The sequence below is a fragment of the Poecilia reticulata genome, chromosome 6, assembly GCF_904066995.2.
Source record: "Poecilia reticulata chromosome 6, P_reticulata-male-v2, whole genome shotgun sequence".
In the NCBI taxonomy this organism is placed as follows: Eukaryota; Metazoa; Chordata; class Actinopteri; order Cyprinodontiformes; family Poeciliidae; genus Poecilia; species Poecilia reticulata.
Window position 1 is genome coordinate 1,644,385 of NC_088835.1, and position 135,653 is coordinate 1,780,037.

Sequence of the window (135,653 nt, forward strand, 5' to 3'; positions counted from 1 at the left end):
GGGTATCCAGGCAGTTGGAGGGTTCTCTGTCTTTGTACCTCCCACAGCCTCTTTAGCATTTAGAAAGCATGTTACCTCAGCACCAGGTCATTAAAAATACAAGGGCTTTTTTTTTTTAGTTAACAAGCAGCTGTCTGAGCAGAATGCTAACTTCAGTGCCAGCGAGGTGGATAAATGATGTATAGGTGTGATGCTATAATTTAAGAGTCATGCGAAGCATTATGTCTCAGATTTTGATTGGATTATGTTAGCTTGCAGCAGGTTTATGAAATCCTTCTAAGAGAAAACTTCCAGTTTGAGCACAAAAACTAATTGTATTAATATTGTAGAAGTCGCTAAACTGCTTTCACAAATTGCTGCTCCAATCCTACAAAACATTGAGGCAGCTTTATTAGTGCCTGCTGCAAAGTCAGTTTCAGTGTAAGTAATCCAATTGGTGTGTATTATGAAAGTCACTTCTACATTTATGCCTGAAAGACTTAGATACATAGCAAATATTGGCACAGGGCACTGCTGGTGACTTTGACAGTCACCTTCATGTGGGCAGATGTGAAAGCTCCTCGAAACTAATCAGGGGAGGTCTGAAAACATGGGTCTTAGTTTGCTATCCGGCAAACCTGAAAAGAGAATTTGATCTAATGGCAGGAAGCTATTTATTGTATATTTTTACTTTTTCTGTATTGCCGCATTCCTTTCATGTGTACAAAGCAACGTGATGGTTAGCTTGCTGCCTCGCTTGCTAATCTGATTGAGCTGCCTCTTTCCTAAGCAGGAAGCTGGTGTCCCTGCAAAGCTTGGAAATGTCTGATCAAGATAACACCTTACACTGTACTGAGATCTGACACACCTTAATCTGTAGGATTGTTTTCCACTTGATCACCAATAGGCATTTAAACTTGAAGCAATCACCGTAAACATTTGCTCTCTTTTACTTTGTCGATGCAAACAGAGGAAGTTAACACAAAAATGGCGGTTAGCATTATGCTGCATGCGCAACATAACTTGTTTAACACATGTTCTGATACAGATCCATGCTGCATGAGAACTTGGTTCATCGGAGACGGGATACTGTTTTCTACATGAGGTGAACGGTAAGGGTCAAGAGCGCATGTAGGTTTCAACAACATGCTAAAATCGCAGCACCATTTAGTGACTTGGCACAACAACAACTACAGCGGATTCAAAGCGTTTTGGCAGTCTGGACTAAATTTGAAACTTTTCCCCAGTTAGCATCCAAACAGTCCCTCAGTTTCCAGACGGCGGTCTTGTGTAAATGTAGCCTAACCTGAAGATGCTTCACAGGAAAACAGTAACATTTTTACAATACTCCAGTTACTTTAGGTGAGTGGGTTTTCTAACATTTTGTAACAAGCACCACCACAGTAAATAATAACTTTTTCAAATACCACCATCCTGATAGCAAACAGATATGCAATAGGACTTGAAATGCTTCCAGTAACTTTTCATGAAAACAACAAAATATTCTTGTCCACTGGCTGCTTGATTGATACAAGAACTCGGTGTAATTATGTGAGCTTATTTGGATTTCTGACTGTTTGTAACTCATGGAACCTTTAACACACATTATTACACGACTTTATTAAATGAACATGTTGAAAAATGTATAAAATGCAAAGAAATTGCTTTTAGTCGTAAGCCTGGTCACTGGATGTAACAGCCCGCAAAACCCAGATCTAAAGTTCAACTTCAGATGTAAACAGTGATGAACAGACATTTCTGATCTGCTGTTGGTCACTTAATCAGAGTTAGTTCCTATTTTATCTCACAGATTCTTTCTGTGGATGACAAAAGGCAGCTGAGTTATAACCAGTGGTAAACTTGACTTTAGACCTAAGCTTTACGCTAAAAGCTACTTTGAAGAAACGTTCTCCATTATGTTTGGCAGTCAGCACAAAACATCATTTATTCTCAGAAGACATTAAGAATTCATGTTTCATTTGCTGTTTGCCACAAGCTGTGAACTCAGGATGGATGACTGTGTAATCGCTCCAAATCTGATTTCATGACTTCATGTTTATGTAAGATTTAAGAATGAGCAAAAAAAAAAAAGAAAAAAAAAGAAAAAAGAGTGGAATAATAGATGAGCTTGTCTTGGCTTCATGTTCATGCTGAGCCTTACTTTTCTGATAAATATCAACATGCTGATGTCCTCATCAATATTTCAGATGTTTCATTTTATGTGTGCAGGCTCTTCTCTCATTTAAGATGTTTGTATTTGTCATGAGGCTGTCAAGCAGAATGTTGGCGCATTTGTCAGTAAAATGCAGCTCCAAAAAGAACATGTTATGTAAGGCTTGGCTCATATTTTTCATTCTTGACAGTTTAGTGGATACATGGCATTATGTTCTCTGCTGCAGGGTGTCGAACTCCTTAAAAGGATTAGTAGAAATATCTCAGTTATATTACTAATATTTTTTCTTCATTTCAGTTTCTACTTCTAAACTGAATTATGGTAATGCAGAAAGTTTGATCGTATTTTAATGCTGACGTTGATACTGCAGGAGTGTAATGAAGAAATTTAGCAAATTTAGTGAAAGTTGGTGAATTTTACCTGGGAAAACTAAGGGTGCATTCACACCAGCCCTGTTTGGTCTACTTTAAATAAACTCTTCGTTTGCCTTGAAAGTCCAGTTCTTTTGGGGAGGTGTGAATTCATGATCGAACCAAAGTAAGTGAACTCTGGTCTACCTACAAATCTAGGCCAGAAACCACTCCAAAAGCAGGTAGAGGATTATAGTGTGGGGCATTCTGGTTAAATACAAGACAAACTAGAGATGTGCTTATGTTTACTCAGTTAAAAATGTTAACTATAAAAAAACAGTCACCTCCAAATCATAGTGCAGCAAATAGAGCGGTTGCTCCCGCCATCTTTTATCCACCGCCTTTTCTTTTTGTTACATCTTTTATCTCTTAAAATGACTCCACAAACTATCACTATTGCTTCTACATCGTCATCCGTGTTTGGTTATTCTAAATTCCTGTATGCTATGTTGGGAGTTTTGTGGACTTTCTTCTGGAATCGCAATGTTTGTGACTGGAATCGGTTTGTGTGGTGTGTTGCTCCTGCGTTGTGGCTGGAGACACGAACCGATCGAACCTTTTATCAGCTCTGTGGTCACAGAGGTTTGGAGAATCGGCCGATAATTCTTAAATCTTGCCGTCTAAACCAGAAATTAAGACTCACAAGCTCTACTCATCTCATCTCTACCACTGCCCAAACGCTCACTGACTATGGTCGCTGTGGTAACGTTTACATATCCCTTCAAAATAAGATACAGATACGCCACAAAAACGAACATTTTACTTTCGTGAAAATTTTAACTCACGATAATGACTAACGGGAGCCCTGAGCTTGTTTCTCTGCAACGAGACGGTCCCATCTGGGAGTGACGAGAGACAATAACACCCGAAGTGTTGCTTATATCCACAGCCTGCTTAGTCTCCAAGTGGCAAAGCGGTTTGAAGCTTCATTGCCTCATTAGCAGCAGGTCGCCACATGTTACGCAGAGTGGCTTGTAATGTGGGACTCACCTACCGGTCTGGGATAAATCCATTCTCCTGTCTCTTCTCTGGGCCTTTCCCCCTTTGCAAAGAAACTTTCCAAAGACATCTGATCTGTTTCTTACTCATTTTGCTGCTTCTGGGCTCAGTGTTGGCGCGCAAGTAATCCAGTTAAAGGATTTTCAAAATAAAAGATCCTCCAGACTCAAATAATGCATAAAACGGAAATATTTAATTATTTCTTGCGCGGCCCGGTGCCAATTGGTCCACGGACCGGGGGTTGGAGACCACTGCTATAATGGACGTAGCTGACCACGTCTGCCTGTTGTTGGTCTGCTGGTTTTTTTTCTGTAATTGGTGACGGTAGTGTCTCGCCCCCTCTCCCGATTTCAGCCGATCTTGTTGATCGTAGCTTTGTGTTGAGTTTGCCTGACTCTTCGTTTGCCGCTTTAATTGGTGACTGCAGTGTTCTCAGCCCCCTTTTCCAATTTTAGCAAGCCTCCTGTTTTCAGTTTTGGGTTAGGCTATGTGTTGCCCTTCTGTTTGTTTAATTGGTGGCGACAGCGTTAACGCCCTCTCCCGATCTTGATCTGTTTTTCATCATGTGCTGGATGTAGCTGACCACTCTGCCTGTCGTTGGTTCGCTGGATTTTCTGTAATTGGTGATGGTAGCGTCTCGCCCCCTCTCCCAATTTCAGCCGATTGCAGCTTCGTGTTGAGCTCGACTGAGTCTTTGTTTGCTGCTGTGATTGGTGACGGTAGCATTCTCCGCCCCCTCTCCCAATCTTGATTTGTTTTGCATCCTGTACTGGATGTAGCTAACCTCGTCTGCCTGTAGTTGGTCCGCGGGTTTTTTTCTGTAATTGGTGATGGTTGCGTCTCGCCCCCTCTCCCAATTTCAGCCGATCTTGTGATCATAGTTTTGTGTTGGGCTCACCTGACTTTCCGCTTGTTGCTCTAATTGGTGATGGCAGCGTTTTCGCCTCCCCTCCCAGTTTTATTTTTTTGACCCTTATTTTGGGCATGGCTGAAGGTGTCAGCCCCTTTGCTGCTCTTTATTGTGATTGGTGATGGTAGCGCTTTCCGCCCCCTCTCCCAATCATAGTCTGCTCTGTCTGCCTGTGGTGGGACTCACTTCAGTTTTGGGCATGAATGGCTCCCACTGTTGTTCGGATTTCAGGGCTGTGCTTCAGGCGGATGATGGTTGTGTCCTGTGCCCTGCCTGCCTCAGGCATGATCACCTGGTTGAAGCCCTGTCAGAGAACTGATGAACTGCAGCTACATGCCCCATGTGGTGAATGTGGCTTTACTGGCCCAGTTATGCCCCATGTGTGTAAATGACCTTCTGCCTTCTGGTCAGATGGTCACTCCCCCTTTTCTGTCCCTCCATCAGAGGAGTACCTCAGGGAGTTGCATGCTTGTTGGTGGGACCCTAGAGCCTTTTCACATCTCTCCACCGATGGTCAGGTGTTAACAGCTATGCAGGAGATGGTCAAGACAGGCTTGGATCACATGCCTGTGGTCAAACCTGCTGTTGCCTCGCTCATTGTGTCTCCGGATAAGCCCTGCATGATGTTCGATGCCCGCAGGCTCAATGTTGTATTACAGATGGCTTCCTCTAACTCGTAATGCTGGAGCACATGCCGGCCGCCTTGGCAATTCCTTGCCGCACCTCATGGTTGCCCTTCTGCGTGGCGGACTAGACTACAGCTTTCAGGCCTCAGCAGGGGTAGGTCCCCTCCTTCTCATAATCGGAGATGCCCATCAGCTGGCCCCAGCATTCAGCTGCTGCCTTGGGGTTCTGGTCAGCCTGTTGGGTCTTACCCTTGAGATGTACAGCAGAGACCCAGCAGGGAGCCAGTCCGCCAACCCACCAGGCACACCCGGGCCACAGACCTTGCCCGCCGCCCCCCCAGCACCCCAGGAGCTGTGGGCAGAGGAAGTGAGGCTGCCAGACCACCCATCAGATATTTTTCTCATCAGCAGAAAAATATCTGCTGATGATTTACTGGGTTGCTCTCGCTGTGGATTCATGGGTGGTTGCCACTCTGACCCATGGTTACTGGCTACAGTTCCGGTGGCGGCCTCGCATCTCATATTGGGTCAGGTTGACCATCATCACCGACCCGGGGAAAGCTCGAGCCCTGGAATAGGGTCCTCCTGGCCAAGGGTGCAATTGAGGCAGTGGATCCTCTGCGGCAACCCAGAGGCTAATATTCATTGCATATCCTCGTGCCAACAAGGACAGGCGGATTTCGTCCCATTTTGGATATCTGGGGACTCAACAGTATTAAAGGTCCTGCCTTTTCACATCCTCACGACAGCAGAGGTTCTTCAGGCTGTGACTAAAGGAGAATAGCTTGCATCAACCGACCTTACAGATGCACACTTTCATGTACCCATCGTGGTGGAACATCACCGCTTTTTCAGGTTTGCCTATTGGGGTCGCCACTTTCAGTTCTGTGCGCTCCCATTTGGCCTCTCCCTTTCCCCGAGGGTGTTCACTCGGTGCGTGAAGGCAGCCCTCTCTCTTCTGCAGGGCCATGGCATGTGGGTTCTGCCATACCTCAACGATTGGCTTCTCTGCGCCCCGTCTCGAGAACATGAATCTTGCGATACGAGTCGCCTGCTCGTTTATGTGCCCCGGGAGGAACTCAAGATGAACTTGAAGAGCTGTTTGATTCCATTGCAGACAACCACTTTTCTTGGGTTGCTTCTGGATGACAGCCAACCCATTTGTCCAGTGGGTGGATGACTTTCTCCAGCTGAGTCAATTCAGGCTGGACAGGCAGGTCCCTTGCATTGCCTTCCTGCAGCTGCTGAGCAAACTAACATGGTTACTCAGGTTGTACCCTTGGTCTACTGTCACTGTGCCCTTTGCAGCTCCTGGAGAGTGGTCCCTCCATAGCGACGTAGTCCGCCTTATCTGGGACCTTTTCGATGAGGCAGAGGTCGACCCGTTTGCCACAGAGGAGTCGTCCCTTTGTCCTCCATGGTTTTCCCTTACAGGGGCCACAGGTGCACTGGTCCAGGATGCCTTGGCCCATCCTTGGCCCAGGGTCCTCCTACATGCCTTTCCACCCCTTTCCCTGATTTGGCCGACTCTTCAGAGTTCTCGAGGAGGGCCAAAGGATTGGCCGGCACGGCCATGCTTCCCACTTCTATGGAATCTGGGTCATGAGGTCTCATTGTGTTTTCCGACCAGGAGGAATTTACTGTCTCAGTTGGGGGGTTGGATATGGCATTCTGATCCTCAACGCCTCCAGCTGTGGGTGTGGCCACTGGGAGGCTTGAATAGCAGCTGACTGGGTATTCAGGTTCCGTCAGGCACCTCAACTCGTCAGCAATATGGAATCAGATGGCGTCTCTTTTCCCTTTGGTTTTCTGCCCGAATTGATGATCCAGTTGCCAGTGTGGTACACACTATTTTGGAGTCTCTTCTTGATAAGGGCCGCTCTCCTTCGACACTTAAGGTATATGTAGTGGCTATATCATTTAGTCATGCTGACCTTGATGGCTGTACAGTGGGGACCCATAATCTGGTTTCTCTTTTTTTGTGTGTGTGGTGTTCGTAGACTGCACCTGCCACTGGTTCTGCGAGCCCGTCTGGGACCTGTCCTTGGTCCTTAGTGCTCTATGCCACCCTCCATTTGAGCCTTTGATTTAGGTGGACCTCAAGTGGTTGTCGTGCAAGACTGCCTTTTTGTTGGCTATTGTCTCAGATAAGAGGGCTATGTGCCTTCTATCAGCTCATCATGTCTCTGATGGAGTTCGGATGGTTCTGGTGATGCCTTGTGGCCAAACCCGGCGTTTGTCCCTAAAGTGTTTTCTCATTCTCCTTGTAACCAACCATTGAGATTGGCGCGTTTTCAGCCTATGTCTCTGGTGATAGTTCTGAGTTGCTGTGCCCAGTGAAGCCATTGCAGTCACTGCTGCTATAAGATGCTCAGACCAGCTGTTCTTGTGTTATGGGGACCCTAGATTATGTTGTCCTCTGTCCAAACAGCGTCTCTCCTATTGTGGATGTCATCTGTCACACCTACGCTGCAGGGCGCCGGCCTGGCCAGTCTGCGTGAAGGCACACTCTCCCAGGAGTGTTTCCACTTCCTGGGCAGCCTTGAGAGGAGTTCCACTGGAAGCTATGTGCTGCTGCATCATGGGCTTCTCCGAGCAAGTTCACTAGATTTTACAATGTGAATGTGGCCTCCTCTCATCCTCTAGACCAGGTTTTTTCCTCTGGGCCTCCTCAGTGAGGTTTGTGCTCAGGATTCCTTATGACACCGCTGGTATTAGTCATTCAGTGCTTTCAGCACCACCCTCTGGCGGTCGGTAGGGATGAAATGGAACAAAAGTTACATATGTAACTACGGCTCTATGAATCCCAGATGACCGCCAGAGATTGTCTGTCACTCAGAATCCTTGCGTTTCGCGAGAAGATTCTGTAGGAACAGAGCCTTGGATGATGTCGTGCTACATAGCCTCTGATTGATCATCCGATGTGTCACAGGTGTGACTCTGTTGATATTATTGCTCGAACGGTGCATGCATGAAGGGAACATTCAGTGCTTTCAGCACCGCCCTCTGGCAGTCAGTAGGAATGAAATGGAACCGTAGTTACATATGTAACTTTCTTTATCCTGACTTTAATTCCCAATCTTGGATCATTTACTGCATGTCTTCCCCCTGCTCTCTCAACCATATTTCCTGTCTACCTACTGTTCACTAAAACCCACTAGTGCCAAAAACACGCCTCTTCTTTTCCAGAGAAAAAGAATAGACATGAGTACAACCCGAGCTCACGGGGGTTTGTTACTGGTGCCTGTGTCCAGCAGTCATTGGCTGAGAGGTCTGGTATGCTCAGGACTTTTTGTCAGGGCTTTAGAGACGCACAGCAATGTCCACACAAACTGACATGGAATATTTGGAACAACCAATTAACCCAAATGTCACGTTTTTGAACTGAAGGAGGGAGCCTGAGTACCTGGAGAAAACGGGGAGAACATGTAAACTCCATGGGCTCCGTGGATTCGAACCCAGGACCTTGCAACAAAGGCATCAGTGGTACCAACTGTTCCATCGTTCAACCAGCACACTCTGTCAAGTATAAATTAGCTTGGACTAGACGAAATAAATGCCAAGTTTATTAAAGAGAATAATGGAGAATAATGTAGTGTAAGACTGAAACGGTTCAACTTGCTGATTTATTTTGTGCAAGAAAGCATTGAAATTTTTTCTCCTTTTTCCTTCCTGCTTTCACAGCTTGTCCGCTTTCTCGCAGGAAAGTGTGAGATGATGCTGAAGTGTGATTCTATTTTTAGTCTCAGTTTTCAAGGTTCTCAGTGTTTTTTTGTGTGTTTTTTTTCAGTCAAACATGGATCGCAAACAGGCACTGTTGCCTTGCAACAAGAAGGTGTTTGGTTCAAATCCTGGTCTAGGATCTTTCAGCAGGACTTCTCGTGCTGGAGTTGAATTTGATTCATTTCTGATTGAATATGCAACTTTTTATGATATATTTCTGCATACAGTTCACATTTGTTGTGAATTGGTGCTAAATTAATAAACTTATTTGAGCTTATTTGCATAGTGAGAAATCAAGTGTTTTTTTTATTGCTCCTAAGGCTCATGTTCTTTCACTGAATTTGTACAAACATCCATGTTACCTCATTAGCATTTGTGCAGTCAAAACCAGTTGATTTGGCAGGGATTAGACATTTTTTTATGTTTTTGATTGACTTGCATAGGAAGTTATGACAGCGAGTGATCCATTCTTATCTCATGAATCATGAGTTGGGTGTTTCTTTGTGTGGCTGTCTCCAGAAGTTCCTGCACGTCATATGTCAGAGTCTTAGAGTATTTAGTTTTTTTTTTTATCCTTTGAGTTGCATGGAATTTGTATTTTTGCTACTAAACACACTAAAATGCAACAAATTCACATTATCTTTCAAATGCCATAGAAAAAACAAAAATAGAATCATAATAATCTTTTAAATAGCGATCTAACTTTCTGCCTCATGACAAAATGCAAAAAGAGGGGATATATAAATGGAAAAATAAATGTGGGTGGAATATAAGAGAAAGGAGACGGGCGTAATAAAAGCGATGTGTGACAAGAGGAAGGGGCAGAGCTCTGCTGATGGTGGGGTGCTCTGATTCATCCTCTCCCAAAGGCAATTTATTTTGGTTAGCCGGAACTACAAAATCCAGTCCAAGTTTGGATCGCTCTGCTGTGTGACGCAAAAGGGATATGTGTGTTTGGGAGGGAGGCAGACAGGGAAGCCTCTATCGCAAGTAGGCCAATGCTTTAAAATAGCGGAAAGCAACAGAAACATCTCAAGGAAAGAGTTCTAGAAGTTACTCACAGCATATATTCTCTGCTTTTTTCCCCCTCTCTTTACGATTAAAATCATCTTTTAAAATTATTTTTGTTTGTTTTTCCTCTGGCTCTTTGCTTGATGATTTGAAACTTTTATGTGTGACAAAACGAAAGCAAAAATAAAAGAAATTTGTGAGGCAGCAAATTGTTTTTCATGGTATTATACATATTGTACATCCACTGATTTTTGACCCTTTTATTTGTTGTATTTTTCAATTCACTGTTTGAAGCAAAACTATGAATCATTACACTTTGAAATTCTTAAAGGCTTATTGAACCATTTTGAAACTCTGTTAACCCTCATTTTCCTCTTTTTAATATCTTGCTTCCGCTGCCAGAAGTGAGCAAATTTCCAAATCATTGTCTCTACTATTCATCTAGAAAACGGCCCAGAAGAATGGAAGCTGGGAAAAAATAACAATTTTCCAAATTTGTGTTCTCAGAATCTTGTAAAATGACTCGTATCAGTATCATCAAATTTTCAGCATTTATGGCAACAGAGTGGCCAGAGTTAAAATCTGTCAAAAACTGTTGGCATTTTAAAGTGAAGTGAAAACGACACCCAGTTATGATGGCGCAAAAAAATTAAGTCAAGCCATTAGCCAGTTGGCTTAAGCCAAAGGCAGAGGACAAAGAGTTTTGGGTAATTTGAAGGGGTGTGCATAAGACTGACATGACACTGTCATAAACATGAAAGTCCTTAAAGTCCATTAAAAGTGCCAACTTTGCATTAAAGTGTCAATATTTACAACATAATGCAAAATTGTCACTTTTAATGGACTTTCAAGATGACTTTTAGAGCAACTTTGCATTGAAAGTGTCATTATTCACTGAATGACACTTCATAACAACTGTCATAGGCATTCATAAAGACTCCTTCATCTTCATAACAGGTGTTATGTCATGTCTATCTTATGCACACCCCCTCAAATGAAGTGTTACAGAGTTTCGTTCTGCCAACCCACAGTTTGCCAACTTACATTTTCAAGCTACACCAAACTAGCATAAGCTGAATACTTCCCATGTCTGAGTGCAAGATCCCAAACTGCTTTAGTGTGTCTGCAGGAAAGGGATTTTGAGGAAGGCACCGTGGGTGGCTTACAAAACATTATCTTTGTAGGCGCTTGCTGACAATTCACAACAATTCTCAGACTTCGTTATGCAAGGGGTTAGTCACTGTGACGTGATTCATCTCTTACGTCACCTTCTTTCATTTTCCCCCTAAAATTCCTAAATCTAAACTCTTTCCAGTAGAGGTACAAGCTTTGAGTCAGTCAGAACGACCCTCTTTAGATATTGAGAGAAATTCAGAATTTGGTATGGTCAGAAATATACCCAAGTCAAAAGCATGTCTTAAGACAGAACAGCAAAGAAGCAGGTCCAAGTACAGATGAGTTTAGGTAGCACAAGTCTTAAACAGCAACTGTAGCTTATGGAGGCCACAAACCGGTTCCAGGTCAAACTTCCTTGCAATTTGACTCTTTAGAAATCTACAAAGAGTAACTGAGCCTGTTTAAACCATCGCATTAATGTTTGCTTGACCTGTTTTAGTGGCTTGCAATCAAGACATTCACCTCTCAGGCCTCCTTCAATGTTCAAAAGTACTGCAAAGAAGGTAAAGGATGTAGAATGGAGTACTGCTGTTTCCTTTTACCTAACATGACCTGACATGCTGACTGAGGCTAAAAGCTCTGTCAGTCTTCACTTAGCATACATCATGATTAGCTAGCATCAGAGGCTAAAGCTAGCTACTATCAAAAAAGGGCATACTCTTCTTATAACAACTCCCATCTTTGAAAGCATTATAGAAATGTATTCAAATGCTTTTTTTTAATAAATACCATTCATTAAATGCATGAATATCCAGACAGAAATGATTATTTACACAGGAAATGAAGGTTTGTGCCCCACCACGGCTTTTTATTTGTGAAAAGAACAGAAAATGTAATGCATCTTTGGTTAGAGTAAATGTCAGATAATCTCCCCCAAAAGCAAATGTGAAACACATGAGAAAATAAATGTCAAAGTTTGGAAAAACTCCATTAGCCCTTAGCTTCAAATTTTGAGGGCAACTCATTGGGATTCATAAAGAAAGACCCCGGATAGATATAGTATCATTTTCTCACAATATATTAAAGGGGCAGTTCTATCTGAAATATTTTTGTTTTAACTTTACATTATGGTATAATGTCATCCACTCACTAGAAACATACCCAGACTGTTGATTTGATTCTTTCATGCCTGTTTGAGAAATCCTTTAATTTCCTGTGGCAACCATTCAACTGTGCAAATCAAGGGGACCTAGCCCCGCCTTAGAGGACGAAGCTCCTCCTCGGATCTGTGGCTTCTAAGTCATGGCAGTACAGAGCACCGTCCCCTACAGATACCCCTCTCAGCTCCTTCAGAAGAAAGTGGAAGAAAATGGATGGATGCATCCATTTTCTTCCACTTTTCCGGGGTCGGGCCGGGGGGTAACAGCTTAAGAAGGGAGGCCCAGACTTCCCTCTCCCCAGCCACATGTTCTTTCTCCTTCAAACTATTGGCTAACACTTGGTAGAACCGCGCATCAGCTGAGCTACTTCACAGTGCAATGCTGGTAAAAATGTAAAAGCGCTAAAAGAGGAGCAACACGATGACTTCCTGAATGAAGGTGGCGTTTCAGAAAGAGCTGGAGTTTCTTAAAGAGACAGAGGCCCAATTTCTAGACAATAAAGTGACATTTCCTTTAAGTCATACTTGATTTATGCAGCATTTTTATAACAATAAAAAGGTCTTTTTATAGCATAGCACTACTATGTGGCTGGGAAAACACATAATGCTGCCTCTTAAATACCACGGTTTCAGAATATTGTAATTTCAATAATTTTCTTTTCTTTTTTTTCCCTTAACAGTCCAACCCTGCTCCACCAGACCCTGCAGCCTCCTGCCCCTCCCCCCACACACACATCCACCCAATCCTCCTCCTGCTGCAGACCCCACATGCCTCCACCCCTCCCTCCCTCTCTTACATAAGAGGGTGATAACACTGTTCACTGGGCTGCCAGGCGATCTGAATGAGGACAGAATTATGAATGAATAATCAGCCATTCTTAATCCTGTCTCTACCTCCCTGCATTCCACACTTCACTAGCACCATGAATATGAAACAGTCTGCAGCCTCTCTGTGTGGGTGTGTGCATTTCTTCCCTCCTAATAAGCTCCAGCTTCTTTCACTCCTGTTGTCATCTCTGTTGCCCTAACCCCTGGGTTCCGGATTGCAGCAGCATCCGGCGGTTGTTCGGCAGCGAAGATTAAATCCCGTAATCCTAAAATGAGCGGATGCGGCTGCGTGTGTGCGTGCGTGTGTGTGTGTGTGTGTACGCATACGTGTTTGCAGGGGACCAGATGATTTCTGTTTGCCTTGCATCACGGTAACGGTGGCGGTTGATGATGACACTGTCGGCGCTCATTCACAAAAAAAAAGCAGCCGCTGTATGAAAGAGGGGGAAGGGTGACTGTTGAGCCAGGGAGGGAGGGGCGGGATGCTGTCATCAGGGGAAACATGTGCATGTTCATTCACAAATAAAAAATGAGGCCACTCCTGTTGCAGCTGCAGTGCCTTGAAAAAGTCTGAATTCCTGTAAGACTTGTCAAAACTATCACATTAAAACCACAAACCTCAATCTGTCATATGTATTTTATGACAGACTTTAGTGACATCAAATTACACACAAGCAGACTCCATTTCTTTAAAAGGTGATTTACTTAGGGGTAGCATAATAACAGCAGGGCCAGCTCATATATTCACTTCAGTCTTGCAATACTTTTTGTTGTTCTGTCGCAGAAAATCCAGTTAAGAAATCCAAATATTAAGTTTTCAGATTTGAAAATGTGAACTTCTTTTTTTCAAAGTTAAATCCAGGTGTCTTGTAAAGCACTTTTCAGCAAAACCCTTTTGAACTGCCTTGCTGCTGAAATGTGCTGTACAAATAAACTTGATTGATTAGCCTATGTCTGCCAGAACAGACCACCTAAAAGTCTTCATGCAGCCACCAGACACTGGCCCTCAGATTTGAAAATGTGAAAGGGTTTGAGGGACATGAATGTGTTATAAATTCTATAAATGTCTATTTATTCTTAGAGGCAAGCAGGTCAGCAGCCGCAAGAATCTGCAAATATAATTTTAAGTTTTAGTTTTCCATTCAGAGCTTCTTTTTCTTGTAATCAGAACATTTTATCAGTTCTGTAATATTCCGATGATTATTACATCAGAATATTAGAGATGAGGGGACAAATGTACTGTATTTTATTTTGTTTAATATTTATATATTCATTGTACTATTTAAATGTTGACAGCAGATGCACTGCTTTACCATTTACATTTGTTCTGTTCATCAGGGCATTCTGAGCGAATTAACCATTGCTAAATGGACACATTTGGGTCAGTCAAAGTAATCAATGCCAGAGGTCATCCGTGCTGACAAGTGGCTCTGTTATCCACTGACACACACTGATTGCAAAGAGGTCAGAGCTGGGGTCGGAAAGTGTGTGCGTGTGTCGGCGTAGGAGGTAAATTGATTGCTCTCCTGGATCCATGCGTTTGTTTGCGTCAGTATCGAGTTTGTGTGTTTGTGTTTTGAACATCCTGTTACGGAGGAAATGGAAACCTTGCAGAATGGCAAGTGATCACAGGAATCACAATGACCTCATTTACTCTACATGCTGGCAACATCTGTCGTGAACATGAACGCGACTGGTTTCCAGACATGTGCTTTCCGTCTGCAAAGGCTCTGATGGTGGACGGCTACCCAGGCAGGGCTTTCTGCAGAAGCTTTGAAATGTAAGCTGCTCTTTAGAGATCAGAAAAAAAACAGTCGTTTACAAGGGAATAACAAAAGATTAGAAAATGATCAAAAGTTATGGTTTATTTCAGTAATGAAAATCAAAAAGTGAAGCTTATTAAGTGAAACTTAAATTCAAAAATGTATAACTTATGAATTACTCAGTGCAATCTACTGATTTTCCTTAGAAACATTTTAATCTGCTTTGAGTAATTAATTTAGCAGATGAGATCAATTGTATGTGTGATTGAATTTATTTTTAAAGTGCCTTCAGACTTTTATGAATTGGCGCTATATAAATAAACTGAATTGAATTGAGTTGGCACAAATGAAAGAGTGCTTAAAAGTTCAAGTAAAATGAATGAACAATTAAAACTGAAGGACATATCTATTAACATTTTCTGTAAAATGTAACAAAGAAAATCCAGATTTGTGATGAGGAATAAATTGGGACACTAGCTGTATCCTCTCAGACAAAAACAAATGCGTCTAGCATGTGTGAATCCCACCAGAATTGGGCTGCTCAACATTAGAAAATCTTTCGATGTTGATAATATTAGTAAATATTGTGATGATTATACATTTGTATATTTTGATCAAAGTGGGGGCGGGGGATGTCCGGTGTTTGGATTCAGGTGGGTACAGATGCACTCCATTTTGGGCTCTATAACAATTAGCAACATGTCGTTTTCAGTGATGTTGTTGTTGTATGTAAATGTTGTTTGTCACTGTGGTTTCTCGGATCTTTGTTGTTTTTGTCTTTCTGCAGGTATGGAATCAGACTGCTAGGGTGTTGTTTTGCATTCACGTCATCCTTCATTCTCTCCTCAACTATTATCTCATTCTTTGCCTTTAAACATTTTGCGCCACCTCTTTCCCTTTCATTTTTTTTCTTTTTCACATGCTTTTCTGTCTCCATGTCCATTTGACAAAACTATTTCTAATCTATTTTTTATATGTAAATCAAGTGAAGTGACCACCTCCTTGGCCTTAGAACATTTCAGTACATGTAACTATAGTTACTCCCCATCTCTGCTCAGCAGTCAGCCAGCTTGCTTTGAAAAAAAATGCTATATGAGTTTTCTCTTCCTTAAACATCCAAAGTTGACCAGTGATAGTCAGGGGAAATGTTCACGCCCAAACAGAGTACTGCAACATGAGCTGTGCTCACGTCAAGTTTCTCATGTAACCAAATTCTCAAAACGCGATTTCCACACAAACACATTCATTCACAACACCGCCCCGTATCAATAAACCACCACCAGACAGCCTGAACCACTGACACAAGCAGGACAGATGCACAGAATTAGTTTGTTTGCTCCAAATTGATTGACTCTACCAGCTAAATGTTACAGCTCGTATCAAGGCTCATCAGACCAGATGATGTTTTTCTAATCTATTCTTGTCTTACATTGTTGAGTGTGTGAGAATTGCAACTCTCTGTTTCCTGTTGTTAACTGACAGAAATGGCAGCCGGTGTGATCTGCTGCTGCTGTACACCATCTGGTTTAAGGTTTGGCATGCTGGTCATTCAGAAATTATATTCCACATTCCTTAGTTGTAATGAGCGGCTATTTAAGCTACTGTTGCTTCTGTATCGTCTGAATCCAGTCTGCCTATTCTCTGCTGACCTCTAACAGCAGCAAGGCACTTTTGTCCCCTCAGCTGCTGAATGTTTTCCTATAAGCCAGTGAGATAACTGTCTGCAAAAACAACCAAAAACCCCACATTTATCAAGTTTCTAAAATTCTCAAGCCAGCATATCTGAGCAGTATTCAAAGTCTTTTAAATCTCACTTGTTCTCCATTCTGATGCTCAGTCTTAGTTTCAGTTCATCATCTTCACCATGGCCATCAGTGTCTCCCACCAGCTTCCTCAACTTTGTAAAGACACACAGCTGTAGATGGTGGATGGATTTTGAAAAGCAAAACTTGTCATGCCTGCGACTTGACTCCACATTCACAAACTGTCTAAAATGTTTTCTACTGAAGAGTTCAGTTAAGCTGCACATAAATGAGTGTCAATATAAACAACCTAAACCGTGAGCATTATATATTTATCTCAATTCAATCCAACTCTAAATTGATTAACCTTACTTGGCCTATCAGCAGAACAAAAAGAGTTTGGTTGTGCTGCCATCTGGTGGGCATGTGTGGAATTGCACCATTTGCAAATAAATAAGACTTTTAATGTAAAAACAAATATTTTTTTATAAAATCAGTATAATACACATACTTATGAGTTTCAATCAATGAAAAGGGGATTATTGAAATATATTCTAAATTTAAGTGAGATGAAAATATTTACTGTATGTGGATGTGAAAGCTTGGAGAAACTTTTATCTTTTTAGGGTTGATGCCCATATAACTAAAATATGCTTAAGAGCATCCTTAGGTGTGTATTCTTTTGAGTGTTTTGTGAAATGATTAAAGTCTGGTTTAGTTGTTTCTGTGTTTCTGCATTAGCTGATTATTTTATTAGCCATCACTATTTCCTTTTAATTACCTTACCAATATTCCTCTTGGCATTTCTGGCATTAAAGTGTCTCATCTGTCTCATCTCATCCAGTTTTCTTACTGTTTCTATTAAATACTGTCCCAAACTGCTGAAACTAAGACTGTTCCTCCTCTGTCTCTGTTTCTTAATTATCTTTCTCATTTACTATTCATTATGATAAAAAAAGGAAAGAAAAAAACTAATTATTGTATACTTAACTCTTCAAAAGTCAATCACAGTATGTAGGTGGTGAAAAGTTACCTAATAGAGACAGCTGGTCCCTCTAGTGGTCACTAAAACAAAGTACAACTAAGATGTGTTGATTCTTTTAATTCCATTGTGACGCTACCTTATTTTCCTCAGGGATGATTGAATCCCTACATGAATTTCGGTCTTGCTTACGGCAGGAAACATTTGAAATGTGGTGCTACATTCATGAGGTGTGTTGTCTACAAATACAGACTGATCACAGTGAGGTTTGACTCAAGCCAGCGATCTTTCTTCTTCCAAACATCTGGAGTTGGTCTGAGAACAACAGAAAACAAGGATCAACAAATGATGAACATCAATGTCATCCTGCTGTTCCTGCTCTTACAACAGTAGAAATTAGCATGGCCTTTGATTTCTCTGTATTTGTAACCAGGTTAGTCCTAGTCAAACAGGACTGAGCAGTGTCACTAATACAATGAATGAACTGTGAGGAGTGAATTACAGAACTAGGACCCATCCTTAGAGTAAGACTTGTTTCTGAGTCCTAGGCTCTCAGAGCACCAATTGATTATTACCAAACCAGTGGACCAGTCAGTCATCATCACCGTCTGAGATCAGACCAGCATTACGAGTCACTGTGAGTTGAAGAGGGGAGAGAAACGGGCTAAGAACATACCCCTGGGGGACACCGGTCCTAATGGTGGTATGCTTCCCAATAAATCTTGAACTCTTTTCTCTGCACAGACGTATGAAAGAAAAAGGTTAACAAAATAAAGGATGAAAAATATGTTTTATTAGCAAAATTATCTTTTTGGTGTGTGTTAGTATTCAAGTGCTGCAGTGCAATTTGAATGTATGCAGAAAGGCCCTTGGTAAAAGAGGTTATAAACCAGTGTTTAATATGATCCCAAAGGGTGACTGGGTTACTTGAGCCAGCACTAACTTGTCATGAACTTTGGTAGAAAAAGAGCACTTCCTTTCTCCAGTTGCGTATCATTTAGAAGCACGCTTTTCACGCAAATGATCCACTGTAACTTTCTTCTTGTGACTTGACGCCAACACCAGGTTACTTACATTCACAATAGTGTAGGCTGTTGGAAGCTGTCACAGTAGCACATGCTGGTCACTTGTTTTGCACGCATGTCATGGGTTACTGACGGAACTGCTTTTGTCTCAGGCATCACAAGAATTCATGCTTCAAGCCTGTAGATTAAGCTAAGTTTCATTTTATTACACATATCTCATTAGCTACTGTCTATGAGAACAGTCCAACATTGGAAATTTGCAAAGACTTATTGGACTGTCTTAAAATATAATGGCAAAAAGTAAATTTTGACTTAATACGAACACAATGACACTAAGGACGGATGCGCTTCCAGAACGGAGACAATTCTGCTCTACTTTATTGCACTCCTCCATGCCGATGGTACAAAGAATCTTTTCAGCCCATGCAATACTGTTTAACATCTCTTCACACACCTTTTCTATGGGTTATAAATGGACACTTTGTTGAAAATGTAAAGCTCCACTTTGAAGTCAACTCCCAGAGCTGTGCTCCCGTGACACAAATACAGCAAGAGGCTCTAGTGTCAAATCCTCAATAAAGACCTCGGGTAAGGGTGTTCTTTGTGTTGAAGATATATGTAACTAAAGACACAAATGAAGTATACAGCGAGGAACACATTCATTCTTCACAAAGGTGCCTCAGATGTTTGTTTTCATGTCAAGCTGAATTTACAGACTCAAGCTGCTCCTGGGTTCACTGTGACTTCAACAGTGGATGTTGCCAAACGGCCCGATAAAGTCTCACCAGGCAGCTTCTGGCTTCTGGTGGGTAAATCATGTTGTTCCATGAGGCACTGCATGGAGCAACATGGTATGCATTACTAGCTGGATTTCCATTGACCATATAATTATACGCAGTTTGACATTTTGAAAATAAATTTACCTCATGGAAACATGCCAATTAAAAAAAAAAAACTCTTCATTTTTCAATAAAATGTTTTGGCATGAGGATGATATGCTTTTTTGGCATTATATATATATATATATATATATATATATATATATATATATATATATATATATATATATATATATATATATATATTCTTCATATTTTCATATTTTCTTTAACACACAGTAGCTGTAGAAACTGCAGTATGTGTTGTAATTGTTCAACAGCACAGATGTGGTCATATCTCTAAGCTCTAACATAGCAGACCTCACTTCATCTAAGCCACCTGCCTCTGACCTCCCTGAGGATCCAACACGCTGCGTTTCTGAGGTCTGAGACCGCGGTCCAGATATTGTCTTTACACCCGTCTTCCTCCAGAATGTGTCTGGCCCCCCGGTACTGCAAAACAGGACATTACCTGTCCGGATCACTACAAGAAAAGTTACAAAAAACAGAAATACAAAAAGCAGTCGTCTTAATTCAAACCTCAGACTGATCCCCTGCCTAAAGGAACCTCAAACTGAAGAACTTTCAGTCTCCAAGTCACTTAAACTGGCTTTTTTAAATACCAGATCTCTCTGTGCTAAAACTCTATTAATTAATGATTTCATCACTGAGCATAATATTGATGTTTTATTCATGACAGAAACATGGCTGAATGACAATAATGAAGCAATCGCACTAATTGAATCAGTGCCTCCTACGCACAATTTTTTAAGTGAAAATAGAAAACACAAAAAAGGAGGAGGCGTGGCTTCAATATTTAATTATACCATAAACTGTAGTAAAATCTCATTGGGTAATTTTATGTCTTTTGAGTGTCTTGGAATCGAGGTAAAAGGCCACAAACGAACTTTGACACTAACTCTATACAAAACCCCAACATATGTGGAAGGTTTCTTTACAGACTTGAATGAGCTTCTATCTCTCATATGTATTGATTATGATCGTTTAATAATTGTCAGTGATTTCAACATTCATGTTGACAAACCCCAAAACCGAGAGGCAACAAAACTCTGCAATATATTAGAGAGTTTTGGTTTAACACAACGTGTCAAACAAGCAACACACACTCAGGGACACACACTGGACCTGGTTATCAGTAAGGGTGTGAATATTTCCAATGTCTCTGTAACGGATGTCTCCCTGTCGGATCACTTTGCTGTTATCTTTGACAGTTCTTTATCCGTTAACCCACTTGTACAAAAGCTACTTTCACAAAATGTACTTTCACAGAAAACACAGCAGAAACATTTAATCAAATCTACTCTTCTTCCTCGTCCTTAAGCTATAATGACATAGATAAGTTGGTAGATGATTTTCAGTGCAAACTTTCAGATATCATTGATTACATTGCCCCCATTAAAGTGAAGGTTGTGACTGGTAGGAAGAAATCTCCATGGAGAAATGCACAAACAGTTCAATCTGCAAAACAACTCTGCCGTAGAGCTGAACGGAGATGGTGTAAAACTCAACTTCACGTTTATTATGACATCTATAAAGAAAGACTACGTAACTATCACCATCCATCCATTTTCTTGCACCCTTTTTCCCTCAGTGGGGTCGGGAGGGGTGCTGGTGCCCATCTCCAGCCAATGTTTCGGGCGAGAGGCGGGGTCACCCTGGACAGGTCGCCAGTCTGTCGCAGGGCAACACAGAGACACACAGGACACACAACCATGCACACACACACTCATACCTAGGGGCAATTTGGAGAGGCCAATTAACCTGATAGTCATGTTTTTGGACTGTGGGAGGAAACCGTAGTACCTGGAGAAAACCCACCATGCACAGGGAGAACATGCAAACTCCATGCAGAAAGACCCCAGGCTGGGAATCGAACCCAGAACCTTCTTGCTGCAAGGCAACAGCTCTACCAACTGCGCCACTGTGCAGCCACGTAACTATCACACAACACTAAAACATGCAAGAGAGGCTTTCTTTGCAGGTGTCATAAACAAAAACATTGACAATGCTCGAGCTTTATTTGCTACCGTTGACAGGCTCACAAATCCTCTGTGATGACATTTCCACCTGAACTTCAATCTAATGCCGCCTGCAACAAGTTCTCCAGTTTCTTTTCAGAGAAAATTCAAAAGATCAGAGGATTAATCTGCATATCCACTCCAAAGCCAGTACCAATGCTGTGCCCAAACAAAACAAATGCAGGAACAATGACCCAATTTCAACTACTTAATTATAAAACCCTAGAAGAAATTATAAGTCAATTAAGCTCCGGTTCCTGCTGTCTGGATGTCCTACCCACACATTTCTTTAAGAAAGTCCTGCCTGTTGTTGCTAATGATCTGATCCAAATAGTAAACTCATCGCTCTCTTCAGGTGTTTTCCCCCAGGCTTTGAAAACAGCAGTTATCAAACCACTGATAAAAAAGAACAATCTAGACAAATCACTACTGCAGAATTACAGGCCGATCTCCAACCTCCCATTCATCAGCAAAATTATTGAAAAAGCAGTTTTTAAACAATTAAATAACTTCCTAACAGTAATGAATTGTTTTGATTCCTTCCAGTCTGGTTTTCGTGCTCACCACAGCACGGAGACGGCCCTTGTAAAAGTGTTCAATGATATCCATATAAATATGGGAGAACCACAGTGCTGGTTCTGTTGGACCTCAGTGCAGCTTTCGCACTGTTGACCACGACATTTTACTGAATCGACTGGAGACTTGGGACGGACTCTCCGGTCCAGTGCTCCACTGGTTTGAATCTTACATAAAGAACAGGGATTTCTTTGTTTCAATCGGAAACTTTTCACCAGAGAGGTCAAAGGTCACATGTGGGGTACCCCAAGGTTCAATCCTAGGACCCCTTCTTTTCATTATTTATATGCTCCCACTGGCTCAGGTTATAACAGGAAATAGGATTAGCTACCACAATTATGCGGATGATACACAGCTCTACATCACGGTGTCATCAGGTGACTCTGAACCCATCCAATCACTGAATAGATGCTTAGAACAGATCAATGTGTGGATGTGCCAAAACTTTCTCTAGCTGAACAGAAACAAAACTGAAGTTATTATCTTTGGACCTAAAGAGGAGTTTAGGTCATGAGTCAACACTTTGCTACATTTAGAGTAATTATTCTTCAAATTGAAATAGCGTAGTTGCATTTGAATTGTTTTGTATTTTGGTCACAACACCACTGTGTGTCCTGTGTGAGGATATTTGAGGTACAACCAATCAATTTGATAGTGATGTCACAGGAAGAACTGGACTGAAATACAAATCATGACCATGAGTTTATTCATGTGGACATTGATGATTCAGTGATTATTTATGATTCTACTACTTTTCCCTGTGCTAATGCATAGAATCAGCATAGAGTCACACTGTGGTTGGCAAATTATTAGCAAGTAGATAAATCGCTGTGCTTTAACTTCAGAATACCGATTGGAACTTTTACATAAATCAAGTTAAAAAGAGCTTAAGCTATCATTCCACATTAACCGAGCTCTAAAAAAAGACATTTACAGCTCAGGAAAAAATTGAGTGGTTTTAAGAAACCACTTAAAATGATCAGTTTCTCTGATTTACTTTTTAGAGGTATATGACTAAAATGAACATCATTCTTTTATTCTATGAACTACTGACAACATGTCTCCAAAATTACAAGCAAAAGTTTGTATTTATTTGCAGACAATGAGAAATTGTCAAAATAACGAAAAAGCTTTCAGATCTCAAATAATGCAAAGAAAACAAGTTAATATTCATTTTGAGACAACAATACTAAAATTTGAACTCAGGAAGAGTTCAGAAATCAAAATTTGTTGGAATAACCATGAGGTTTTCAACGGGTTCAGTGCAGTGGACTCTTCATTTTTCCAGAGTGGTACGTCATTTATTTATAAAAACATGTTTGTTGACTCATGACCTAAACTGATTAAAAGAGACCGTTAAAAAGGCAATAATTTAATGCCTTGAAATTTACAAACTCCTGCTCTTTCTGAAACTCCACCTTCAGGAAGTCATCACAACATGGCTACTCTATTAACCCTTTAATAATGTTTTTACCAGCATTGCACTGAGAAGTAGCTCATAATGAACTCAGCAAATGCGTAGTTCCAGGTGTTTGCTAATTGCTGCTGGCTAGTCTGAAGGGTCTGAATGGGGGAGTCATAGGGGAGAGCTGTCAGGATCAAGAAAACACTCTAGGGATGATTTTCTTCTACTTGATTTGAATAATGTATGTTTGAACTGAACTGTGCATGCACCACAAGTGTTCTGTTGACAATCTTTCAGTTGTCATGGCACCCAACTGAAAGATTGGGTGCCATGAGAAGATAAACCGCCATGTAGTTTCCACTTTTAAAGAGAAACCCTGGGATTCTTCAGCTTACGACATAAATATTCTCACTCAAGACCTGCACAGAAGTGAATAAGTCTCACAAATTCATGTGACAAATCGTCTTATACCCTTGTTAGATCCATCGTCACACATCAGCAGACACATGACTGCAAGTCAAAGTAGCCCAAGCTTTCATTTGCTCACGAGCACAGCGAGAAACATTTCAGAGAGCGGGAGAGCAAGTTACAAAATACCAGAGCCACACTCATTTCGAATGTGGCACTATGATCCTCTGGTGACGTGTGGCTGTTGTTCACGGGATCCTTCTTCCCATCTGCAGTCAGTTGAGAGCTTTAATCCCATCCGGTATCGTCACTGAAAGCCAACAGAAGAAACGACACTCTGTCTTACCTCTGTTACCAGAATGCATCCCACTAAAGAAGAGAATATTGAGCTGGGACTCGATCCTGCATTTGGGGTAAGTGAAATGTCATCTGGATTCTCTTTAAAAGTTTCACCGGTGCTTTGTGACTAGAAACTTTAAGTTCAAACTAGCAACATCATAACGTTACTAATCAGGAATTTTTCTTTTAAATTTCATTTTAGTTATTTTTTTAATACAATGGACAGAGGGGTAAAATAAGTACAGAGTGGAGTAAAGGCTAAAAGTAAGCCACAGTGGAATGCAGTGACTAAAGCATGAATGAGTTTCACCAAGCATAAGAATATTCTAGTAGAATTGATTTTAATGCTTTCAAAACATGGGTAGAGAGGGTTTTTTTCAATCTAGATGCCAGATTTAAAGTATTAAAAAGCTAAAACATGAACCCCCAAAATAGACAGTAATAAATACAGCTGGACGTGCAGAAAAGTGTGAACATTATGTTTCACAGTGACCTAAATCTGTATACACACACATTATGGAAACTTTTCCTCCTTATGAGGAATAAACAATTGTTAGGGTTATACCTCAGGGTTAGATGTAGGCCAGAATATGGGACAGTTATTATGAATAAGCTAAAAGGACCTTTGAATAAAATCATTTTCAGTCAGTTTTATGGCCTCCATGGTGACATGAACCCCACTGTGAGTGTGGGAATGGAGCAAAACAGACTGCCTGGGGTGCACAAGTGTTCACAGCTGAGTCAGAGGTTGATATTTTTCTTTTTTTTTTCTTCCCCCAACAAACTTTTTAAGTTCTTCCGATGACAGGGAACATAAATACTAGAACACAGATGTGTGAACATGGCAGGCGGTCAACATGTGTACAGCAGCACAAGGTCTTATCTACATCCTCAACTGACAAGCAGAACATTAGGCTTCCAAATGCTGAGTTAGTCGTTAGACAAGACAAAATGAGCCAATGCAAAATATCGAGTTGGTTAGAACAAAACAAAATGTTACCAATTTTTCATGGAGAATTAAAAGTCTCTAATCCTGCCTGGTACACAAGGCAGGATTTAATTTATTTATTCATTTATTTCAAACTGTTTTTTAAAAACAAAGAAAACGGCTAACAAGAGAAAACATGGATACTTAACTAAGAACAAAAATAATTAGCATACCACTGCTTTTCTGTTTGAAAAACAGTAGAAAGAAGTGAACACTTATTTAATCTCACCCGGTATTTCAATTTAATGAAATATATTGCGGTAACACTTTATTTGAAGGGGTGTGCATAAGACTGACATGACACTGTCATAAACATGACATAACACCAGGAAGTCTTTATGAATGTCTATGACAGTTGTCATTAAGTCTCATTTGGTAAATAATGACACTTTTAATGCAAATCCATTAAAAATGCCAACTTTGCATTAAATTAACATAATTTACAAACTCATGCAAAGTTGGGACTTTTAATGGACTTTCAATGCAACTTTTAGAGCAACTTTGCATTAAAAGTGTCATTATTTACCGAATGACACTTCATGACAACTGTCATAAACATTCATAAAGACTTCATGTTCATTACAGATGTTATGTCATGTTTATGACAGTGTCATGTTAGTCTTATGCACACCCATTCAAATAAAGTGTTACCTATATTGCTTACCATAAATTTGTACTTAAGAACAAATTATGGTATTTGTACAACCTATTCAATTTACTGTGCTAATTTATGTAATATCATTTACAGATAAATGATATTACATAAAACAAAATTAATACAAATTGACTCTCATTACAGGACAAGAAAACTGACTGACCAGACTGTAATGATAGTAGTAATAATGACAATTGTAAATAATAACCGGACACACAGCGTCAGAATAATTTAATATTGAAGGCCAATTTTCATCTTAGTTATAACAGGTGTGGTAGTAGTTGTACACACACCATCACAAATGGATTTCCCTCACCAACATTCAGACATCAGATAGGAAATCTCAGTAAACCTCTCTAGACCAAACGTGAGTTCAGAGTAAGCAAACGTGGCTGACTGAGAAGAAGCAATGGCAATAGTTTGTGGACGATGCTTAACAGAGAAAAGGCAATACCAAGACATCTACCAAAGTTTCCCATGTGCCCTAGCAATTATTTTGTCTTCTGTGTATTTTGGATTCACCTCAGTGTTTCCGTCATCTCACTTTCTGATTAGCTAAACGTCACATTGAGGCTGTGTTTGGTCGTTCTAGACAACCAAACACGTTGTATATCCTTGATTTACATCAGAGCGGTCCTGTCGTCCTTCCCAGCAGATCAGGTCACTGTTAACACACCACACATGACACATTATTTTAAGGGTCATTTGGATAATTGGACCATCCTTGGGATTGCAAAAAGGGGAAAATTGTGACAAAAATTGGCATTAAAATTTATTGTAAATGTGTATTGAAAAACTTTATTTTTCAGAAACACAAAAAAGGTTTTTTAGAGGTGAAGCAGTTCATTTAGCTTTGATAATTCAAAATATTTTCCATTTACATCAAAATTGTTCATTTCTAAAAGGCTGATAGAAAGCAGAACACCAACAGTTGGCCAGTAACTACATTCTCATTGTGTAAAACTGATGTCCTCTCTTTCCTTTTTCATTGGTAAAATATAATAACAATATATAAAAGTGGTGGAGTTTTCTTCAAAGCTTTAGTATCCAAGTCTTGAGAACAGTAATATTAACACTATGAAGACACTTAAGTGACTCAATTAAAAAAGTCAAGGAACGTTCTCCAAAGTCCTGATACTAACTTGATTATTTGACTCTGGTAGCTGAAGCAGAGACACATCTGAAGGTTCCAGGACTCCTGATTAACTTAGTCATCAATTATTCTATTGATTGTCCTGATTGATACATTTTTCATTTAAGATTTTTCTCAAGACTTTTCATTTAAGCCTTTTTTTATACAATATTAGAAATATGATTAAAGATGCAAATAAACAATTATGTTTATTTTTTTAAATGAAAATATAATTTGCATTGCCTAAATCGCAGCAGCAGCAGCAGCAGCAGCAGCAGCAGCAGCAGCAGCTGCAGCATTCCTTCAGTGAATCTGAACCAGGTGAAGCTAAAACTGCCACTTGAGGAGTTTTCAGTAGAATTTACAACGGCTTGCAAAAGTATTCACACCCCTTGAACTTTTCCATATTTTGTCAAACTGCAACCACAAACATCAATATGTTTTGTTGGATTTTTATATGATAGACCAACACAAAGTGGTATACTGATGTGATCTAGAAGGAAAATTACACACGATTTGAAACATTTTTAACAAATAAAAAGCTGCAAATGCAAAATTATTTGACTCCCTTTTCTCTTGAGAGCAGTCAGTTCCCTTCAGAAGTTGCCTGATCACTGAATAAATCCCACCTGTGTGTAATTCAATCTCAGTACAAACGTGGCTGAATACTTTTGCGCGCCACACTTTTGAGGTTTTTATTTGTCGAAAAGTTTTTGCATCATATATAATCTGCCGTCTGGATCACAACTGTATACAGTTTCAATGAAATATGTTTGTGGTTTTAATATGACAAACTATGGAAAAGTTCAATGGGTAGGAATACTGCTGTACAGCAAGCTGCTGTATTTAGAGACAAAAAGTATTATTGTAAATTCAAAATCTACATATTCTTAGTACAGTTTTGACTTAATTACTGACCTGATGGCATTTGTCTGTCGGTAAATTGAATTTTTTGAGTCTGTACACTTCACTTAACAATTAATTGATTACTAAATTAGTTGACGATTAGTTCAATAGTCGATTCATCGCGATTGTTGAAATACTCATCCTGTTATTTCTATTGTGACAAATCACTTTAGCAGTAGAGGAAAATGGTCTCTCAAGGTATCAAGCTAATCTCATGAGCTGAGGATGTATTTTATTTCTGTAGAAAGATTTGGTGTGCTGCAACTAAAAGAGTTCATGACAAGCAGAGCTACAAGTACAAGTAGGAAAAATTGCTGTTCAAGACACTAAAAACTGTCAATTGTAAAAATGAACAGAGCAGGTATTTTATAGTTATTTAATGCGTACTTCACCCCAACTCCTCTGCTGTGTTCAGAGCTCTGCTCTATTAGGCAGCGGAAATGTTTGTGTGTTCAGCTCGGCACACACAGATGTTACATAAGAATCTCTACCACGATTGATTCATTCACAATGAGCTAACAGTATTGATAATTGACTACTGCTATAACACTACAACTACATAAAACTGTGAAAAATGATGTTTACGTACTAAAAAGCTTGTCACACACACAGATCTGAAGGCTCCTACAGTTTTGCTATCAACTGGTGTTTCTGCTCTTGCTACTCTCCTAGTTTGGTTCTTCTTTAGGAAAATCGAATCGAAACTAAGTGAACAAGCTGAAATTTGTGGAATTTCAACATTTTTACTTTCATTTCTTAGAGTTTAAGAGCTGCTTTAATGCAGCAGTGGGGCTCTTAATGACTCGTTGAGTTAAATGTTGTTGAAGTAAAGAAAACAGAGTGTGGGGTCTCGGGAATTCCACAGGTTCTCTTCACCGGGTCCAGGTTTCTGTTTTTCCCAGCGCTGTGTTCGCTGCCTGTCTCTGTTCTCCATTTCCCTGGAGCATGTGAACCTTTTCCAGGCTTCCTCTCCATCAGCCTTCCTGCTCTGTGAGCTTCTCATGTGCTCCAGGCGCTGCTCTCATGACAAACGCGACAACGTTTCTGCTGTTAGTGAATGAACAAATGAAGCAGCATTACTTGGTGTTTTATTCATTGCTCACTAGTGACACCTGCTGTTGCACTAAAACTGTGACGATCTTGTCGCTCAAATAAATCATTCATGAAAAAATATTAGAACACAGCAGTGTATGCAGTGTATAACAATAAGAATTTTTTTTAAATCAAACCCATGTAGGATCTGTTGAACCCAATTTAACTTTGTCATAATAATAATAATAATAATAATAATAATAATAATAATAATAATAATAATAATAATAATAATAATAATAATAATAATAATAATAGTTTAATTTACCTTTTTTTTTTACATAATCATCATTAATGCTATTTTGTTACATTTGGTCAAGTTCAGGAATGTCCTTTGAAGCACAATTATAAGAATAAAATAAATAAAGTAAAAACCTACATGTCTCTCTACCTAAAATAGATAAAAAATGTAAATAAGGAGTAAATTTTAACTCTTGACAGTTAGGAAAGTACACAAAGCAAAAGTGTATATATAAATAAATAAATGAAATGTATGTAAGCACAACAATATCTTAGACTACCATGACCTTTAGGAAACAATTGAGGTGCTAATAACTGCAGTTTTTTGTTTTCATATAAAAATTCTCACCATTTTAATTCAATTCAGCCAGTGCTCTACAATCAGGCATTTCTCTCTTGCACACCCAACTCAATTCAATTTATTTCTGTAACACCAGTTCACAAGTCACATACAAGCATAAATATAATCAATGAAATATTAATCGACAATCTAATGTGTAATAACAGCAAAATGTAATGTTTCAAAAACTGGGTTCTATGTCTTTGTATTTTTGTGTTTTTCTGATTTAAAGCTCTTAGAAATGCCATGTTGCTGAAATGTGCTATACAAATAAAATTTTATTTGATTTGATAAGTCACACATACATTCCAATCGATCCTACTTATCAAACAGTAAATTACGTTCAGTTAATAAACTCAAAGTAGTTTAAAAAATGTTCTGTCTAAGGAAACCCAACAGATTGTATCGAGTCATTCAGTCTTCCTGGACAAGCAAACAATCACCACAGTACTAAAACACGAAATCTTACCAAGTATTATGGTCTACTTTCTAGTGAAAATATCTCAGTACACTTAAAATAAGACTAAACTAACTTACAAGTAACTTTTCAGCAAGAAATAGGACAGTGTTTTGTTTTAAGTCAATAATTTCTTAATATTATTGAACCGGGAGCCAATGGGACAAGTACTTTTAATTTGTGTTATTTATGTTTTATTTCAAAGGTGATATTTTCACCAGAAAATCGACCAAAATACTTGGCAACATTTTGCGTTTTTGCAGTGCCGGGAAACAACATCACACTCACACAGGAGGCTTTACTGAATATATATTTCATCCTTAATTTAATTTAATCTGAATGCGCACTTGACAAAAACTTGGTGGAATGAATGACCTACTTCTCAGAGGGCGTTTTCTCCGTCTTTGAGATTCCTGATGATTTTGATCAAACTGAAGTGAAACGAGAACAAGCACAAATAGTAGCCTATCTAAAATTTCAGCTACTTTTTCTCTCTTAACCTTCTTTGTTTATGAGTAAATTAAATGATGATTTGAAAAGCAGTGGCTTGCTTTAGCTCTAATAATTGTTGCAAATAATGCAACAAATATGTGTGCATTCCTCTGTGTGTGTTCCCGCTATGCTTCAGTGCCGTCGGATGGCCAGTAGATGGAAGCAAACGTTTGCACATGCGACCTCCAGAGCCATTTTGTTTTTAGTTGAATACCTGCTGAGAAACTGTAACAATATAGTAAAAACAGAGAGAAAAATCCAGAACAATAAAGTAGACTGTTTCTGTTTGCCTCACCGGTTTAAATCATGTGTGTGACTTAAGTAATGATGAGATATAACTGAAGGTTCTCACCAGGCTGGATCTGATGATTTATGAAACATTCAGCCACATGGTTGCTTTAATCTGACACCCCGTCTTATTTTTTACCGAATCAAAAAGCTTTTTCCACAGAGAAATTATCAGTAAAGACTTTAGTTAGTTAATTTCCGGAACAGCACAGAACGTCCTAATGCATTACAGCAAACCTTGAAACATAACAAATAAAAAAAGAAAGGCTTCCTGTCATCAACGCTCTTCTCTCTCCACCATTTTCCTGTTTCCTATCCCTATAAAACAGCTGCAACGGAGTTTCACGGCCTTTAGGAAACCTATTCCAAATTCACCAAAGGGTTTGTAAACTGGAAACCTATTTTTGTGCTTATTTCCATGTCAAAACGTGTTTGGTGGTTTGTCAGGAGTCAGAGACAAAGCAGAAGAACTTTTCAATGAACATCTTCCACACAAACAACGCAAGTTAGCTTAAAAATGACTATTTTCAAAAGATGGAAAATGTTTTGTTTTTTTATAAAAATTACTTTATAATTACTTGAAATAGATAATATAATTTTACCCCAACAATTCTAATTGAAATCTGAAACACATGCATGTTCTAAAAACATATGCTAATAAAAAACGTTCATCAAGACAAAGACAAGAACAGTAAAATCATTCCCCAGTAACAAATCACCCACAGCCACCACAGCTTCTTTTTAGATGGAGTCCCTTTGCCCCATGCAAAGTAGCTGTTTTCATTATAAATGTGTGCAAATCTTTATTTACTGCTCGTGTAAAAAAGACACAACTTTGCAATTCTGCTGTTTCCATCCATCCATCCATCCATCCATCCATTTTCTTTACACCCTTGTCCCTTGATGGGGTCAGGAGGGTTGCTGGTGCCCATCTCCAGCCAACGTTCCGGGCGAGAGGCGGGGTCACCCTGGACAGGTCGCCAGTCTGTCGCAGGGCAACACAGAGACACACAGGACAAACAACCATGCACACACACACTCACACCTAGGGGCAATTTAGAGAGACCAATTAACTGACAGTCATGTTTTTGGACTGTGGGAGGAAACCGGAGTACCCGGAGAAAACCCACGCATGCACAGGGAGAACATGCAAACTCCATGCAGAAAGACCGGGGCCGGGAATCGAACCCAGAACCTTCTTGCTGCAAGGCAACAGCTCTACCAACTGCACCACTGTGCAGCCCATTCTGCTGTTTCCATTAAATAAAAAGTAAATTAAAATAACATCAATAAGATTCTTCATACGATAAGTTACTAAAAATCATGACAGCGACTGATGTAACATGAGCTATGCTGTATATTCATACTTCAACCAAATCATGGTTGAAGTATATAATTACCAAATCATGGTTGAAGTATAGCAGGGCCAATGATGACTCATCATCTATCAGCCATCAGAGGAGACGTCTTTTTTAGCTGTTGGCGCAACAAGCCCCGCCTACTTGGGAGCCGCTACATATGCCCTGATTTAAGGGGAAATTATAATCTGTGGTTTCAACACATTTTAATGACACACAACTTTTCATGAACTGTGTGATGCTGTGAGAGCTCTGGTGGAGCCAACTGAACATTGGCTGCAAAATAACAAAAACAAACCATCATCCTCCTGCCATTTTCCGTCGTGTTCTTTGTGGTTTTCGTCAGTAGAAACATCTGGCTGTTGATCACATGACTCGTGTGATGAAAAGTGTTTCATTGCAGTTTTGTGAAAAACATCTATTTTGATACCACAAAAAAAAAACCTTGTCCCATTGCAAGAACGTTTTATCAAAAGAAATGTGTTTTATTTTTTTCTAAATTGTCGTACCATTTTCTTGCTTTCAGTTTGCACAATTTTTTGGTTAATGGAAATGCAGATGTATAGTTGTCATGATTTCAGTTCCACCTTGATTCTTTTTGCTGATCTTCTGCTGATTGCTCATAGCACTCCATTTTTAAACACCTTCTCTTCACCTGCTCAGTGTGAGACTGTCTGATGCCTTCAAGCTCTGGTTCATGAGCCAACAGTTTACTGGCCCTGCTCGTCTCACACCACTTCTTTTTGCCTTGTCCTTACCGGTATGACAGGAGAGTTTATGAGCTGCCATTGCCAAACCTTGCCTGACTCTGACCCCGTTTCAAGCCTGTTGTAATTCTGGATATTTTTCCCCTCTAGCCTGAGACCCTCCTGTGCATGACCCTGGACAGTTTATGAACCATGAATAATTGGCTTGTGGACGCAATTATCTCTGCTCAGTGAACATCTCTGAGGCCCTCAAGGCTAGTCTATCACACATCCTCCAGCCCTGCAGAAGCTGGATTCTTGGACCTTGTAAATCCCTGATTCCTGGTAAATCTCCTTTTTGTTTTCCCTGTGTCCGGGTTCCCATCCAGTCTTGTCACTCATCTTTGTTTTTTTGTATTCCGGGACCACTTCAATGCCATCCCGCTGTGTTTGGTAATAAATCTTTTGGAAATCTTCCCCATCCTGGTTTCTGGCTCTTAAATGTAAATGTTACAATGATCTTCAGCAGTTGTAATCTCTGTCTCTGCTTCAGCTAACATTTAGTTAGTTTTTGCTATTTCCCCCTTGATGTCACTTTTCGAAAGCCCTCGATTCTTTGAGAATTGTCAGACTTACCTCTTTGTTGTTGTCCATGCAGTTAGCTATCTGCCTTACAAAGACCATTAGCACTTAGATTTGGTCATTCTGCGTTCTGCCCTGGTGAGCTTTTACGTCTAGGATGACTTCTAGGACTGAGAGATCTGAGGTTTTCTAAGCTGCCTTCTGCCACCCGGAAGTTCTCCCCTGTAAAATGTTTAAAGTTCAGGATTTTGTTGAACGTAACTCAAAACTTTGATGTGGTTCCTGCATACTTTCTGCACTTTTTCAGATTTTCATGTTAAATGAAATTATGCTAAGTGTACATGTGGAACCAGTTTTGGTAAAAGGAATGCAAATATTAAATGTTTCAAATGCTTAAGACATTGTTTGCAGCAACATCTTAGAATACACCAAAGAGTTTCCATATAATCTCTTCCAGAAGTGTGTGTGTGTATATGATGTAATAAATATAAGTTTTGTGTAATCAAGTTTTCATTTTCAAAACTTAGTGTTTTGTTACAAACAGTGTGTATCCCATAAGGTTTCCTAGACATTGTGGTGGCTCTGGTTAAGTGTGTTAAAATATATATTATCATTGCACAATACATTTCCACAGTTAATTACAAAATTAACTTTCCTGGGTGTGAGAATCCGTCCATTAGCCCATCGTAGGCGTTTGTACTCATGGATATCTAAGGATTGAGCCTGGGATGTTCTAAGCAGCTCTGTACTATAAATGTGCACTATTACGTAAAATCAACTTGTACATAATAGTTTTACATCATGTAATTAGGTTATTCCCTCATCAAAAACATACCTGGAGTGTTGCAGTGATTGTTCCATGTATATTTGAGAACTCTTTTAATATCCTGTGGCAACCATTCAGCAAAATTGAGCGCTGCCTTTGAGACTCAGCCTCCAGGACCTGCGGTTTCCGAGCCCCCGCCTCACATAGCAATCCTCCCCTGCAACTTCCAAATCAGCTCCTTCAGACTAGCCGGCAGCAATTAGCAAAAACCTGCGCATCTGCTGATCTCATTATACGAGCTCCCTCTCATGGGAACAACCATGCTTGTAAAAATGTCATTAAAGGGTTAATAGAGGAGCCATGTTGTGATGACTTCCTGAAGGCAAAGTTTCAAAAAGAGCAGGAGAGACAGAGGCCCGATTTCCAGGCATTAAATTAAGAAGGAAAATGTCTTTTAAGTCATATTTCATATGTAAATAGCATTTTTATAATAAGTGAAGTATTTTAACTTCAGTTACTTGATTGAGCTATGAAATGGCCCTATCTGTCTGGAAAACATAAAATATTGCCTCTTTAAAACAAAACAAAAAATGTACATTGTGGCTTAAACTGAAAAAATATAAAAATGTATGTTCAAACTGAGAGCAGGTTTTGTCTATTTCTTACAAGCTGCATCTGATTCCAATAGATCTAAGACAGTTTACTCCAGGAATGCTAACAGAAATTGCATATGGGGTTGGTTACCATTGGCAGCTTGGTTGGGCTGAAGATGTGTTGAGATAATAATATGCAGGTGAAGCAGGAAGAGGTGAAGAAGGTTTCCCATTACTCCTGAGTGGGACTGCTTCACCGAAAGTTCAGGTAATGAAAAGTGTTTCTGAAATGATTTTCTAATACGTCTGAGTTCCTCTTAGAAGAGCAATCTGACTTTCTCTCCATTTTCATGTTTCAACAACAACAACAACAACTCACAGTTTTCCCATCACTGTTGGGTCTGTGTCTGATCAGAGGCACAAAACTCTGAAAAGTCAAAACCTCCAGTACAGAGGGGAGGACTGTCAGCCTGGAGTGGCACACCAGGCTGGGCTGGGAATGGTGGAACGTTCCCATCCACTGATGGTGGTGAAAGACTTGGAAAGATTTCAAAGTCCAAATATCCAGCTCGGACGGGAGGACTATCCTTTATCATGATATGTGTGGTCTACACCAGTTTGCAACCTCTACTTCTCTGAGTAATGTCAACATCTGACAAAATTACACTTTGTGTAGCTATGTTCATTCACTCCAAACCAGAAACACACCTAATAAGCATTTTCCTTTCTTTCTGCTTTTCAACATTCTGAAAAGTTCGCTCTTTTCAGAATGGTGGGTTCTATGCTTTCGGTACAGAGGAGGATCATTGAGCATTCTTATTCAGGTATTTCAGCCCTTGTCTTTCTAAGTGATTTCTTAAATCTACCAGTCTGGAAATAATCAGTCTATGTAAGATATTACAATTTGTTTAATAACTTGAAACAATTACATATGAGTAAAATCAGAAAAAACGAAACAAAACAAAATAACAACAACAGAAAAAACAGTGAATATGTAAGGGGATCTGAATTCATCCTCCTCATTTGTGGTTACAACGTGAGGCAGTAAAGTTTGTGAGAACGGTTTCTGTCGGTCTCCGAACTTTGGCATCAACTGTGACAACACGGTCTGGTTGAGCTAAAAAAGGTCTTTCAAAAGCCTTAAAGAACAAAGCTGTAAGCCAATTGGAACAACTTGTTTTGTTGCAAAACCTGTAAAATAAAACTGTAGAACAGCAAAAACATATCAGCTTTTTTGAACCAAAGCTGGGTACATGTAACCCTCCTTCTGTTGGGTTAGATCAAGCTCAGAACAACCTCCATGTGTTCTGCGAGTTTTTACCCCATTTATTTACTTTTTTTTTTTTTTACTTGACTTCGCTGAAAATAATTTCACGTTCCAACATGCAGATAAAAAAAGTAAGTTCCAATAAATATTTATAAGACAAATATATTTTGCCAATCAGTCATTTCCCTTTCCAGGAAGAATCTGCATATCTGCATACACTTGGTTCCAAACCAAGCAGTCAATGAAAGCTTAAATTATTCAGTTTATTCAGTGAAAGCAATCAAAAAGACATAGTAGACACATTTTATTGTCATTCAGTTGTGTATTTAAAATGTACAATCAAGTAATTTTTTGTTAATAATAAAATGAATTGTTAATAATAACAAAAACTATCAAAAATCAAACCAATTGTTGAATATTTGAATGTGATAAGTGCATCTACTTGCCCATTTCTCCTTCTCTGAGTTCTCCTCCTATGTTTTAAATGTTGAGACTAAACCAGCAACAAAGCCAGAGCAGAATTCAAGACAGTCACAGCTCTTTTCTTGGTTTGGAAAAAGGCTTAGACTGGAATTCATCACCTGTTTACCTTTTTTTCCGGCTGTGTTTATTTTCAAGGGCAGTGACGAACAGCCACAGCTAACCGACCCTGTGGAGCCACACACCGATGAGCCTCTACGACAGACGGTAGACAAAGGTGTCAACTTGGTTTACTCCCTGAATGACAGGCCCCCGTGGTACCTCTGCATTCTCCTTGGCTTTCAGGTAAATGAATACCAGCTTATCACTTTAAGATGAAACAACATATAAAATAACATGAGTCCCTATAGTGGGTTTTATTCATTTGGTAAAGGGTAAGATATCCTGTATTACGCTTTGTCAAGTTCAGAGAGAACCCCACAGCGCTTCGCGCTGCATTCAGCCATTCACCCATTCACACGCTGACGTGATGGTGGCAAGCTGCTGGATTGTGGCTCAGCTTCCTTGGCTCAGTCTGTCTGAGGTGAGGCTGCCAAGTACCGATGTCCAGCATTTTCCCTTTCAGTTGTGACATGTTGGGGGTCTTCTTGCATGTACAGCCTCATTAAAATCACTCAACTAAAATCAAGACCTGAGCTTTGAGTTGGACCAAGTTATTTCATAGTTCTAAGCCAGTCTCTGTCGGTATGTTTTGGATCAGTGTCATGTTGCAAAGATGAGTTTTTCTTCAGTTATTTGCTTTTTTTTATTCATATACAGCACATGGGTACGTCTCATATTTTTCTCCAACACCCTCAGAAACACGGTAGAAGTAATGGTGGTTTATATGATCAATATCTGGCAAGTTCTGCTGCAGCAAAATTTTATACTTCTTGATTTGTAGGAGATTTTTGTTTTCCTGCAATGTTGTATTTGGTTTATAATAATTTCACTGTCTACATTTTTGCGGCAAACCTCGATCTGAATTTTTTTTTTTTTCTAGAAAGCTGAGATTTCCTCCCTTAAACTTGTGAATTCTCTTCCATTCTAGCCTAGTCCAGGTCATGTGGTGACATTTTAGGATCTTTTGAAACTTTTAGTTTCATGCTGTAACCTTGGTTAGAAGGCCAGACATTTATAACATTGACAGTTGTTATGGATGTCATTCAACTGTCTGATTTGAAATAATGTTGATATGTCTTTAAATCCATTACTACACTCATAAGCTGCTACAGTCCTGACAGACAGCCCTTTTGATCACAGTTAGAATATCTATATCAATGTGTTATTTTATTTTAATTTTTTTTATTTCACACACACACACACACATATATATATATATATATATATATATATATATATATATATATATATATATATATATATATATATATATATATATATATATATATATATATATATAAGCTAATACAAAGATCACTTTGTATTAGCTTGGCGAATACAAAGTGATCTGTATTCGCCAAGCTACGCAGACTCGTTGCCACAGCAACTGACAACAATGCCACTTAATGTGTTTCTGATCGCTCCTCCGCACACAAAACACGATACACACACAGTTAGTGGCAAAAGACACTGTACATTATATACATAAGCGAAATTATGGAGAATCAGTCCATATATTAAATGTTTCTTAGCCATTTTATTGCTGGCGTACAGACAGGACGAACTTGCTCCCATGTGTCCAATATTACATAGAAACAGTAGATCATCTAATTTTTCTTCTGGCTCTTCTTGCAAACTAATAATTCTGCAGGTTTTTATTGTTCCGATGCAATTAGATCTGCGTTACTGTAGTGTGGTACACCCACAGCATTCTTTCTGTTGTGCTGTTTAAAATCAATCAGCAAACACATTTTTTTTTTCTTAAACTCACTGAACAGACTCCAGCATGTCTGTGCGTTTACCACATCAGATTAAGTTCCCATGTGAAACCCTAATGGGTTTAATGCAAGCACAAGACAGCTACTGTGACATTGTTGTTTTGGTTTTTCATTTTCTTAATATGCATGCGGCCCTTATTGTAAATTCTTAAAGCACATTACAGACATGTAGTATTCAGTGCATTTTTTTTTCTGTATGTATTAACTTTATCAAAAATTTTGGAAAAATTAACAAAGTCTGTCAAATCTAGAATTGGTTATGATGATTTGTTTTGAAGTACTTCAAAACATAAACAAAAAATTGGAATAAAGGTCAAAAGACGTTAAAGGTTAATTTGTTATATCAGAGCGGTATGGATAAGGTATTGGAGAAATGACGTGACATTGTGTCGTGCTTGTGCTTACACAAGGATATCAGAGGACCAGCGGGTCATGAGTTTGTTTCAGAGGTAAACAACCATGACATTTGAATCATGCCGTAAAACTAGTTGCAAGGAGGCACAACAAAATGGATAAACATTGGTCATGAATCAGCGATTAGATATTTTTAGAGCTTAATTGTTCTGCCCCAGGCTGGAAGTTGGAAAATTCTTAATTAGTTTTAAAAAGTTCTATAGTATTAATTTCTCTGTATTTTATTTTGAAAGAGAATTTTGAGATATTAGTGCATTGTGGGTAGCAGAGGCAGTTGCAGTTCACAGAGAGAAAACCTGCCTGTTAATGTATGAACTTCACCTCCTGTGTTGTCAATCTTTTCTTACGCCTCCGAGAACAATGGCTGTAAGTTCAATCTATGTTCTGTTTGGTGTTATATGTTTTGTTAGTTTATTTTGAGATTGTTTTCCAAATGTGTTTATTCTAGAAAAGCCATATCCTGATAGTTTTTATTTACATAGCAACGGTTGCTACGTGACTGTTTCTTAACTGCAGCTAAGGTTAATTCTATTCAGACACTAGAAGTTTATTCTGTGTATTTAGAGCTGATGCATATTTTATTTTTCTGTTTCTTATAGTTTCACTCAACCTTTCATTGAGCTTTTCCACACCACTGCTCAAAGTTGTAAGTGTCAAGAAAACGTAATAAAGGAGCAAGACGCTCAGCTTCCTGGCTCATGAAATTGAGTTTGGCTTGCTGTTGATCTACGTTAAACACAGAGTATCTAACATGTAGTGATAACAGTACATTAATCATTTCAGCTTTGGCCCTCCGCAAGGCCCCCAGATGAACCACAGATGAGGAAGCAATGCTCATATCCTCTTAGCTTTTCCTTATTTTGTCATGTTACAACTACACCCTTCAAACAATTTCATGTGATATGGATTTTACATAGTAGGAGAACATATTTATTCCCTTATGACTGAATTTATATCCAATTTTACAAAAAATATTGTTATTTCTGTTTCTGATGTCAGTCAGATGGTGAATTTCATAGCGATTATGAATTTGAATATTGCACCTACCTTTAGTGTAAATATGATTCTTATTAGGTCTGCTGGGCATTTAAGGTATGAAACATACTGTTCAATCTTGAAATTGAGTAAAAATATAAATTTCTGAACAACCACCATCTTTTTTTTTTTATCATTACAGTGTGTCAAATTTGGCTAAATATTGCAAAATGCACTAAAGAATCACATCTATACCCCCGGTTTGGTTTTGTTGAGAGAATAACGTTATACCATTATGTAATGCTCAAAAAAGTAGATTTTACATAATACTTTCCCCTTAATATGTAACTTGCATATGAAATCATACTACTTCATAATGATATTCAAATCCAGCAAACCTTTAGTAATAAAACTAAATATCAGTTTTATTTTTAAGTGTTGCAAGCAAAAGGTGGTGCCTTTAAAGGCCAGTTGTTATTAAAGGTTCTGCTGTTGATCACACAACTGGAGGCTCACCAAAGATCCTCATCTGATTCGTGATGAAATGTAATGGAAACCTGCTCAGCTTGAAAGTAAAAACATGCTTTTGTTCATCTGAGGACATTATTTTCTGACGTTTTTTGGCCTGCTTTAACATTTGCAGCTGAAAAAACACTTCTTCACAGTGAATTATTACCTTGCAGCACATTTTAATCTTTAAAGCCAATTGCACTTATTGTGATTATTGTTATACCGTTTTCATCTTATTAAATAGTAAGGTTGTTTACAGGCATATCAGTGTGCGTATCTTTTTCATTTGTGAAAGGTTTCTGTGTTTAATTTGGACAGAGTACGAGTGGTGGATATCTCATAGTGAAAACTATAAAGATGTCTTCAGTATCTGTCTCTTATCACAGGATGGTGCCTATCTACATGCGGTGTGGGAGAGTCATATTTCTTTTTTCACCTGAAAAGGAAAATAAGAGGAGCTGTAAATTCCCAGGTGGCTGACTCAAGCAAAGATAAAAGACTATGTCTCCATAATATCTGGATCCCCTCAGAGCCACAGCATACACCCGAAGACCAGGGCTTAGCACATGTTTTACCACACTAAATCACAGCTAGAAATAGGCTGTTATAAATCCAAAGGACATTCAGACCTCACGGTTCTCCAGTCACCTCATCATCAGTGAGGTCAACAGGTTGTTTTCTCCCTGAATCTAATCGGATGAGCTCTGCCTCCCACTTTCTCTCCGTTACTGTTAGAAGGTTCTGTATAAAGGGTGCAACGCCTTGTTAAAGTATTCCCACCTATTGAGCTTTTTAACTTTTAGTCTTGTTACGATAAGCTAGGATTTTATTTGATAATGGAAATATAACAGGAAGTAAAATTACTTGTTTTCAGTGCTGTAGTACGAATAAATATCTCACCAGCAAACTGCATTTTCTTTGCAAACTTGCATAAATTCTTTTGATATTCTTCTAGTGTTGAAAATTATTAAAATTAAAAGGGCAGTATGTATTTTCCAGATGCATAGTGCCATTTTACCCTACCTTTTATCTTTTACATTACTTTACTGAAAGTAACCATGCTCTTATAAAAATTCTATATTGACTTAAACATTTTATTTTATAATTTAATATCTTGAAATTGGGCCTCTGTCTCTTTTTAAACTCCTGCTCTTTCTGAAACTCCAGCTTCAGGAAGTCATTACAACTTTGCTCTACTAACAATGTTTTTAACCAGCGATTCACTGATAAGTAGCTCCTATAGTGAGCCACTTGTTCCAGCTCCTCCGGGGGAATCCCAAGGTGTTCCCAGGCCAGCCGAGAAACATAGTCCCTCCAGCATATCCTGGTTATTCTCTTGTGCCCCCTCCTGGTGGGACGTGCCCCGAACACCTCATCAGGGAGGCGTCCAGGAGGCATCCTGACCAGATGCCCGAGCCACCTCAACTGGCTCCTGTCGACGTGAAGGAGCAGCGGCTCTACTCCGAGTCCCTCCCAGATAACTGAGCTTCTCACCCTATCTCTAAGGGAGAGCCCAGCCACCCTACGGAGGAAACCCATTTCAGCCACTTGTATTCGTGACCTCGTTCTTTCAATCATGACCCAAAGCTCATGACCATAGATGAGGTACTAGGAACATAGATCAACTGGTAAATCGAGAGATTTGCCTTTCGACTCAGTTCTCTCTTCATCATTACAGACTGGTACAGCACCTGCTTCACTGAAGATGCTGCGCCAATCTGCCTATCATCTTCCCTCTTTCTTGAACAATATCCCGAGATACTTAAACTCCTCCACTTGTGACATAATGTCTTCCCTTCAAGACGATGGCCTCGGATTTGGAGGCACCGATCCTGATCACACTCGACTGTGAACCACTACAGCGAAATCCGTAGATCACAGCCTGATGAAGCCAGTAGGATCTCGTCATCTGCAAAAAGCAGAGGCACGATCCGAAAGCCATCAAAACAGATCCCCTGAACACCTTGGCTGCGGCTAGAAATTCTGTCTGTAATCCAACCCCGGATAAGCGGAAGAAGATGGATGGATGGAGAGAAACTGGGACGTATTCTTCCTTTTGTTGAAATAATTATAAGCACATTGGTTTGTCCAATCAGTACATTCTTGTGTTGCTAGCATGCAGCGCTCAGTAAGTTGTTCTTCTTGGTATTTCTTTAATTATATGTGCAGTACATAGTTAAAACAGTGTGAAAGAGACTTTGAGCTTTCATTATCCCAACACGGCATTTCCAGTGTGTCATGATCATGTTTTACAAATGTGAAATCGAATTTGTGCCAATCTTAGAAATTAATCCCAGATGTAAATCTATCATGATCTGCTATCAATCTGAAGTAATCCTCCAAACAGCCATCTAAAATATGCTGGCTTTGTTCGTGGGAGTTTAAAAAGTGCCTTCATTAATCTGCTCCAATTTATTACCATCTGTCTTTGGTTTGTATTTCCTTTTACACAAATTCTTTTTAAACAGTGGTAATCTTCACCAGCAGAGACGTCCTAACTCCCCTCAGCACACACAAAGGTTAAGCCTTAAGTGTGAGCTGAAAAAGTGCAAGATGTAGAGGAATTTCTGGTTTGAGTTTATACAGTCCTCCACTCACATTTTCCTTAGGTTATCTGGTTACTCTAGATTTGCCCGCATGCAAGACTGTCCGTCCTCTATGTTGTCCCCTGATGCACTGGTACAAATAAGAGAGCATCGATGATGGATAAATTGAACATAGCTTTTAACCTGTTGCCAGTTGTTGCCAGACATTTTTTTTAACTTACAGTAAAAGGAAAACTGTTACAGTGAAATTCCTTTTTGAGGATACTCCCACATCTGTGAACACAGCTGTACCTGAACTTGACCATGTCACGTAGTACTGTAGCAACCAGAAGCACTTGTTCTGTAACTGAAGTTTGAGGTCTTGTGATCAGTGCTAATCCTTCAACATCTCCTCTGTCCATTTTATCATTCATGATCCACAGCACTATGTCCTTGCCTTTGGCGGAATCATCGCCGTCCCATTGATCCTTGCCGAGCCTCTCTGCATCGCAGACAACAACGTGGCCAAAAGCCAGCTCATCTCCACCATATTCTTTGTGTCAGGATTGTGCACACTGCTGCAGACGACCGTTGGAACCAGGTAACAAAGCCCCAGTGAACCAGTAAGCCACCTGGCTTATGCAAAGCTCAGATACATAAACTGACACTTTCAAATGTATGTAAACTTCTTAGGAAGGTACTTACCTCAGTGTAAAAGGATATTTATCACTGTGCTGTGTGGGTGGGTTCCTGTTTGCTCTTTTTCCCCCTTTTTTTGATTGAAGCATGTGTAAAGTGAAGAAATATCTTACCTAACAATGCCTCCTCTGTGCTCAGGTATATTTGAACTTTTAACCCTTGCCCTGAGTGTTTCCTGCAACGATAGAGGACGCATTTACATTTTAGTGGTTTTTTTTGGGATTACCTGAAAGTAAATCTCTGTCCACCTCCATGTTTGCTTTGCGTTGATTTGGTGTGAGTCAGATTGCCACACAAATGCAAAAAGGAAGACTTTCTCTTCCAAGTCTAATCCCTGCACTCCCTTTACTGTACTCGGCTTTACGTGGCCATGTTTGAAGCTTTCTATTTAATTGCCAATAGTTTCTGTGACTAGAGTTTATTGAACTTCATAGTTACTACATATTTGCCATTCTGCCTCTGTGTGGGGACACAGTGTCAGAAAGTGCACATACACATCTGTGCACCAGTCAGCATGTGGAAATAACTAAAGCTTTTGTTCAAGTTCTCCACCTACATTTGTTGGCAAATACTTAAAAGGTCACAAGTGATCCAAGCAAACAGGTTGACAGTGAGTGATGGGTCAGTTAATCTTTATTTTCTTTGCATATGTTCAAATAGCTCTCTAACAACTGAAACATGTGTATCTCCAGTGCCTTGCAAAAGCATTTGCACATCTTGAACTTATTCACGTTTTGCCATGCTTCAGCCACAAACGTTAATGTGTTCTATTGAGATTTCATGTAATAGATCAACAAAAAGTACTTAGGAATTATAAAATGGGAAGAAAATGATGCACTGTTTTCAAAGCTTTTACAGAAAAAAAAATTAAGAGTAGCTGTGTTTCCATTGCAAATGTGTACAAAACTTTTTCAATATTCTAATAAAAAAAAAAAAAAAAAAGTAAAAATGTCGAAATTGTTGTGCTTCCATATAATATTAAAATCACACATGAATAAGTCTTCAATGGAGCGACAAGTTCCTTGGGAGGAGCTACGTATTTATGCAACGTTTTGCAAAATTGCTGTGGACAAACACAACTTGGGATGCACTGTGCATTGTCCCAGGAGGCCAGTGCCTACAAAGAAACATGTTTTTTTTTTTTTTTTAATTGGCGTATTTCCATTTAGCAAATTTAGTTTTATAATTCCAATTTGCCCAATGTCATGTGTCGGCAGCATTGGTGGGCAGCATTAACCGTCCAGACTCAGCCCTAGACTGGAAGCTATTTCTTTTATTTTTACCTCATAGTGACCAACGTTCTATTATTCCTATACAGTAAGGGCACCTGTACTTCCCGTATCCGTGCCCTCTGTCTCTTGCAGACAATTGCTTAACCATTGCTAACATGTCGTAACGTGTTTTTCCCGAGCTGCCTTTAAATGCAACATAACCGCCAAGATGGTCGCATGGCAGCGACGGAGAGCAAAGCCGCACACCGGTGTGCATTAGAAGAATTATGACAGCAAACTATAATATTTTCACACCATAGCAAACCAGCGAAAGGCAAATACCTTTGTAGATCCCTCTGCCTTCGAAACTAATCGAGTGAGTTGGGTAACGCTGTTGGATGCTGATAATGTTAGCTAAAATGGTGGCTAGCTAATGCCAATATGTCATATTAGGCTTGTTAACAAGAATATGCTATTAGTATTGTTATATATGTTCAAAAGTGATTAGTATTGGTTACATTTACTTGAGTGACGTTTTTGGAAAAAGAGGTACTCAGAGTTTTACTGCACTGTACTTTTTTTTCTTTTACTTGAGTAATATTATTGCTACTTTTACTTGAGTAGATTGATTTTTCATTTAAAGAAATTGGAAACCTTAGATTTCTGCAATATGAGCTAATGTTTGCAGATTTGAGGATAATCACTTGTTTATTTTGTATTAATAAATATGGTTATTTTATTTGAAATGTTTCATCAAGGTTTGTTTATGTATTTATATTAAAGTAAAAATTTATTTAGCCCCTCCACCCCTAAACATAAGCCAATGACCCCCCTACCTTACATAACTCTCTGGGGCTGTCTATTGTCTGATCATGTCACAGAGCACCGTTTAGTCCTTCGTTGGAAGGTGGTGTAGGTCAGGGGTTTGTAAACCTTTCTATGACATGTCCCCTGAAAGAGCTTTAACTTCTGGCTGAGGGCCTCCTTTGCACACCCACAGAAAATGCTACAAAATGTAAAGGAACATAAACTTTTAGACGTTTCACTATTCAATAATTAATACATTTGTTTAGCATACATTTTTCTTATACTTTCTGATTTTAGGTGGATATAAGTCTTTTGGTGGAAACCTTTATTATATGTGTGGCGACACTAGATAAAACTCAGATTTTGTGGAATTTTAGTTTTAATAAATTGCTCAACAACAACACCCTGGGAATTTCACCCAGAGAATATTACCTTTTGTTTAAGGCACACAGGTTCGGTGATGCAAGAATTGAAACATCTGAGACCATTTCAAATTTATTAAAAAACAAAAAAACAACATTTATTAAATTCTTTTTAAAATGTTCTTTTTAAAAACAGTTTCTTTTTAAGAATGAAACACAAAGGAAAACAAAGGAAATCAAAATAAGTGCAGTAGCTGAGGTTATCGGCAGTAGGGGACACTATGGGGACGGCATCCAAACACAGCAAATCGAAAGAAAAACCTTTAACACACCAGACGCAGTGAGACAATCCAAACTCATGAATCACAGCATGCAGAAGAGGAAGACACGGTCACCACACCAACACCGCCACCGACCTCAGCAACTGCAAAACAACAGAAGAAAAACCTTTAAACGTCATTAACCAAGATAACAATCTTAAACCTAATAAAAGGAAAACAATATCAGCCCGACTAAATAAAGAACAAAAAGGGCCATAAACAAAATAAGTAAAGAAATAAAAATGAACCAACAATAGAAAATACAAATGAAAAACATCAGGACCAGGCGTGGCCCTCTTGCCAGGCCACAGCAGGCGGTGAAATGGGCGCGGCAATGCCACACCCCAAACAAACACCGCTTCAATGAAGGCGGATAACGCCGCTGCAGTCCACCTTTAAAACGATTGTGCAGAAATCATGGGAGACGAACGCAGACAGAGCAGAGCAGAGCAGCAATGATCCACCAACACGCACACACACTCGCAGAACGAGGAAGAGAAGGAGTGCAGCGCAGTGGCGTTTTATATGAGGGGCCGTTTAGGACAAAATCTATGTTTTGTCTCTCACACACTCAAAAAATACTCAAATTGCTTATACACACTACTAAAATGTCACACACGAATACAAATTTATTTTATGTGTGAGAGGTGTCACGGAAGAGGCGGGGCATAATTTGGAGATCAGATCGCGAATTGAAGTTAGCTTCAAGTTAGATATTGGAGCGTAAGCAGCGTTTAACACAAGGTTAATCCGATTTATGAACGCTAATTTTGGCCAGCCGTTCTGGCCAAAATTAGCCAGAAATGAATGTTCTCTACCGAACGGTAGAGAACATTCATTAAGCGCTTGGAGGTTCACCTAGCGCTTATTCCGGCTATAACGCTGGTTCAAAGGCCGTTATCTCTGGCTCTATAACGTCGGTTCTAAGACCGCTTACTCCGGCTATAACGCCGGCTATAAGGCCGCTAACTTCGGCTCTAAAGCCGGAGTAGCTCCCTAAGTGAACCGACGAGCCCTTGAGGAGGGAGCGGTAGAGAATGGCTGGCCGAAATTAGCGTTCATAAATCGGATTAACCTTGTGTTAAACGCCGCTTACACTGTGGAGCTCCAATATCTAACTTGACGCTAACTTCACTGTATTATAACATACGCGATCTCATCTCCAAATTATGCCCCGCCTCTTCCGTGACACCTCACACACATACAAAAAATGTCCCTCACACATACAAAACTGAGTCTCTCACATACAAAATAATGAGTCTATATTTTATTAGTTTATATGTGTAATCTTAGTCTTGTGACTAAGACAAAAAAATTGCGTGTGTGATATTTTAGTAGTGTATGTGCGCAATTGTATTTTGTGTGTGTGTGTGCGGCATGTTAGTACACTGTATGTGTGCGAGAAAGATCAAATGTGTGTGACATTTTAGTAGTGTGTATACGCAATTTGAGTATTTTTTTGAGGGTGCGTGAGTTTTTCGTAGTGTGTGAGACAAAACATAGATTTTGTCCTAAACGGCCCCTCATAGTTTTACCACCAGGATATCAGTGCAACAGGCACCAGCCGGCGATTTGTTGCCTTTCGCTGCCAGAGCCCACAGGACGCGAGCCACACAGTGGGAGAACAAAGACGACACGTGCCGGAATAAACGCCGCAGCTCCTTAAATACACCACGCCCACCTTAAGAACCGGATCTTCTCACCTGGAGACTATTTGTGTGGAATTGTGTATCTTTCTATACCACTACATTCATTATAATTCTGTTTCCAGATAACATAATGTTTCATTACTATCTTTTATTTTGATTTTAAGAATATATGTAATATTATTTTATATTATTATTAATTATTTTATATTAATCAGAATCCTGATTTATTTTATTTCCACTGTTCTTATGGTTTCTTGCAGCAGTGTCCTGCACAGCTGGGCTGCTTTGGTTTTTTTCTTCTCAAAGACTTTTCCATTTCCTGCAAGTTATGCTAGCTTGAGGAGCAAAGATGCTAGAAGAATTTTACTGGCAGCCAGTGAACAATTGAGAGTCTGGAATATTTAAATTAATTATTTTAACTTATATTTTACATAAAACATGGCATAACAAACAAAACAAAAAATGATGGTGAGAAATTGAAGTGATTTATTTATTTACTTATTTTCATTTTTTTCATCATTTTCCTTCCAACTTTCTGAGGCCCCCACACTGCCCCCACTGTGAAAAACACTGGTGTAGAAGAGCACAACTCTGCAAGCAGTTCCTTAGTCAGATGAGTCCACAAGCCAAACATTTTCACCTAAATGCAAAGTATGTAGGTAAATTACAGCTTGGTAAAAGCTGTTAAGCAAGACTTCCCTAGCAGGACTAAGGAAGCTGGTTTTTAATAATTAAAGCAACCAGAAAAATATGTACTTCTCCTTCCTGTCAGAGTTAACTACAAATATGATGTTCTGTCCATCCATAGATAGATATTGTTTAAGTTTGTCTACACGCTAAAGTTTACAGAAAGATACAGGAGCATGCATACTTTAGCCAATTACTGTTGTACCGTCTTCCTTCTTCCATCTCTAACTTTGCTTGGCTCCCCTTCCACCCATTAAGGTCGCCCTGCTCTGCTGACTTGTAAACTCTCGACTTTACTGATTTACAGGTTACCAATCCTTCAGGGAGGAACTTTCAGTTTCATCACCCCTACTTTGGCCATTCTTGCCCTGCCGAAATGGCAGTGTCCAGACCCAAATGCACCTGCGACCCTGTCCATGCAGCTGCTGAATGGCACCAGTCCACTGCCACGGGAAAACTCCGATGAAATCTGGATGCCACGAATACGTGAGGTTAGTAAAATATTCACTGCAAGAAGGCAATCATTCCCAGTAAGATGGATTGTGCCTCCACTAGGTTTTCACAGATTGCAAATTGCATGAGCCAAAATGCCCTGAGAAAATTCACATTGAGCTCCATAATTTGTAATCTTTCTTGGTGTTGGTCAGGAGTCTACATCATTTTGGATGAACTCCGCTTTTAAACAAGTTCCTGAAAATTACAGCTTGGTAAGAGCTGTTATGCAAGACTATTCTTCAATAATTTTTTCCTCTCTGTTAATGTACTTTATACTGTCAGTCACAGAGTTCCCAAAGAAAATTTTTTACCTGTGAATTCATCTTTGCACACTTTTTGACACAGTTCTGCTTCCCTCTGCATGGGGCTGTAATTCCCAGATTTTCAGCACAATACATGTCAAGTAAAAATGTGCTTGGCAGGATTTATAACTGTATGGTATTTAATGACAGTGGAGGCAGTGACGTTTAAGATACTTAAAGCTGCAGAGTTATAATCATAAATCTATCTGTTGCAGTAAATTTATTAAGGAACCTGCCAAGTTAAGATACTTTGTTCACATTTGAAGTTCTTTTCCCTATTGACTTAGCTGAGAGCTTGACTTGCATACTTTTCAGCTCTTGATGTCTTTATTTACTCAGCTGGAAATTGCAAAAAAACAAAAAAAGAAAAAAGAATCCATGTGATGGGGTCTCAGACTACTGTAGCTGCACATATTGAAATATTTAAACAGCACATATGTAATTAGGATTTTGTGCATAAATGTGTTTTATTCAAGAGTTATTTTCAATACCATAGATCAAAATATTTGCTACGTAATATTTTGTTCCGTGCATTTCACAAAAATTGTTCAAAAATAATTAATGTTTCCCAAATTCAAACCGACTGCTAACTTCATTATGTTTTCAGTTATGTTGCCCAACATAACTGAAAGAGCAAAGCTATTGTTTTTAGGACTTTCATGTTAATACACTGGATGTAATAGGACTAACTTCAGTTTGTATTGTGTCGTAAAAACAACTGGAACACAGAAAATTGCTCTCTCACATTATGAACTTAATAAAACACACAGTAAAACAATTGTCTATTTCCACTTCTATGTGTATCTTATGAAACCTTTCAAACACATGACTTTACAGCCACATGTAGTGAGCTTCTACAGTGTTTGAAAGCACAAAATGCAAAAAAAAAAACATTTTGAAAAATGAAAAAAACATTTGGTCACGATCTGTGAGTATTTGTGTTTCAGGTTTGTATTATTTTCCATCGGAGTTATTATTAGATAGTTCGAATTCCATTCAGAAATTGTCATCGCAGTGTTTCTCCTTTATTTGTTTGTTTGTGTTTAGTCTATGAATTTAACATTTCCTAGATCCATTTATGCTCTGCAGTGCCAAAACACAAAATCTTACCTAGTATTTTTGTTTGGGTTTTGAACTTGGAATTGAAGACCATTGGGTTTGATATCATTTTCCAGTCGCCATAGAATGCATCCTAGAGTCACTATGCATGAATAAGTAAATAAATAAAACCAATTTAAACAGGTTTTTAAAAACATTATTTTTATATGTCTTCACTATCGCTGTTACTGGTGTATAAAAAAACCTATACAAATTGAACAAGCAATGCTTAGTCTGGTAGCCCAACAGATTGATAGAACACAGGGGGGAAACTGTGCATTCTGACTGTAAACTTCTGATTTTAAGAGAGAAAAACCCACCAATCTCTGACATATCCTGTCTCTCATTTTTGTGGCATTTAGGAAACAGAAATTTGGTAATTCAAAGTGACCTAAAACAAGAGTAGTTTGGTCTGATTTAACTTTAGACAGTGTGATAAAAGGTCTGCCTTTTTTATGTATTCAAGCCAGTTTCAACTCTATGAAAAATATTTATGAGTGTGTTCAAAAGGATAAAAGTGGAACACTTTCTATGCAAATGATGTTTGTAAGTGGTGGTTAACTGTGAGTAACAATCTCTTTCTCTGGAATGTGAGTTCAAAAGTTTTCCTCTTTGGTTTCTTTCTACAGATTCAGGGGGCCATCCTGGTTGCCTCTCTGGTTCAGATTGTCCTGGGCTTGTCTGGACTGATCGGCCTCGTGCTTAAATACATCGGCCCTTTGGCTATCGCTCCTACGATCACCCTCATCGGCCTGTCACTATTCATTGAGGCTGGGAAGAAATGTGGCAGTCACTGGGGAATTGCTGCTCTGTGAGTGTTTCATTGATTCACTCAATCAACACTTTTCAGAGCCTTGCCTTCTGACTGCAGAGATTTTAAGTTTCTCATGTGCCCAAATGTCAGACCAGATGTGCTCAATTAGCGGTGTTTCCATTACAAATGTGTGCGAATTCTGCTTATGTGGAAAAAACACAGCTATGTATGAACTGTGTGATGGTGTGATGCTGAGAGCTCTGGTGGAGCCAGCTGCACATGATCTGAAAGAAACAAAAACAAACCATCATCCTCCTACCTTTGTGTCATCTTATTTGTCGTTTTTGCCAGTAGTAACATCCGACTCGTTTGATGCGAAAAAAGGTGTTTCCATTGCAGTTTTGCTAAATAATCTATTTTGATTTGACTGAAAAATCACCTCATCCTGGTGCAAAACTTTATCAAAAAATTTGAGGTTTTTCAAAATTGTTGTGTTTCCGTTGAGCAAGTATCAGTTTGCACAATTTTATAGTTAATGCAAATACAGCTACTGTCATTAAAGTAATACATATTTCTTAGGATCATGTTTGTTGTTATCAAAGTAATACCACAAAATATCCTGACAAAACCTTTTATTCCACATCATCCACCCCTAACTGAAACACAACGCAGATGTGTTTTCAGGCACTTGATGAGTCTGTGCTGTTGTTTTTGCTGTCATTACCAATTTCTACCAATATTCATCCTCAGTTTGTTTTTGCTGTAACCTGCAAATAATTAAGTTGGGGTCCAAAAAAGAACAACAAACCACACAGTTTGAGGATTAGGACGTGATTTAAGATACAGTCAGTATTTGACATGGTTGGCTTTTGCTTGTTGTGCAAATATGTTCATAATTTTCCCTTTGTTAGATGATGGCACATCAAAATAAGCTCTTTCTGTGGATTAAAAAGCTAAGCTGTTCTGGGTCATGTTTCAGTTGAATGTCCACCAAGACTTTACCTGCACATGTACAAACCAGCCACCAAATGCATTTCATTTCATTTCTGATAGAGTGGAATAAATTTGATATGTGTATCTGCAGTCATCAGTTTTATGGCATGAAATGTGAATCCAGATGAATGTCTAGTTAGAGATCAAATTTCCTGTCCAGTGTCATACATGAACAATTAGATACTGCTGATGCACAGCAATATTGAATTTCTGAGACAAAGGTAATGGATTGCTTACATTGTCTGAGTGGTGCATGTTTTATAATTTTTGTCACAAAAAGAAAGAAATAATGATCCTAATAAATTAGCATCTGTTGTTTTATTGACAACAGACACAAAGGACAATACCAGGAGAATTATGCTGTTATAAAACCCCTCATTAACACAACGCCCCTGGAGAAATAGACCCGCTATGCAGCACATTGCTTTTTATTTACTTTTTTTTTCTTCAGCATAGGCAAGATCCTAAACTTTTAAATGTTTTTAATTTAAAAAGATCAAAGATATCGCATTGTTGGCTAAATGAAAACTCGTAGGGTGCCATACCACAGCATAAAAAAATATAAATACATAAAAACCACAGGGCTGACCAAAGGGCTGTATATTAAAATCAAACACAGAAAAACAGACCACAGAATAAAAGGTGCACAAATTGACAATAGTTGTAAAAGTTAAAACAAGCAAGAAAAAATGCACAGAGTAAAATTGTTTTACAGAGTAAAAAAGGTGTGTTTTGGAAGCACATTGCTTAAAGCATTTCACTGTGTAGGAACAACAGAAAAACTCTGTCAACAGTTTGCACATGAGATGCTTTTTAAATGAACAGTTCAGACAGATGAATTGGAGCAAAACTATTAAGTGACATAAAAAAGAAATATTAAAGACTAAACTTCCTTTAATATGCATTTAATTATTTTTTTAGCTTAGGGTTAGTGAGAAACATTAAAAACATAACCTTGTCTTATCTTTGAACATGGATCATTTAAATGAGGACACTCGGTTTGCATTTTCTTTGCACATCAACACACTATTGTGTAACAAAGTGCCATATGTTTCCCTAGTCTGTAAATTCACATGGATAAGGACAATACAATATGCAAAAAAACACCAATGTGTATAAATAAAACTACACTTTGTTTTTGCATTGAGACCAACAAATGCAAGCATCTTAGATGAGTGGCTTCCTAGTTGTTCCCAGTCCTGGAGGATTGGAGAGTTATCTATTCAGATTCATCAAAGCTTCTTTGATATTTTTTGTTTACAAAAGTTACAGTTTTGACCACAATGGACTCAAGAAACTGCAGTAAAACAATCAGAATGACAAACAGACCATCCTGTAAAGCATTTTCACATGTTTGGGAATCACTTAAATGTATTCTTGGAGTATTGCATAAATAATTTTAATGTGTGAGAACAAGTAACTTACTTAGGTTGTTCTTAATTATGTAAAATTATCGTTTTTGAGCTTTACATCATATTATGATGCTATTCCCTCAACATAAATGTACCCGGAGTGGTTATTTGATTCTTTCATACTTGTTCGAGAAATCCTTGAATCTCCTGTGGCAACCGTTCTGAGGTGCCTAACTGCTTGCTCTTACCAAGTGCGGCTTTCCATGCAGCTCATCCTTGGAGCTTAACTGGGACTAAAGCTAAGGTCACACGCTGTACTGTGTAGAGAAAACAAAAGAGAGTTTTTTGAGTTTTTCAGTCAAAAGTTTATTTGTATAGCACATTTCAGCAACCAGGCAGTTCAAAGTGTTTTACATCATAAAAACGTAAAAACAAAAATAAGTAAAAATAAAACATCATACAGTACTACTTCTTCATGTTTGGTTCTGGTTCCGTGGATGTAGGCCCTCCAGAAATGAATGGATACAACAACATCCAGTTGTTTATGTGTTGTGATGCTAAGTCATGCAGTGATTTATAAACAAACTCATGTATTTTAAAGTCTATTCTCTGAGCTACAGGGAACCAGTGGAATGACTTTAGAACTGGGGTGATGTACTCTAACTTCCTGGTTTTAGTGAGGCATGTCTATGAAGGGGGATTAAGAGGGTTCTGCTGCATCATGACCGGGTATATTACTTCTCTATGATGTCACCTAAATGTTCTATGTCATATATAAAGATCAGCTTACCATATGGAAGTCAAATTTGAACTCTGACATGTGATTGTGAGTATTAATATATGAGCAGTATCTACATGAACATTTTGTCCTGTCTTCTGTTCTGCAGCACAGTCTGTCTCATCCTCCTGTTCTCTCAGTACCTCAGCAAAGTTAATGTTCCAATGGTTGCATACAAGGATAAGAAGTGGAAGGTTTTCCAATATCCACTGTTCAAGCTCTTTTCTGTGAGTCGCCTCAGATTATCTTCTGTATTTGTCTTTTCTCACAATAAAGTTTTGTTTTTGTTTTTGTTTTATATGTTGGAAAAATGTCAGGTTTAAGGTAAGAGAGGATGGAATTTATTTTAACAGTTGTGCTCAAGTTGGAATTTATTGTGCAATTTTGCTAATCACCACAAGGCAAACATTGTATTAGGCTAAAATAAATACACCTCATGTATTAGCTGTAGGTGATGCTGAACAAATCAGTTTAATGTTGGCTGTAAGCTGCATTCAGTCCTGATTGCTGAGTAGTTGCAGTCAAGTTAAAATATATTCTAAATCTCTCAGGGCATTTTAAGAGAAGTGTGTAAGAATTAGAGAAATACATAAGAAATTAAAACAAAATTAGGATTTAAGAATCCTAGTTAATAAAACTGAGTGTACACATGTTTGATCAAAAATAGAATAGAAATTAAAAAACAAATTCTGAATTTACAGATAGAAGTTTATTTAAAAAGATTTAGAGACTGAAACGTCTTCAGAAAAAAAGTCTTCAGTCAGTTACATTTCAGTGTTGATAGTTTTGAAGTCAATATGTTTTTCAGTTTATCTAGTTGCCGCAGGACTTAGCCAACTTTTAGAGTTGGCAAAGACTTGCAGCAATTAGCAAGACACTGCAGGACACAAACCCCAGCTGTGAGTCTTAAACATGTCTATAGAATTATTCATTTGGACTTATGTCTGAGTTGAGTTATGTCAAGGGAATACACAACATGTTGCACTTAATGGTTGAGGAAATGAAGCCAGGTATAACATCAAATGAGACCACATGTTTTTCAGGATGTAAACAACTTCCATACAATTGTGGAGTTATGTTCTCCATTAAGTGATATGCTACATGACATTATACTCAACAGGATTCTCTTTAGAGAAAAGAAAAGGTTGCAGTTAGTCATGTATTATGAGCATCCTTTGCTTTCCTTTTGACCTCCAGCTCTATTGTGGTTGTTTTTGTTATGTTGTATCAATAAGCATGTACTTGTATATGATAAAAAACTGTTGTAGCTCCAACCTAATCCAAAATGTCAACAGAACTACTCACTAATTGCTTGGCGTTTTAAAGAGTACATGCACACTTGGTGCATGTACCAAGTGTGCATGCACCAAGTTCTTTCTCATATGTTCTTTCATATGAGAAAGAACATATGAGATGTTCTTTCTCATATGAAAGAACATCTGTTCTTTCATATGAGACTGAACTCAGAATCAAAACCAGTTGTGCACTCCTATGTGTAAAACAGTGTTTCTCAACCTTTTTTGGGCCAACGCCTCCCTAGCCCTTATCCAGGTCCCTCACCGCCCCCACCAAAGAATGTGTAGGCTACTCTGCACTGACTATTATTTTATTATTAATATTACTATCACTATTGTAGATGTTTTGATTTTTATGCTTGTTTCTGTATTTATCATCAAAAATAATTTCCCAGAGAACAAAAAAGTCATGGGAATAGAAATTATTTTCACAGGTGTCTACGAAAAATGCAATGAATGAACATTCAAGTTAAAATTGGTAGGCCTAACAGCAGCCAATCAGAGTGGAAAAAATATTCTTGTTCTTTGCCATTTTCTAGTTGCTAAATATTCCACAGAATGACCAGATAAAAGATGTTCAACATGCCAGTTTAAACTTTGATCTATTTGCAAAAAGACTGAACTCTGCAACATTAAAACATGGATAGAACTGTAACTACATTAATCATAGCTCTTCTTCTCTTCAGTGTTTGTCGGTTTCTGGTAGTGCAGCTCTGTGCTGCCTTCAGGAGAATGGGACATCAGAGTATCATCCATAAAACTTCACCCTCATTGCATTTATTGTGCAAACCAGAGCTTTCAGTGGAAAAACAAAAGTTCCAGATCCTTTTAATGCCATACAAATATGAGACAGAAACATGGATTATATCTTTATATAGACCTGTCTATTGATTATAGATTAATAGTTTTACTGGACAAAAATGACAAAGAACAAATCTGGTTCTTAATCAAATCCTAATGAGTCAAATTGAAAGTGTCATAGAGTCATCAACCTCATGACATTAACACTGACATGAAAAATAATATTGAAGAAATAAATATATCAAATCTAATTAAAAACATTAATAAGTGAAGCTACCAGTAGCAGGAGCGGAGTTGCGCCAAGAAGCTACAAACACTGAATAGAAGAGCTCCCATCGATACAGTTGCAGCCAAGCATGATTTAATGTTACACAATACAGTTTTACCAAGTTGCTCAAAGTCTAAACTGGTATTGTTGTGCATTTAAGGTGTAAAGTTTACCTTCGACCAAACGCTCCCAAAGGCATCCAGCGCCCCCCTTTTGTAAAAATGTCCGCCAGCGCCCCCTGCCGTCCTCTGAACGCCCCCTGGGGGGGCGGTACCGCCCACGTTGAGAACCGCTGGTGTAAAACATTCAAGCTCATGAAAAGCATTTTTTTCCCTAAGGAAACAAAAACTTGATTCTTTTCCCTCCTTATTGGACAACATGATTGAAAAACAGTGATTTATTAGCTTGTATTATAAATTAGTGAATCTACGGGAAATGTTGACCAATTGAATTTCTACTTTTATGTATCATCCTTTCTGCTTTTTTACTTTAGTAGCTTTATATAGTCACACAAAATAACCTAAGTTAAATAATACCAAGATGCTCTTGACACTCATATTAAATTTCAGGCTTTATTTGGAATGTGTGGTGCCTGGCTGATCTGCTTTTTACTGACCGTCTTTGACGTCCTGCCTTCAAAGTCGAATCAGTATGGCTTCTCAGCAAGAACCGACATCAACCTGATTGCCCTGAAAAACTCGCCATGGTTCCACATGCCTTATCCAGGTAAGAAATCCTACTTTATACCAAAAGTTAATCTATAAACGTGCAAATACAAAATATTATTGATGTTGGCCAAAATGCACAACTAGTTTATGATTAAGAACACAGACTATTGTAGTTCTGTAATTTCAGGCATCAGAACATTATGAAGCAATCAGGGCCTCATGTACAGACACTTAAATCAGGAAAGCAGTGTATGCAAAAACAGCTATAAATGCATCATGTTTTCTGGATGCATGATCGAAGCATGTTTTCTATATTTCAATCAACACTGAACACAGCACACGAGTGTGTTACCAACTCCTTCTTGGACATGCAACTATTAACATAAGAAAACAGATAGAACATGTCATCAGGTATGATTTTGCAGAGGGCAGAGTTGCTGGGTTGGGCTTGCAGCCCATAGATAACTTCTTGCAGTTCTTGTTTTTTTTGTGGCAATTGCTTTGAGCAATGTACGGTCAGACATTGGAATGAACATGCTGGGATGTCTACTACTGAGAGGATCGGCAACATTTGTTAGCACATTAATTCCTGGGAATAATGAATCTCATGGTTTTCTCAAGGTTGTTAGCAACTTTTCATTGTAGAATAGGGAACTTCAGGTTGATTGTAAATGGCTATCAGTCCATCCATTATTTTCCCCTTATCTCTAAGTGAGAGCCCAAACACACTGTGGAGGAAACTCATTTCAGGTACTTGTATCTGCAATCTCATTCCTTTGTTCACGACCCAAGGCTTGTGACCATATATGATGATGAGAATGTAGATCGACTGGTAAGTTTAGAGCTTCACTTTTTGACTCAGCTATTTCTTCGCCATGAAATAGCTCTTTTTAACTCTTCCATGATAAATACAGAGCAACGATTGCTCTTATAAGTATATTGATGATGATTTGTTTTTGTGTCAACATGCATGGATGCTGCACACCTTCAAACTGTCAAAGTCTTTGCTTGCATAGAAGTGGTCATGCTTGCTGATGATCTTTGAATCACGTGCATTTAATTAGCAAGCGTGAACATTAAATTATGTAACGGCAGCAAGAATTCAGAAGGTACATGTGTTAATACCAAAATCAGAGTCAGTCAATTGGTCCTCCATTTCAACAGCCTTACTTACTTACACAAAAATTTCCAAGAGTCGAGTTAAAACGACGATTCTGAGAGTGGAGTCTAGGCAAGTGAGAAAAGGAATTTTGGACAAAGTGGGATTTGAACCCACGCCTCCAGAGGAGACTGCGACCTGAACGCAGCACCTTAGACCGCTCGGCCATCCTGACTTCCATCAACAGTGTCTGAGATCCCTTCGCATGCGGTATGCCCCAAGGGCGAACAACACGACGATTCAAGGACTATGCCAAACATTTACTCATAGCGAGAAGCAAAATGTAGCAGTTTTTCTGCCAAATTATGGGTGGTGTTTGCATTGCACCCACGGCCCCATTATAAATAGTTTAGGTGTAACAACTCTGGAGAACCACTGAACATCAACAAATATTGTTGGCAGACCTGACCATAGACTCTCTTGCTCTGCCTCAAATGACACAAACTGCACCTTTTTCTGGCACTGACATGATGCACTTTCTTAAATGCAGGGAAATATGTCAGAGGTGGGATTTGAACCCACGCCTCCAGGGCAGATTGCAAACTTAACACAGCACCTTAGACCGCTCGGCCATCATGACTACCATCAACAGTGTGTGAGATCCCTTCGCATGCGGTATGCTTGAATGGCGAACAACACGACAATTCAAGAAGGATTATACCAAACATTTACTCATAGCGAGAAGCAAAATTTGGCAGTTTTTCTGCCAAATTATGTGTTGTGTTTGCATTGCACCCATGGCCCAAGTGCGATTGCGATCTAAACGCAGCGCCTTTGACTGCTCGGCCACGTCACGTGGACGTGTCAATGTTGTCTTTGCTCTGAGAATCCACTTATGGGTGAAACCACTTGGTTGATTGAGAGCTCTGCAATGTTTCATTTTCTCTCTAACTATTGGGATGATTTCACTCCTTACATGTGCAAATACCAACATCAGAGTCAGCAGTCAATTGTTCCCCCATTTCCACTACTATTTAACTCTAGACCATCCTTCCCTCCCACAGCATGGTACAAAATGCCTCTACATGGGTTATGCTCGAAGGGCGAATAACACTTGCCAGTTCGGTAAGGATTTAGTGAATTGTTTTGCTCGTAGTAACAATCAAAATTATGCACATTTTCAGCCAAATCGCGACCTTATTGGAGCGTATTTTACTTCACTATCCTCACTATCGCTTACACACAGAAGCTGTGGTCCAAGTCCTGACAACTGCTTTACTTGATTTTTTTTTTCTTTTCTGGAACCAGTAATTTATTTCACCTGACTCACAAAGAGAGACTAATCCTGGCTTTTCCATGAACAGGAGCGCATTCACATAGCAGAACATCAGAACAAGTCTCCATGTATCATTTTGTATTAAGTTATGCTAATTTTAGTTGCCAACAATAACAGTCTGTGTATTGAAACACAGAACACTGTGTGTTGACCTACAGTCATGGCCAAATGTTTTGAGAATGACACAAATATCATATTTTCACATGATCTGCTGCCCTCTGGTTTTCATGTGTGTATGTCAGATGTTTTCATCACATACAGAAATACAATTGCAATCATATTATGAGTAACAAAAGCTTTTATTGACAGTTAGAATGAGTTAATGCAGCAAGTCAATATTTGCAGTGTTGACCCCTCTTCTTCAGGACCTCTGGCATTCTCTCAATCAACTTTTGGACCAAATCCTGACTGATAGCAGTCCATTCTTGCACAATCAGTGCTTGCAATTTATCAGCATTCCTAGGTTTTTGTTTGTCCACCCGTCTCTTGATGATTGACCACAAGTTTTTAATGGGATTAAGATCTGGGGAGTTTCCAGGCCATGGACCCAAAATCTCTGTGTTTTGTTCCCTGAACCAGTTAGTTATCATATTTGCTTTATGGCAAGGTGCTGCATCATGCTGGAAAAGGCATTGTTCATCACCAAACTGCTCTTGGACGGTTGGGAGAAGTTGCTCTCGGAGGACAATCTGGTACCATTCTTTATTCATGGCTGTGTTTTTAGGCAAGCCTGTGAGAGAGACGACTCCCTTGGCTGAGAAGCAACCCCACACTTGAATGGTTTCAGGATGCTTTACAGTTGGCATGAGGCAAGACTGGTGGTAGCGCTCACCTCGTCTTCTCCGAACAAGCTGTTTTCCAGATGTCCGAAACAATCGGAAAGAGAATTCATCAGAGAAAATGACTTTACCTCAGTCCTCACCAGTCCACTCCCTGTACCTTTTGCAGAATATCAGCCTGTCCCTGATGTTTTTCCTGGAGAGAAGTGGCTTCTTTGGTTCTGATAGACTCAAATAAGGCCAGATATGTCATCCAGCCTTATATGTAATTCCTATAGAAATATCTGGCTCATTGCATATAGTAATGCCCATGAAGTGGGCACAAAAATCTGAGAAGATCCAAGCAGGATCTCCTAATGGGAAATGAGTTTGGCCCTGGTGAATAAGGACTTTACTTGTTAGAATGGGTCTTGTGGACAAGTGCTTAAAACACTCTTCCTTGCTCTCATTGGTTGTTTTTGATGAGGAGTGGCACATTTCTTTAGACAGCTATAACAGTACAGGGACGAGGTGGAGGAGCACAATCTTTTCACAGATTATCTTTCTCAAACCATACTGTCACGGCATGGTGATAGTTTTAGCAATTATATAAAAAATATATTGTTTATAAAAGTTACAGTACATACTGCAGCTTTAACCAAGGGTGGAAATTTAAGACTATTAGTCTTATTTTCCTGACATGTAAAAACTGAATTGAAAGAGAGTGTACTTTCTTTTTACTCTCATTGTTGATTGATGAGGGGGTGGTTAGATATGTAAAAATTAGCTTTACTTTCTTAATCTTTACTGCAACTTAGGTTCTCATGTGTCAGAGGATCAGCATAGCATTTCTCCTACATCTACTACAACTTCTCTACCAGTCTGCCATTCATTCAGTCTTTGGCGAGCATCAACTCTGAGTGCAAATCGAGGGCATTCTGTGTCTTAGCTAAGGGTGGGCCAACATTTCTTTGGCAATCTGACTAAGTGTTGCTTCATGGGAATTTACTACCCTATGCTAGTATTCATTGTGTAATTGTATATGCCTCTCATGTGGGGTGATGCATTTATTCACTTACAGATTTGTGTAGTATCCAGGAGCCTCAAAAATAGTTTTTTGGCAATGGCTGGCAACAAGTCAAATATATTCTTCCACATGTGTTACCCAGTTTTTAAAAGAACACACAGTGCAAGTAGGAAATTCAATAATCTTTGGTGGTTTTTGGTTTTTCATCTTGTAAATGATTTCGTATAATCATGGCTATGATTATATGTTTCTTGTTCTCCCTCCGCCTCCTTTAAACCATGTCCTTCACAATATACAGTGTCAACTCAATGAATGTAATGCACATCTCACCTAAAGTTAAATTCAGTATTGGAACAGGAACAAAGGACAAGGCACAATTTATGATTTCACAGCATCTGCAACACCTCCTGTTGAGTAAAATATACTCACTGAGCAAGTGTTCACGTTTTCATATCTTATAATCATAGTGTTAGGATATGTGATGGGGTTTTTACATGATATGCCAACATAAAGTGGTAGATAAATGTAAAGTGAAATGACAAGAAAGCATGGAGCTTCCCAAAAGGAAATCTGAAAAGTGTGTCTCTCATTTAACCTCCTAGAGTCAATACTTTGTAGAACAACCTTTCCTTGCAAGTACAGAAGCCTATATATGTAGGTATCTAAATACTTCTACCAATTTTGGGGGAAGCAGTGACTTAGTGTGAAGAGTAGTCATTTGACAAATAGCAGGAGGTCTGTTTCCCATGCAAACTGTCAATGTGCCCTTGAGCAAGCACCCAAAGGCACCCAAATTTGCCTACTGATCTGCATATGCAGAAAAACTGAGTTGTCAGTGTGCTATAGCAGTTGAATGCATGTTCACTCAATTACCTGGTTTTAAAGTCTAGCATCAGAACTTGAGATATTTTGCAAATAAGAATTGTCAAAAATGTCACTAAACAAAATGTAGAACATCTGGGGAAAAACAGTTTTGTTGCCACAGATTCCCAATTTAAGTTAGTTCTGGGCCTTGACTGATCCTTTCTAACAAATGGAGATTTTTTTCATTTAAGCTATTTAATTGTAGCTATGGCTGCACGATACATGTCAGTTAGTCATAATATTATTGAGGTGTGCATTTTGACTATAAACCCCTGCACTGCAAATGCAAAATTGTGTTTAATTGAAAATAGTTCAATGACTTAAATTAGTTTTTGACAAATTGCTGTCAACACTCACTTTTAGTAAGTTACTTGGAATTTGTGGTTGAAAATGTTCTCCGACTCACTCAACATGAGCTGAATTAATTAAGAAACAGTAAGCATTTGATAACTGTGCTTTTATCCGGGTTGAAAATACGTTGACTCAATACTGCATGCATCCAAGTCCTGACAACTGCTTTACTTGATTTTTTTTTTTCTTTTCTGGAACCAGTAATTTATTTCACCTGACCCACAAAGAGAGACTAATCCCGGCTTTTCCGTGAACAGGAGCGCATTCACACAGCAGAACATCAGAACAAGTTTCCATGTAACATTTTGTATTAAGTTATGCTAATTTTAGTTGCCAACAATAACAGTCTGTGTTGTGAAACACAGGACACTGTGTGGTGACCTATGATTAGGGATATCACTACAGTCAGCTATGTCGATGGGTTTTTTTGGCCATTAATGCAATTAATTTCATTTTTAATTCATTTGCAAAAGTCCCAAGCCAGAACCTTTGTATCGTTTATCTGGTATTCCTGTAAGTCTGACACAAATGATACCCGCAAACATCCTATATTTGTACCTTGAGGACAATAAATGAGGTAATCCTGTAGTGTAAGAGTGAAGTTCCTTATATTGAAAATGCAGTGCGTATGATGGCTTTATAATTTTTTTCAGAAAGGTTGGATGTGGGCAGACCAATAATTTTTGCAGCAGTAGTGGTTGTGTCTGAGTGTAGTCCAATTTTTAACAGTATGCATGTTATGAAAACAGCATTGAATGACGTGTTGGTACATTAACAGAAAGAGCTTTACGCACTTGCTTGACTGAGGAGCATCAAACAACTTATGAGGCCATTTTAGGAAATTTTGATTAGGATTAGCAGAGCTGGTTAAATACTGATATGCCACACTTAAAATATTTTTACTTGTAAAAGTTGTTAAAATCACCCTTCTACTTCCACAAGTGATGCAGTACCAAGTCAAACTGCATCACAGCTCTGAAAAATACAAAGAAATCACCATCTGCTTTCAAACCATGGATCCCATAAGCCAGCGTATCTCTGTCATCCATCGGAGGAATTAACATACTGCAAGTGCATATAAGACAATACCATATCAAATCATCCACTTGAAGAAATTGTCAACATCTGTTGAATGTTTTACATTTAAGTGCATACAGCAGCAGTGTCCAAAGTCAGTCCTCCAGGGTTTTGTATGTTTCAGTTGTTTCTCTGGTTCAACATACCTGAATTAAATCATTGCAATCAGTCGGCCTCTTCAGAACTTTAACATGCTGAGCAGGTAGTTGAACCATTTGAATGAGCTACGTTGGAACAGAGTCACAACTAAAACTGGCAGGAAGCCAGCCCTTGAGGACTGGAGATGTACACCAATAGCATACAGGTTCAAATTGTTATGTTGTGGTGTGTTTTCTAAAATACTTAATGCTAGGAGAGCAAATCACTTTCCTAAAGCAGAAATGATCCCTGCTGAAGTTTTGCAAAGACGTTTTCTTTTGGCAAGCACAAGGTGGGTCATAGACTTGTATGAATAAAATAAAATAAAACAAAGCAAAACATTCATGCAGAGCGTCAAGAGTTACTTCAGTTACTCATTAGAGTTGGAACAATAGTTTTGGTGTAAAAAAAAACAACCTAAAGACGATTCTTTAAAAACTTACTGTGTTAGCCTGTTGTATTGTGTAATGAATGGCATCCATGCTTCCAGTTCTTACAAGGTTTTCATCATGTTTATTGAAGGGACTGCAGTTCATGTTATCCAGCAGCAATGACCTTTGTTTTAAATTTCATAACTGAACTGTTGTAAAATTGAGGCAAACTGTTTACTTTCTACATTTCCATTTTTTTATGTGGATTCCATTTTTCTATGCTTCTTGTAAAAAACCCAAAATAACTTTTTTCCCCAGAGATGTGGAAAATTAAATACAAGAGTAGAAACTATTAAAGGTCTGATGATGACTCTGTTATTTTTCCCCATTATTTAATTAATGATCGAGTCTAGTATTAAACCATCTAACCAATTACGTTCTATACTTGATTAATTCGATTCTGGTATGACAATTTAGTATGTCTAAAAAATGGAAGAATTTGTCCATTGGACACCATGAGCGTTTTACCCTGTGTGCATTTTGCCGGGGTTGCAGTGACCCTGCATGTGCTTTTACAAGATTTTTTTTTTTTTTTTGTGTTTGTGTGCATGTGGTTTAGGGAACTGATGATATGATCAGGAATGTACAGCCATTTGGAAAATGAAGTGTGATAAATGAGTTTTCTATCCACAGGTCAATGGGGTATTCCCACTGTAAGTCTGTCCTCAGTGTTGGGAATGATGGCAGGCGTTTTGGCATCTACCATGGAATCCATTGGTGACTACTATGCTTGTGCTCGTTTGTCTGGTGCTCCTCCACCACCCATTCACGCCATCAACCGAGGCATCGCCGTTGAAGGCATGGGCTGCATCCTGGCCGCCCTGTGGGGAACTGGAAATGGAACCACGTCCTACAGCCAAAACATCGCTGCACTTGGAATTACCAAGGTACACAGCTCCGGTTGGGTGTGTGTTGTGCAAAGCTAATGGAGACATGCCCAAAAACTTGAAACGGTGATTACAATGAAAGGGATCATATTTTTCACATTTGACTTGTAAAAAGAAGAAATGAACACCCTGTTTAATTTTTCTTTCACTTCACAATTATGTAATATGTTGTGTTGTACTATAAATTTGTGGTTGTAAAGTAACAAAATAGGAAAATCCTCAACTATTATTACTTCTGCAAGGCAATGTATGTTAAAGGGGAAGTATTGTGTAAAACTGATTATTTTGAGCTTTAAATCATGTTACAATGTTATTCCCTCATCAAAAACATACCTGGGATGTTGCCTTGATTCTTTCATGCATGTTTGAGAAATCCTTTGATGTCCCGTGGAACCATTCTGCTGTACAGAACACCTGGTTGGACCTAGCACCAATTTGGAGGTGCAGCTTCTTCCTTGAGCTTCTTCAAGCTACCACAGAGCATCCCTCTGCTCCTGACTCCACCACTCAGCTGCTTCAGTCTTGCCAGCAGCCATAAGCAAACACTTGCTCATCTGTTAAGCTCAGCGTGCAAGCTACTTGTCAGTGAAACGTTGAAAAAAACATTGTTAAAGGGTTGATAGAGGAGCAATGTCATGATGCCTTCCTGAAGGCTGAGTTTCAGAAAAAGGAGTCTTTAAAGTGACAGAGACCCAGTTTTAAGGCGTTAAATTGGCAAGTAAAATATTTGATACGTATAGCATTTTTATAACTGAAGTTAACAGTGCCATTTGGTAGCATAATCAAGTGACTGTGCCTGTAAAACACATAATGCAGCCCCTTTAACAAGCTGCTGTAAACCTAATAGGCTCTGACTTAATTTTGATTGAAGACTTCTCACCTTCTAGCATCATAAAATTTAAGTTTAATTTCCTTAATATACATTAGAAACATTATCTCATTTTGCTGAGGGGATGGCCTGATGTCTAAAAGCGGACAGCACAGTTGATTTGTGAAACCTGTTCTCCAGTGAACGTATCACCTTTAGAAACATCAACATTCCTGCTTTTTGGACAATTGCTGAGTGAATCACAAAGTACATTTGGCACCGTAAAATGTAATTGCTAACTGAAACTTTAAGAAGAGTCTTCATTTCTGTCTTTGAAGTAGCGCTGGTTTATTCAAATATAAAAAAGCAAGCAGAGCTTCACCTGATACGTGTGGTCACATCCTAAACCAGCGCACTCATCACGCATACATCATGTTGTGTGACACACTGTCCTGCTTTATGAAACCAGTACACTTAAACAGTGAGTTCACTCATGTGACAGGTAAGAAATTCATTACTGTTATCTGTTCAGGCCTGCCAAACAAATATGAAGAAAGGAAATAGAAATAGAATGGAAACGAACACACAAGGTTCAGTGTGTGTCTAAGTAGGTAGCTAGAAGGCGAGTCTGTTGTGAGCTTCTACTGCAAATCTGCTGGTAATCCATCTCCTGTCAAGTATAACTCAGCTATTGTAAGTTTTCTAAAAACAGGGTGAGGCCAATGTGATCCGTGACGCGAGTGAAGCAAAAAAAGTGTTTCCAGTGCAGTTCTAGAAAATACAACACTTTTAATACCACCAAAATCCACCTCATATTAGTGCCAAAACTTATCATAAAACTAGTTTTTTTTCAAAATTGTTGTATTTACATTAAGCAAATTTATTTTTGAAATTGTCAAAATGCAAAATTATGTGATCATTGGAAAAGCAGCTACAGTTCTTAAAGAGACTGGAGCAAAACATTATGTATTTTGCTCCAAAACATCTAATGTGTGCGCCACAATATGTGGCTGCATACCCATGTACTGCAACATGGGTATGCAATACCATGTTGCATACCCATGTTGCATATGTGTAAAATTTACCTGGGTGGTATTTTACTAAGCTGAGACCTAATGACTGTCAAGAACCTTTCTGTACTCTGTCTTGGATTTTTCCAGTTGAGCTTGATTTCTCATGTTGAATTTCAACTGGGCCAATCAGCGAACAGAAGTAGAATTTGTTAATGGTGATGCTGAGTTTCTGCACTGTTTTACAATTATAGTTTGCCCGCCGTGTTAGCAATTCAGCATAGAAAGTGAACAAAACTGTTCAGTCCATGCTGACCACGCTTCCAAATATTGAACAATTAAAGTCAGACCAAGAGGAATGTTTAAACCATAAATATCCAAATATAATCAGGGTTGCCAAGTATCTTCATTTTCCTTGCTTCATCTCAGGTTGGCAGCCGTCTCGTCCTTCAGACAACAGGAGTTTTGATGATTGCCCTGGGCGTCTTTGGGAAGTTTGGAGCGGTTTTTATCACCATCCCGGACCCAGTCATTGGAGGAATGTTTCTTGTCATGTTTGGCATGATTGCAGCTGTGGGGATATCCAACCTTCAGGTAAACACATTAAGTTTTACAGACGCTTAGCAAGCTGATTCTACACTGCATTGACTCGGGGGAGGGGGGGGGGGGGGGGGGGAGGACTAAATATTTATGCATACAACACCAATACTTTTTAAAGAAAGAAACATAATTTTCCACCACCTAATTTTATTTGTTTTAAGAACTTCTTTTACAAAATTAATTTTATATTTAGGCCTGAATTGCCTCTGGGAATCAATAAATGAACACCTCTTTTCAAATCAATGTTCACAGTAACTATCCATCCAATCAGAATGAGCTTCAACTATTTTGCAAAGGATAGGCAACAAATCAAATCAAGTTTTGGAATATCACATTTCAGCAACAAGCAATTTTGAAGTGCTTTACATGATACAAACATAATATATTTACTGATTATGAAACAAGCAACATTAAAATTTGTCAAATGCTATCATCAAGAATAATTGTCATCAAATATTTTGATCAATGTTCCAGTCAAAGGCAACTTTAGACAGGTGAGTTTTTAGCCTTGATTTAAAGGAACTCAGTGTTTCATCTGTTTTGTATTTTTTTGGAAGTTTATTCCAGATTAGTGGAGCATGGAAACTGCTTCTCTAAGTTCTCTTTTCATTTTGGGGATACAAAATAGACTTGAACCAGAAGACCTGAGATTTCTGGAAGGTTGACATGACAACATCAGGACTGTAATGTATTTTGGTGCTTAGCCATTCAGTGATTTATGAACTAATGAAAGTATTTTAAAGTCTATTCTTTGAGCTACAAGGTGCCAGTGTTAGAACTTTAGAACTGGACGATGTGCTCTATCTTCCTGGTTGTAGTGAGAATGCCAGTAGCAGGACTCTGGATCATGTGGCGCAACTAAAGATAAAGACTTGAATGAGATTCTCTGGATCTTGCTGGGACTTTAGTCCTTTAGTCCTAGAAATGGTACTCAGGTGATAGAATCCCCCTGATTTCAGGCTTGATCGATAGTATCTAGCTGCAAAATCTGAAGATCATTCTTCTATTGGTCCAAAGATAATAACTTCAGTTTCGTTTCTGTTCAGCTGGAGAAAGCAAAGACACTTCCACACATTGATTTGTTCTAAAGCTTTGTTCAGTATATGGACAGGTTCGGAGTTGTTTGATGACATTGTAATGTAGAGCTGTGTATCATATGCATAGCCATGGTAGCTAATGTTATGACTTGTTAAAATCTGAGCTAGCTGGAACCTTGGCATACTCTACATGCGACTTCTGTGGGCCCCAATGAGACGTTACCTTTTGACACAAAGTCCCTGTTTTTTAGCTAAAACCCAAACCAGTCAACTACATGTGCAAAGCTGGTGTACCAAAAGTCTTAGAGGTCTAATAGCAGCAAAAATGTGCTTCATGACTATCGAATCTGGAGGGCTTAGCATAAATACGCTCCACATGGTTTACAGATTTTTACGTGGCATACCAAATGTTAAAAACTTTGCATTTTCCTACACCTCACGATTAATTGTGTGCTTCTTTTTATTTGTTACATAAAAACATGTGGAAAGGTTTCGGAAAGATTTTCTATCAGGAACGGCTCCTATCAAGTTTCAACGTATTCACTGAGGTCTTTAGTTTTAATAGCAAGCTTAATTAGATGTTGGTCTTTCCTTCTCCGCTATAGACAAGTTAATATGAGATCTGGCAGAACATTTGTTGAAACTGAAAAATATTGGAGTGCTCAAATAACAAATAATAAATATTAATAGCTTTGTGCTGGTTTTATTTGCCTTAGACTATAACTGTTTGGCTGGTTCTTAGAGGTCTCGCGCTGCTTTTTAACGAGTGTTAAAGAAAACAAGCAGCAGGGAGTCCAGGGAAGCTTTCGTAAGAAAATAACACCCAGAACATAGAAATCTCCACTTTGCTCTCGCAAAGCACCGACTCACCATCTCATTAGTGCTTGAAGTCCCACCCCAATGAGGTATTTTTCCTTTAAGAATTTCTTTTATCAGTCTTTGTAAAACAGTTGAAACTTTATACGTTTTGGCTCCTTTTTTTATTCATACAACAACTGTTTTGTTTGCATTGAACTACTACAGCTCCCTCGAGTCCCAGTTATACGTAGCAAAACCTGGAGGGAGCTGCAGTTCAGTGTGTACCATTTACACAATGCCTGGTTGCAATATCAGTGTTCAGATTTAGCAGTGAACTGAAACGTTGGGTGTTGTATTTCAGTTCTTAAGCAAATGGAAGAACACATAAGGACCCAATGCAGATGGAACAGATATAAAGTTTCCGTGTACATTTGTCTTTATCTGCTGTTATTCATGTTGAGTACTGACAATTTTGTATTATGGAAAAATAAAGATTCTTGCTTGCTTCCTCAGTTTGATTAAATTCTGAGTCTACAGGTCCTTCTCAAAAAATTAGCATATTGTGATAAAGTTCATTATTTTCCATAATGTAATGATAAAAATTAAACTGTCAGATTCATTGCACACCAACTGAAATATTTCAGGTCTTTTATTGTTTTAATACTGATGATTTTGGCATACAGCTCATGAAAACCTAAAATCCCTGTCTCAGAAAATTAGTATATCATGAAAAGGTTCTCTGAACGAGCAGTTAACCTGATCATCTGAATCAACAAAGTAACTCTAAACACCTGCAAAAGATTCCTGAGGCTTTTTAAAACTCCCAGCCTGGTTCATTACTCAAAACCGCAATCATGGGTAAGACTGCTGACCTGACTGCTGTCCAGAAGGCCATCATTGACGCCCTCAAGCAAGATGGTGAGACAGAAAGAAATTTCTGAAAGAATAGGCTGTTCCCAGAGTGCTGTATCAAGGCTCCTCAGTGGGAAGGAAAAAGTGTGGCAGAAAACGCTGCACAACGAGAAGAGGTGACCGGACCCTGAGGAAGATTGTGGAGAAGGGCCGATTCCAGACCTGGGGGACCTGTGGAAGCAGTGGACCGAGTCTGGAGTAGAAACATCCAGAGCCACCGTGCACAGGCGTGTGCAGGAAATGGGCTACAGGTGCCGCATTCCCCAGGTCAAAGGTCAAGACACTTTTGAACCAGAAACAGCAGCAGAAGCGCCTGACCTGGGCTACAGAGAAGCAGCACTGGACTGTTGCTCAGTGGCCCAAAGTACTTTTTTCAGATGAAAACAAATTTTGCATGTCATTCGGAAATCAATGTGCCAGAGTCTGGAGGAAGACTGGGGAGAAGGAAATGCCAAAAGGCCAGAAGTCCAGTGTCAAGTACCCACAGTCAGTGATGGTCTGGGCAGCCATGTCAGCTGCTGGTGTTGGTCCACTGTGTTTTATCAAGAACAGGGTCAATGCAGCAGCTATCAGGAGATTTTGGAGCACTTCATGCTTCCATCTGCTGAAAAGCTTTATGGAGATGAAGATTTCATTTTTCAGCACAACCTGGCACCTGCTCACAGTGCCAAAACCACTGACCATGGTATTACTGTGCTCAATTGGCCAGCCAACTCTCCTGACCTGAACCCCATAGAGAATCTGTGGGATATTGTGAAGAGAAAGTTGAGAAACGCAAGACCCAAAACTCTGGATGAGCTTAAGGCCATTGAAGCATCCTGGGCTCCATAACACCTCAGCAGAGCCACAGGCTGATTACCTCCATGCCTCATTGAAGGCTGCAAAAGGATTCCTGACCAAGTACTGAGGGCATAACTGAACATAATTATTTGAAGGTTGACTTTTTTGGTATTAAAACACTTTTCTTTTATTGGTCGGATGAAATATGCTAATTTTTTGAGACAGAGATTTTAGATTTTCATGAGCTGTATGCCAAAATCATCAGTATTAAAAGAATAAAAGACCCGAAATATATCAGTTGTTGTTCAATGAATCTAAAATATACGAGTTTAATTTTTATCATTACATTATGGAAAATAATGAACTTTATCACAATATGCAAATTTTTTTAGAAGGACCTGTATAAATACTAGGGGCTAACCCCACTTTAACATTTTTAACCTGTTATGATCAAATGTGAATCCATCTTAAAATAGTATTTGACTCATAGGCTTTTTTTATTTCCACATTATGTCTAATTTCATTTTAGATCTGTTCCAAAACAGTTGGCAGCTCATTTTCACAGAACAACAAAATAGTCTGGAAGTAATAGTCAATAAATTAATTTAAACAAGCTGTATTACTTAATGTCATTCTCCTCCCCCCCTCCATCTCTTTAGCATGTTGATCTCAACTCTTCCCGCAACCTCCTCATCCTTGGTTTCTCTACCTTCAGTGGACTTGTGCTTCCTACCTGGTTTCATTCCAATCCAGGCATCATTGACACAGGTAAAGTTACCATAGACGCTCTTTTAAAAGCTTTTCAGGTTGAAAAACATTACAACAAAAATGAATGATTACCCCAGTAAAGTGCATTTATGCACATCTCCTACACCTTTGTATGCTTAGGCCTAGTCCACATGTAGCCAGATATCTGGGAAGTCAAATACATTTTTTATTTCTTTTTTTTTTTGCCTTTCAGCCACATAATTCCACAAACAACAGTTATTTATAACAACTCCGACCAAAGAGAGGAGATTTGAGAAAAGTCTGTTTTAGTGTTGGTGTGTATACACAGAAAAACAGAAAAACAGGGCTGTGTGTTACAAATTTGCAACAATTCGGCAATATACTTTATATTCCAATATGCTATTTAAAATCAGTTTAGCCTACATAGATTTCCTCACAAATGAACCTCTTGGCTAAATGTCTCATTTCTAACAGAAAGTTGTGGTTACTTTGAAGCAAAAGGTCTTTTTTCCATTAGCTCCTTTATAAAGGCCAGGTTGGAGGGAGATGCAAGTATTAACTTTGGTTTTGCCAGATTCTCCACCCTGAGCTGGATAGTTCTGCAACTTCACCAGAATTATGATGGGCTTTTTGGCTCCTTCTTTAATAATGAATTAAGGCCTGCAGCTTCTGCTTTCTTCTTTTAAACGATGTTGCAAGAATAAAACCCTTTCAGGATTTGACAAAGTTCATAAAAATACAAGTGGAGAACTTTTGCTGAATCCTAATAAGTTCTTCCCACTGCAGCATTTGTCAGTGTAGTAAATGTAGTGAATGTTGCCTTACGTGGCTTCTTATCGTGACAACTTTCCTGTTGTGTGTTGCTTTGCTTTGCGCATTGAAGTGTTTCCATTGCAGTTTTGCAAAATACATCTATTTTGATACAACTGAAAAACCTTCTCATCCTAGCACAAAAACGTTTACCAAAAAACATGTTTTTTCAAAACTGCTGTGTTTCAATTATCAAATTTATTTTGGTACTTTCAATTTGCACAATTTTATGCTTATGCAGGAATTGCAGGTAGTGAGACAAGTTGTTGTACTGGATTTTATTTGGGGGTGTCAATAAAATCTGTAAATCATGCATATTTTACCATACCATACCAACTTTATTTATAAAGCACTTTAAAACGACCACAGCTGATACAAAGTGCTGTACATTAAAACACAACATAACAATAAAAGAATAAAAACTTAGTTTAAAAACAAACAAACATACAATTTAAAACTAGATCCCGCTGGAGTTGAAAGCCAAGTAAAATAGATGGGTTTTAAGACGAGCTTTAAAAGTGGACAGTGAAGGGGCCTCTCTGACCTGCAAAGGCAAGTCGTTCCATAACTTAGGACCCATGACAGAGAAGCCCTGTCCCCTCGGAGCTTCCTTCTGGATCTCAGTACCTCCAAGAGCAGCTGATCTGCTGACCTGAGAGACCGATGGGGTATGTAGGGGTGAAGAAGCTCAGAGAGGTAAGCCGGGGCAAGATTATGCAGTGATTTAAAAACAATTTTAAATGAATCCTAAAATATACAGGCAGCCAGTGAGGTGAGGCCAGGACAGGGGTCACATGTTCCCTCTTTCGAGTTCCTGTCAATAGTCGTGCAGCAGCATTCTGAACCAGCTGCAGACGTGAGAGCAGCGACTGACTGACTCCCAGATAAAGTGAGTTACAGTAATCCAATCGAGTCGAAATAAAAGCGTGGATCACCGTTTCAAAATACTGCCTGGAAAGAAAAGATTTCACTGACGCCAATCACCTTAAATGATAAAAACTGAACTTAACCACGGCTCTGATTTGGCTGTCCAATTTAAAATTACTGTCCACCTTAAAACCAAGATCTGTAATAACAGGTTTAAAATGTACCTCCAAAGGTCCCAGGTCAACAGAGAAGGACTCACAGGAGCCACTGGGTCCAAACACCATCACCTCTGTTTTCTTTTCATTAAAATTTAAAAAGTTCAAGGCCAACCAAGCTTTAATATCACCAAGACATGCACCAAGATGTTTGATGGAATGGACATCCTTCTGCTTCAGGGGCAAATAAATCTAACAATCATCAGCATAGCAATGAAATGAAATCCCATGTTTCCTGAGGATAGAACCCAGAGGCAGTAAATAAAGAGAGAAAAGCAGTGGGCCCAGAATTGAGCCCTGTGGGACACCGTAAGGCATTGATGCAGCAGATGATTCAAGTCAATCATTTTCAAAGAGATTGTTCTGTCCTTCAGGTAAGACCTGAACCATTTAAGAACAGTGCCACCAATACCTACAACGTGGTGTAATTAGGCCTGTCACAATAACAAATTTTGCTGGACGATTGTCTAAAAAATTATTGCGATAAATGATAATACTGTTTCAAGACCTTTTGACACTGATTTAATGGAAATTACTAATAATACATGCGATTTCCTGATACATGTTCTTTTGAAAATAAAGTGTAACACTCGAACTGATAAACTAAATAAAACAACCAAAAACAAAAATAAAATGGATTCTCAGTCTCCATTAACAAAAAGCGTACTTGAATAAAAACTAAACATAAAGCCAAAGTGGAAATAAATACTGCATTCAACCAAAAGAGTGCAGATTATTAAGTCTGTATACTATATTGCCCTTCAGTAATCACTAGATTTAAATAGAGAAAACGGGCACATCCGACTACCCAATGCAGTAGTTCACACTACACCATTTTTTGCCCCTATTTTCCCCTTATAACAATCTTAGAACGTTGGCCGATCTAAGATTCTCGCTAGTGATTTCGTAACCGATCATCCTGCAGTGTGTGGTGTGTTATGGTAGATTGTCGTGGCCGCTCCGATCTAAATCAGGGGTTTTCCTCGACTGGAGGCTTAACGCAGCCTGTTGAATGTGAAAGGTAGCCAATCAGAAAGCGCAGATTCTCCTCCGTACTTTCTGAGGGGAAATTACGGAGGGGAATCCCAAACAGCTGAAAGGCACAATCCGAAGTCCAGAGGACATTGGAGATGATTTGTGCCATCATTAATGTTTATTCAACATTTCGTGCAAAGTATATAGAAATGACAAGGGGAGGAGTTGGAGCCAAATTGCTACCTTGTAGCCATTATTTTGTGCCCATGTGACTGGAAACCACACGGCACGACGAACCTGATCGTCGTGCCGTGTATTTATATTGTTTAATTCAATCTACATGTTTCTTGTGAGTGTGCTGTCAGGGACAGAACCTGGGATTTCTGTCGGCTAAGGTGTGGTCTCTCAAGGTTTGAAAATGGGCCGACAACTCGTGTAATATCCGCTGGACATTAGACGAAGGAAATTAGTTAGGGAGGGTCAGTGGAGAGCACCGGAGTTGAGCCTTTTTTCATTCAGTGTCATCAACAGAAAGAAAAAAGTCCGGAAGAGACGATAAAGACGGTAATTAAAATGAGGTTGATAGATTTAATTTATCGTCCGAATAATTGATTTTTTGTTTATTGCGACAGGCCTAGGTGTAATCGCAATGTTAAAATGTCATGGTCTACTGCATCAAAGGCAGCAGTTAGGTCAAGTAAAATCAGAACAACATGGTTACCAGAATCACATGCAAGAAGGTTGCCATTAAAAACTCTTATTGAAGCAGATTCCGTGCTATGAAGAGTTTTAAAACCCGACTGGAAAACCTCCAGAATGCCATTGGCATCTAAAAAACTGTTTCAGCTGACAGTACACAATTTTTTCTAAAACCTTAGAAAGAAAAGGCTGCTTCAAAATAGGCCGATAATTAGCCAGAACAGTAGGATCAAGGCCAGGTTTTTTAAGCAGTGGCTGCACTACTGCATGTTTAAAACTAGTCGGGACCACACCTGAGGACAGACTGCTATTTATAATTGCAAGAACAGGCTGCCCTATGCTAGATAAAATATCTTTAAAAAATCGTGGAGGGACAGGATCACGGGGGGCACCTGATGGCTTAATGCGGCCAACCACGTCCTCTAAAAGTGAGACAATCACAAGCTCAAACTGAGTGAAAGCAGCAGAGCAAGGGACCGAAACAGAGGGGTCAGAGTCAGGAGCTGTGATAAGAGCCCTGATACTACCAACCTTTTCAATAAAGAAACGCAGATAATTATCACACATGTCAGGAGAAGCTTCCAAACAGGCATCATGTGGAATATTAAGCACAGAGTCAATGTGGTTAAATAAAACATGTGAGTTATGGCTGTTTGAGGAAATGATATTTGCCAAATATTCCCTTTTTGCCTCTTTAACCGTGCTAAAAGATGCCAACAGTTTTTTAAAATTTAAAAGTGACCTGCAATTTATCCTTTTTCCACCTGCGTTCAACACGACGACATTCCTTCCTTACAGCACGAGTTCTGTAATTAAACCAAGGCTCAGGTTTAATCTTTGGCTGCCTGGTTTTTAATGGAACAACCGAATCCAGGATGGTTTGGCAGGAAGAATAGAACCAGGACCAGAGCTCTTCTGTATCAGAGTGGAGGAAGTCAGATGATCCACAGAGCTGATGAAAAGCAGTAGAGAATTGAGTGGCAGTGGAAGGGTTAATAATCCGACAGCGCCGAACAGCAGCGCGAGTTTTAACTGCAGTAGTTGTCAAACTAACACAGAATAAAACAGGCAGGTGATCCGAGAACACAGAGTCACAGATTTCCAGGTTAGTTACAGGCAGACCGCAGGAAATAACCAGGTCCAGTGTGTGTCCGTGCTCATGTGTAGGACCAGATACGGCCTGTAGCAGGTTAAGAGTCCAGAAGGCTTAAAAAGTCCTTTACCAGAGGCTTGTCAGGATAACACACGTGTATATTGAAATCTCCAACAATAAGGACATGTTCGTAGTTAGTTATAATCCCAGCTAAAAAGTCAGAGAAGTCGCTTATAAAATCCTTATTATCAGGGCCGTGCAGAGACCACTAAAGGGGCAGGTGCTCAAAAAAAAAAAAAAAGGGCACATCCAACCGTATTTTAGGACAGAATATTAACAAAGCCTCTCAGCTTTCAAAGTTTAATAAAGAATTTATCATTGTTTAATAAACAATGATAAATTACTAAATTGTGAGATATACAATCAAAGCTAAGGGGAATCTCTACATAGAGCATACAACTATGCATATGTAAGATATTTTATTAGTAATTTCCTTCTGCAGGTCTATTTTGTTATAGGAAAGTATTGCAATATTCAAACCCGCAACTTAGCAAGATATGTAAATTGGAGCTGGACCACCAGACATATTTTGTCTTTATATAATTACACTATTAAAAATATAAACAAGGGAACAATGCAACCTTTTAGTGGACTGTAATCTATAAAAGAGCTGCCTGTTTGCTGCACTTGCAGTGGAGATGAAGATGGTCCATTCAGGAAAGCAGAGCTGCAGCAAACTTTAACATGGAACTGCAGAAAAAAACCCAAAACAAAAGCAAAAATTTAATTGTTAATGTATGTCACCATTAGAAAAGCCTACTGAGTTTTGCTTAAAAAACTTTTTTAAACATTTAAATCACACATTTGTCTCATGAAGTGAATTTTTTTTTGCATAACAAACTTATTTGTGCATGTCAGAAATCTTTTCTTAATATTCTAAGGTTTTGTTTGTGACTCAAAGTTTTGCTTGTGATTCTCACGAGTCGTGGGCAGGGCCCAAAATCACAATAAAAGATTTATAATGTGTGCAAATAAGTTTATGTTTGGCAAATAACTTTTTATGTTCACAAGACAAAAATTTGTTATTTAATTAAAAAGTTTTTTAAACAAAACGATTTGTTTTTTATAAAAGAAATCATTACAATTGCAAAAGTTTTGATTACAATTTTATTTTACTTAACTGAGGTTAGTTTTTGTTCCCCCATTGAATAATTGGGAAAAAAAAATTTAACTTCATACTCTGTGAACCAGACCCTAAATTTACTTAAAGTCTGGATTGAGTTTTTCCTTTTCATTAATTCCACACTTTATATCTATTGTGGTAATTCAGGGTGAGTTATTTTTAATTCTAAATTAATATTCTTGTTGGACTTTTATTTAAGTGTTATTTTCCTTCAAGATACATTTACCTAACGCCTGAATGAATACAATGTACGTTATGCAGCAAAGGAAATTAGAAGATCGGACATATATCCATTATGGAGATGATCGGTTTTGGACGGGCGATGTGCCCTTATTGCATAATAAATACTAAAGAGAAGCTTTTTAGTTATCTAGCTTTGCTAGCAAAGTCGTTAGCAAGCAGCTAGCTAATAGCATAACAACAACAGCCTGATGTCTGTATAATAGAAATACTGAATCGATAGATAAGAACAGTTTTTCCTCACCTGGCTGTCTCCTCCCGCTCAGTAGTTCTTCAGAGAAAGGCAGAGGCCTGTCAGTGTCTGTTGTATTTCATTACCTCTCTGCTTAAACCGCGACTCCGTGCTGAAGCAGAAACGATACTTCAACGTATTCCGTCATCTGACAAGTAGCAAGTCTACTCCACTTTATTCACCAAAAACGTTTTTTTTTATTCACCAAAAACTGTTCTGTAATCTGGAACGTTCACTACGTTGAGCTCCAGTTAGCCGCCTTATCTCACTGCGCGAGAGGCAACTGTGTCATGCGTCACGGGCAAAAGGTCAAAGGTAACAAGGTGACCAGAGGGCTTATTATGTTGTACAAAAAAAAAAAATAAAAAAAAAATAATAATATTTTTAGTACATGTCATGTGTCACAAGAGGGCTTAGAAAATAATAATACAAAAAAATAAATTAAAAATTAAAAAAATTGACCAAAAGGGCACTTGGGGGCAAGGAGCAAAAAGGGCAGCACCCCCAGCAAGCCCAGCAAGCACCCCCAGCCTCCCCCCGCTGCACGTGCCTGCTTATTATATTTGGGGGGCCGGTAAACGACAGCACAGAAAACTGGGTTTACGTGTCTCATCTCAAATGACGTAAACTCAAAGCTGGGGAAAGACATCTGTAGAAAACACTGCTTACATTTGTAGCCCTGTTTGTAAACAGTCGCTGTGCCTCCCCCTCTCCCCGAAGCCCGTGATGAATTAAAATAAGCACAATTCTCAGATAGAGCGCTGGACTCACCAACACTTAGCCACGTCTCAGTCACACACAGAAAATCCAGGTTTTGGTAAGTAAAAAAGTCCCGAAGAATAAAAGTTTTATTCGCAAGCGACCTGGCGTTTACCAGGCCAATCCTGACAGGAGCTGGATCATGGGCTTCAACAGGTCGGGAAAACCGGCACAGCGGTCTCAGGTTTTGGAGACACTGTCGGCGCATGTTGAGCCGGGAAGGGCAAGGGCGCCGGTGTAGAGGGGCTTGAACGCCGACCACGGGTACCAAGCAGACATCAACGGGATCCAAGAAACGAGCCTAGAAATTATCCATGCGATGATCGGGTAAAAGCAGAACAGTGCGTCAGATAAAACTTCAGCTTCACCAGCCGGCCGCTTCGTCTACTGCGACGACGGAACCCGGAACAGGTGACTCGGAATCTCCGACAGAAACGGGGGCAAGGATTGTTGGCCAGCAACATCAAATGACATCATATCCTGGACCAAAGGTTAGAGGTCTAGTAGTGTGTTGCGATCATACACCAGCAGAGACTCAGTTCCGTAGATGACACAGGTCAGAAACAGTATAAACATAAGCAAACGTGAGAATGACAGACGAGCAGCCACACACACCGGCGCCATCTTGTCTTCACTTCATCACTTCACCCGCTGGGGTGATATTTTCCTACTTTCTGCTGCACTATTACTTAAAATCATAATAGAATACATTGCAATTTGTTGGTTGTAATGTGACAAAATTTGCTAAGAAAACTTTCACAGAACAAAGTAACAACCAGCACGCCATTTTATATTTTAAATGTTTTTTCTCATTTAACCATGTGTGTTCTATACCTGTGTTAAACTGACGGGTTATAAGATCACAACTTGCTGTATTAGCTTGTCAGGATGAAGACTGTTTGACAAATTGTGCCAACAACTTACTGGCTTATCGTTTAGGAACTACCATATCTTCATCACTGGTTTATCAGTATCAGCAAGACTACTATGTTTGAATGACATTTACTGTATCTGGTTGTTGTTGCTGTATAGCTCTCCCATGAGAAGTAGCCCTTGATGGTGCCCGTGTTCTTTGGTATGCATCCTGAAGCAGTCATGGTCGGTGGCTAAAAGGAAACCACCATCTGATTAATTAAAGATAATAGCTTTGATTTGCCAAAAAAAATAACACTTTTGTGTCAGGCTGATGACTGAAAATGTTAGTGTTCTCCCATTGTGTTTCCACTTTCAGATTACACTTGAAAAGATGGGAGCAGTTCTGCCAGCCTAAGCTTCTAAAGGGAAGGTGTTGCCAAATCCCAGAGGCCCCAGATGGCAAACAGTTTATCATTAGCCTTCAGCCTGGATTTCCAAGTGACAAGGACAGAGTTTACCGTTGTCTTACCTGAACAGATCTAAATATCTTGTTTTTCCATCATTTTTATACTCCTGTCAAGAGTCAACAGAGGGAGTAGATGGATTTAGTTTGCTGCTTGTTCTGTCAGGCCAAACCAATCAGACGGGTTCCGTTGGCATGTAAGGACCAGTTCAGCCTGCTGGGGGCAATGCTGTGTCTTCTATGCTCCTGATCTTTGATTCCTCTCAGATTTTGTACTCTTTGGCTTGTTTCTTGTTAGGGTCAGGGTATGGAGGAATTTTTTTTTTGTTTTGTTTTCCAAGCTTCCCAGCACAACCAGATGAACTGAACAAACCTTATTAGCGCCCACAAGGTGTGCCCACTGTGGGTGAGACTGTGAAAGAAAACACATACAAGCTTAAGGAAGACGACAGATGAAATAAAAAGCGGCTCACAGGGGATATTTTATACTCTGGAACATTAGTGACCCTTTCTGTTAATGCGTTTAACCATCTAACTAGATAATTGTCGGTAAAGCTGGTCTGCTGTGCTACTCATATATGTGTGGGCTGGTGGAAGCATAAGCAGAATGACATAAGTGGTGCAACAGGTCAAAGGAGAGAATTAAACTGTCGAGGTGACAGGTGAGCATTGTAACCTATGCCCAGGGTTTAATCTGGGTTAAGTCCAGGTTAACTGGTACCTCTGGGTTGTTTGTGTACCATTGTCCACAAATGGTGGTGGCTGTGGGTAGTGTCTCTGCTGCTTTGCAAGAGAGAGACAGAGACTGCAAAAAGATGAGGAGACAAAACATCAAGAGGAAATTAAAGTAGACTTCTAGGTGTAGGAACTAGTCAATGAGTCTTTTGTTGTACTTTTAGTTCAGTGCAACTAATCCCAATATCATTTGCACCACTGGGTGTAAAATAAGACATAAGAAATCTTTTAATTCAATCTACATGTTTCTTGTGAGTGAAGTCATATCCATGTTTTTGAGTGACCCAGATTGAGTTAAATCTGATTGAAAGGGGGTTTGAAGACTAGGGCATTGACCTTTCAACCTCATAGACTTAAAGGTTATGACCAAAGATGAATTATCAAAAAGTGAAAGCATGGGGGAAAAATTGCTCAAAAATTGTAAATGAAACATCAAAAAACATTTTTTTTAACTTCCTTCATGGTGTTTATGCCACGTTTTCAGAAACTTAACATGAATCTCAATTCACATAAGAAAACGTCTTGTTGGGGTTGGTGATATGGCCTTCAGATTTTATCACTATTTTGTGGTACTGTTTTGATAACAATAAACAAGACAGTTCTTAGTCAACTGTTTGACTGTGACTGCATGACACAACGTTCATACCCCCACAAATACTAGTTTTGAAAAAAATTCCCATTTTTAATATGCTTCTTTAGCACACCAGTAACATAAAGAAGTGTGATTTATATCCATAATCTGCACACTGTAATTTAATTTAACCATATTTCCATATGTATTTATATTTTTTGATACTCTCATTGAATAAACAGTGGAGAAAATCATAAAAAAAGAAATAATCTGAACAATGCATGCAGTTTTTTTTTACCTTCATTAATAGGAATTTATTGCGACAACGATAAATCTAAAATCTTATCACAATAAAAAATTTATCATGATAAATGATAAACAATACGATAAATTCCCACCCATACTATACAGTATGGTATATACCCCTGTGTATTTGTACAGGGGGATAGATATGGCCTCAGCCAGAAAAACACATCAATGCAGTTGAAATACAGGGGGAGAAAATGTGCAATGAGTTGAAGACGTCAAAACCACGTCAGTCGCAGGCCATCAGCTGCTCTTGATGCTACGTCGACTGGTTTTAATGAGACCATTTGTGGTGGCCCTCTATGAAGGCATTGTCAAAAGCGCAATCCCCAAGATTAAACAGTTCTTCTATGCAGACATAAGACTTTGATCCTACAAGTCATGTGATGTGAGTGTCTCCAAGGGAAGTGCTAATCCAGAGTCATCACTGGGCATAAAGGCTTGTCTGGTTTTCTCAGGTCTAGGCTGCTTACCTCCCAAATCCTCTTGGCTGACCCCCATGACAGTGGCTGTAATCTGCCCGGATCAAATAAAGCACCCTTCTCCAGAGTCTCTCTAGCTTCAACACTCAGCTGATTTGTCCGCACAACAAGATAGAGGCGTCTCGATGCTTGTTGTAAACAAACCGTCGCCTGTTCCAGACATTCTTTAAACTACCGGCTGTGTGAGTTCCAGTAAGCTCAGCAGGTACCATGAACTTTTGACTGGCATCTCTCTGGGCAGGAGAAATTTCTGTTTGTGTGTGTGTGCGTGTGTGTGTGAGCTTGCTTGGGCATGCTGGCATGTGTGTGTGTGTCTTGGGTTAACCAAACAAGAGTGCGTTCAGATTAAAACTACGTCAGCGCTGTTTTCAGTTCTTGATTCAATTCGATACAACTTCATTAGGAGGTTTATTGCCAGAGGGAAGTTATGAAAGCAGGGCATCCAACATGCTGGCATTTGCACTCAATAGTCCTCTGTGTTCACCCTTATGCTGGTGGTCAAACATGCCACATAAAAGGCCAACACTGACTGAGAAATTCAGTACTCAGGGGTCTGGTGACAACAAAGGGTTCCCTTTTACCACCAGAAGACCTTCTTGATTTCTCTGATTTTTAATGCTTGAAGACCTCAGTCTTCTGGTGATGTATTTTTGTTTTCCTTGAATCAAACATTCTTAATCAGTCCTGCCATGTTACCTGCCATATTGCAGCTTCTTAAATCGGCAATATGTAACTTTGACGAAAATATGGTTCTCACATATTTTTTCAAATTGTCACCATGTTGTGACAGTATGGTATGAGACAGATAATCTGTGAAAAGATGGAGCTTCTCCACCTCCTCCCAGAGATCCTGTTGCCGTTTTGGATAGATGTACCGCTCCCGGTCAAAAAACAACCAATCAGAGCCCTGAGAAAGGTCTTAGCGCTGTCACTGAACCTTGTGTACATGCTTCTCAATGTGTTAATGGCAGAGAAACAACTTACCATCACAGAAAATCTGTTTATCCACCATCATCAGTAGCCATGCTAGCTGGAAGAAGGGTGTAACAAATATTCCACACTATATCAGGATTTTACATATTTCTGGAGCAAGAAGTGATAATACAAAACAGATATATTTTTTTTAAACACTAATTTTTGCAGAAATATTCCAAAGTCATATGGGAGAATATGCTCTAAACTGGGAATTTTATACCACAATTGTAAAATGTGTGTAACACAAAAACACTATTGAGTATCGCCCAAACAACACCAAACCCACAGTCAACATGGTGGTGATAGCATCATGTTCTGTGGGGTTGTTTTTCTTCAAACCGGATTTCATTTTATTATTTTTTGGCCTGCATGGAGGAACTTGTGATGCCACGTATTACAGCGTTTTATGTTTTATAAAAGGTTTTGGGCTCATTGAATCTTTAATGTGGCTTACAGACTCAAAATCCACAGGTGTCTGCTGGAAAGCTGATAAGCAATTTGTAACTTTGGGAATGATCTAACCACAGTCAAAATTCTGGGGACAAGAGATGTGCTAACAATCTATAATGATCAAAGTGAATGTTGAAATTAAACCTGAAGATTTTCCTACAAAGAGTTAGTGTTGGTATGCTTTCAGGTCTGTGCACCTTTTTTGTTTTTTACTTTAGAGATTTGTTTTTCATTATAATTGCCATAGCATATATGCAACATTAACATTAATTGGTGGAAAATGTTTGGAAATTACTCATCATGTTCTCAATTTTTTAAACCTCTACACTCTGGAATTTTAACAAGAGTGTGTGGCCACTGAACTGTTCCAAGTTTCAAAAAAAAAAAAAAATAACATTCTTCTCTCCCCTTTTTTGATGGATTTATTTATTCCTGGCCCTGAATTTAGTTTTTCTTGGCAAAGGTGAAGACATTCATTTCCAACATTAAGGCTTGAACAAATACTATAAAGGTTAATTGGAATTTTGTTTGTGGCACCTCCAGATTTGGAAAAAAAAGGAGCTTTTGAGAATAGGCTGTTCCAATAAAAACATATCAGATAAGTTTTTCAGCTGAGTAACTGACACACAGTTTTATAAAGTGAAATGCTGTGGGATTTCTTTAATGTCATTTTTTTTTGTTTTGTTTTGCTTTCTTTTTGACGCTTTAATCACCCACTCAGGAAATATTCCCATCCTGTATGCTCACATGTTCTCACAGGAAAGTAAGCAGCCATTCAGTCCTTCACCAGTTTATTTTTTTTTTATCCTTTTCATAATCTTCATCAACTATCAGCTTAAATTTTGTTTTTCTCACTAACCCTCAATGGTTAGCTCATGAGAGCTTTAATGGTAAATAAAGAAAACAGATACGATCTTAAGTTTACATTTTGAATTGAAGTTCTGGATAAACTTTGAATTTGAACCATTCTTTCTCCAGGGAGGAAGGATTGTGATAATGATTTTTAAAAGAAATAATTAAATGTACAGATTTTAATTTACTGCTTGATATACTGTTTGTTTTAGCTAACAGTAAATTAGCTAAAACAATTTAGCTAATTGACTGTTAAATTTGCTAAGTTTAATGTATTTAGCTAATTGTTACAATTGTATATGCTGGTACAATTTTACGTGTATAATGTGCTATGTGTATTATACATTATACATATATTTACGTACATCAATGTAAATTACTTTATAAGTCACACTGAAAAGCGACAAGGGCAGAATCTATTAGACAGGAACTCTTAAGCACTTTACGATTTGATTTGATTCAGTAGGCTACGATGCGATTATAAATCAGTTACTGGTGTAACATGACAGAAATGTCACCAGTATATATATTTTTTTCCCCCACAATTAATTGGAACTTGAAATAGAACATGTCCTGATCCAAATTATTGACCAGAAACTAATCACTGAGAAGGAACAAGCTAGTGTTAGCATGCTATCTGCTAGCCTACTGTTTAAACTCTTCCCAGACGTTCCAAGCAGAGCAATATCCATGTTAATTTCCTATCCAATTTCAAGGCGTTAAATTACGAGGTCAAATTTATTTGGAGTCATATTTGATTTATGCAGCATTTTTGTAACAAGGGAAGGAAGCATGGTTACTTTATTGTCATGATGTGGTGGATCAGAGGTGGTGAGGATGAACGCTGAGACCCAGGTTGTGAAGAAAATGATGTGTTTAATGATGAAAAGCTCAAACAGTCCAAATACAGGCGGCACAGCAGAGAGAATAGCACACAGCTAACTACCAGTAGCAACTGATACACAGAGGACTAAAAAATGAGAGCTAATGCTAACCAGGACTTAACAGTTCTACTGGAGAGCAGAGACATGAGATGACAACTGACATTAGACGCTGACAAAGACGAGGACCCAACAAGAGACAAAGACAACAGGTGGGTTTAAATACACAGGGAGGGTAATCAGGAAAACTAGAGACAGCTGGGATCGATCAGCAGGGAGGACAAGACATCACAGAGACTCACGGGGAAACGAGGACACAGAAAAAAACAAGAAACAAATAGACAAAAACACAGATCGTCACATTTATTGTGCTTTAAAATGATTCTATGCGGCTGAAATTCACATAATACTGCCCCTTTAAAAGAATTGGGCAAAGAAGAGTGGGCTTCAACTATTCAACAGAAAAGGGAGTTTGTTTGTTTTTTCCGTAATGAGCTTACCATTTAAAAACTGCATATGAAATACGTGAAAAAAGTAATGCCAACAAAAATCTCTACTTTTTCCAGGAATTATTGTTGTTTCAGAAACTTAAACTTAATTGATCAAGATCTTTGACATTTATACAATTCAAGATACTGCACAATCTTTTTAAAGGTGCTTAACCTTTTTTATTCCCTCCTAAAGGAATAAAAGAGCTGGACCAGGTGATCACAGTGCTGTTCACCACACATATGTTCATCGGTGGATTTTTTGGGTTTCTTCTTGATAATACGATTCCAGGTAGAGAAAAAACATTATAAAACATCAAATTATTACAAAATTCATTGTTGCTGCCAGCTTACCCACTCTTCTCTTTTTAGGCACGGACAAAGAAAGAGGCATCAAGAACTGGCAGGATAAAGTGCAAGAGGACGGCTTAAATTCCTCTGATTTGTCATGCTACGACATCCCGTTCTGCAACAGTTTTCTAAAAAGGTTTAAATGTTTCCAGTATCTACCCTTTCTGCCGACTTACAAAACCTCAAATAAAAGAGCGTCAACATGAAGAAGTGGAAACTTACTGGGCAATATTAATCCCAGAATCCTAAATGAAGCCACAAATGTTGTTTTTACCATTGAGCCTCACTGTGAGGTGATGGTGCTTTTATAAGACCTTACCTATATATTGAACTAATAAAGTAAAATGTGAGTTGTCTATTTTTTTAATAAATATTTGGTTTGACTTTGTTGATAAAATTAAAGTATTTGACTTCATTTGCTTCGATGTGTGAGTTATTCCCAAAATAAACCAATTTCTCATATGATTATTACTACCTCATCATTAATAGTAGCTTACTGAATAGGAAGGATTTTAAAACAAATGTGTCTTAAGTTTATATACAACTGTATATTAATGTGAAAGTTACATTATAATGGCATTGTTTAAGAGCTTTTACTAACTTCTGTTCTAATACTCCTTAACTGTGATAATAAAAAGTTATTTCAATAAATAACTTTTGAAGATTGAATGGCATTGAGTAATAATGCTCACAATTCAGTAAGGAATCACATTACTGTGTTTTACATTGGAAAACCATGAAACAGTCCTTAGAGCCTGTTGATCAACTTTATCAACACAAACTAGAGAAATATTTAAAGATTTTATGTTTTTTTTAATAGTGATAATTGTGGCTTACAAATGAAAACAGAATCATTTTATGTTACTTCAGATCAATAAAAAATATTGATATAATATATATATATATATATATATATATATATTTATATATGTTTGTTATTTTTTGCAAACTTTCACATTTCAAACCCAGAAATTTCCATATTTTAATCTTATTTTTTTGACATTAAATTTTTGACTTTGAAAACTTTGAATGTTCTTTTCTAGATTTTTCTGCAATGGTCCTGATACTCCGTCATAAGATATTCTTACAGCTTCACATAGCTAAAGTTAAACTCAACTAAATTATGGGCAATAATTATGGTTCTCGCTTGATTTAGACAATATTTTTGTGTACGTAGAACAAGTCTTAGATCTTTTAGTTCTACCTATGCCCAATGGGGTCAAAAATAAAAGTGGTGGTTTATGATTTTCTTGACGGTTTTTATGTTAATAGTGACAGCTACTGGAACTTGTAATTATAGTTTGAAATCTCCAAAAACCACTGAAAACTGGTGCATTTAAAGTTCTCTGAGCTGGGATTATATGCGACGATCCATGACCTGAAAGCCGCCGTTTTGCTCATCACTGATGTCTTTGCTCTGAATACCTCAGGTTGAAGTATTTTTTAAACAATATTAGATCAGTTACAGTCAGGATTAGGACTGCGGAGGAGGTTAAGTGGGTTAACGTAAACGCTAAGATTAGGCACTCGAGCTAAAGGTGAGGTTTAATCCCCCGATAATACAGCTTTACACAAACTATGTATCAAGGTTTTAAAACTAATCTTTGAAACTTAAAAAAAATAATTTCTGATTTCTGTCGCGTATTCATCACTGATCCTTATGGAAATTCCTACAGCAAGTTTTGGTATAAAGAATAGATGGCTCTCAACTGTCTTAGAGTTCATTTTTGACCAAAATATTCAGATTGTGATTCTCCTCATTAAGGCCGAAATGTCAAACTTAGGAGATGCAACATGTGCCAGTAGAAGAGAACTGAAGGACCAGTCACATGTTGCTCCCCTTCGTTCATTTTCTGCGTGAAGAAGCGACAATCATTTTGAAATTTGTGAATTTTCATTCTCGTACATGTAGACGTGCACACGAACACCAGCGATGTGCTATAAGAAAGTTTAACACTTTTCTGCTTTCTTGTGGCATTGCTGCCGTTGCCATCACATGTCAGGTGTTGGTGAAGGAGACTTAACTTACCGCTGTCGCTCATCACTCGTCACTCTTCTCCTATAACATTTCACAATGTTGGAGCACACAGGGAGAGGCATATTTAATCATTCCTCTTCTCTTTCAAGCTCATTCAGTGGGTAAAGTCTTTTTCTGTCTTCTTTTTTAACTTGTCTCACAAGTTTTCTGTAGCATTTAGATCAGAAGGCTGATCTAAATGCTGAAGGTTGATTTCTGGAGAACCTTGCCTGCAATATTTGGCAATATGTTGAAACACCCAATGACAGTTTATTGCTGGAGTCCACCATATTTGTATTTAAATGACCATATATGTATTTAAGATACTCAGTATTTGAAAGAATCCTTGATTCCACTTTAACTAGGTTCCCATGGCGTTTGGAAGAGGAACCGCAGCATCATAGATCCTCCACTATGCTTAACCGTTAGCCTTTTCATACATTCATCCTTTGTGAAATCTTTCTTACTTCAACCTTTACATCTTCAGAAGGGCTGCCAAAGATTGTTCATGCAGCCTGTTGGAAGGAGGATAAGCTGCTATTAAAATAAGAATATGGTCATTGTAACATATTACCTCAAAGCTCAACATGAATAACTTCCAGTTCAAATGTGGGCGTCGCACCTGCTGGGAAGGTTTAACGCGTTTATCCACAGTTTTCAAGAAACACCTCGATGACTTCCTGTTCCTTGAAACTCGACGCCAGCTGATGATTGGCTGCTTCCTCTCTTGCAAAGTTTATCAGTCATGTGAACTTGGCTGGATCGATGGTTCAGACAGGTGTCGCTACCAGGAAGATGTTCCTGACAGAATCTGTTTCCATGAGGATCACTCGGCAGGAAGTGCTGCACATTTTCAGTCCAAATGGCTTATTTAAAGCCTAAATCTTTTTATTTAAGGACATAAATTATCATTGAATACAATATCAAAATGTGGCGCATTCATCTCTCTGCTACATCAGCAGCACTTTATCTAACCAGTAGGAAAGTATATACATTTTAAAATGTATGAGAAATATGATGCATATGTTGTTAACTCAGCGTCTAGATATATCTACTGACTGAACGCTGTCAACCCAAACAAACATGTGGTGCAGATAGCAGGGACCTTTTTTATCGCATTCCTGAGATTCATCACAATCTGTGAACCAGAAGCAGCAACAAACACAAAACTTAGAGCGCTGAAACAACCGCTGCTGCCTGCTCGACACCAACAGTTGCCGCGACACAGGGACTGAAAGGAGGTCACACACATTGGGTGCCATATGTAAAAGCCATGTGGCCCGGTGGGGGCGGGGGGTGTCAAGTCTGATAGTCTGCCCGATCTAGGAACAAGGTCGTTTGCAGGGAATAAAAATGAAAGCTTGTTTTGCACAGATCTAACAGGATTACCGAATGCTTACGTGGATTAAGCCGTATCGGCATATGCGAGTGTTCATTATGAGAAGAGGCTCCCCTGGTCACAGTGTTCTGAGCGCGAGGTATTAGAGAAAGTCTGTTGGAACATTACCTGCCAGGGTTTTATCATCCCTTGGGAACGTGACTTATTCTAGATGCCAGTCAGTCTGAGCTCAGTCTTGGATTTTTGTTTTCTTGAAGAAGAAAAAGAAAGGTAAAAAGAATATGCTTTATCTGTAAAAAGCAGAAGAAGGTTTGAAAACGATTATGCAGAAAATGTGTTGGTTATTCTGTGAAAGTATTACAAGTTTTCAACTCTTTTTTTTTCTTTTGTTTATTTTCCTTGAAAATTTTGAATGGCCTGCTATTGTAAATTGCCTCCCCAACAAAAGAGTGCATTAGAAAGTTTTTCTTAAAGGGGCAGTTTTATTCATTTTCCAGACACATTGGGCCATTTTACAACATAATCAAGTAATTATGTTCACTTCAGTTTTTAAAGAAAATGCTATGTCAAATATGACTTAAAAGTAATTTCACTTCATAATTTACCACCTTGAAACTGGGCCTCTGTGTCTTTAGGAAACTCCTGCTCTTTCTGAAACTTTGCCTTAAGAAAGTCATGACAACATGGCTCCTCTATTAACCCTTTAACAACATTTTTACCAGTGTTGCACTGAGAAGTAGCTCCTGTAATGAGCTGGCTAGTTCGAAGGAGCTGAAAGAGAGGTCTGCTGAGTGAGGCGAAAGCTCGGAATCCCGGAAACTGCAGTTCAGAGGAGGGGCTCCATATTGAAGGCGGGGCTAGGCTCAACCATTCACACAGCTGAATGGTTCCCACAGGAGATTCAATGATTTTCCAAACTTGCATTAGAGGCAAGACAACACTCCAAGTATGTTTTCCATGAGAGAGTAACATCATAACAAGACGTAAAGCTCAAGAAAGTTGATTCTACATAATACTGCCCCTTTAGCAAATCATGAGAAGCAGCTGAATTTAATTGACCAAACAATCAGAAGGAAAAAACAAAATGAAAGTTGTCTAGTTTCCCTCTGGTTACTTTATGCAGCTTTACTCCAAGGTTCAATGTAATTAACTAATCCATGGAGTCCAAAGAGCTAAAATCCATCATTTACTTGTTTTATTTGGGTCACTCTGATGCTGGAGTCACAAAACAGTCAAAACAAAAACATTTTCAGACAAAATTTGTTATTTAGTGATGACTTTACTTGCATTTTCTCTATGATATATGAAAAATGTTTAAATGTTTTAAGATTATTCAACTAAAACTTAGCAAAAAAAAAAATTAAAAATTAAAATGTGAAAGGCAACACATGTTTGAAACTTCTTGAAGCTCTGCTGGATCGCTGTGAATTTAGCCAGAAAGAAACAGCTGCTGGTGTAATTAGTTCCAACTGATTCAGTTCATTAATAATTAATTAACTTAATTAACTAATTAAGTATACTAAGGTCAGAAAATTGGTCTTTTAGACAGCAGCTAAACTCCATGTCTTTTTCAAATTAGTTTATTTACATAGCTCCAATTCGCAATGTTGTTTGTTCCGCGCTATTCAGAAACTATTCCTGAATAGTTTATGTTGTGCTATAGACCGGTAAATATATGCTGGGTTTATGAATTGTTCCTGTTCATCCTCATTAGTTTCATTCGTGTTATTTAGGTTTGCTGTTCATTTCCTCGTTTAGTAAGTGTTATATTTTTCTTAGTGTTACGCTTCTTGTGTATTTCCACGTGTTTCCTCAGATTGTCGTCAGCCCTGTTTCTCCTTTTGGTTTGGAGGAAGAAACGGGGTCTGGGTGTTTAGGTGGAACTGGTGGTCAGATAGGTCGAAGGAGTTCTTGAACTGGGAGGTGGTCCAAGAACTATTGTTTGTAGGAACTTGAGCAGGTGGGGGGAGTAACCCTAGGAGAAGGCAGGAGGAAAATGTTAGCAAAGGTTTTAAAGCACATGGAAAAATCATAGGAGACGCAGAGAAAACTCGAGGTTCCTGTTTGCTGCTTTCATCCTTATCGGTGGATGGCTGATAATTTGCAGGTGTGAGAGCACACTACCAGCCCCACCCTAGGGTGGGGCTGTTCCACAAACATGATCTCTGACAGAAGGAAGCTAAATTTATTAGCTTGTATCCAGAATCTGGTTCTTTCCACCATGATCATATCTTATTAAGCGTAAAGGTGACGGACAGAATGTAGACAGTCGAGTAAATTAAGAGCTGTACTTTTTCTCCACCTTTTTTCTTAACAACTGACTGCTGGAGAACCAGCATTACTGCAGAAAGCTCCTAAACCATGTACAGGGCAACATTTATTATTTTTTTTTTGCACTTGTTAAAGAAGAAAAAGAAACATAATCAATATTATCTTATCAAAATATATTGAGCTAAAGAGTTTGAGTAGGTGTTTTTTTTTCTCTTCAGTGAAAAAGGAGTGACTGATAGCACTGTAGCTAATATCTATTATTAGCCTAAATTGCTCTGCTCTTGAAGAAAATTAAGGATTTTTGTGAAAATGTTGAGTAAAGCCTAATAACAAAAGGGAGCAGATAAAACTGGATTAGCCTCAAAGTACAGTAACACTTTTAATCCTCAAAAATTGGAGATGGGATTAGCAACAGACTAGTAGAAACAAGAAATAGTTATATGACTCACAATTACAGTTTACGTTAAGTTGCACTAAAAGTAAATATTTATTTAATTTAAAGGGACACAATTACAATTTGTTCTGCATGATTGAAGTTTTTATTTTTCTTTTGCAAATAAAAGACAATGGCTAATCCACAATACTACTTGGAAGGATTGCTGCCTTTTTTAGTACAAGGTATTCTCAGACACTTTTTTTATTTCTTTGTCTTGTGCATTATTGCGTTAGATGAGGAACATTTCCAGTTAAAATGTGTTTTGTTGGAACAAAGAGCAAATGCATGCAGTTTGATATGTAGCATCGGCTCCAGGTGATATCAAACGCTCTGAACCACTGCCAAAGCGCTGCCAGTAAAGGAATGAGGAATATACTTTTTCCTTAAGATTAGATTACAAACTGCCATAATGGCATGTCGAGTTTCTAAACAAACACAACTGGAGTGAACTGCTACCTGAATCCAATGAAAGAAAAGCATTCTTATATAACCGTTGCTGCGTAACCTCATAAGTACTACTGTTGCTGCCTTTTATCAAGGCCTTTTAAGAAAATGCAACTGGTGCATTTTTATTCAGGTAAGTTAAGTTTGTCAAATAGGCAGCTGGAGTCAGAGGCCAGCTTCAGCTCAGTGTAATACAGTACGCAGTTGATGTCACAATGGACTACAGTAAAGTCTGTCAAAAAAACACACCTACGGTACGACAGATATGACACACCAACAATTTTTCTTGATAATGTTTTCTGTAAAGAAACGGCGAGTTCTGGGTGACCAGCTTAGCTGTGCTAGTTAGCCAATCCAAGGCTAACACCAGCCTCTCTGCAAGTGAGTACTCTCCTTCTCATTTTTCAGCACTTGCTCCACAGTTAGCAGCAGCACCTTATCATTAATCACAACAGTATCTGATTTCAGGATGGATAATGTCTCCTTCGGTGCTCAATAGTCTTAGCCCTGGAGCTGAAACTGCACAATACATCTCCATTCCTCAAGAGCTACAATCATAAAAGTATTAAATGCATCCTTGCCACCAAGTTCGGCAAAGGCCTTGTAATGAGCCGTTTTTTTGATACAGGTGTGTTGAAGCTGGGATGCATCTAAAAGCTGCAGGACAGCAGCTCACGGGGACCCTTAAACTACGAGAGGCTTTTCGCAAAGTAAATGGTTTAATCTCTAGGTTTAGTCAAAGCTGTTTTGTTGGAAAAGAGACATGAACAAAGTAATAACACCAGGGATAGCAATATCTGTTTCACAGTTGTTAAAAAAATATTTCTAATTGTGCAGTTTTTTTTTCCACACTGAAACAAAAAGTAAAACAAATGATACGAACTGATTAATGGCAACAATGCACAGCCATGTCTGTCATCATCTTCTCTCAGCACCCTATTTCCTGCTCAGCCGCTTCTGTATAAAAACCTCAAGTGCTTGAAAAAAAACCCCTTTTTGTCATCTTTATGTATTTTGTGAAAGTAGAGCCTGTTTGTTATGTCCATGACTCACCAAGCGAGGTAGTTCCAGCCCCGGATCAGCTGACTTGTACAAAGCCAAGCTGACTTTGCAGATCAAGGAAATTGTGCAGTGATGATTAGTTCGTGCAACCAAAGTATGATATAAATGTAAACAGCACTGAAAAGTCACTTTCAGGGTGAACATCCAAAAAGGCACAAGTACAAGTACAAAATTATCTTGCCTGTTTTGTCTGTTTGTTGGACCTTTCAGAGTTGTTTTATTGAAATTGCTTTTCAGGTGAAATGAAACTGTGCACAAGCTGACATTTTGAAAATAAATTCGCTCAATGGAAACACGCCAATTTTGGGAAAAAGGATGGAAAACTCTTGTTTGCCAGAAAAACGTTTGTTTTTTTGCTGGTATTTGCGTTGACTTATCATGCAAAGCTGCAAAGGAAACTCTCTTTTTGCATCAACATCACCAACCAGATGTTGCCACATGCGCTAACCTCTGTGAAGAATATGACAGGAAGTAGTTGGGGGACGACGGCGCAGCCTGATTTCTACTTACTTACAGCATGAAAAAACTTACCCACATGTGGTTTTAATGGCGTTTCTTATGTCATGAAAACACTGCAATTGCATTTAATTGAATGAACATTGACAATGTTTTGTGCACATTGACAATGTTTTGTGCACATTTGTAACAGAAACCCAGCAATTAATGTTTAACTCCATAACACTCACCCTATCTCCTGCAGTTCAGTTTTTACTGTCAGGTAAAACAAAAAATTCTTATCTCTGTAAACTCCTTTTGTTAGTCTACAGTGACACGCAGGTTGTGACAGTGAAAAATATGTGCTACAATAAATCACCTTTATCCTGTCAAGAACAAAAACCAACCACAGCCATACAGGTTTGGACTAGGTCCCCATTCTCAGGTTACATTTGATCGACTTTTTTTTTTATTATTTCTGAGTGGAGTGTCACTTTAACCAAACAGGAAACATTCTTTACCTTTCAGTGAACTTGCAACATTGTCACAAAATTTGTGAACTGACCTTTCAAAATATGATGTGTTTTTTTTTCTTCTTCTACTTGGCAGAGTGACAAAGTCTTCACTGTCGTAGGGTAAAGAATTTATGTTGGTTTAAGCACTGTAAATCTTCAGAACTACTTTGCATATATATGATGAATTTGTCACTCAGTTGTGGTGAGAAGTTTTCAATATCTGAAAATTCTGGATTATTGAATATTAAATATATGTGTTATCTTAAAAACCTTTTATATATAATCTGTCTGTTTTTAATCTGCTTAATGTTTTTTTTTTTCTTATATGTTGTTTTAACTTTTTTGTACAAGCACTTTGAATTGTCTCTGGCTGAAAGGTGCTATATAAATAAAGTTGCCTTAATTGTGTTTCATTAATTAGCAAATATAGACTAATATGATCTTTCCCTCTTGTAGCTTCAGATTTGTCTTGCTACTTCTTAACTTTGCCACTGGATCCAACAAACATCTGTTAACTTCTCAACTGAAGTTACAAATTGAAGGGTGTTGGCTCTCCTGTTGATTCTCAACAGTAACTGGTAAACAGCTTATTCTTATACAGCATTTTATCAAGTCCATAGGGCCCCAAATTGCTTCACACTACATTCAGTCATTCACCCATCCACAGTGTGTTCACCAGTAACCCACTGATTGCGAGGTAAACTATAACCACCATCGTCCCATCAGCTCAATGTCACAGACAAAACAGATCGACATGAAGACTTGAAAAGATGAGTCCGATGAATAAAGCCTTTCCTTAGCCTCCATCCCCAAGAATGCCATGCAGTTCTGGATCAAAGTTCAGTTACTCAGTGGATCAACATTCCATCAGCTGTATTAGCTGTTGCTACTATAGCTATTAATTTTGTTTTATCGCCCAGTGTTTGTTTTTTCAACACACAGTGAATTCAGGTCAAAAGTTCAGCATACGTGACCCGACCACCTTGTTTCAAGTAACTGCAACATACAGATGACATAGCTTTAGAATTAGCACTTATTTTCTTGCAACTTTTCCACAACCACCAAATTTGGTGTCATGGCTGCAATGAACACTTTTGACCCAATAACAATGATTTGTCTAAGATTTGAAGACAGAGAAGGACTATCTGTGTCTGCTGGTCATCACATTTTCCCCGTGATGTTAAAAAATGTGTGTCAAACGTGTGCGCAGCAGTGCCAACAAGTACTTCATTATGAATAGGACCAGTCTGATAAAGCGCAGAAATGGAAGAACTGTTAGAAGAACACATGACTGGCTAAAAACAGAGACAGATTCAGTTGGTAAATCACCAAAAAAAAAAAAGAGAAAAAGAAAGTGAAAAACGGTTTTGTTCTTACAAAACAGAATCTTTTCTCTCCTACACATCAGGAAGTAAGACTGACTTTTACTTTGATGTTGTAGGGATCTTTGGGAGGCTGTTCAGTAACAATTCATTTCATTCACTCAGGCTGTCACACCCGTTTGGTCACCAGCTCCTTTGGCTCATTTAATAGGGACCAAGTTGGATCAAAACTTTTTAATGTGGCAGCTGCTGTGAACCATGACAACCCTGAATGTGAACTGGTTTTCTTGTACATCCTCATCAACCTGTCATCTGATAGTGTTTGGTTTTCTGCTCAGTGATTTGAATACTAGTTTCTGGTATGGAATATAATGTGAGATAAAAAAAAACTGAGATTGTTTCAAAGAACCCATAATCTGCTGTCACTCTAGCTGCAATTTGATTAACCATAAAAATGTGCAAATTGAAATAACAAAATGCATTTGCTTAATGTAAACACTGCAGTTTTGAAAACACACATTGTTAAAAAAAAAAAGTATTTGTAGCAGATTTGTGGCTGTATTGAAACGCTTTTTTCACAACACACAGCTGGATGTTACTACTGGTGAAAACGCCGAAGAACGTGGCAGGAAGTGGTAGCAGGATTATGGTTTGTTTTTGTTTTTGACAATGTCCAGCTGGCTCCACCAGAGGTCTCACAGCATCACACAGTTCATAAAACGTTGTCATTGTAACATATTGAATTTTGAGCTCTTCTGTAAAATCATCAACTACAATTTCCACAGAATGCTACACACGTAGCACCCAGGTAGGCGGTGCTTGTTGCTCCAACACCTGAAGAAGACGCCGACTTCTCTGATGGCTGATAGATGATGAGAGCTAGAGCCACGGCTCAGTGTAAATGCATCTCATGTAACTGTTTACATGCATGGCTGCCATGATTTTTTATGACATATTGCGTGAACAAGCTTATTCACGTGTGATTGTCATTTAATTTCTTATTTATTGGAGAAACCGCAATCGTGAAACTGCTTTTTCTCGACATCATTAGAAAATAGGCAAATATCTGCACACATTTGTAATGGAAATGCAATTACAGTTCATGGAGAAAGTATGTGGGATAAATTGTGAGCAAATAAGATTTGCGTTTATATAGGCCCAGAAATTCATGCTACTCCACTTGAGGTGGATGGAGAAAACCTCTGAAAATCTCTCGCTGTGAGCTATAAGATGTGAGCCGGTGTTATAGTTGTTTGTCTCTGTGTTGGCCCTGAACCACCCAGGTTGAACCCTTCATGACCATTGTATGACTTTCTAATACTTTATAAGAGAAATGAAGCATAAAGAACTACTAAATACCAAAGTAGCTTAAATCTGGGTTGTTTTGTCATCTTCACACTGTTTGTCTTGAAGCAGACAGTAAATAATGTGGCTAATTGTAAAGGCATCCAAAGCAAGAATAATTACTTAGAGCATTTTCCTGGAACAGGACCCATATCTGATATCTTGCAGTCTGTCTGCCGACGCACAAGCATGTGATTCAGAAGAAAATTGCAGGTAAATCGAAGGCATTAAAGGCATTTTAGTTTGCTGGAGCCAGGGGAGATTAGATAAATCGACTTGCTGCAAATATCTGCCAGGGAACACTTTATTAGGCCTGTAAAATAGGAATTAGATTATACTGATTAATGGGCTTTCAATATGTCCTCTCCAAAATAAACCACTGACAGTGGCTTGTCTACACATTATATAAGCTGTTTTAGATATCACCGCACAATTAGTCTTTCCCTGAAAGTGCATTGACATTCAAATTTAGAGATTAATAGCAACCTGTGAATGGACACAGATGGTATTTTCCAGAATAAAAAGTACATGAAATGTTTTCCACACTTTCTTTCAACATGGACTTGTATTCAGGCCCATTGAGTCAAACGTTTCAGTGAAAGTACAGCTGAAAACATTATGGGGTAAGTCTATACCATCTTTTGTGTGTTCGGTGAAGAAAAGCATCCCCACTACCATGTTTAGAGCGATATGCTGTATTGTTTTGTTGCCACACACAGGATACTGCATGTTGACCAGAAATTGGACTCACCTGAAAACAACAATATGTGAGATATTCTTTCCATTTACACTCACCAGATACTTATTAGGCACATCTTGCTAGTACCGGGTTGGTCTCCTCTTTCCTTCAGAACTGCCTTAATCCTTCGTGGCATAGATTCAACAAGGTACTGGAAACATTCCTCAGAGTCTGGTCCATATTGACATGATAACATCACCCAGTTGCTGCACATCCATGATGTGAATCTTCTGTTCCATCACATCCCAAAGATGCTGTATTAGATTGAGATCTGGGGACTATGGAGGCCATTTGAGTAAAGTAAACGTATTGTCGTGTTCAAGAAACCAGCCTGAGATGATTCACACTTTATGACGTCCTGCTGGAAGTAGCCATCAGAAGATGGGTACACTGTGGTCATAAAGGGATGGACATGGTCAGCAACATTACTCAGGTAGGCTGTGGCGTTGACATGATGCTCAGTTGGTTCTAATGGGTCCAAAGTGTGCCAGGAAAATATCCTACAGACCACTGCACCACCACCACCAACCTGAATCGTGGATACAAGGCAGGATGGATCCATGCTTTTATGTTGTTGACGCCAAATTCTGACCCTAACATCTGAATGTCGCAGCAGAAATCCACACTAATCAGACCAGGCAATGTTTTTCTAATCTTCTGTTGTCTAATTTTGGTGAGCCTGTGCAAACTGTAGCCTCAGTTTCCTGTTCTTAGCTGACAGGAGTGGCACCTGGTGTGGTCTTCTGCTGCTGTAGCCCATCTGCCTCAAGGTTCGACGTGTTGTGAGACCAGAGATGCTCTTCTGCATACCTCGGTTGTAACGAGTGGTTATTTGGGTTACTGTTGCCGTTCTATCAGCTCGAACCAGTCTGGCCATTCTCCTCTGACCTCTGCCATCAACAAGGCATTTGAGCCCACAGAACTGCCGCTCACTGGATATTTTCTCTTTTTTGGACCATTCTCTGTAAACCCTAGAGATGGTTGTGCGTGAAAATCCCAGTAGATCAGCCGGTCTGGCATCAACAACCATTTTCAGGCCACGTTCAGAGTCACTTAAATCACCTTTCTTCCCCATTCTGACGTTCGGTTTGAACCGCAGCAGATAGTCTTGGCCATGTCTACATTCCTAAATGTATTGAGTTGCTGCCATATGATTGGCTTATTCAACATTTGTGTTGATGAGCAGTTGGACAGGTGACCCAAATAAAGTGGCCAGTGAGTGTATATTTATATATCTACATATATAGCCCTCTGTTTAGTAATGGAACATTTCATAGTTTGAGGGAGCTTATTAGTCCAACATTTTGGAGTTAAAAATCTTCTGAAGGATCTCCATTAACTCAACCACTAATAAGTGGTAGTATTTAGTGTTTTTTTCTTAGTCCATGGACAGTCCTGGTAAAAAAAAAAAAATGTAATTCACATAAAATTAGCTCTCACGCAAATTCACTTTGCTTTGCACCGACTGTGGTTATTCTCTCAAGACAAAATGGAATGCTCTGTCAGTAAGACTTCCTACCCAACAGATGGTTTTGTGGAAATAGAACAGCTAAAGCAGCACTTAATTTTTTAAATGTTCAAAATTAAAGTTTTTATTATTATTATTGATATATGCATTTTTTATTATTCTAGTCATATATAAGTGTTTTATTAGGACGTTTATCATACAGTGGTAGAAAACATAACATTAGAACAGATGAAGTAAGTTATTAATTGTGTTTAAAGTCTAGATTTGTTCTCTTTGGCTGCATCACTTGATGAAAGTGCTTCCAGCTTGGGTTACCTACTTGAGACAATTTTACCGCTTCAAGACATACAGCTTACTCACATGTGACAACCGTACAGCTGATTCATCAGAACTCAGTTATACTTTTTTTTAATTTAATTTAGCAAATATGTCGGATTACCATATTCCCAATAACAAGACAAATAAAAGCTGACATGCTTAAAATGGTTAAGATCCAAACAACTGACTAAACAGCAAAAATAGCCAGTGATGTGTGTCTCTCCCACTCAGTGATCTGTCTGATCAGCAACCGGTCGAGGATCAAGTACTGGGATAGGCAGCTTGGAACAGATGATCCCCTTCTGGAACCTGCCCAGCTCTAGTGCACTGAGTTCGTTACTCATGGAAAATAGAAAGTGATCTAATCCCGGTGTCTGCCTCATCACTGATGGCAGTTTCAGTAAATCACACACCCCAAAGATGGCAACGCGCACCTGTGTCATAAAAACCAGACATGCCGTTAAAAGGAATTTAAATATTACAGAACCACCTAAGGACAAGGAGAACTTTTTTTTTTGTTACCTTGCAAAAGTATTGAGTACAGTCGCAATAGGTTTGAATACTTTAAGCCTTTCTTATGGTGGCCATCGTACTCTCTGCTGTTATATAAGGTTGCTGTTATATAAGGTTTTCTTAAGGTTATTCCATGTATGTACTTGTTGTTTCTGAAACTCCTCATCCAGAAAGTCAATACAACATGGCTCCTCTATTAACCTTTTAATGTTTTTACCAGCATCTCACTGAGAAGTAGCTCATATAATGAGCTCTGTAAATATACAGTTCCACCAGGAGTTTGCTAATTGCTGCTGGCTAGTCTGAAGGAGCTGAGTGGGGGAATAACCAGGGAGGGCTTCTCTGTGGGGCAGAAGCTTAAAAGCTTGGAATCTTGGAAGTTGCAGTTCTCAGGAGGAGCTGCACCTCGAAGGCGGAGCTAGGTCCACCCAGGCATTTTGCACAGCTGAAGGGTTGCCACTGGAGACTAAATGGTTTCTCAGACATGCATGAATGAATTCTTGGCTGAAATAACTTGAGACACTGAGACACATCTTCTAGTGATTGACCAATGTCTGACCCCTGTCCAAGAAAAATTTCACCCACTCCCCACTTTCAGTTGTGAGATGTTTGAAGTTTTTATTTTATGTACACCCTGTCTCAAATCACCGCACAGCGCCTTATTGTGAACAATGGATTTGACTTGGGCAAGGACTTTTAATTTTTTCTTATTTTTGTATACGATTTCTGTGGCTCTGTGTAGTAAAGAGACCTTGGGAATTGATTCCCATCCTTGAGAAGCTGTTGCTCCATGATGTCAGCAATGTGACCTCTCGCTCCGACTTTAATTGCTCAATATTTGGAGGCTTTGCCAACACAGACTGAAAGGTTTTCTCTGCTTCCTCTGCTGCCAACCCAATGCAGGCAGACTAAGATTCTAACATAGAAAATCAACATCATCATCCACAACTACTGTCCAAAGAACATCATTCTTTTGTGGTAAACTTTGAACTAATGCTGTCTTTTTTTTTTTGTTTAAGAGAATTACAGTTTCCGTCTTGCATGAACCCTTTGAAAGCTAAGTTAGTGCAGTCCCTTCTTGATTGTGCAGATAAGCACTTTCAGATCTCCAATAGCAGCAGACAGCTGTAGATCTGACGATTACATTTGAAGGTTGGATACATCTTTCACAATAATCTTTAAGCTACAACAACTTTCTTTGCTCTCACGCAGCTCTTTGGATCCCACCATGCTGTTCAAGCTGCACAAACTCTGTGACTGCGCACGCTGTCCACGGACAGATAAGATAGTCAAGCGTATTGATTGCATGCATTTCTGGTGACAAATTACTTTATTTCCCCTTCATCCGAATGGATACTAGCGAGCTAGTTAGAAACCTAAAACTGTTTCTGCTCCGCCAGGGCAGTCACACAACACCAGGTAGTAACTGCTGCACGTCGTCCCTGCAATTCTCAACCTTATCAGCTCTGTGTGGCATATAAAACAGATCGACATGAGCACCAGTTCTCACCAACCAGGTTACTGTGAGACACAAGTAAGCAGTCGTAAAAATACCTTTGCGCCGACGTTTCCGGTGGACGTCAGCATTGAGTCCACCTCGAGAGAAGTACACCATAGTATGTGGGTGACAGAAGTTTTTGACAGTGGATACCTGCAGAGTATTGATCTTTCAGTTGTAAGCACCTGATGTATTATGTCTCTTTGTAACTTTAGCCAATTTAACTGGAAATAAGTATGGGAGCATCCTGATTTATTGCTCACCGGAGCAATAAATAAAGGTCTTTCTGTCGGGTTTTCATTGTTCAGTCATATGGACTGAATGTTGAAAACCACATGGCTGTATTTCATCATGTAAAGACTTCATCCAGCCTGTTCTGTATGCTGCATGTGAATGTGGCCATTGGTTCTGGTCTGTGTTCACCCTAATACCCCTGCCCTTCTGACGTCTACCTCTAGGGCTGTTGACTGATTTTTTTTGTTCTTTTTAATCTCTGCACACACAGTAACTCAGCTTGGCTCTGCTCACTTCCACCCTCCATCAAAACACTTGCATCTAAAACCTCCTTTAAGGTCTTTCAGCATTTTGGGTTTGTCGTTCGCTTTCATGGTAATGACTTTGAAATCAGTAGGGTCCTTTATGAATGTGGTTACTCAGTATGTTTGCTCCTTGATATTGCTAGTGTCATCATTTATGACAAAGTCCCTTCAAACATTGCATTTCTTTCTTGTTTAAAGCAGTTTCCAGGAGCTGAAGCAACCCTGGCACACAGGTGTCCTCTGAATGGCCAGGGTTGGGGCAGGAAATGTCCTGGTGTTCCTTACTGAGATCTGTAGGAAACATTCTCCAGATAATCTTCTAAACTTTAGGACAGTCAGCTGTGGAGGACTGACCTCAGGCTGACATGGTATCCAGTAAAGATTAGTTCTCTATTAGGACATCAATGTGTTAAATCACAAAGTCAAATTTATTTGATGTCATATTTGATAGAGCAACTGAAGGTAACATAATTACTTGACTGTGCTATAAAATGACACCATGTGGCTGGAAAATACATAATACTTAATACTTTAATAATACTTACTACAGTTAGGTAAAACTGATCCAGACATTGGTCTGGAGTACTCTAATTGCTTTGCCCTGAGAGAAATTGTGAACTTTTATAAGCCATTTTGCCACATAAGTAATATTTCATTGTTTCATTGCTGCTTTACTAGATACTGAAAAAAGGTTAACTTGAACATGTTACAGTTCAATGCAATCCCAAAGAAATCCAGTGTTTGCTGAAGTGATATCTGCTTACCAAAGAGTAACAGTGGAAATTGATGTTGGTGCTTTAACTAGGCTCTCATATTCAGCCACATGTCTCTGGCCATTATCCAGGTGTTCAGCTTTAATGTTCAGCTGAAAGCCTTCCTGATGTTGCTCAAAGTATGCGTGTAAATGCGCTTGTAAAAAAAAAACCCCATCTGGTACAGCTTATTGAACAGAAAAGCTGTTTCTACCAGAGATGGTATTCTTTTACTGCTGCAGCAACATTTATGTCACTTTTAAAATTACTTTTTGTTGATGATGCAGCTGTGTCTGACTGTCCGGTTATTGGAAACCCGTCAGCTCTCTCAGGGTCCACCACCAGGGCAGTGAAGTTTGGATTTCTGACATGATGTCATTTGATCAATGGCGTTGGAGATGATACATTCCTGTGTTCCTGCAGGCCTCCAAGTTGTTTGAAAATGATTCTGGTAGTTTCACAGCTAGCTGGCCTGCAATACTGAGGTGTTTTTTTTCTTTCTTTTTTCTTTTTATATTTTATAAAAAGACTTTCTACAAGTCAAATAATAACTCCATTAAACCTCAGCTCAAAGAAACAAAACAAAATACACATATTTAAAGTATAAATTCCCTATAGCTACAGTTATTAGGGCCATAGTAAATAGTAAATAAAAAAATAAAAAATAAAATAAAAAATAAAAAAATAAGAGTAAATTATGAAGTTAGATTGGTTTCACAATTATTCAATCAAAAAAAAAATCATGTCAAACAAAAAAAGTAGTATTCAATCAAAAAAAAAAAAATATATATATATATATATATATATATATATATATATATATATATATATATATATATATATATATATTCAAACAAAAAAATTCTTAAAAACTTTTTAATCATAAGTATTTTACAAAACAAAACATTTTTTAAAGAGTTTTTTTTTTTCACAAATCACAAATTTTTTTTACACTTTTATTTTTTGGTTGAGTCTAATTTATTTTTGAAGCTCCTGTTTTTGGTTGAACTCGTTTTCTTATACAACTTTATTTTCTTTTGCGAAGCTTACATGAACATTCTGGGCGGGGCTTAAGGACGAGCAATGTAAGACGTGTTCCGATTGGTTAGCGCTGACTAAAGCGGATGACTCCCTAAGATCTCAGAACTCTTTTTAAAAAAAATTTTAATTTAGTTATTACAATAATATGTACATGTTACATAAACAGTAACTAAATGAACGATGAGTCTTAAGGAAAGTAACAGAACAAAAATTACAAACAGGGAAGGGATACAAATAGAAAGAGGTTACAAACAGGACAAGGTTAAATACAGCAGTTAGGGCAGATTACATGAGAAATTCTTTACAAATTGAATTCGTCTTTAAAGCTTTAGTATTGGTACAGTATTTAAGAGAATATAAATACGAAGAAACATAGCCATTATAAGCATTACATTTGGGATTCAATTTAAGAAATTTGCAGCTGTGGATATTACATTTTGCTAAAATTAATATTAAATTCATAATAAATACTTTATTTTTTGGTGTGTATAAACAGAAAAAGCCACATAAAATACTTTTAAAGTTAAACGGTACATCTATTTCCAATTTTCTTTTTAGGAGTAAAAAAATATCTTTCCAAAATATTTGAGTATAAGACCAGTCCCAAAAAAGACGAGTGATAGTTTCCTCAGAATTGTGACAAAATGAACATAGAGGGTCTAAATTAGGGGGATATTTAAATATTTTACTATTAACAGGATAACATCTATGTTGAATATTTAGAGACACTTCTCGAATCTTATTAGTTATTAAATATTTCTTCAGCAATAACCAAACATCTTTCCAGCAAATATCATTAAATATATTGTCCCAAAAAAAAGTAGAAGCTGGTTTGCTTATATGATCTCTTATTATTAGTTCTATAATACATTTGTTATTAGTCTTACTACTTAAAAATGGGTCAGATTTACCAATGAATAATTGTTCTGTTAAGTAATCCGTATGGTGTTGAACAGAGGATGACAGTAATATTTTCACCCCAGAAGGAAAAGCATCAAATACGATTGCAAATCCTTTAGGAAAATTATATGTGGTCAGAAATTCATCATAAGAGTAAGTATTACCTTCTTTGTTGAAAAGCTGATGTACACAAACAATGCCTTTGTCAAACCATTTATTAAGAAAAATAGATTTATGTTTAAAGCAGATGTCTTTGTTATTCCAAATATAGTATTTGTGTGGGGAAAAGTTATGTTTATGTATTTAATTCCAGCAAAGTAAATACATAATACTTTTCCCCTTTGCAAAGAAACTTTTAAAGACATCTGATCTGTTTCTTACTCATTTTGCTGCTTCTGGGTTCAGTGTTGGCACGCAAGTAACGAGAGAATCCGGTTAAAGGATTTTCATAATAAAAGATCATCCAGACTCAAATAATACATAAAACGGAAATATTTAATTATTTCTTGCGCGGCCCGGTGCCAATTGGTCCACGGACCGGGGGTTGGGGACCACTGGATTACACAACAGTTTTTAACACATATTTCCTCCAGATACATTTAGTATTTTCCACGTTTAATGCAACTCGACAGAGGTGCACTGGTTAACAAATTCAACATAATATATTACACAAGCCTAGTTTATGAACTTTATTTAGTGCTAACATTAGCTAGCACAATATGCTACCGGGGATAGCGGCAGACAAAATATGTGACTGTCGTCATAAGTTGTGTAAGATTTCTTCTTACACAAGAAGAAGTCTTGTGTAAGAAGATTTCTTCTTACAGTGCTAGCTGCTAGTAGCTGCTAGCAATTTAGTAGCTAGCAGCTACTAAAGTGCTGCTAGCTGCTAGCACTTTAGTAGCTAGCAGCTACTAGCAGCACTTTAGTAGCTGCTAAACGGTGTAATTTTGTGAAGATTACTTACCATTCACATTCTGTCTCCCGTCACCGAAGCCCTGCAGTTCGGGAGAGAGTTCTGAGATCTCAGGGAGTCATCTGCATTAGTCAGCGCTAACCAATCGGAACACGTCTTACATTGCTCGTCCTTAAGTCCCGCCCAGAATGTTCATGTCAGCTTTGCAAAAGCAAATAAAGTTGCATGAGCAAGAAAACGAGTTCAACCAAAAACCAGGAGCTTCAAAAAAAAAACTAGACTCAACCAAAAAATAAAAGTAAAAAAAAAAAAAAATGATTTCAATAAAAAAAAAACTCTTTGATTTTTTTTTGTTTCGTAAAAAATAAATTTTATGATTAAAAAGTTTTTAAGATTTTTTTTTGTTTGAATTGTTTTTTGATTGAATACTACTTTTTTTGTTTGACGTGATTTTTTAAAATTTTTTTATTGAATAATTGTGAAACAAATCTAACTCCATAGTACATTTCCACCAAAAAATTCTGAAATATTCTAGAAAAATATTGGAAATTTCTGAGGTTTATGTCAAACATTTGCTAGAAAAAAAATGTCATTTGGATCTCAGAAATTTTCTAGAAAAAAACATGTACATTGTACAAATTTTCAAAAAAATTTCGACTTTTGAAGCTCAGACATTTGCATGATTTCTTTCAGCAAATTTTGGAAATTAGTCTCAAACTTTCAGAATTTTCATTTGCTGGAGATTTACTTTCACTTTTTCTTTCTATATACAATGGCTACTATATATATATATATATATATATATATATATATATATATATATATATATATATATATATATATGTGTGTGTAGAGAGAGAGAGTGCAAGACAATTTACAGTAATATAGATGATGTAATGCTGAAACCTGTCAGTAGAATCATTTTCAGATCTGTGTCAGCATTTATGCACCTTGGCCAGTGTACAGGAGGTGCTGTTAGATGTGTCTCTTAATCCTCACTGAGGTGTTTTTGCAACTAAGGCTTTACAAATGAAAAAAGGCAACATCTGTGCACTATTAGTTGGGCATGAGGATGGCCCAGTTTGCATCAATTCATTATGGTTTTAGAAGAACAGAAAAGCTCTTGGTATAGCAGCAGATAGTTTATGGATGTTTATTTTCTATTTATCTGAACTTATTTGGCCTGAAAGGTGAAAGTTTGAGTCCAGTTTCTCTGTTTGAAAGCAGAACTTCAGCAAAACAACATGAGAAAAATATTAACATTTCTCAGCGATCAAATTCAATCATTATGCTGGTCTGCGAACATCTCTATCAGCCAGACATCTGTGGGACAGGTCGAAGATTTAGGATTTTGTCAAATTTGCATTTCGCTCTAATCACATGCTTGCAGTCACATAAATTGGTAGGCACGCACGAAAGTGCAGGGTCCAAATTTGGCATGTGATCTGCTTTCCAGTGTTATCTATCAGATCAGTTAATAATGAGATAATGCACTCCCAAACATTCCTTCCCCGCAATTTTGCACGCCTTTATTTGGGGCAGCATGTGAGCACTTTCCTCAGCGCCTGAACCAAAGAGGACAATGTCCTCGGTGGAAGGGAGATACTCTCCTCTTCAGCTGGTAAAAGTCACTTCCCCTCCTGAAGAATACTGTAACCAAAGCCACGTTTCACTGTTTGTTCCCTGAACTTCACAAACCTAATACACTCAGACCAGGGCCGGACCTGTAACATGCCTTTTACAGTATTATAACGAGGATTTCTCTGAATCAACAAAGACTGGAACATGCAGGTTTAGGGTGGGGTTTTTACTGATTTTTTGCCTTTCAAAAAACAATCAGATGAGTTAAAACCTTCTTAAATGTTGCAGTGGTTGTACTTGTGCCAAAATGCAGCAACATTTGGCAATGCAGCACATTGTGTGGATATTTTAAAGAACCATGCAAGCAACCAAGCAAAGAGGAGCAAAAATAATCCAGTGACTTTTACTCAAAAACAGACTTGGGTGTGTCCTGCCATTCATTTTGGCTAAATATGTCAAGTGTTTTTTTTGTGTGTTTTTTTTTAAAGAGTTAACCATAACTGGTTTTTGTTGCTGAAAAGTACAACGACATATTAGAGTAGATAAAGTTAATTTTCTAGAAAAATAAATTGGGGAAATTTCAGTTTCGAAAGTCGATCATTTCCAACTTTTGAAAATTTTCAGAGTTTCAATCTATAATTTCGACAAATGTGTATTGACGCAGTTGTAGAAAAACAATATCCAGATCCCTCCCAAACCCCCAAAAAAGAAAACAATTGGTACATAAAATGCAGGACATTTTATGCTTTTATTTTACTGAAACAAACATGTCTTTACATTGTGACTGAATTATAATTTCTAAGTTTCTTTCAAGGTTTTACTGTTTTGTGTGTTTTATTAAAATATTAGGTCATTAGTTTCTTTTGATGCTGAAAAGAAAAAGCAATAATTTCACAATAAAACTATTTTGTGGCTTTTATAAAAAAACTATATATATATATATATATATATATATATATATATATATATATATATATATATATATATATATATATATAAATTGTCTGACCTCTTTCTAAAGACTGCTGGTCTGTTGTCAGAATGAAAGTGCTACATCTTTCCCTCACTTGAGAGAAAAATCCATTCGCTGTTTGAAAATACTTTTACTCACAAAAACATTCTGAAAGCCAAGAAATCCCACAGATCACTCCTAATTTAGGCCCTTTTTGAAACAGTTGCCAAGCTAAAAAATGGTTAGTAAACAGTTTTAAGTTCAGGAAGCACACATGCTCGGGGTGGTTCAGTCAAAGTCTAAACCTAATGGAGAACCTGTATCAAGAGGTCAAGATTCCTCTTCCCAGTCTCCAGCCATTCAACCCGAATTATCTTGAGCTGCTTTCCAAACAATCGACTAAATGTTAGTTTACAGACACCAAAAAGAATCACATCTGAAATTTTAGCAAACTGTTGTTCCCAGAAACTGAGCATAAACAGCTTTAGTTATTTTATTTTATTTGAGAAAGATTGGGTAACCTAGCATCCCTTTGTTTCCACTTCATAAATCTGCCCTACTTTTTGCTGGCCTGTGACGAAACAATTCATTAAAGATTGTTGCTGTGTGATAAAATGGGAAATGTTTTGAGGGGTATAAATATTTTTGGAAGCCACTTTAAAAGCAAGTCCCAGCTGAAGCTGTCGAAAACGTTGAGCTGGGAATGCCTGAGGTCCGTCTAAAGGATTTCACAGTCCTGAGGAAAGACATCATCTTTCTCATTAAAACAAAACAAAACAAAAAAATAAGAAGGAGGCTAAGACACACTGATCACGCAAGTTGACTGAAAACGTAAGATTTTCTTTGTTGTTATTACTGCTAATCTCAGTATTTTTACTGCCTTGTCAAAATGAGCTGAGTATCATAAAGTGCACAAATCTGTACAGAGAGGACGTTTGATTTAGCAAAAACTTTCCATGTGTTTTCCATGAGAACAGAACCATTGTGGCCATAAAGTCTCAAATGGAAAAGAAATATTTCACTCATTTTTTTTATTGATAGGAATAGCGTGTTCCACCAAATGTACGTGATTCTTCACTTCCAAATGTATTTCGGGCCGTGAACCAAAGCAAATCAATACACTGTTACGAGACACTTGGAGGTTTTGTTATTTTACTATTACAGTGTGGGCTGTTGATTGATGCAGTGTCATAGAGAGGAACAAAATGAGGCATAAATGAGACAAAAATCTGTCTTTGATGTTTAAAATACATGGGTGTCTGTTTCTTTTAAATTATTTGATCAGTTTTGCAGCATCAGCAAAATTTAAATGAGCTAAAACGTTGCACACCAACACAAACTGATTTGTTCTGGACTGGATTTTTTTCTCTCTCTTTCGCTGGAATTTTCTAATTGCGAATCTCCATATGAATTAACTTTGTCCTGCATTAGCTCTGCCTGTTCTTATGGAGGAGGATAAAATTTGTTAACTTTCTTAGTTAATTATGCAGCATATGGTTTCAGATAAACTGTTTAAAGGATTCGTTTTTTTCCTGAAATTGCGTAAAATTAAATTAAGCACCTTTGAAAGTGCCAGTGTTTGGCCAAGTTCTGCTTAATATTGTATTAGTTGTAGTTAGTTTGTTTATAGTTTTGTACATTTACAAAAGCTTTAAATACTATCTAATGGGGAGTTTATGCCTCTGAGTCTGCAGGAAGTCTGTGTGTAAATGTTTCCTCAGATTTACTGGCCCACCAGGTTCTGCCAAGACCCTCCGCAGATGTTCGCATGTGGTCCAGATTGTTGGGACCGTGACTGTGTGTTGACAGCACTGATACAATTCCCATTTAAATTGTGGCCCACACAGCAGATAATAATAATAATAAAAAAAGATGACTCAGATGATTTAACGTTTTGACCAGCATTGTACTGAGAAGTAGCTCATAATGAGATCAGCTGATGCTTCAGTTCCACCAGGTGTTTGTTAATTGCTGCTGACTAGAATCAAATCAACACCGCAGGTTTGTTTTTGTTTGAGGGAATAATGTCATACTGTGATGTAAAACTTTAAAAAGTTCGTTTTAGATCATTTTGCTCATTTAATCGAGTATAATTTTTGGATATCTTACCCGTGTCTGCATACCTGTGTGTTTAGAACGCAGCTGTAAGCTACCTTCCTTAATAATGTTGATGTCATTTCTGTAGCAGCTGTGAAGGGAGGAAGGAGCCTTTAGGCTTCACCTGAGCAGTACAATACCCTGCACTTTCCTCTGTATGTTATCTGATTTACTTTGGCAGAGACACAGAGGTTTTACAACAATAATAGAAGCTAACTCAGATTGTGTTTAACTCTCTCATCCATGACAGCAAACTGTCTAAGAGACTTTTTTTTTTTTTTACTTTGGCACGCGAGGGAGTTTATATTTATTTCTTACTGGGGGAAGTCATTGAATTTCTTTCTTGGTCAAAAACTGTTTTTGCTGCCCCAGTTTTAAACTGTGGGGAGACAAAATGGTGACTGTTCTCTTATCAAACCAAATGTATTTTTTGTATTTTAAGGAAGAAATTAATGTAAACTTTTAACATTTCACATGATAAGCGCTTTAATTTAATCGATCCATTCATTCATCATCGATCCATTCATTCATCAGCAGCCCTCCTGACCCTAGCAGGGTCAGGAGGGCTGCTGGTACCCATCTCCAGCGAATGTTTTGGGCGAGAGGCAGGGTCATCCTGGACAGGTCGCCAGTCTGTCACAGGCTTCAATTGAATAAAATACCACATTTACAATGCACTAAATATTCTTTTGATTGGCCAAACCAAGTATTTTTGCACAGTAATAAACATTTCTCTTCACAAAATCCTTTTATGTAATACTGTAATGTAACAGTCACATTTTCTGACACACCTATTTTGGGGGTTTAATTATCTGTAAGCCTTGATCCCGAAAATTAAATGAACTTAAGGCTGGGAATATTTCACTCTTTCTGTTATGAATTTGTCTGATTTCTGACATAAGTTAGAAAAAGTTGTGAACTCATGATATTTGTGATATTTTGAGCTTTATTTTGTTGTGTCCTGATCTGACCTTTTCATGTCAGAGTTTGTTGTTTTGAACGTTTTAGTCATCGCTCCTGCTGCAGGTCGGGACATGCTTCTACAGTTAGCTATTTTTTTGCATCTATTTCCTTGTTGATAAAGATCAACAAACAATTATCTTGCTTGAGTGAGAAGTTATTTTGTAAAGCAAGAGAGATGGACAGACAGAGACATGAAAAAGGGGCCTAGATAACTTAAAATTAAAGTTATAGATATGCATATGATATATGTATCTGCCTCAAATCTGGGACAAACTTCCAGAAAACTGCAAAACAGCCAAAACACAGAGCTCCTAGAAATCAAGACTTAAAACTCCACCTGTTTAGAGCTGCTTTTGAACCATAATAAATGAAACACTGAACAACATAGTTGATGTGTTTTGATGATTTTGGCATTTTGATTTTGATGACTCATCGAAATGTAATGTTTGTGACTAGTTTTCTCAATTATTGATGGTGTTTTTTATAATTTTGCATTTTTGTGTTTTTATGATGTAAATCACTTTAAACTGCCTTGTTGCTGAAATGTTGATTGATTGATTGATTGATTGATTGATTGATTGATTGATTGATTGATTGATTGATTGATTGATTGATTGATTGATTGATTGATTGATTGATTGATTGATTGATTGATTGATTCTACACGTAGACCGAGGTAACAGGGATCCAACTATAAACGTAGTTCATGGTGAAGTATTTATGTGTGACTGTGTTCAGCTGGATCTGCGGCTCCTGTTAGAACATCAGTGATTTTAGTTTTTAATATTTTATGTGTTCATATCACCAATAACTCGGGTCCAGATGAGTTATTGGTAGACGGAGCTTTAAGCTGCACAAGACCCAACACTAACAAATTAACTTTTAAGTCAAAGCTAAATGCATTACAGCATGGAAGTTGTTATTCGCAGCAGACAAAAGCAATCTGTTAGTTTGCAATCCCAGCTCAGCCTTTAAACCCATAAAATCTGTACAAAGGGGTTGAACTTAACCTTTTTGGCCTCTGCATTAGAACGGATCTAATCTGAAAGGTTCATGAACTCCTGGTTCGTGACCTTAAACATGTTGGTCCAAGTGGTTGAAGAATTCCTTGTTGTACCTCCAGCAACAGGTAGTTTAGAAATAATTCCTCTGTTGAGCTCGTCTGAAAGGTTGAAAGGGAACTGTAGGCACTCTGAAGAGGGGCTGGATGAGCTGTGCCACTTATTCATCTAGTAGTATTATTTTTCAGAGAAGGAGCCCCAGTGTCAAAAAACCTCCCAGTAAAATGTACTGGAACTGAGACATAAACCTTTAATAAATTCAAATATGTGCTCTGATAAAAATATGTTGACATCTACAAAATGTTCAGCACAGAAACTTAAAAACACATTGAACATTTACACATTTTATCAAATTACAAAACAACATAAATGTTTTTAAATATAATTATTAGTCAAATATTGTTTAGTTTTAGTTTTTATTAGTTATCGTGGTAGTTTTAGTTTTTTCATACTTTTGTTAATTTTTAGGGGCAGAATCCAAAGAGGAAGTGAACCATAATCACAATCCTATTGCGTAGTGATTAAATACACATCAATTGGGTAATAATTATCCATCTGAAGTATTTGTTTTGATACTAAAAGTGAGAAAAACAGATACAAATCCGTGAACACTTCAGCACATTTTGTTATATGTATTTTACTGCCATTATCTTAAATTTGACTTTTCCTTAGATCTTATTTTCAAAAATGTCTCTTTCTTTTTGAAGTTCATGTTGATTCTTAAAAGCTTAAACAGAGATTTACATTGCTAATTATCTCATGACTGAAGTGGTTGTGGTTATGTACAAAAGCACAGTTGCTTTATTTCTAAATGTAACATTGTTTTCAATCTTGTCTCTGGCCAGATAACCTCCAAATCAATTGATAAATGAAACCGGGAGTGAAAGCACGCCGGGATGTAAACTAAAGCCTGGGGTTCTGGCAGTTGATGAGTCGCATGCACGTTTTGTTCCTAAAAAGATGAGCTTGATTTATCAGCCTGCAGCGTGTGCAGCACTAATAATAGTTTATAATAATCTGTTTGTTTGCTGTAGCTTTATAATAAACTGACCACAAAGAGCCCTGTGTGTGATCATTTTGGGTCATTTCAGAACAGAATAAATGTAAACCTTGATATTTTCTGGCAGCATTATTCCAAAAATGTTACCAGCTTTTCAAAGTAAAAGCAGATATCTTAATTATAGATTTAGAACAGGCTTTCTTAAAAATCTTCAAATTCTTCCAGCTCAGACTAAGTTAAAGATATCAATCAACCAATCAAATTTTATTTGTATAGCACATTTCAGCAGCAAGGCATTTCAAAGTGCTTTACAAAATTAAAATAAAAACAGATGTGACAGAGAATAAACAGTGAGAAAGAGAAAGAGATTTTGAAAAAGTTTAAAAGAAGATAAAAACATTATGAAAAGAAAAGAAAAAAACATTAACATGGATCCACGTGAGGACTTGCCCTCACGGGGTCTCCTCAAACAGAGTTTTAGCAGAGCGACATCTTACATGTAGGTGAGGTGTGGATGATAAAACATATCAAATATGTCATTACAAAGACAATAAAAATACTACCAGGTGTCTTGTTAAATCTTATTTATATTTCTTTGGGCTGCATGTTATGCTTTATCAAGTCTCTAAATATATCATGAGTCAAACTCGAGGCCCGGGTGCCAGATGTGACCCGCCGCAGCTTTTTATGTGGCCCTATAGACTCCAAGTTACATTTACATTTTCCTCCAATTTTTCAAATCATCATATCCCCACAATTTTTTTTTCGGATTTTACTGACATTTTTTCTCAAAATTGGCCCAAAACATTTTGTTTAAGTGACTGCTGCCTCAGCCTTACCTGATGTCAAGTTATAGGCTGTGACCGATACATTGATTAATTAAAAGTCACATTAAGCGTCACACATTAGTGCAAATTCCTTACAAATATATTAGCTCCACAAAATCTGTGATTTTTATTGCGAAAAAAAACACACAAAACAATCACAAAATTGGACTGATTGGATGGAGTGATCAATGTGAAAATAAGTTCTTTTTTTATCAGTTATTTATTTAATTTAAGAAACACTGAATACTGAAAGAGCTTGATACGTTAGCAATTTAATGGGTTTTATCAACACATTTTTTGGCACAACTGGCCCTTTAAGAAGGTTCAGATATCTGATAGGCCCAGAATGAAAATGAGTTTGACGCCCTGGCAGTTAGGAGACAGCCAATCAGCACCAAGGAAAATGAGCTGGATTGGCTGCTTTGCAAACATCTACTATTAGCATGCCATAATGAAGTCTTTACTTGATTATGCTATAAAGTGGCACTAAAGTGACCTGGAAGAAAATAGTACTGCCTCTTTAAGTTTTCAGGTTTAATAGGTTTCAACTTTTAAAATCTGGTTTTGCACAGCAAGAAATGAAACGAAAGATTTGAAGTGATTGTACATTCATCAAAAATTAATGTTACTGCGTGAGAAAAGTTAATCACGGTGCATAAGTTGTGTCCCATGATGCAATGCTGGTCACTGAGGTTAGAAATGGCCTCAGACAGCGTTGGATACTTTGGACTCCAGGAGAAATTAAGAAATCTTGAATGAATGTTTTTTGTGATATTATCTCTACAAAGACTGTGGGTCTTAAAGGAGGATTATTTGTGCATTTATTTCTTTATTAGATTTCTTCTTTTTTTTTGTAGTTAGAAAATATTGTGTTTTCTAACTACATGCATGTCTGACATGTCAGACATGCATGTCTGACATACCAGACATGCATGTCTGCATGTCAGACATGTCAGACAGGAAAACCAGCCTGATTCTGACACATTAGAAAAACTCAGAATTTCCAAATCCATTCTGAAGCCCATATGAAAGGGTGTCAGGTTCGTTTTTTAGATCCAGTCCTCTGGATCGGTTTTCAACTACATATAAAAGTTTGGATCTTGGACATGAGGTAGCAGTTTAGCATAATAAGTGGAGTCCATCTTTTCTGTGATATCTGCAGCTCTGGTAGTGATTTCTGCATTATGTTTGATCGTCGTCTTTTGATTTTCATAATTATTTCATCAATGCAAAGATTAACCATCATGAGTGAACTTGTTTATGGTGGGCATTTCAGACAGATGCCTGCCACATAATTTCTTTTAAAGAAAAACCACAAAGAAAAATCATTGTGTGATATTATGGTGCACTTTGAGACAAGGCAGAAGCTAAATATTGGACCATTCTTTAAATAAATTTGTTTGCCTCAAAAAGAAGATAAAATTCAGCCTATAAGCATGTTTGACCCAACGCTGCTCTTTCCAAAGAGAAAACAAAACAAGAAAAGGATCTTTGGGAGGAAGTATTTGAACTTTAAAGAACTGAAAATACATAAAATATCCAAGAATTTTGAACGCCAATAAGCCAAGTTCGAACTCTAATTATTCTGCTAAAAGCAAAGTTTCTAAACGTGTTTGGGAAGCCAAAAATAAAAAATAAAACGTGTTTCATCATGCACCGTAGCTGCAGAATGGGCTGGATGGTTGAGTTGCCACAAAGGAGCCGTTTTATAATACGCCGCACAGTTCAGAGGAGACAAACATCAGCTGCTCTGAACAGTGGTGACCTTTATGAATTACTCCATCAATGCCATGATGAAAACTACACTAATTCAACTGTGAAATATGAAGTTGGTTCATTAATATTTTGTTGATTTGTGAGTTAGATGGGCCAAGATGAGCGTAATCAGAAAATAGTGACAGGAAAACCAGCCTGAGTCTGATATCATTTGGGTTTAAAAAGATTATAAATGGCTGCAGTTAATTTCTAACTGACAGGAAAAAAACAAAACTATACATGTTGTTTATATTCTCTAAAAAATTATAAAAAAAATCTGAAATTCTGACACATTAGAAAAACTTATGAGCACAACTGTAAGCATAACTAGGTGATTTACTCAAAAGGCTTGTTTTGTATTTAATGTCAGTTCACACATACATAATTTGCATACATTAGTAGAAATATAGAAACAAGTTTGCCATAAAATATCCCTTACCTCTGCTATCCAGAGGGGGCAGTCTAACAAGTCAGAGAGAAACATGCAGGATCACTACACCTAAAACTGCGACATCTGCTGCATGTCTGCTTAAATTTATATGTTTTCTCTAAACAGCGTTATTTAACAAAAACTGAAATTAATGCTAATTAATGATAATTCATACAGATGTCACGTTAGGGCAAAAGTTGTATTTTTGAGTAAATGAGTGAAGGTTGTGTATTTTGCAATCAGGAACTGAAAATGCCACGTTTTCACATCCCTTTCATGTCACTACTACAGACTATGTCATATTTAATTGAGGTTTTATGTGTTTGACTAGGAAAGTAGAAAATTATAAGTAGGTTTCAGAAATGTTTACAGATAAGTAATGATGAAAATATATGTGGTGTGCATTTGTATTCAAGCCCGACCTGCACAAAATCAATACTTTAGATTGTAAAGCGCACACTTTTAGATTTAGCTTCATATTACTGCTAGCAAACAGCATTATGCTGAAACCACCATGTTTACAGGGAGAGGCTGTGTGTGAGGGTGAAGGGAGGTCTAAGGTTTTGTTACACATTGAATGAGGCTTGGAGGGCAAAAAATGTCTTTAACATAGCAAAATATTATGTCCAGCTTCTCTCAACAATTCTTTTTTTCTTTTCAATATTCCATGAAGGTCATATTTGCTAACCAATGATAGATTCTCTGCTGCAGCTCCTCCAGAGTGAGTCTGGGTCTTTTGGTTCTCTGTTTACAGCTTAGGGTAAATGGTTGCAATGGATTTTATTTGTCTTAAAAAAATGAAGACAATGAATCATTTTTTTTTCTATTTCCTACTTATCTTCCCTGTAATTTATTCTCCATAATTACACTTTGTATAGCATCACAAAATGCCTAGGAAAAGGAATGGAAGCAGTTCAATAAAAGCTCTGAGGTTTTGCTGAGCCACCATTCATTTTGTATGACTTTCTGTTTGGGGTTCACACCTCAGTGCCATGTAACTCACCATGCCTGTTAGCAAACAAGTTTTTTTTTTTTTTTTAATCGTCTGTGTCGTCCTTGGTCATTGCTGAAACCATCAATCAATCAATCAATCAATCAAATTTTATTTGTATACCACATTTCAGCAGCAAGGCATTTCAAAGTGCTTTACATAATTAAAATAAAAACAGAAATAATCAGTGAGAAAGAGAGAGATTTAAATAAAAAAAATAAAAAAATAAAAAAATAAAATAAAAATAAAATAAAATAAAAATAAAAATAAAAACAAAAAAAACAAAAAAAACAAAAAACATTACATCATTAAAACGTCGAAAAGAAAGAAGAAAAAATTAAAAACATTAAAGACATAAAAACATGGAAGACATCAAAACCCGCACTCTAACCCTAATTTAGCCATAAGCAACTCTAAACAGGTGGGTTTTAAGTTGAGATTTAAAGGCACCCAGTGTTTCAGCTGTTTTACAGTTTTCTGGAAGTTTGTTCCAAATCTGTGGTGCGTAGAAACTGAATGCTCACAGGATGTTTGGGTTTTTGCCCAACCGGCCGTTTATCATTTCTGTCCTTTCGGTTGGCAATAAACGATTAGAGATTTAATCCATCTGTATGAGGTTCTCTGTGATAGTTTTGGGTTCTAGCACTATTGTTACCCTTTCCATTTTGTCAAAGATAGGGATCTCAAAAGTTCACAAACCCCTGTTTAAATACCAACGGTGTAGAGACCATTGTCAATAATTTTAAATCTTTTACACAAATAAGTCTGTGTATTCTTAAAGGGGCAGTATTGTGTGTTTTCCAGGCACATGGTGCCATTTTATTACATGTTAACTTAATTTGTTCTAAAAATTCCATATATATCAAAATATGACTTAACACCGGCTGCACAGTGGCGCAGTTGGTAGAGCTGTTGCCTTGCAGCAAGAAGGTTCTGGGTTCGATTCCCGGCCTGGGGTCTTTCTGCATGGAGTTTGCATGTTCTCCCTGTGCGTGCGTGGGTTTTCTCCGGGTACTCCGGTTTCCTCCCACAGTCCAAAAACATGACTGTCAGGTTAATTGGCCTCTCCAAATTGCCCCTAGGTGTGTGTGTGTGTGTGCATGGTTGTGTGTCCTGTGTGTCTCTGTGTTGCCCTGCGACAGACTGGCGACCTGTTCAGGGTGACCCTGCCTCTTGCCTGAAACGTTGGCTGGAGATGGGCACCAGCACCCCTCCCGACCCCACTGAGGGAAAAAGGGTGCAAGAAAATGGATGGATGACTTAACACCTATTTTTCTTTAAAAACGCCTGCTCTTTCTGAAACTTCACCTTCAGAAAGTCATCATAACATGTCTCCTCTACTAACCCTTCAACATTTTTACCAGTATTGGACAGAGAAGTAGCTCCTATAATGAGCTCAGCAGATTTTCAGCTCCACCAGGTGTTTGCTAATTGCTGCCGGCTAGTCTGAAGGATATGAGTGGGAGAGTTGAAGGGGAGGAGCTTGGAGGAGCTGCACTTTGAAGGTCCCCACAGGCATTTTGCAAAGCTCAATGGTTGCCACGGGAGACTAAAGGATTTCTCAAATATTCATGGACTCATGAACGTTTAAGGTTCCATCACTCTCTTATTGATGAGGGAATAACATTATAACATGATTTGCAGACGTAAAAAGTCGATTTTACATAACATTCCTCCTTTTAATGATTTAACCCATAAAACAAACTAACATGTCAACTTAAATATTTTTTCTAAATCATGTCTTGATACCATTTTAGCAGTCAGTCTTCACTGGTTGGAGTCTGTCTGTGTCCTACAGGATCATTCTGCAATGTTTGCTAACATTGCCTCGTAAGAAAACAAAAAAATCTCAAAATCTTACAGAATGTCAGGGCATCACTTGTTCGCATCCTTCTTTATATGACCCAATAGAGTTTCTGTCAAATTTATATTCATCCTGTGGTTGGGTGATTTCAAAACTTCTATTTTCTGCATTCTGAGATTGCTCCTGAACTCCAGGTTCCAAGCAGACACCAACTGGTTTACAGCCAATATTAAGCAGTATTTGCAACGTTTAAGATTTAATCTACTTTGATGAAAAAGTGGAGTTGTTGTTACAAACACACCAGTTTGGACCAAACATGGACCAAAAGTTCCAGTTTGCTTTTGTTAGATTATAAGATTATAAATCTCAATTTTTTTTTTTTTGTAAATTTTAGCAAGAGCTGGAGGTTTTCTTTGGAATCCTACTTCTGAAACCAGTCACAAATGGAAAACAGGAGATTGTTGTTACATGTAAGACACAACCTGAAGTTCGCTGTGGAATAGTTTCACTCTTCTTGTCCTGACTGATACCTTTGTATCATGAGATCTTTGAAGCCTCTGTAATCCCTCTGAAGGCTTTCGGTTTAGCTAAAGGATGCAAATAAGCAAATGTCAAGAACACCCTGCTAGGACGGGTTAATCAGATTTACTTTACTTTCGGGTTAATCAGATTCATTATCACCTAGAGCAGGTGTGAACTCAGGAAGACTGAATGCTGAAACTGAATAAAGAGGCTTTCAAAACTGTAATGATTTTGTGGTGAATGTAAATGAAATCAGGTTTCTGAAGGTTTTTAGAGTGCATTGTTTTTCATCCAATGCACTAGAATTGTATAGGAGACATGTCACAATAAATTGTGTGGAAGTATTTATAAAAAAATTAAATGATCTGTGATGTGCTTTGAGGGCTCACTGGATGTAGGCACACCTAGACAGAAGTTTTCACAGTTCCAAACTTGAAGAAAATCATTTTATGAGATGCAACCTGATTATTTATATTTCAGTTTAGCTTGAAGGGTGGGACGTTTACAGCGTACAACTGACAATATAATTCTGTTGCTCTGTTGTTCATAATCCAGTTTTGAAGAAATTTAAAACTTTAAAAAAAATTTCAATTACCCTTAACTGAATATTACTTTTAATTTCTGAAGCACCAGTATACAGTTCTTTACTTCAGATTGTGAACTGGACTCAAGAAACGTAAAGTGGATGACAAAGATAGCAACAAAGGATTCATCACATAGATACCTTGTCACTAATGTCACTTTTATAGAGAAGTCAGAATCAGAAAGAACTTTGCTTGCATAATACCGTTAACATTAACTTTTTTTTTAAAGGTTTTATTGGCTCTAGTGGCCTTTATTTGATGGTGAATTGACAGGGGGGTCTGTGATGGGGGTGGGGGCGAGACATGTGGGGAGGGTCACCAGGCCAGGAATTGAGCCTGCAACGGCCACATTGAGGACTGGGGCTGTGCTTAACCCCTGCGCTACCACAGCACCCCCGTTAACATCAACTTTTAGCCAGCTATCATTTTCCACCCGGACCACTCCACCTCAGATCTCCACAACCTCAGAAACTTTGTCCGCCATCTGGGACAATCTGGCAAAACCAGTGTCTGCACAGATGCTCTGGTCTCATTTTCCTGTAATTTTATGTCACCTAACTACATTCCTTCCCTCTGGTCCTTTCACAATCCCCACTTCCTTATTCCGACATCACAATACATAACATGTAAATCTGTCCAACCTCCATCTACTTCTCCGGACCTCACAGCCAATCACAAATCAACACTAGCTCCGCTCAACACTCGCTCACTTTAAAACCTCATTCTCATCATTCTCAGCTTTATTCAGGTTAGTACATTACAACAACTTTCTTCTCCATTCCTGACATTTCTTCATTTGAAAACATTGATTTTAAGTTCTCTGGTCCCACTCCTCTTGTCACTACTGTTCTCCACACTCACTCATGGACACACCCTGGATCTTGTATGCTTCTCCAGCCTCAGCCTCAATATCTCAAACCACCTGGCAATCAATGTGGATATCAACATTCCCAAAGATAAACTTTCAGAAACCTCAGATCCATCTCCCCCTTGCCTCCAAAATGCCCCCTTGCTTTCCCCTGTCACCTGATAACCCATGTGACCTTGTGACCTATTATAACCACACAGTCACTTCTAGTCTTGATCAGCAAAACCAAAAACAGTCACTTTCAGGCACCCTGCTCCGTCATCCTCTCCTGCTATGCTGATGATGTCCAGCTCTACATTTTCACCAAAACCCATCACCACTCAAACTCACTCTAAAAAATGATCAATAAGCTCAAACTTCTTCAAACTCAACTGTGACAGATCAGACATTATTATCATTGATCCCAAATCCCTCACCTATACCGCATGGGACTTCAGTCTCATCTTTGACAACACACATCCACAACCTCAGAGTTATCTTCGACAGCACCCTCCGCAACCACATCACAAGAACTGTCTTCTTCCACATTAAAACGTGTTGCTTGGGATGCTGTGGTGGCACAGGGGCAAAGCACAACCCACTTATGGAGGCCTTAGTCCTCGTGGTGGTAGTTGCAGGTTTGATTCCCAGCATGGTGACATTTGAACTACTTTCAAATAATGACCACTAGAGCCAATAAAACCTTTTTTTTTTTTTTAAGTGTTGCTTATCTCCAAACTTCCCTCCCTTTCACTCTTGCTAAAATATTCTTTCACGCCTAAATCCCCACAAAGCTTGATTACTGCAGCCACATTCTTTATTGTTCATCATCCAAAGTCCTCAATAAACTCTGACGCTTGCCTGCTCACTCATAACAATTCCCATGACAATTCATTAGACGCTCCATTGGCTCACTGTCCCACAAAGCCTTCCATAACCAGGCCCTTTCCTGCCTCACCATTGGCTCCCCTGTCCTTCCTGCAGCCTCCACTCCTCTGATGCCAGCCTCTTGCCTCCACCACTCAGAATCTGGAGAGCCTTCTCCGTACCTACTCCCGCCTTCTGGAACTCTCTCCTCAAATACATCCTTGACTCTACAGACCTGTCGGCATTCAAATCACATCTCAACACGCCTTCTTGCAACTTTTTTCAATAGCTTCATTTCCACTAACCATAAAACTGCACAAACTGAACACAAATTAATTGTAGATTAAATTTGCTTAATGGAAACACACCATTTTCAAAAAGACGCACATTTTTTAAATAATTTTTTACCCTAAGAAAAGGTGGTCTTTCAGCTGTATCAAAATAACTGTATTTCACATAGCTGCAACGGAAACACTTTTCTCGAATGACATGAGTCACGTGATCAACAGTTGGATCTTACTGCTGGTGAAAACCACAAAGAAGACAACAGGAAGTGGTAGGAGGATGATGGTTTTTTTTTTTGGTTTTTTTTCAGACAATGACCATCTGGCTCCACCAGAGCTCTCACAGCATGACAGAGTTCAGAAAAAGCTGTGTTTCATTCCAACGTGTCGAATCCACAACTCTTCTGTAAAATCACCAACATACAATTTCCGCAAAACATAGCCACTCCCAAATAGACGGGGCTTGTTACTCTGATGCCTGAAGACGCCAACGTCTCCTTTGATTGGCTGATAGATGATGAGCGCTAGCGCCATGGCTGAATTATGAATGTAACTGTTTACATCAATCCCTGCTATCATTTTTAATGACTCATCGCTTCAATAAGCTTATTCACATGATTTTGATTTAATTTCTTATTTAATGGAAGCACAGCAATTCTGACATTAACAGAAAACTGACAAAAACGCAGCTAATGTGTGATTAATGTCCTGGTTTATTCTTATCCTGTTTCGTAAAGTGTCATAAGTGTTCTTCCTTTATAATCTTGTTTAGTATTCTGATTTAGATTATTTCTTGGATTACTGTAGAGTTTTTTTGAAAAGCACTATGCAAATAAAAATGAAATGTATTACTATCGTTATGATTATTACCCAACTATGGATTTATACAGGCCCTACAAGTATGTCTGGCCTCTGCGACTTTCTTTGAGGAAGTCTTTCAACTAGAAAATGCTCAGAGCGTCTCTGTCAACTATTTCATCAGTTTTTCTTGTCTCTCTACATTCTTTTCAAGTCAGAGGGTCATACTCCTTGTGGCAACTACTCTGGCTTCATGAGAAATCAGTTACCAATAAACAATTTCCATCACAGTCGTGACCATTGTTGCTTCAACATAAACCTTTTTACAGCGGGCAGACTAGATCAGGTTGGATCTGGGGAGCTGACATTCTCCAAGGGTTTCTAGATCCCAGAAACACAGATGCTAAGTTGAACCTCCTGCCATTCTGAGCGCTGCGTGGTTTATTTTTGTTAAGTTAATCCTGCTGCTCCTCCGCCATTGGCTGCAAGAGCGGTTACTGTAAACTTCCTGTTGACAAGAAAAAGTAGGTTACAGTCTACACTATTATAGGCATTTAATTGCAAGGCATTTGTCTGTACGTTGTTTAACCTTACTGCCAGTCATAATTTCAACAAAGGCATAAAATATGTTAGCGACTGCATCTTTCCCTCATCCAGTTCTGAGGATACATATTCAGATCCTTTAGAACTTTGTCACTTTTTGTCACATTACAACTGCAAACCTGAACATTAGGAAAACTAGAGAACGTTGGTGAGGATCAGTGCAGTCTGAGAAGGACAGCCGAAGGATCCAGGGGTCAGAGGTGACCATCTGTAGTCTTCAGCAGGGAGTGTTCAGCATGTTGTGCAAATGTTTCCACTCCAGCACAGGTGATTAAACTGTCTAAGTTACAGCCTCGTCCTTTCACTTCACTATGTTTTATGAGCTGCAACTTAAAATCCCAGTAAAATTCATTAAAGCTTGTAACTAAAACATCATAAAATGTGGGAAAAGTTCATGGAGAACAAATCCTTCTGTTCCTACAAGTAATACACAGTTCCTTAATATGCCAGAAAACACATGACCGCGCACACATTAGAGGTCGACAAATACTAGATTTTCTTTGTTGGATGACGATGTTTAAAAACAAGGAAAACTGCCAATATTCTGAGCTGATTACTTATTTATTTTATGAACCCCATGGTTTTTTTAATCTATATAACTTTTAATCTGGGATCATAAGGGACTTTCTGCGAGAATTCAAATCTGTCTTTTTCTGAAACAAGCTGGCTGAAGCAGCAGCTTCCGTTTATCTTTCTGGGGAAACATTTCAGGTGAAGCCTGTTTAACTGCCCCGCCTCCCGTCCAGCTTCCAAAGAAGAGAATTTCCTCAATACACATGGTGACATCAGAGCTGCTCGCTTGTAGAATCTCTGCCAGATTGTTGACTACAGCTAATTAAAGCCCGCCAATAATCCTGCAGCACACCAAAGCTGGCTGTCCATCCACTGGGGCCAGCCTGTAGCAGATCCCAATGGATGCCAGTTTGATAGTGTTAGTATTTTACAGTTTATGCACACTGATGCAGTACCGCTATCGTCTGAATATGCTTTAAGTAGCAACATGGTCAGTTTTTAAACAGGGTATATATTATGCAGTGAAAGTTGTGCAATCATAACAGAATTTTTGTATTTGTTTTTCAGTTTTTATTGAGCAAGAAACGGCAAAAGCTGTTCGTATCCTAGCAACCCAAAAGAACAATAGACAAGCTAGCAACAAAAGACAGAAATAAGCCATGCTCTCCTTATAAATTACCTTTACCTTTTCCTAATGATGTAAAATCATGTTAAATTCAGTGAATAATAATGATCATGTAAATGATACTCAATGTATGACTGAAAATATGTCAGGATATCCCAAAAATGCTATTGTTCTTTTAAAAGTGTACATTGCAAAGACCTCCTGCTGTTTCCATGTTGCCTCCGTCCGGGTCAGTCACCTAACACCAGACAGCAACAGAAGAGTTTGCAGAGAAGCAATGCTGCAACCGTCTGAAGATGAAGAGCGTGATGAAGTCTAAGTCACAAAGGCTTTTTTTTTAAGCCATAGATAAGATAAGATAAAATAAGATTAGATATACTTTATTGGAAATTTTTTGAGAGAAAGGTGCAGTGCCTGCAAGATACGGACATAATAAGATAAAGACACAAATGTTCAGTTCAATTCACAGAAATACAGTTCGGACTGATTCCAGCAACTTATAACAGCAGTAGATAAACAATTAAGTTAATATACAAGATGAAAACAACCTGAGTCGAAAATGACTCTGACAGTAGTAATCCAGTTGCTAAACAGAACATGGGGAAGGTTAATCAAGATATTTTTGCTTTGAATGTTTGATTACCGCAACATCACAGAGAGACCACAAGGGAAGAGGTTGAGAATTCAACCTGACTATTTCCGTCAAGGTTTCATAATCGGGTTGAATCCTTAACCTCTTCCTTGGCAGTCTGTCTACGACGCCACGGTAATTAAACAGGCAATGAAAAAAGATCTTGATGGACCCGTCCCATATTCTGTTTGATGACGATGATTTACTACCGAGTAAATTATTTACTACAGAGTAATTTGTGACATATTTCCGGTTACATGTCGAGTGTAATATACATGATTACTATTATTTATCACTGAATTTAACAAGATTTTGCTTAAATCTAGTAAGGAATTCAGGATTACAGAGCTTGGAGCGTGCATAAAAATGATATGGGCCGACTGCTCTCTTACCTAATGATTGCGTAATCGTATACAGTAGATGAATTATCATATGATTAGGCTCATGCCCACTCTGTCTTCACTAAGCTGCAGTGACAACACTGAAGTTAGCATCTGATTTGAGGCTTTCAGGGTAACAGTTGAGCTCCTGTACTCCAAATCAGAAGTCGACTTCATTGCCAAGCTGTTGATGTAGCCATTATGCAGGACTAGACAGTAAACATAGTTGAGAGCTTAAGGTGATTTTCCACGTCCAGCAGCTCAGCACAATACAGTGAGCAGCTCATGGTGGTTTTAATAACAGCTCGGCTTGAGAACGTCACTGCAGATCATTCATGATGAAATCTGACCACTCCAGTGTCCCCTGGTTGTCTTTGTCAATGCTTCCATATGCTTACATCATCACCAGACAACCAAGCGTCGTTCTCATGCAGTTAAAATGCAGCCATTTATAATATGGGAGAACGCAAGTAAAGGAAGCATTTGATTAAAGTAACGCAGAGCCAAACTCAAAGAAATGGAAAATGGAGGTCTTTATGGAAGACTGGATTTTTTTCTGAAAAGTGTTTTTTTTTAAAAAGACCTTAATGGCAAAACTGAAACAAGAAAAAATAATAATCTGTATGTTTTATGGGTGGAAAATATTTTAATTTTGAAAATGTCCCTCATAAAATTGAACTGGCATGTTAGCAAGTTATAGAAAAAATGGCAAATTGATGGCCTACTTTTTTGCTCAGACAATACAGTGCAAGTATTTTTTGTCTACTTATATAGATATCTTAGTGCACTTGAAATAAAACAAAACTAATGTGTAAGTAACTGAAAAATATAGGAGCTTCTTATAAGTCAATAAATCCTTAATACCAATTTAAAAAATATTAGTTCCATTGGCAGATTATTTCACTTTAACAAGATATTTTTCCACTACTATATGTGAAATATCTGCCAGTGGAACTAGAACTTTTTCATCAGTATTAAGAAATGATTGATTTAAAACAGGTTCCTTTACCTTGCTGAGAAGTTAGTTTTGTCTCATTTCCAGTGTACTAAAATATCTGCACTAGAAACAAGAGCAAAAATACTTGGTAAGATTTTGTGTTTTTGCAGTGTGACTTCCAAAACTGTTTCCTACCACTTTAAAAACTTCAATATATTTTGGAGAGTTTTTGTCATAGACTCTCCCCGTCTTCTTTTTTATCTCAGAGTTGCCCAAGGAACACAGCAGAACGATCGGGAATTAAAGTGTTGGAAGGTTTACAGCAGAGTCAGGTTCAGCAACATACTGATGCATCTATGAATGATGGAGCGTGTTCACAACACCTACGCTACATCTGAAACTTAAGAGTGTGTCACAACATGGTTGCAGCATCATGTGGTGGGAATGCTTTTCTTTAATAAAGAGAAAATGGATGGTAGTAAAAACAGAACCGAAAAATAAATCTTAGAAGCTGCAAAAGACTTGAAAAAGTGTCTTGCAGCTTTTGGTATTTTATAAAGAGGAATATCCAAAAAATGTCAGTGGACAGTGGAAGGTGGTCACTGTCCACCTTCCAGCTGGACAATGACCCTAAACATGGGCTACACCAAAGAATGCTCATGTGCTAAAATGGTTTTGGTATTTTATAAAGAGGAATATCCAAAAAATGTCAGTTCAATCCTGGTAGGAACATTTCTGTTTGCGTTCCTGTCTTTTCAACAGTGTGGAAAAAACTAATTATCAAACCACCAACACCTCTATCACTACCACATGCCCAGACAAATACCACATGGCTAACTGTCTGCGAAAAAGGAACAACATCCTGAATGACGGGGATTTTTTTGTAACAAGTATTGGCATGAGTAAATGTTTTGGGCATGACTGATTAGAAGAAAAGAGGCAAGGATAAAAATGAATTGATACAGCTCGCTTTGTCAGAACCCAACTCCACCGTGGATTGAGGTTGGTTCAGAGAGAAAATAGAAACGTTCAGACACTTAATGGAATAGTAAGGGTGAGTGATATGAACTTAATGAGTTATTGTGATATTTTGCGGTACTGCTGTGATCATGATAAGCGTATTTATGACCTTTTTTTTAGAACTGTAAAACTTTGATAGCCCCACAAACACAAATAGAGCTCTTGAAAAACATTCTCAGTCGTAAGGAGACCAGTCACATATAGAAGTGTGATTTCTCCCACTAAGCGGCACCTATAACTGCATTTTCAAATTTTTTGGTATTTATCAATACTTTTATTGAACAAACAGTGGAGATATTAGTAAAACAATCCCCATAATAAGGACATCACTAACTGGAATTCATTGTAACAACAAATCAAAATTGTTGTCATAAGAAATTTATCACGATAAATGATACATGATACATGATAAACGATAAACGATTTTATAAATGCCCACCCCAACTCTTAAGACTTTATCTATGGCACTTGGTTCCAGCTGGGATTATTTGCATGTGGGTCACCAGCTAACACATTCTCCATCATTGAGAGTAAAAGTTTGAATGAAAATGCAGCATTTGGTGCAAAATTCATGTTGGTGAAACAGGAAATGACAAAGCCAGCTCTCCAAACCAAACATCATCAAGGAAACTAGGCTCCTGTTGATGGGAAAGGAGGCTGCAGCACATATTTGGAATGGCCAAGTTGTGGCAACAAAGAGACTTCCCTAGCAACCTGTGAGAACCAATGCCAACTGGTTAATGTAGTGAATGAATTTGTTTATTCAGCTCTATTAGGGCATATTAATGAGACAAGCCTTTCTGCTTGGCCTCAGTGGAAGGCAGAGAGACAAGTAAGACAGCCATTAAAGGATGACAAGAATCTATCCAGGAAGTAGTTATACAGTATAATGGAGCATTTGGCTGAACATGAGCTATACCTTGCTGAGTAAGAAACAAAGAAGTTTGTCATTAGATGGGAGTTGAGCTGAACTTTCATTACTGTGTCTCTAGAAAAGTCATCCAGGTAAAGAAACCAACAATTATGAACAGAAGAAAAAAACGTAACACTTGTATTCATGGGGAGAGTCCTTCCTTATCATTTAGATAAATTATCTCCTAGGAACCACAAGGAAACAAGACACCATTAAAAGAGAGTTAACTCCGTTCATTCTTTTCTTCGTCTTCTCTTGACCAAGTTACGATGAGGCTGTCATAAAAACTGTACATTTCTGAGTGGGTTCAGGTGAGCCAAAAGCAGCATGAATGTTAGTGCCTAGATGTTAAAGTAGCTAGCATTCAGGGACACAGAGAAGGACTTTTAGACCTTTATTGTTAGGCTCTGTGTGTTTTGCATGCGAGTGTGTGATCTCTCCTGAGCAGGATCACTGTTTGGAGGTCCTTCCCACCCGGTGCAGCTTTCACATCTGACTGCAATTAAAGCATTTACTTGGCGTTGCTTCTTAAGGAGCTGTCAGACAACCAGTTAGCACCTGATGCTTAACCGTCACTGGTAGAGTTTAGCCGCCTCCAGCGCTTCCACTAAGTGATTTTCTGTTTTGATGCTCTTCTTGTTCCACGGCCCGCCTCATGTTTGGGTCAGATTCCCAGCGGTTCCTCATCCGTTGCTGGTTCCAGTTCTCCTCAAGATTCACCTACCTCTGGATACCCAGAATTCTGCAGTCATCTTCCTCAAAGCTCAAAAAAGTCGATTTAACATTGCATGACCTCTTTAAATGCATAATTATGGTACACCTTGCTAAGGGAAATGTAACCAAATTTTAATAATATTTAAATAAACCACTGAATGGCCCAGTTTCCCCGAATATCAACCCCTATGTTGAGTCTAACCCTGTGGATGGAGCAGAAACTGGGATGCTGTTTACAGTTTTCCAAAAGGTTTTAAATGAAACATTTTGAGAAGTACCGTTGTGTGTTTAGGTTATAGCTGGAGTGAGCAACTTTAACCCGACTCAGCAAACTTCAAGCACTTACAATGACATAATTCTGAAGAATATTTACAGAACCATCAGCAGCTTCTTCCAATAGGGAGCAGAGATGGCTATCCTAGCAATAATGGTATATTGACAAAACTGATTATTGTCAATAGAGATGCTGAAGCTGAAGTAGTGGTTTATTGAAACCAGAAGTTTTGGGTCGCCAGCATCTGACCCACCATTAGTGGTTTTGCACTTTAAGGCACTTCCACTTTGGCTTCGCTTCTCAAACGGGAAGATTAAATGCAGGTTTTGCTTTATGGCAACTCTTTAGGAAAACGGGGCCTGCACTTTTGGGTTTCTTGCTTCTGTGGTTTTAATGGCCTGTTTTGACTCGCTTCTGAGAGTTCAAAAACTCACGAAAACAAGTCTGTTTTACTCAAAAAGAAGTGCTCTATTTGCACAAACATGTTGTGTAAATTTAATTCAGTAATTCTTAGTCGATATTAGGAAAGGTCATGAACCAAAAACCAAAATATAAATACATTTTTAGTGGGGTTATTTTTTATTTTTAATGTATTCTCATGTTTTGCTGACATTGTTTTGCTGTCTAGTAATGTTCGGCCACTATCCATTTTTTAAAACATGTTTTTCTGGGATTCACTATAAACTCTCAAGATAAGCAGAGAACACAGTTAATTAAAGTAGCAGAGAACACTGACGTGAGAAGATGTCTAAGCAGATAGAACGACTGACATAAACGCTAAATGAAACTAAAGAAAATAACAGTAAAGAAACTTATCAATAAATGCCTTAATTGTAATGTCCAGCTGCACAAACGAAGAAATGTTTCACAACTTAAGGGAGATCTTTGGTTAAAACAAGTTTCATTTAAATCCAAATGAATCTTTTAACTTGGCAAACTGAGGTTTTAGTAACTAGCTTTACAACTCCCCTGAGAAAACAAACTTCCTGCGATGCGTGAGAATGTTATGTTTTCTTTTCAGTGGCAAATGTACCTTGTTATATGCATACATGCTATAAAGCAACACCAGAAAATCCCCTAGGAAGACAATGAAATGTCTTATGTCTGAGATACTTTCTTTAAAAAAACATGTGACTATTGCTATGGTATGTTTAAAAGCAATCTTTACAACTAAACTGAAACAAACCAGAGTTTGTTTCAGTTTATCTCCCCTGCATTTCATATCCAAACACCAGAACAAAAACAGATCAACTAGGTGGCAATTTACACACAAAAGCGAGCAGAAGAAAGTGATTTTGAATTCACGTTAACGCTGTCTGGTGCAGCTCTGAGGTACTCAGAGTTTTGGACGTCTGAATATTCCCAGCCGTCTAAGTTGTATGTTTCTTGTTCTGAACTCTATTCACCTCAGACCCGACCAGGCAGAATGTCAGTTTTTTTTTCCAGTGGTTGAATTGTGATACATAGATAAAATCATTTCCAACTCAATGGCAATGTGCGACTATAATACATTTGAAATAAATCATTGACTTAGTCCTTATGCTAGTGAAGCATGACTAAAAATGCAATCAAAAAAATGTGCAAATTTAAACCATTTTAGGTATGAAAGAACAAGGACACAAAACTTTAAAATAATTTTGTTGGACATGTCATTATTTTTTTCATTATGTTGACATTGCTCAGTGATTTTAGCCATTCTGGAGCCCTGGGTAAGATTATGGTTTGGTACTCAACACCAAATTTGTGCAAAACTGGTTCCGATTTAACCATCGCTAGGTTAAAATGTATGATAATGATATAGCTATTGGTATTCTTAAATAGACACTATGAAAGTGTCAAAAAAAAAGAACAACTGTGGGTTTAAATACGCACAGGAAACAATAGTTAACATTATATTTTTGTGCTATGAATATTATCTTGGTTTTTGCTGAATTTATGCCAATTACATGAACTGCAATTAATTCTGTCAAGTCCAACAATAACAATTACAGTCAGAAGTCACGTTCAGACTGACTCAAAGAATCAGAACTATGCTGTAAAATATATCCTAAAAGTACAAATATTCTGTCCAGTGGAGAGATACCACTGACCATCTTTAACTGCCCGTAAAATTAATAAATGACAAGAAGCGGACATAATGTATGATTAAAAGGAGACATATCTGAAGTACAAAAATGGCTCTTACTTATTTTAAAACAACAATTTATTTCCTTTTTGGTACGGTGTCTCCTTGATTTACTCATAGAGGAAATACCATCCAGCAGCTGGTTTGTCAAACATCACAGATGTTTCACATAAAAAACAAACCAACAGTTAGAGTGCGTCCAGAAAGTATTCACAGAGCTTCACTCTTTCCACATTTTGTCATGTTATTTGCCTTATTCCAAATTGTATTAAATCAGTATCTTCCCTCAAAATTCCACACACAAATACTACATTACTACAGTATTGTTTTTAACATTTTACAAAATGATGCATACACAAATATAAATCACATTTACACAAGTGTCTGCAGTCTTTGCTTAATACTTTATTGATGAAGCTCAAAATTGAGCAGTTTCCTCTGATCTTCCCTGAGACGTTTCTACAACTTAAAAGAAGTCCTGCGGTAAACCAGGCTGTTTGGAGTCGATTTGGAAAGGCACACGCCTGTAGAAGGTCCCGCAATTGACAGTGCAGGTCAGAGGTCAAACACCACGAATGAAATCAAAGGAATTGTCTGTAAACGGCTGAGACGGCATTGTCTTGAGGAACAAATCTGGGGGAAGATCCAGAAACATTTCTGCTGCTTCAAGGACCCGGTGAGCTCAGCGGCCTCCACCATCGGTTAATGGAAGAAGTTTGGACTCTTTGCTAGAGCTGGCCGACCGTCTAAACTGGTTCCGATTTACCCTGGCCATGAAAACATTAATCATTAATCATAGCTCTTCTTCTCTTCAGTGTTTGTCAGTTTCTGGTGGTGCAGCTCTGTGCTGCCTTCAGGAGAATGGGACATCAGAGTATCATCCATAAAATTTCACCCACATGGCATTTATTGTGCAAACCAGAGCTTTCAGTGGAAAAACAAAAGTTCCAGATCCTTTTAATGCCATACAAATATGAGACAGAAACATGGATTATATCTTTATATAGACCTGTCTATTGATTTATAGATTAATAGTTTTACTGGACAGAAATTACAAAGAACAAATCTGGTTCTTAATCAAATCCTAATGAGTCAAATTGAAAGTGTCATGGAGTCATCAGCCTCATGACATTAACACTGACATGAAAAATAATATTGAAGAAATAAATATATCAAATCTAATTAAAAACATAAATAAGTGATACATTATTTACTGTTATGGTCTGTAAGATATATTTATTCTCAGTACTAGATGTGGTCTCAACAAACCCATGACACTTCAACAATATTATTTTACCTTTTATCTGGAAATAGTGTCTGTTTATTCTTGCCATACAGTCCTCTGTATTAATTATTGCTCGAAAGGTCTTGCCATACCAGTTTATTCCTCTGTATTTACTTTAGTTTCTTAGTTTATTCTTGCATTTTGTTCTTCATTCATTTCCATTTAGTTTCCTTTGATTAGTATTATCCTCTCTTGGTTTATTGCTATGTCCACATTAGTTTCTTTCCTGTTGCTAGATTTATTTGATCATTTATTGACGCTCACCATCAGTAATCTTCACTCATCACCTACTGCGCCGCCTAATCGTCATGTTTCAAATCATGTGTTAATTTTTCACTGTTTAGCGTTGGGTTCTCTGTTTTATGTCCCGCTTCTCCTGTTTCAGAGTTGTTCGCAATGTGTTCGTCTTTTTTTTAAGCCCCTAAAGTGCAGGGAGGTCGGGAAGCGTATCGATGGGGAAAAGCAGACTGACATATACCTTTTAAAACAACGGAAACAATTTCGATATTCTGATTGTTGAAATTTAAAAGTGCTGTGTTGTTCCATCACCCTCGTTTCATACCGGACCACTTACAGCACCATGTTAACGCTATAAAATGAACGCTCTCTATCGTGGTATCACCTATGGAGGGATTTCTTTATTTAAATGGGTACATTTTTCAGAGGGATACACAGTGACGGTATCCTGCAAAAATACCAGACAAAGTGAATCACAGCAACAGCCGGTGTAACGCTGAACTGATGCGGTCAAGCTACCAGTAGCAGGAGAACGAAGCTGCGCCAATAAGCTAACAAACACTGAAGAGAAGAAGAGCTGCCATCGATACAGTTGCAGCCAGGCATGATTTAATGTTACACAATACAGTTTTACCAAGTTGCTCAAAGTCTAAGTTTACCTTCGACCAAACGCCTCCCAAAGGCATCCCATCGCCCCCCTTTTGTAAAAATTTCCGCCAGCGCCCCCTGCTGTCCTCTGAACGTTCCCTGGGAGGCTGTACCGCCCACGTTGAGAACCGCTATTCTACAATGAAAACGACAGAAATAGGATTTTTCCTAGCATCTAATTTCACTGAAGCTTGTGGTTAAGGAAGGCCAGAATGTGCCTTGATTTGTCAAATGTCGTTATTTTTAGGGAAGCCCAAGAAAAGCCTCTGACTTTTTAGCGCTTCACATTCATTCAAAAACATACACAGATTAAGTATATATATATATATATATATATATATATATATATATATATATATATATATATATATATTACGGCTATTACCAACCGTAATAGCGAACCAACCGGACATTGTGGTGGTGGATAAAGAACAGAGGAAAGCCGTTGTGGTGGATGTAGCAATACCAAGTGATTACAACATCAGGAAAAAGGAGCACGAGAAACTGGAGAAATACCAGGGCCTCAGAGAGGAACTGGAAAAGACCTGGAAGGTGAAGACCACAGTGGTGCCTGTGGTCATCGGGGCGCTCGGGGCAGTCACCCCTAAACTGGAGCAGTGGCTAAAACAGATCCCAGGAGAGCCTCACTTGTCATCATGGAAAAATAATATATAATAATAAAATCATTTATAAGATATTTTCACCCTGCGGTTTTTACTATAAAGCACCTATTTTTCATTTAATTTAACCAAATCTGATGTTATTTTTCTTCGAAACCACTAAATTTTCGTATTTTCCCATTCAAATGGTTAGAAGCGAAGCCGGTGAGGCAGCAGTGAGCTGAGCCTCACCTGGGATTGCGCAACCTCTCGCTAACTGCACCTGTTGCCACTCTATGAGAGCATGCTCCTCCTGTCTGTACGTTGCCAATAAAATGGTTAAAAACATTTAATGTATGAACAGATTTTTCATAATTTAGCTTATGTATTTAATGTACTGTGTTTTTATTGTCACCAACTGTGTGTGTAACGTGTTTCGTGTGCTGAGGAGCGATCAGAAACGGCAGAGAACAGACTCGAGGTGAGGCAGGCAGTTCTCTTGCCTCACCGCTGGGGGCGCTCATGATCCCAGATATT

The 135,653-nt window shown here is 38.3% G+C and overlaps 1 protein-coding gene and 1 long non-coding RNA gene across 4 annotated transcripts; both read left to right on the forward strand.

Moving 5' to 3' along the window:
- The first annotated feature begins 23,642 nt into the window (after nt 1-23,642).
- On the forward strand, nt 23,643-86,795 carry LOC103465623 (solute carrier family 23 member 2). 3 transcript variants are annotated; one of them, XM_008410623.3, is made up of 12 exons: nt 23,644-24,165; nt 36,552-36,698; nt 43,161-43,318; nt 48,760-48,943; nt 50,977-51,158; nt 54,334-54,451; nt 57,158-57,314; nt 64,971-65,224; nt 67,472-67,636; nt 71,829-71,937; nt 86,226-86,321; nt 86,402-86,795. In XM_008410623.3, the coding sequence occupies exons 1-12, from the start codon at nt 24,112-24,114 to the stop codon at nt 86,584-86,586; spliced, it is 1,809 nt and encodes a 602-aa protein (XP_008408845.2). In that variant the 5' UTR covers nt 23,644-24,111; the 3' UTR covers nt 86,587-86,795. The 3 variants fall into 3 exon arrangements, with proteins under 3 accessions (XP_081463738.1, XP_008408845.2, XP_008408846.2); XM_081607612.1 differs by lacking the exons at nt 86,226-86,321; nt 86,402-86,795 and adding an exon at nt 80,203-82,588 and having other exon boundaries at nt 23,643-24,165; XM_008410624.3 differs by lacking the exons at nt 23,644-24,165; nt 36,552-36,698 and adding an exon at nt 38,875-39,073.
- LOC145551885 (uncharacterized) lies at nt 29,837-33,202 on the forward strand. Its single transcript, XR_014087748.1, has 2 exons — nt 29,837-32,799; nt 32,897-33,202. It is a non-coding gene; the product is annotated as an uncharacterized LOC145551885 (long non-coding RNA).
- Nucleotides 86,796-135,653: the final 48,858 nt, after the last annotated feature.

What these genes read in the sequence shown, in the direction of transcription:
- LOC103465623 (XM_008410623.3), top strand. Translation starts at nt 24,112, where the DNA reads ATGCATCCCACTAAAGAAGAGAATATTGAGCTGGGACTCGATCCTGCA. An exon ending in GACTCGATCCTGCATTTGGG is followed by an intron (nt 24,166 to 36,551) that starts GTAAGTGAAATG and finishes TTTATTTTCAAG; the next exon opens with GGCAGTGACGAACAGCCACA. An exon ending in GTTCCACATGCCTTATCCAG is followed by an intron (nt 57,315 to 64,970) that starts GTAAGAAATCCT and finishes TTCTATCCACAG; the next exon opens with GTCAATGGGGTATTCCCACT.